General features: G+C 36.4%; 1 long non-coding RNA gene across 1 annotated transcript; it reads right to left on the bottom strand.

The window, feature by feature from the left end:
* Positions 1-62,137: 62,137 nt before the first annotated feature.
* Positions 62,138-116,143, bottom strand: LOC140624693 (uncharacterized). The gene is made up of 5 exons (XR_012024152.1): positions 115,901-116,143; positions 104,674-104,755; positions 66,475-66,592; positions 65,370-65,440; positions 62,138-64,223 (listed from the first exon to the last, which is right to left on the bottom strand). It is a non-coding gene; the product is annotated as an uncharacterized lncRNA (long non-coding RNA).
* Positions 116,144-144,179: the final 28,036 nt, after the last annotated feature.

The raw sequence follows: 144,179 nt of genomic DNA, 5'->3' as shown, positions 1-144,179 counted from the left end.
ACAGACATTATAAACTTTTTCTGATTATTTTGCAAGGCTTCTATGAACAACTCATGGTCCAAATCTTTAATAAGAATTAAATTTATTGTTAACATTTCAGAATATATGCTGCATCAAATTAATTTTTGCAAACTTTTGTCTGCAGTATTTTGTAATTTGGATACTTCACCTCTCGTGAGAGAAAAGACATTCCACTATTTTACATCAATCATTGAAAAGAAAAGGAATACACGAAATTAAGAAGAATTATGGAGATTGTACAAATAGTGGGAAATTTTGAAGCAAGTAAAGACTATATCAATTAGGAAAGGTGTATATGTATGTTTTGAGCATCTACTTTATTTCACACATTATAGCAACAAATATATCATCCAAAGTAATCATTACTTTTGATCATTAGGGAAAAAATGGCAGGAGAAGTGTTTGACACGCATAATGCCCAGAGATGGGGGGATGGCAATTAATGTAAGAATCATGGCTTACCCCCTGGGCACATGGGAGCTCAGTCTGTTGAGTTCCTGATTCTTGGTTTTGGCTCAGGTCATGATCTCAGGCTGGTGGGATCCAGCCCCATGCTGGGCTCTGCGCCAACACGGAGTCTGCTCGAGATTCTTCCCATTTGCCCTTTCCCCTACTGATGCACGCACTTGCTCTCTCTCTCTCTCTCTCTCTTGCTCTCTCTCTCTCAAATCAATCTTAAAAAGAAAAAAAAATAATAATAAAAGAATCATGGTTACCTTCTAGTCAGGAGCAGTAGTGTTTAAAGACCAGGTCTGGAAAATCCAAAAGTAACATCTTCATTACGAGATAAATGGCACTTACTCCATAGCATCTGACCTTTAATGCTGTAGCATCACAGATTAAAGACATAAACAGATTGACTGGCTCTCTCTATTCTGATCCCAAAGTAGCCCCCGTGGATAACCCCTGTGGTAAAGCCCCAACTTTATGTCTGGGCTCGTACTGTTACTCATTCCTTTCTTAAATATTTATTGTGTGCCTGACTCTGCACCAGGTATTGTTCTAAGTATTAGAATTGACAAGAACCTAAGCTTGAGTTACTGGCATATAATAATGCATGAAAAAAGAAAGAAAAAAGTTAAAAACATGTTTTTTTTGTTTTGGGCCAGAACCAAGATTTTAGGTTTAGACACGAGAGAATGTAGGGTAGTGTGGGGCAGTAGAAATGAACTGGAAAAGAATCTTCAAGGTCAAATCAGATTTGATAAAGTAAGAAATCTTGGAGCCAATTGTCAAACTAATTCACAGGCGTCTACTGTGTAGAGCAAAAATGCTGTAAGTCAGATGAGGTAGATGTGATCAGAGTGTTCTAAAAAAAAAAAAAATAGAATTAAGGAGGTCAGGCATCAGTAATTAGCACCAGGAGCTTAAGGAAAATTATTTTGGCAGAAAGAATGACATAAATGAAGAATGAATAAGAGCTTCAGGATGGCAGCCAAGGGGATTGTTAGATTTGGGTGGAAATTGTTAGATTTTGTGACCAATGTCCTTGCTCCCTTCTAAGGTAGAGGCTTTCTCTAAAATTAAATTAGAACTTAAGACTGAGGTAAATGAACGCAACATAAGAGAGTGGATGGTGAATAGTAGGTTAGTTCTAGTTGATGGATGAGGAGGAAAAAATATTGTCTGTGCACATATTTTGTTCTATTCCGCGCATAGAGGTTGAATTTTATATATGTTACTGAAGGGACTTTTCTATCTTGCGAATCAAAATTCTATGTTTCTTTATTTGGTGACCTGCTTTACTATTTACACATTTTATAATGAACAATCCAGTCTTCTTCAATTACATTCTTTTTTTTTAAAGATGTTATTTATTTATTCATGAGAGACACAGAGAGAGGCAGAGACACAAGCAGAGGGAGAAGCAGGCTCTCTCTGGGGAGCCTGATACAATACTCGATCCCAGGACCCTGGGGTCACGACCTGAGCCAAAGGCAGATGCTCCACTGCTGAGCCCCCCAGGTGTCCCTCTGTGAAGACTTCTGCAATGCTTTGAAATAAGTGCCCTTAAAAATGTTATTTTGGGAAATGCTAATGCAGAACAAAAGCTTAACTAGGAGCAATTGTTCTTACCCATTTGTTACAACAATAGTGATTTTGTACACATGGAGTTTCTGTTCAGTAGATTTTTGTATTAGTTTATCACAGTGAAAATTTCATTTGAATATAGTTAGTATTTGAAAGTAGTGTTTGATCTAATTTCTGAGTCATAGCTTGGCCATTCACACACTGAATCATTCTTTTTTTCTCCTTTGTAAATCAATAATCTCACTTTTCACTTTAGACAAAATTGAAAGCCAGTTTTTATTTTCTGTTCTTAATAAAACATCCTTTTTTTGTTCAGGAATCTGAAAGCCTGCCCAGTACCAGTACTGAGAGCAGTATGGAGCATGGAGGGTGATCTTTCTTTTTTCACCCTTTGGAAGCGAAGCCACACAAAAGCACAGTGGGAGAGCCTTCTTTGCAGACTCAGAGCTGCAACCCCAGCAGACTCCTATTTACAGGAACTGATGAAGGACAGGAAAGAGGATCTTGCTGAGATCCCCTCCCTCCCTGTTCACCCGGTTGAATAACGGAGAATGTGTTTGGCTTAATTGCTCAAGAATAAAAGCAAAACAGATGTCATTACCCATTTTGCACTTTCTGACTCGTAATTTTCTAAAAAAAAAAAAAACATCAAAAAATAAGATTTTCTTTTTCTAAAGCATTGCTGGTATGCTTCCAGTAGGTGAAATCTGAAGACTAAGACACATGTAACCTAAAAGCAGATTAAATTTATTTTTCCTATATAATGTACACCATTTTCATCCATTGCCCACTTTAGACAAAGAAAACTTGTTTCATGTGGATTTACCTTCCCCTTGAAATGTAAGGTGCGTAAAGGCAGAGACTAAATATCATGGATCAAAAGTATCTGTAAGAGGAGTTATCATCATGGACCAGGATCCTAACTGCTTCTTTAGATCATCTGATCTCTCTCCCTGCCCCTGCCCCCAAATCTTCAGTCCCTTATGACATTTTCTCTAAAAACAGGACACTAAGGAGTACCTCCCCACTTTGGTCTGATAATACAAGGGGGCCCTGGTCCCCTTCTCCAGGGAACTGGGGATGCCCTGTGACCAGGTGACAGGGCCTCCTCTCTGGTGCCTGCTGGTAAGCGCCGGGGAGGCAGAGGCTGACCTGGCGCTTGCATCTGGCTCTCAGACTCCAAAATGCCTCTCCCGACTCCTCCAACCAGAGAAGTTTCCACACCTTGACTTTCAACCACTTTTCTCTGTGCAGAAGTCGGGCTGCTTATTTGTATAACATTGTCCACCAGTCTTTCCACATTCTAAATCAAATGATGGGTTATTTCCTTGGTGAAAGAGAGAGAAAGGTATTTGGAAGAAATCAGTTCTAGTGACATAAATGCATGTTTTCTGTTTTTGTTCCCCGGTGGTTTTCTCTTTTGATTTTTTAAATGATAAATTGGATGTCTCCCAACTCTGTTTTCTTCCTTTATCCCTTCCTTGGCCTTTATTAGCCTGCAAAACTATTAGGCTTGTGAAGAAAAATAATTATGCTTTTTATTTTTTTTAAAGATATTTATTCATGAGAGACACAGAGAGAAAGAGAGAGAGAGAGAGAGAGGCAGAGACAGAGGCAGAGGGAGAAGCAGGCTCTGGGACTTGATCCCGGGTCCCCAGGATCACGCCCTGGGCTGAAGGCTGCACTAAACTGCTGAGCCACCCGGGCCACCTAGAGAATTACACTTTTAAAATACATGCATCCTTTCATATTTTCACCTACCCATTTTAATTCTGTATCACAGATGAGAGAGAGCATAAAGCGATACAAACACAAAATTTCCCTTTAAAAAATAGTAGTATGTTTAGAGGCAGTCCAGTTATATGTTCGTTTAAGGTAACTTTTAGTGACATTAGCTATTTCAGCAGGTTGTGTAGAATGCATTGCTGTAGTTTTAAAACATAACAAAACAAATTCAATAAGAGTTAAAAATTGTAAGTTTGAGTATAAATTTCCCTGCTAATAATTGTGAAATAAAAACATATTATTGAAAACAAATCTTAATTCTACGATCAGAGTAATCACAGAAATATCAGTTTGCTACAGGCATGTGTTGATTAACATGTGCTGAGTCACATTCCGTGGCCTAGAGAATCAACCTGGATGGGCAGGAGATGCTACAGGTGCATCAGAGGAATAAAAAGAAGCAGTCGCCCGTGAAGCCCCCGGAATGAAAGGGAGGTAAAAGGCTATAATCGCTGATTCGGATGTGCAGAGTCTTGTTATCTACAGAAACCTAGAGATCAACATTTGCTACTAGCAGGTGGAAAGTTTACTGGAGTGTCAGCAAAGCATCAATGGTTATGGGATATGAGCATAAGATTAGTTTTAATTACTCTTGCTAAGTAGATGTCTAGGTTCTGACATATTTCATACAGAACCAGCTAGTGGTACCCACATCGCCTCTTAGACCTGCCTGATAGGGCGGAGAAAATGTGTTTGTGTCGGATGAAGGAGATCAAGAAACAAGCTCTTCAGAGTGAATGGCCCCTCTTGGAACCAACTGTGAAGCTTACATTTTGTATGTAAATGAAAAACAGGTTAAAAATCTGCTTAATTATTGTTCTTAAAAAGATTCCCCCTTGCGGAATTCTTGTGATTCTTTCTCAAATCAATTACCTAATATACTATTGTACAGGTACAATGAAACTTCATTTTAGGAAGAAAAGTAGAAACTACCAGTCTGTAGAAATATATACATATATGTATTTAAATATTTGTGCTGAGTTTCAAAAAGTTCATTTATAAAAGGTCATAATAAAATACTAAAATGCTGTGAATTCATAATCAGTTCAGGTACCCAAGAAAATCATGGGGAAAAATACTTCTATTGGGCTTAAAACATGAATGACAAGAGTTTAGTATTTAACTCTCATTTTCCATACCAACATAATCACCATTGGATTGAAATAGCCCATTGATCTTGTCCTTTTATGAGTTGTGTATCAACAGAACTACTGGTTATTTAACCCAATCTGCCAAATAATTCCTTCTTAATAATCTATCCTATTTTATCCCGTATAAGTATTGCCTTAGTTTATTGATATTAACACCCAATCTTTTTGGGAGGGACTACTCTCCTGGGACATACGCTCTCCCGAAATGTTCTAAATCTTAAAGCACTCTTGCAAAATAAGATGTATCATCATTCACATTTGTAGTTGAAAAAACGTGAGGACTATAGTTTGCAGGTAAAGATAGTTCAATTAAGTTTCTCAGTATTATATATTATAATTCCTAAAAAACAGAAACCCCCTATCTTAAATTCTAAAGTTCTTATTGTGTCCTTATACCAGACCGCATCAGTTAATATATTTCGTGGCTTTAATTCTTGACCAAACAAGATGACAATGACTTTTCACTTTTTGAATTTCTTTAAAAAGTTGAAACGGATGCTAATCTGTTAATTTTATCTTTTTAAAAAAGATTTTATTTACTTATTCATGAGAGACACAGAGTGAGAGGCAGAGACACAGGCAGAGGGAGAAGTAGGCTCCATGCCGTGAGCCTGATGGGGGACTTGATCATGCCCTAAGCCCAAGGCAGGCACTAAACCACTGAGCCACCCAGGGATCCCATGTTAATTATATCTTGACACCATTTATCCATCCAGAAATATCTGAATGAGATTTTGTTGGAAGGGTTGAGGAAGGCTGCAATAGAGCCTAGAGCCAGCAAAAGGTATCATGGCTATCAGTATGACATGATTATACCATCATGGTGTTGACTCAAGATATTTGAATTCACCCGTACAATCTTAATCTGGTGTGCTGGGGCTGGGAGTTGAAAATCATTAGTTATATAAGTCAGTACACTGCAGTGGTGATGCCATGATTATTGACTCCTTCTGAAAATAAGGGCGGGACAAATTAAAGGCTAGAATTGTCCATTTGGAAAAAAAAAAAAAAAAGTCTGGCCGAAGAATCTAGCTAAAATATCAAGGTTTAGCCCAATTTGTGAAATTTTTAGTATGTGTGCCAATGCAATCATGGGTATCCCTGAAAACATTAGTAACGTGTAGTTTTCTAACCATACTATTTAAAAATATTACAAGTGTCTGGCAGGACTACTTGAGTTCTAATGAACCCTATTTCCCACTTAGGGACTTTGATGGCTTCTCTACTCGAGGTCACCAAAATGAAATCTAAATGGGAATTGGGTTCTGAGTAGACATGTTAAAAGATTAGCAAAAGGCAGTTATTTAGGAATTCTCACTGGTACATTCTAAATGGCTCATAAGGCTATAAATGTGCTTGCAACCAGAACTCATGCAGACTGATCCCTTTGGCAGAAATTAAATACCACTATTCATCCAAAATGTCTTGCATTTTGAGCTCTAAAATTGCCATACACAGCCAATTTTATAGCTTATTTGGGAGAGAATTTCCAATTTGTTACTGAATGTTGAAAGAAACCATTCCTGCCCCTGAAATAAATCAGATAATTTTGAAACCAGAAATAGCTATTATGTCTCAGGTAATGTTGGAGAAATTCCATAGACAGAGAGCCGCATAGCAATGTTCACTGACAAAATGGAGCTGATAGATCCAAAACCATGATGAGGAAAATTTCATTATGAGTTCATTCATAGCAGACCTGGTTTCTTTACTACCTGCGGAGTCCTATGATAGAGCCCTTGAGGGATCTCCTTATCCCCATCCCCAGTATGTCCTAAACCCCATATTTCCCTTTCAGCAAAGCCTATCATGCTGTTTCGTGCACAATTAGTGTTCTAGAATTGAGGACTGAATCACTGTTTTGGAAATTGGTTTGCAATATACTTGATAGACAGTATAAAGCCCTGGTGGGGAAGGAAAAGATACAGTTCACACTGGGTGAAGCCAGAAGCAGGTCATTTACTAGGCACAGGTGGAATTAGGCTCCCATGCTGAGAATACCACTGGGAACTTTGCAGCCCCTTGTGCTGTAGCCAATGGTCTCAGAGTATAATGAGACAGGCAAGTTCTAGCTAACTAGATGAAAAGCTCCGCCACTGTTTGAGTTACTCAGTTATGAACATCTCTTTGAGAATTTACAGAAAGATTCAAGGTGACTCCTGTAGAAGTCCTCCTGCCAGCTAAGAAAAGGTTGGAAATCTATGGAGATACTTTAGTCAGATCCCCAAAACTAGTTACCTGAGTTCACAAAAGGAGTATGCATGGGTATGATGAGGCTGTGCAAAGTTAAACCTCAATCCAGTGAGACCACTAATGTGGTAAGAGACTCTGCTCTCTGCTGGGACCAACAGGAAAGAAATCCCCTTAAGATGGCTCTAGACAATATTCTTATTTCTCAGAGGCCATCACTTTGCTACAATGTATGGACTCCTATAGGTAGCCCCAGGGGTCTAAAAGTGGGTGTTGTTTAGAATTTAGAGCTGTTTCTGTTTTTGTATTTCCTATGATTTGTTTATTCAGTTTCAGAAGCCACCATGGAAAATACAATTTGAAGTTGGGGATAGCAAACAGGCTATCAGGTTGGCCTGCCAGACTATATTTCTTTCGATCAACATACACACTTTACAGCTGTATAGCTATAAGCAAGAGAATGTTTTAAGCAAGATATGTTATATTCCTTAATGCCCTCTGAGTAGTGGTTTCATTGCATACATAATTTTAAACACTGTGTTACTTAAAGAGATGATGGGAAAGGTTTGAGAGACTGGCTGAATCAATTAAATGAGTATCTCCTGACACTGAATTTAGAAGGCATTAAAAAAAAGGACTCCACTAGAACAGTTATTAGGATCTGAAGATAGGAATGAAGCGTTGAGTGATAGTGCAATTATATTTTTTTAATCTCTCTAACCTTACAAAATTTTTCTTTTCACCTAGTTGAGTTGATTACCCTAAGGCAATAGCTGTATTTATATAAGCCAACATAGAAAACAATATTGATTCATAAGATACTATATCTATTAGCTATATTTGTCAATGGACATTTCTAAAATGATAAGAGTGTGGGTAAAATTTTGTCCTCTGGGGGATCCTGGGTGGCTCAGCGGTTTAGCACCTCCCTTTGGCCCAGGGTGTGATCCTGAAGTCCCGGAATCGAGTCCCACATTGGGCTCCTTGCATGGAGCCTGCTTCTCCCTCTGCCTGTGTCTCTGCCTCTCTGTGTGTGTCTTTCATAAATGAATGAATGAATGAATGAATAAATAAATAAATAAATAAATAAATAAATAAATAAATAAATAAATAATCTTTTAAAAAAATTTTGCCCTCTATGGTTAATTTAGATATAATTATGATTGTATTCTCACTACCAAGTGGAAAGGGCAGTCTTAAATTTTTTTTTACCTATCAAGTCCTAAGACTTCTTCCTGGAAACAGGATAAAGAAAGGACCTGGTGAGGCAGTTGTTATTGATGTTTCTGTCTGTCTAAAAGTAAGAATTATGACCAAACAGAGCACCCCATCAAGGAAGGAAGGATATAGGTTGAAACAGATAATGAAAGACAAAAGGAGTTTATAGCAAATAGAAAGATCACCTATATGTGGAGTGTAATTCCAGGGAAAGATGCAGTAATTTTATTCCTATAAGAGCATCTCTGAACAAGAGCACAATACTCTTAGCTATCTCTAAGATCCAGTATCATTTAGTGGCAAATATTGGAAAAGCCATATGACTTATTTTGTACAAAGAATGAAAATTGACTTGTGCTGATTTATGGGTTCTGCTTAAAAACTTGACAGTCTGGGGAAAAAAAGATGTCATAGTGCACACCTGGGTTTCAATTAGTAAGAACTAACATTGGGTGCATGATTTGTGAACAATATATACTCTTTTGGTCTTTTTAAAATATATTCTGAAATGAGTATTACACTTGAATTATAATACTGAGCTTCTGCATGTAGTATAGATTTGAAGTGAGATGACAGATAAAGGCCGCTCCCTACGTATGATAGGAAGCCAGGTGACACCACCTTTCTGGGAGGTCAGCACTTGACCTGCTCCATTGAATATACTAAGATGTAAAGGTAAATTAAACACATTTAAGATGGGCAGCCCCGGTGGCTCAGCGGTTTAGCGCTGCCTTCAGTCCAAGGCCTGATCCTGGAGACCTGGGATTGAGCCCCATGTCAGGCTCCCTGCATGGAGCCTGCTTCTCCCTCTGCCTGTGTCTCTGCCTCTCTCTCTCTCTCTCTCATGAATAAATGAATAAAATCTTAAAAAAAAAAAAAAAACACGTTTAAGAAACTGGCATGGAAGCAGGATAGCCTCAAGAGGAGGGGATTCAGGTTTATATGGCAGTCAAATATCACAAATAACTCTCCTTTTGAGATACAGATAAGCTATGAATGGCAAACATATTGAGATAGTTCTAGAGTTAGACACTGCCCAGTGGAGAGTTTCATGGGCTACACAGTTCTTTTCTCTTATGCCAAAAATACCCATGGTAGCAACATATGTGGTGATTTGATGACAACTGGACATGTTAGGCAAGATATAATACAGGAACTTCATTTGACTTATGGTTCTAGGGATTTAATTGCACACTAGTTCAGAGAATGGCAGTGGTCAGTTGGGATGATGAATAATTTGTGAGTTGGATAGTCGTATCATTAAACTAATGAGATAGTTCTGATAGAACTTCACTCAGGAAGGATAGTATGGATTCTGGTATATTTTAGTAGTAGCTACTATAGCTAGTAAGGTTAATGACCTAGGCTAAGGAGGTGTATTTTAGGGGGTACTATGGATAATATAAACTATGGCAGATGCCACAGAGGAGTAGGACATGGTTGTTGCTCTCTAATGTCTCAGGTGCCAAAGATAAAAAAAGAAATTCCTCCTCCTATGACTCAACTAGGATTGGACACATAAAGGATCAACACCGTGTTATTCTTATGTCAGGAAAAATGGACAATGTCATATGATATATGGGAACCTATATCTGTAAAAGCTTATATTACGACATACAGGATATGCATATGTCCATAAACCAGAGAGAATCTGCAATTGACTGAATAATGGCTTCTGATTGCTACCCTCATCACTGGAAACATGAGAAAAGGTCATTTCTTTGGGGAATGGACAGCACATGAGAGTGTCACTTTTTAATCTCTGTCACAGCAGTATGATGGAATGAAGAATTTCTATATTCATTAACAGAACTAAATAGAACCACACCTATTTACATGGTACCCTCGAAGCTCCCCTCCCCCACCATGAGAGAATATTTAGGGAGACTGATTTGAAATCCACCAATGCTATAAAAATTATTGGCGAGAAATATAAGAAGGGAAATCAGCCTCAAGAAGTTGATGACCGCAGTACTACCTTTCACTGAGATCCAGGGTGTGAATGACTAACCTAGGACTCTACTTATAAAAATGCTGTGATGTTTAGATAAGGATGGTTTTCTTTACTTGGAAAGAAATGCCTTTTTATTAGGATCTGCTGGAATGCCTAGGTTACTATTCATATGTACACTTGAGAGTTTATGGATTCTTTTGGAAAACAGCTGACTAGAGAATAGGAGGTAGGAATGTAAACATCTTTTATATGTGAAACTGAGGAGCCCCCAAAAGCCAATGACTTCTTTTGAGAATGCTTCCACACATATTGTTTATACCTTGTCCATTAACCTCAAAAAACAATGCACAGTAAAATGGGAGTGATGATTTTTCTTTTTCTGAATCTATGTCTGAAAGGTTTGAGTTATTTCACATGGAATATATTCATCTTTATCAATAGAATCCTTATTTATTGTTGTTTTTATGAGTCGTTGATAATCAATCTCCTCTGTTATCACATCATGAATTTAAATATCATCCCTATACTGAATAATCTCATGTTTTCCAGCTGAGACCTATACTCTGAGCCACAGACTCATAAATTTTGTTTACTTCATATATCCACTTAAGTCTCTCACTTAACTCAAAATTGTATCATTTGATTTATATCTCTCCAATTCATGTCAAATGTGATTTTTCTTTCTCCCCGTTTTATGATGCACCCTCTCATTTATTTCTCCCTTGTCATTACCCAGAGAACACAACATCCCACAGATTCTCTATTAAACTATTTTAACATACCTATTTTTCAGTACCTTGACTTCCTATATATAAGTGCAAAATAGGAGTTTCTCTCATTTAGCTCATCACAAATCATCACGTTGACCTTTCTGAGTTCCCACGTGTCCCTATGTCCATGCATTGCAATAAACGTCATTGGAAAATGAAAAAGGTATTTACCAATTTGGTAACTTTGGCTGACCTGAAATAGCAGCCACCATATCTCTCCAACTGAAATAGTTAATTGAAGTGACATTGCTAATCTTAAGTGAAGGGAATCTTAGATAAAGAGGATAAAAATCCAAGAGAAGAAGAGCCAATATGAGAACAATAAGAGCTATAAACATATTAGCTCACTTAACCTTTGCCACACTCAATCCTATTAAATTTAATTATTGCTACTATTTTGTAGATCATGAATCTGAGGCACCTAGAGATCAGTGATACCAGAATTCAATATCATCACAGCAAAGCCCACTGCAGGACATTGGTAACTGAAAGGAAGATGGAAAGAACAAGAGAAAGGGAGGCAGAAAGTCAAGAATCTAAAGTAGACTGAGTAACAGCGAATTTATCTTTGCACTTGAAACAATCAATAAATGGAAATATATGGAACAATGGTTTGCAAGACAATGAGCATCAGGCAATGAAAGGTGATGATCCCTGAAGGATGGGAAACAAATAAGGTACGTCCCATGATTCTCCCAGCTTCCTGCCTTGAGAGTGTGAGTGAGTATTCAGGTTGCGATACAGGGAGGGGAAATTAAGGTGGAGCACAATGGATTCCCTGTATCTAGGAAGTGGTGGTCCAGGGAGACAAAGAAAGCAAGAATTTGCAACATAGAATGTAAGAGAAGCAAGAGCTGCACAGATAGAGAACTCCAGTGTATTCTACTATAGGTCCTTTATTGGTGCCTTTTTGAAGAAATCTTTGCCTAACTGAGGTCACATAGATTCTTATATATTCTTCAGGAGGTTTTCAGTTTTACATTTTATAATTAGGTCTGTAATTCATTTTATTTTATTTATTTTATTTTATTTTATTTTATTTTATTTTATTTTATTATTTTAGTAATCCATTTTTTTTAAAGATTTTATTTATTTATTCATAGAGATGCAGAGAGAAAGAAAGAGGCAGAGACACAGGCAGAGGGAGAAGCAGGCTCCATGCAGAGAGCCTGACGTGGGACTCGATCATGCCCTGGGCTGCAGGCGGCGCTAAACCGCTGCGCCACCAGGGCTGCCCTTAGTAATCCATTTTAAATAATTGTGTGTGGCACTACCTACAGATTGAAATTTGTTTTGCATATGAATACCAACTGTTCTAGTACCATTTGGTAAAAGATTACACTTTATCTACTTCTTTTTTATCTTTGTGAAAGTCAGGTGTTTATATGTGAATATATTTTTGGACTCTGTTCTATTCCATTGATCTATTTTTCTGTCTTTAAACTACATTGTCTTTTTTTAACTTTATTGAGATATAATTGACAAAATTGCAAGATGTTTAAAGTGGCATAATGTGATTATTTATCTTTATCTTATATTTGTAATTCCCCTCATTGAGTTAATTAATACATCCATCACCTCACATAGTTACCTAGAATGTGAGCACAAATGTGAGATATCACTCCTGTCTAAATTATAGTTTGAAAGGAATTTTTGCCCAGATGACACCTCAATTTCAAACATATGAGACCCTAAGCACAGAACCCAGCCAGGACTAGACTCCTGACCCATGTAAACTATGAGATAATACACTTGTATTATTTTGAGTATTTAGAAATCATCACCAGATGAGGAATCATTTTCACATTATTGATTCTCTACAAATCAACCACTGAAGTAGAGTTTGGTTTCCAATCAATAGCAAATATAAGCCAAACAAAATTAGATTATTCTAGTCAATTAACCCTTAGGTGATTTTGTAAGGCAGTATTCTATAATATGAAAAGGACATGCAATCACTGTCCATCTTTATTTCCAACTTTTGAATATTTTCTTGTTACTGGGTGCCACTGAATGTGGGATAAGTTGATGACTGAGGGCCTACTCGTTAACACATTATGGATCTGACCATTAAAATGATTCCAGGATACTGCAGGCTGAAAGAAGTCAAAAAGTATTCAGACCCTGAAATAATCAGTTGAAGCCACTATATTAACTAAATTTAGTTGTAATAACTAAATATAAATTCCACTAAAATAAAAAAAAATTCTTCTGAAGTTACCAGTATATCTCTATTATATGAATATATATTAGTAAAACAACATAAACATTTCCTTTTTATTTTATTTTTTAAAAAGATTTTATGTATTTATTCATGAGAGACCCAGAGAGAGGCAGAAGGAGAAGCAGGTTCCTACAGGGAGCCCAATGCAGGACTCCATCCCAGGACTGGGATCACGCCACTGAGCCATCCAGGTGCCCCCACACATTTCCTTTCTAAACTCTCAAGTATTTGAATGAGAATTTATACAAAAGTTGTTTTCCAAAATATTTGCCTTAGAATTGCAGTGAGAACTCTAGGTCCCTTTAAAGCTTGAAGATTTCTGCCAGCTAAAGCTTTATTCCCTGCTGGAATAGTCCCATTTTCATCTCATTTCCTTCAATATCTGGGTTACCTCAATCCTCATCCATTTGTTACAATGCTACGATCTAAGTTTAGGTCCACCAATTCAGTGACAATTCTCTGGGCAAGTTGCCATCAATCAATTAATTGCTAATCCCCACCAAAAGAAAAAAAATCAGTTCTAAACCCACTTTCCTTTTTTACTATCATATTATCTAGTACTTCTCTCCAAGAGGATGTAAAAACACTTGTAGTTTTATAGTTTTTCCTAGAAAATATTTCTTGGAAGGATGGAAATATTCATTCCTTCCACTCAACCTGACACAAAACTGTTACCTTAGCTGGCATTTACTCAATGAATACAGATAATTTAAGAGATGGGTTAGTTAAGGATGAAAGCTTACATCTTCTGGATGATTACTGGCCATATCTATGAAGGAGACAGTTTCTTGAGAATATTGGAACACTCTGCATTGCACTAACTAGTTTTAACATTCTAATTTAATATTTTTTAAACTTCTGGAGGCTTTATCATGTTCTCTGTTGAGCCTATCATGTCAATTGCAAGTTTTTCTATGGTCTTAACACCTTGTTTGGAAATAAAATACATATAATTAAATAAAGATTATGGAAGGCCTTTGTTTCTTTTTTTTTTTAAGATTTTATTTTTTAAGGAACCTTCACACCCAATGTGGGGCTTGAACTCAATCAAGAGTCTCATGCTCCACTGACTGAGACAGCCAGGCACACTTATCTTCCTTTTGTTTCTTAATCAAAATTTGTCATTGTAACTCATACTAACCCAACTGAAGTACACTTTATATAGTTTAAATATTATAAATAACAATATATGCCACTGTATTCTAATAGAAATCTCAAATGTGATGCAAATTAGTCACTTGCTCAATATGTGACCAGTTACCACAAAAGAATATAGGGTAGAAATTGTGGGGTTTGGTCTTTGTTTACAAGAAAATTAATATAAAAATTTTGTTCTGTAGAAATTTGAACCAGTGTCAATTTCTCAGGCTCTTTTCACCTTGTGCTAAATGAGAACATCATCCCTAATATTGCTTTGCTCCTCTCTATTTTCTGTTGGATGAATAAGCCTACCCTTTCTCAAATATGATTACCCTCTTCCTCAGTTTTACTATTCCTGTGGAATTAGATCACCTTATCAAGTACAGCAGTTCAATAATAGCCTTCCTTAAATAGGAACATAAAGGTCAACTTGAGACTTCCTTCTCTACAGGGATCAAAAAGAGGTATGGAATGCCATTACAGCCTGAATTCTGATTGTCTCTAACCAAGCAGAAGGTGTTTTCTAAATAAATCTAAGTTTATAACAGATGGCTTAGCATAAGCAGAAAGGAAATCAATAAGAAATGTGAAAACAACTATAAACCAATGAACATTAACAGCTAAATATTAAAAGGACTGTATTAATTCATAGCAATTGTATATATGTTATTATTTCAGGACTCCTATTTTTAATGAAGAAAGGATATATTATTATCATGTGATGTAGTTTGTTCTTTCAGTACATACTTATCTCTAACATCTGTTTTCATATAATTGTACACTAAAGCAAATTGCAGTATGACTATAAATAAACGGCATGCTTATATTTCTGCATATTTTTTAAGCCCTGTGAATATACCATTTATTGCTCTTATAACTATCAGAATGTCAAGAGTTTTCAGCTCAACCACCTGCAATAGAATTTGTGTAAAATGATCTTTATAATTTCCCAGATGGTAGGATAGAGAAGTCTTTTTGCACATGTTTATGAATTTTTATATCCTCTGATGTTTTTCTTTAAAAACGAACTGAATTTTTCTCTTTTTATTCAAAATCTTATTGCCAGCAAAGTGCTTAATGATAGAAAATCTCCCCTGAAAGTGAATTAGAATTCAATCATTTTCAATCTCATTTTAACTTGTAGATTATGCTAAGCCTCAGGTAAAAATATGACTTGTGAGGTAGTCATATGTTTCCATTGAACTGAATCTCATATTGGGCTGACTTCTTTTGTCAAATCTGTGAAAATGGTCGCAGATACATTCTTTTTCATATTGTCTCTGTTCATCTCATATAATAAATTAGTGAAACTTGATTCTGTGTCTGAAAATGTCTGTGATGTTGTAACTGCACAGTGAGCCATGTGAGCCATGTGTAATGTGGCCCGTGGAGCTGTGGTCAAATGGTTGGCCAGACCTCCTGAGCCCATTCACAACAATGCAGACTGAGGAACACACTTCAAATACACCATTATCCTACTTTTCTGCTCAGAATCAACAACGGTGTCGTACATTACTCAAGCATAAATATTCCAAGAGATTCTATGAATGGGGGCCTATTACGTCTCCAAACACATCTCTTATTCCCCACCGTCCTCCTTTACTTCCAGCCACACTGGCCCTCATTCTCTTCCTCGGTTAATCAAGACCTGCCTCACCCCAGAGTGTTTGCCCTTTGCCATTTTCGTTACCTGGAACACTCATCTCCAGCACACAGCTAAGCGCAAGGCTGGACACATCACCTCTTTCAGATCTTATGTCAAATATTGCTGCCTCAGCAAGGTCTTTCCTGTCCACCACCCTACCTAAAATGGTAATTTATTTTTTCTCACCATGTTATTCAGATCTTTGCTGCTTTAAGTTTTTGTTTAGCCTTGTCAAGTGCTTTTTTTTTTTTTGCATTTATTGAAATGATCGTATGGTTTTTATCCTCTTAGTGATGTGATATATCATATTGATTGGTTGGTGAATATTGAACCACCCTGTCAATCTGTAAATAAATTCCACTTGATCATGGTGAATGATTTCTCTAAATGTACTGTTGGATTTGGTTTGCTAGTAATTTGTTGAGGATTTTTTTATCTATGTTCATCAGAGATATTGGCCTGCAGTTCTTTTTATATGGTGCATTTATCTGGTTTATTCAGGGTGGTATTGGTCTCTGAAATGAATTTGGAAGTTTTCCTTCTTCTTCTTCTTCTAATTTTTAGAATAGCTTCAGAAAAAAAAGGTAATAATTGATTAACATTTGATAGAATTTGCCTGTGAAGTCATCTGATCCTGGATTTCTGTTTGTTAGGAGTTTTTTTTATTATTAATGCAATCCTCTTGCTGGTAATCAGTCTATTCAAATTCTCTATTTCTTCCTGCTTCAGTTTTGGCAGGTTATATGTTCCTAGGAATTTATCTATTTCTTCCAGGTTGTCTAGTTTGTTGACATATAGTCATTCATAGTATTCCCTTACAATTGTTTGTATTTCTGTGGTGTTGGTTGCTATTTCTTCTCTTTTATTTGTGATTTAATCTGAGTCATTTCTTTGTCTCTCTCCCCTCTTTTGTTGAGTCTGGCTAGAGGTTTGCCAGTTTTGCTGGAATGACAATGAGCTATCACCTCACACCTATCAGAATGGCTAAAATCAAAAACACAAGAAACAGCAGGTATTTGCAAGGATGTGGAGAAGAGGGAACACTCGCACACTGTTGGTGGGAATGCAAACTGTGCAATTACTCTGTAAAACAGTATGGAGGTTCCTCAAGAAGTTAAAAATACCCTATGACTCAGAAATTTCACTTCTGGGTATTTACCCCAAAACTACAAAAACAGTAATTCAAAGGGATACATGCACCCCTATGTTTATAGCAGCATTATTCAAAATAGCAAAATTATGGGAGTACCGCAAATCTCCATCAATAGATGGATGGATAAAGAAGAGGTGGCTATATGTATGTATAATGGAATATTACTTAGTCATAAAAAATGAAATTTTGTCATTTGCAACAACATGGATGGAGCTAGAAAGTATTATGTTAAGCGAAATAAGTCAATCAGAGAAAGACAAATACCATATGATCTCACTTATTTATGGAATTTAGGAAACAAAACATATGAGCAAAGGAAAGAAAGAGGGAAAGAGAGAAGCCAAGAAACAGACTCTTAGCTATAGAGAACAAACTGATGGTTACCAGAAGGGTGGTGGATTGGGGGGATGGATTAAATAGGTGTTGGGGATTAAGGAAGAGTACTTGTGATGAACACCAGGTGTTTTATGGAACTGTTGAATCACTACATTGTACACCTGAAACTAATATAATACTGTATGTTAACTACATTGGAATTAGAAGTTTAAAAAAACTAAATATAAGAGCTAAAACTATAAAACTTACACAAAAAAAGAATAGGGAAAAGCTTTATAACTGGATTTGGCAATGATTTCTTGGCTACGACAGCAAAAGCACTGGCAAAAAAAGATTGATAAATTAGACTACTTTGTAAAATTAGCAAATGTAAAAAGGTAAAACTTCCATGCATCAAAGGATATAATTAACAGAGTGAATAAGCAACCCACAGAATGAAAGAAAATATCTGCAAATCATTGATCTGTGAAGGATATAAATCTTATAAGCTGATAAGTTATTTATATCCACAGTATATAAATAACTTCTGAAAATCAGCAACACAAAGCAACCCCATTTTAAAAAGGGCAAAGGCCTTGAATAAACATTTCTCCAAACAAGATATGCAAATGACTGATAAGCACATGAAAAGATACTCCACATCACTAAACATTAGTGAAATACAAATCAAAACCAAGATTTGTATTTATCAGGGTGCCTGAATAGAATTATCAGGTGCCTGAATGGCTCAGTTGGTTAAATATCTGACTCTTGATTTCAGCTCAGGTCATGATCTCCAAGTCATTTTATACTTTTTAAGACTTTATTTACTTATTCATGAGAGACAGAGAAAGAGAGAGGCAGAGACACAGGCAGAGGGAGAAGCAGGCTCTATGCAGGGAGCCTGATATGGGACGTGATCCTGGGATTCCAGGATCACCACTGAGCGAAAGGCAGCCACTTAACCACTGAGCCACCCAGATGTCCCAATGATCCCCAAGTCATAAGATTGAGCCCTGCAATGGGCTCTATGTTGGGCCTGGAGACTGCTTAAAGATCTCTCTTTCACTTATCTCTGGCTTGTCCCCCATTTTCTCTCTCTCAAAAAAAAATTAAATTAGATCATAACCAGCAATTTCACTTTCAGGTATATACCCAAAAGAGTTGAAAGCAGGGTCTTGAAGCCATATGAGTGTGCCCCTTTTCATAGCAGCATTACTCACAATAGGCAAAAGGTGGCGGCCACTCAACTGTCCATCAATGAATGGATGGATAAGTAAAATGTAGTATATAATGCAACAGAGTATTATACAGCTTAAAAAATCAAAATCTGACACATGGCTAAGGCATGCATGAACCTTAAGAACGTTATGCTAACTCAAATACAGCAGTCACAAGAAGACATGCACTCTATGATTGCACTTACATGACCTACCTAGAGCAGTCATATTCGTGCAGACAGGAGGAATCGCAGTTGCAGGGGCTGGGGGAAGGAGTCACTTAATGAACATAGAGTTTTAATTTTGCGAGTTGAAAATATTCTGGAGACTGGCTGTGCAACAATTGGGATGCACTTAACACTACTGAATTGTATGGTTAAAAATGATTAAGGTGGTAAATTTTGTGTCGTGTCTATTTTACCACAATTAAAAATAAAATGTATTTCACTGGGTTGCATACTTCAGATTAGGTCTCTGGCAAATTCACAAATTCTTTTAGAGATACGTCAGTTTAACTAATGTGAGAGAGAACTCTCCACCCTGATAATCTAGTAAGTCCAAGGACCCATCATGGGAGGAAACAGAAATAAGTAAATCAGAGAATAGTATTCACAAATGGGAATCATAGTGTATTCCCTAGGTATTATTTGTATGGAAAGTTAATGCTTTGGATATTATAATGTAAATAGATGTTAAATGAAAAAAAATGCATGAAAAGGGATGTCCAAGGTATATTGGTAATTTTTTTGTCCTTTTTTTTTTTTTCTGTACAAAGGTGATTAAATGCCCAAAATAAGAGCAGAGCAATGAATTCAGCATTACTCAGTAACACACTTTGATAATTAATGAAAAATTTGATGCCTCTTGTTCCACTGGCTATACTCAAGTAAGTTACATTTCATGGTGATTTTTACTCTTCTTCTTTCCCGTGGCTTAGATAGTGGAAAGGAAGTTGTTTAATGGGTGAAAGTTTTCTGTTTCATTGTTGTCATTAAGAATTTTACTTAAGTTTGATGGTACTATTAAAATTGGTACGTGGCTAAACATAAATGTGTCTTGAAAAGATCTGTCTCTTCTTTAGCCAAATATGTCTCATTATAGCCTAATAACTCTTGTAAATGGCAACATTTTTTATTGATATTTTCTAGAATGTGGACATTCTTCCTGACTCCTTATGAACTTCAGCAGATTTAAGTTACTAGAGAATCCTGAATATATATGCCTGTCTATACTGAGCCAAAAATGGGGTGGGGGTTACTATAATCCCATATGAAAAGTCTAAAATCAATTATATCCATGCAGGAAACCTAAGACAGGTTATAACAAAAGAGAAATCTTGTGGGAGGTAATATTCCTGGGGCCATTTTAAGGTATAATGAATTCTTAAAATGTGGACATGATCCCACTCAGACCCTACTCACTTGTCTCTCTTCCTTGATTGTCATGGATATCCCAAGAGCTGACCCCTTTTTATTACTCTGCCCATAGATTACATGACATCTCTTCTGTGGGTCTGTTCATCTTGTCTGGTGAATGACTTGTCAAAGGATTTTATTTTTTTCTCATAATATTTGTCACTATCTGAGGTTAGTTTGTATTTTAATTTACTTTCCCTGTCTCTCTCAATGGAATAGAGTTTCATGACTACAAGGCCTTCTCTGTCCTCTTGAATGATATATCCCTCATGCTGATTACACTACTTGGCACAAAGATTGATGCTGTGTGTGTGTGTGTGTGTGTGTGTAAAATTTATGAATTACTACGGGGTAATTCAATATCAATAAATGTCACATTGTAAAAATAATTTTAAATTATTCTAATTTATTTTAAATCTGGCTTGAACTTCTTAACAATATTGGCAATAATCTAGTATTTGTCATTTTCAAGATCTCTGTCTCTATCCATAGTGAACTATCAGAACCAGAGCCTTATGTAGCCCCAGGATAATGATGGAAAATCTACTTTTAAATATGTAGTATTAGGAAGTGTGGTCCTGGGGGACCTGGGTGGCTCAGTAAGCTAAGTGTCTGCCTTCAGCTCAGGTCATGTTCCTGAGATCTTGGCATCGAGCCCTACATTGAGCCCCACATTGTGCTCCCTACTCAGCGGGGGGTCTGCTTCTCCCTCTCCCTGTGCTCCTCCCTCCGAGTCTTGCTCACTCTCTCTCTCAAATGAATAAATAAAATATTTAAAACTAAAAAAATAATAAAGAAATGTGAACGGTTCCTCTTTGCCCTGATCTAGATGATCCATTTAAAGGTGATCATCTGGACACCCGCACTGCAAAGCTCAGCCACACGCATTCCCATGGAAACTATAGAGTCACTACGCCAATTGCCCCGTCTTCCCCGCTGAGGTGCCACCTTCTACTGGCACTCACTTTCAGGTCCTCATCGCTTTCAGGATCTCCAACCTTTCTCAATGTCCAAAGATCCAAACTTGCTCATTAAGATGGCCTTTTTCAATTCTCTAAACATAGAGCTTTATTTTTTAACCCCTTTTGGAAAACCAGTGGGTTTTTCTAAAGGGCCCCAATGTTCTAAACCACAAAACTGCTGCTTTGACTCATACATTATTTGCTCTAGAACTGGAAAACAAACAAAAAACAAGCGATCGGACAGAAAATATTTACTTTCCCTCTAAGAGTATGTTTATGTCTTAATCACTTTTATGAATTGTGTTCTTTTGTCTCACCTATAATTAACGAGAAGAAACTCAGTGAGATGTGGTGACACCAACTGATTAATATGCTCTTTGCAAATTTCTTAACAAAATATTCCTTTCTTTGGTAAGTGATTAACAACTTTGAACTTGAATAAGATTTCTATTTAAAGTTGTTGCTAATCATTAATAAAGCAAACACACAAATGACATCGAGTTTTAAAGCGGTCAATTCATAAATGTGAGGAAAGATGAAATTTTCCCCAAAGATAGAAATTATCTTTGTTGAGAGAAAGTGCAAGAATTTAATAGAAAAAAAAAAAGGACTGCATATAGTCTCTACTTCCTTCTACCCCTTAGAGAAAGATTATAATCTGACATGCATGAGTAGAGGAGAAATAATGGAGAATCTAAACATAGAATTTTAAAGATGTGGGGGTCTTTAGATAAAAATCTAGTCTGGCATCCTTTATGAAAGTGGAGACGATCTGAGGCTTCTGAGTTACCTGAGAAGTCTGAAATCCAGGTACCAGGACAGCTTGGTGGTGCTTTTTTCTTTTTCTTTTTCTTTTAGATCTGATATAGATAAAATAAAGGAGTTAGAGAAACCACTTTCTAACTCAACAGTGAAAAAGTAATAGATCAAACTTTTTGTTGTCGTTGCTACAGTTAGTTTGAAGTCCTAGAAAAGAGTCAAAGTCATTGAAGGTCTCGGGAAATAAAGGTTTGGTAGGGCAACAAAACATTAGATGGGAAAAATAAAGATAGGGAGTTACCGCACTGATCCTCTGGCCTTTCTAGTCTTCTTTAGCCTGGAACACGAGCAGCGGGTGATGGAAGGCGTGATCCACCCACAGGGTCCAGGGCCGCCGCGAGAAACCCAGGTACGAGTTGCTTCACCAGGAACGATCTGGCCTCTCGCGCCAACCGTCCGTGCTGCCGTCCTTAGTGTTTCCATCTGAGGCGCCGCGACGCCGGGCAACCGGGCCGTGCGCTCGGTCGAGGGCGACTCCGGGCCCGCCGCGTGGCTCCTACAGCATCGCCCGGGGCCCGGGGCCTCGCTGCCGCCCACGTTTGTGGTCAGCACCGCGCTGCCGCCTGCGTGCGGGGAAGGCACAGCCCGTGAAGCGCCTTCGGGTCAGCCCTGGCGGCCGAGGGGCCCCCTTCGCGACGACCAAGTGAATGTCCAGCTGGGGCACCCCACCTCCTCCTGCCGGGAAGCCGGGAAGCCGGGGCCGGGCCGGGCGCTCCGCTGGCCTGGGCGAGCCGCAGGGTTCGGGGGGACCCTGGGGGCTTCCCCGCCGGGAGCCGGTTCTGAGCTGCGTTTCCTTCCGCGGGGCCAGGAGGGCGCGCCCAGACCCCAGCGCCCGGCGTGTGACCGCGTGCGTCAGGGCGTCCGGGCGGCTGCGGGCCGGGGGGCGGGGGCGGGGGCGGGGGCCTGCCCGGGAGGCGCCTCTGGACCCGCCGCCCCACCCCGGAGCGGAGCCGGCGCCTCGACGCCAGGGAGCCCCGACTGCGCTGCAGCGACACAAAGCTTCAGACCGCGGCGGCCACAGCAAGGGGACGGGGACGGGGCCGGGGCCGGGGCGCTGGGCTGGACGCTCTCGGCGGCCAAGGACTGAAAAACGGGGCGTGAGACTGGCGCTGGGCTCGGTGGTGCAGGACGCGTGTGCCCCGCGGAGGCGCCGGAGGTGACCGGAGGAATCTTGCCGGAACTTGCCCGTCTCCTGCCTATAAATGGACAAACGTGCCTTCGAGCGTCAGTAGGAACGTGGTCACGACCTTCCACTTGTCGCGCTGCGTCCTGGGCCTCCATTTAGGTGCGCGCGGCAGGGGGCCCCGAACCGCCGGCGGCGACGCAGGGCTGCGGCCTCCCCGCGGGGGCGAGAGGCCCGGCCCCGGGCGCGGGGGGACGGCGGGGGGGACGGCGGGGCCGGCGTCCCGCATCCGCACGGCGGGGAGCTCGGGGCGTGGAGGGGAACGGCTTGTTTACGCAAGATTCGGAGGCTGCGGTTTTCCTTTTTTTTTTTTGCAAAAAGCCTTGTTATTTGGTTAGTAGGAATTAGATGGAGGCCATGAAGTGACGTAATAGCCATTCTGGCTTTCACAAATTAGGTCAGCGAAGCGAGACCGTGGATAAAATACCACGTTTCAAGGATTTGGGTCTCGAGCCGGCCCCGTGCCCCTCGGCGCCCGGAGGCCGCGAAGCCTCACACGGAGCCGCACGGGCCGGCGCCCCCCGTCCGAGGCGTGTTCCCTCCTCCACAATGTACCGTCGGCATTTCCTACCCCGGACATACGCTTCAGGAACATTAAGTAACGCCTATAAATTATTTCACGTTATGGAAAAACCATAAACTCTTTAACCATTTTCTAAGGGGAAGGGTACATCCTTTTTGTTATCATAACTAACACTGAGATGTGTGCTGTGCACCTGAATCACTTATCTGTCGGACTCCGATGACTCCAGAAAAATCTACTTGGGATAGAGATTAGATTACTGCTGTACGGTGGGAAACATGTTCTTAGCTGGCTATGATAAAATATTGCATTTTTAAAAAAGATTTTATTTATTTACTCATAGACACAGAGAGAGGCAGAGACACAGGCAGAGGGAGGAGCAGGCCTCATGCAGGGAGCCTGACGTGGGACTCGATCCCGGGTCTCCAGGGTCACACCCCAGGCCGCAGGCAGCGCCAAACCGCTGCACCACCAGGGCTGCCCTAAAATATTGCATTTACTACATTTTATATCACCAACTTCAAGCCTAAAAGTAAATAAAATTAGAAATCAAGATGAGCATAATGTTTTTAGAACCTGTAATTAGTTCTAAAAATTACAGTAACTGTAAATTGGCCCTGGTTCTTGTCCATTTTATGCACAAGGAATAGTAAGCGACAGGAATCACATCTATGTTGGTAGATATCCACACACAAAACCAAGAGCTCACCGAAATAAAGGTGCATTTCGAATCCCTACTCATTCCTTATGTAAATAATATATAAATACAAGATTTATTTATTTACTTAAAGATTTTATTTATTTATTCATGAGACACACAGAGAGAGGCAGAGACACAGGCAGAGGGAGAAGCAGGCTCCATGCAGGGAGCCCGTCGTGGGACTCGATTCCGGGTCGTCGGGGTCACGCGTTGAGCTGAAGGCAGACGCTCAACCACGGAGCCACCCAAGTGTGTCTGTAAATACAAAATTTAACAGAAAGTTAGAAATGACAGATTTCTAATAAGCAGAAGAAGTTAAGCCCCACTTTACACTGTTTGCATTAACTGAGGGCAGAATCCAGCTTTTCTAGCTCCTGGTCTAGAATATTTATTTATTTTTAATTTTTAATTTTTTTTAATTTTTTTTTTTTTTAGAATTTTTATGATTCCACCACCACTAGGATAGGACAATTTTGGTTATATGTGCATATGTTTGACCAACATCTAACAATTCAAAATATTTGGGATATGCCTCAATTTTAAAGGATATATTGTTTTTAAGAAAGCTGTGTTAATCCAGTTTGTCTTTTCTGTTGCAAAAGCCACAACATCTAGGCAGGGAAGATTCTGTAATTTATTTGATTCAGAACAGGCTTTTTTGTGGAGATGTTTATTTCAAATATGTTTATTTCAAAAAAAAATTTATTTCGAAAAAAAGTATGTTTATTTCAAATATGAAACTTTGTTCTGAGGAAGAATATTGGCTGCTCAATGTTATTTTGGAGTCATTATCCTGGAATTTGTTTTTTGTAAATTTTTTTATCATATCTTATTGCTTATTGTTTTCAAGGAGTTTGTAAAAAGACAAGATAAAATTGAGTAATTAAATGTCACATTTCAACTTTACTCAAGTTTACAATTTTAAGGTATCTACGTTTGCTTGAAGGAAAAAAAAAATATATATATATATATAATCCCACTGTGGTTACTAGGATGAGATGAGACTGGTGTGAAAGTCATTTAAGAAAAGTGAAAAAGCAATAAAATTCCAGCTGTTTGGTTAGGAAAGGTTCTCAGAACTCCTTCAAACTCAGCCAAACAAACAGTCAGGGTTCTTCATGGAGCTCACTGTGGCTGATAATTGAAAGGTTATTTCCAATATATATTGTCCATTCGAAAAGCGTATGTGAAACCAACACTAATATTCTCCTTCCTGCACATGATAGTATATGAAACATGAAGACTTCTTAAAGAAGATATCCTTAAAGATGAAACATACTGTATTTTTTACACTCACTTTTTCAAGATTGCATTTAAGCATGCAAATGCTGGTTAAGAGAGTATAAAGTCCAGAGTCAATTATCTTGTACCATATACTTACTCAGAGTTTGGAGAGAAGAGTTGCAGTTGTGAGTGGAGGAGGACATGGCTGAGCATGACAAAAGCCAAAAAAATGAGAGCAGAGAGGTCCATATTGTACAAAACACAGTTTTTAAAATAAGAGCTTTGGTTACAAAAAAAAAAAAGGTATTTATTGTCAGTCAACAGTTTTAAAAATCATATATTTTAGGGAAGAGATGATATCAATTTTGCTCAGAAACTCTCTATATTTCCTGATGTGCAGAGACAGGAGATTGCATGCTGTAGATCAATCTGTGATCAAGAGAAAAGCAGGTCCAATATTAAAATCATACGCCATAAGCACATAGATGCAGTGTTTGAAAGAGGTTTTTTTTTTTTTTTCATTGTCAGACTCAGAGAGAGAAAAGAAAGCTTTAATATCAATTTGCTTAGTAAATGCATTTCATTTGCATTCATTTTCAGGACCTAAAGGAGACCTAATCTGTCATAGAGCTGAAATTATTGAAAAACTCTGAAAACAATGTGTTGTTTGCATATTGAGATTGAGCTCCAAAGTTCTCAGTCATTTATCTTAACCGTGTGTGTGTGCGCGCGTGAGGGTATGTCTGTGGTGCGTGAATTTTCTGTGTAATTTGAGATATGTTTTACTCAATGATGTAAGAACAGGAAACTTCACAGTAAATCTATAGATTGTCACATAATTTTACAACATTTGATTTGATTGTACCTTACACAATAAATAAGCCACTACTTACATCGTAATGTCATCTGAACTATAAACAATTAGCTAACATACATATGTTCACATTATGGGAGGTAATTGGGTCATTATACCCTGTGCTGAATTATCTTTTGTCGTTGATCAAAGGTAGACATTTAGAAGCATGCATAGCTAAATCTTGACCAGAAGTTGGCTTAATTTTTACAGAAAAATAAATCGTTTTAGGTAGGGTGCAAAGCAATGAATTATACTGCCTAATTCTTGCATAGAAAAGTCAATGACAATAAATTTTTCAGGTGAGGGAGTCAAGCTTAGGTTTTTACTTCAAATACCAAAAGGAAGGCATTAAGAGCAAAAAAGAGTATGGGTCATCTTTTAATGAACCATGTATTATGGTTGACATCTCTAAAACGAGGGAGTGACTTTGTTATCAATTCAAGAATCAACTTAAAAGTGAAACACTGTGCACTTAACCTTTACAAAAAGCATATAATGGAGAGGACATCTTTTTTTTAAAGAGATTTTTGTGAAATATCAGCTTTAAAGTATTAGCTGTGCAAAATGCCAACCCGCAATGTTGGGTTAAATGACTTAGCCAAACAATGTATCTCAACAGCATTTCCCTTTGCAACACCAGATACACAGCTAAAGCATTAAAATCTCTAAACAGGATCAAAAGAGCAATGAAATGTGAACTCTTTCCTCAGGGTTATTTACTTCTGGACAAGTAACATCAATGTTACATGAAAAAAAAAATTGATCTATTGGAATATTAGATATGTTAGCAGCTTTAAAAAATTAGAAGCAGAAACTTTTCTTTTTTGTAAAAAAATATTTATTTATTCAGGAGAGATGGGGGGGGGGCGCAGAGACACAGGCAGAGGGAGAAGCAGGCCCATGCAGGGAGCCCGATGTGGGACTCGATCCCAGGTCTCCAGGGTCACACCCTGAGCTGAAGGCAGCACTAAACTGCTGAACCACCCAGGTTGCCCTGCATAAACCTTTCTTGAAAAAAAACCTAAGCAATACCCTCAATACATGTCTGAAATGGAATTGCAAAAGATGTACCATCTCCATCCTCCTCCCAGTTACTTTTCTTTTCAAACACTAATGGAGCATTCTTGGGAGCCCCTGAGACTCTGCTGATAACAATGAGAGCAAATCTTATTTCAAAATGCCCTCAATGTCCCTAACCTGCAAATCTTTTTCTATATTTCTGCCAAAGAAAATGCACCTTTCAATTCTTGTTGATGCTAGGTTCATGGCAGCAGCTATTCAAGACACTGTAGAAAAGATTATCAGGAAGGTTGGTCGGAGACTGAGGATTCTGGTGGATGTGTCTTGCGAGATCCCCTCGATGCGAGATGATTGTAAGGTGGCTTTGGACTTGCAAGGGAAGGAAATGCTTAGCTCTGAGCCAAAGGGTCTCTGACAAAAAAGAAAAAAAATCTAAGGTATAGTGCTGAGCGGAGAGAAGGACTGACCACCATGTATCCTCTTCCAACTGACATATGGAAGGAAGTAGATAGTTACTAAGTTTAAGACTCAAGTTGAAGGAATACAGTCTTAAATGACTCTTTTCCAAGAGTCTAGTTCTAAAAGGCAAACACTTATTAGGAGTCTCTTAAAAATCTTCATCTGAAGGAATAAAGCTGTGGTGTGAGAAGAAGAAATATTTTAAGATCTTGGAGAGACCACATATAAGCACTCAGATTAATGGGCTGGTTGAACAGCCGGTTGAGAATAAATCATCTTGAAAGTCCAACCAAAGCAAACCTTCAGACTGCAGAGCCATTTACAACAGACTACCATCCTATGAGGGACCTCAAACAAGAACCTCCTTGCTCCTCAGTTCTGAGCTACAGAATTCTGAGCTAAATAGAGTGGCTATTAGGTAATTTTATAGCATGAACCATTGGAATGGCAATTCCGTAGTCACATCTGCTTGTATGAGCATAAAATCAAAATAATAATGATATATATTTATAAAACAAGTTAAATAATGAGTAAATATTTGATGATGAACTTAATACAGACTTTAAATTTCATGATTACATTTCATTTTAAATCCCTTACTTGATAAGGCAAAATGATGTCAGGATGTCAAATTTGGTATATATTGCTTGATTTAAGGAAACATACCTTTAATCAAGAGGGACAAAAATCTCCTATATTCTGAGGGAAACTGACTTGCATCAATCCATAAATAATAGAATTTGAATGATGTGCATTCATTTATTAAGCAAATATTTAGAGGCCTATTAAAAGCCAGCACTATTCTAGTAACTGTTTAAAATGAACTTTGTTCCTTTCCATTGGAGTTTACAACCTTGGGGTTATGGGAATAGGAATGTTGAATGTTGTAATAGAATGAAATTGACTTTGTGCAGTTGGAAAAGCATAGTTACCAAAACAAAACAAAACAAAGATGGGTGGTATTGAGTGCCTATTTGAGGATAGTGATCATGAAATAAGTTAAGAAGAGAAAAAATAATAAAATGATAGTGAAGATTAGAAAGGTATCATAACATTAATAATAGAGATCGCTAATATTTGTTGCATATTTGTTGTGGTCTAGGAATTGTTTAAGTATTTTATGTGGATGAATTAATTTATCTCTTATATCAACTCTGCCAGCAAAGTAGTATTATCATGTTCATCTAATAGATGAAGGAGCAAAGACGTACAGAACTTAAATAATTTTCTAATAGTCCCATATTAATATTTACAAGATCAGTATATTTGACTTCTTATTGATTTGGGGGAAATGTTATAGTAGGAAGCTTGAATCAGTGCTTCGAAAGATAGTTTACTTTATGATAATGCAACATGCACAGTGTAACTATGACATTGTACCATAAAGGAAAATTCTTTAGGCTCAAATATGTTAGGGTTTTAAGGAATAAGATGAGATATACAGAGCATTGAAGTACCACAGGGAGGAATGGAGTGGAAGGTAAGTGCTGTGGGCGGGCCAAAAAGGTCTGCAACTAAGGGGATAATGCCTGAGACTGTGGCTGCGCGTCACTAAGAGGAAGCGGGGGGCAGGTACTTAGTTAAATGTTGAGAATGCCAAAGGCAGGGAAGAAATAATCCTCTGGAAGCAACACTGAAGAGTAAGAAGAACAGCAGTCCTGCTCTCAAAGCTAAGATATACGGCACGGTGGGGGTGGGGGGGAGCTTGGACTGCAGGACATGGTCTATTCAGAGAGGGAAAAACGCGTTTTAAGGGATAGATGCAAAGAGGGAAATTCAGAAATGAGTTTGAGAATGTGCAGGACTTGATGGACTGACATTCCAGGCAACAGGCTGGGGAAAGAAGGCCAAGGAGCTAAGTTCCTGCATCGGACAGGTGGCCATGAGCGTTCAGAAGCTACGGAGAGGGCACAGAGGTTTTCGTTCTCATATCAGTAGAGGTAAGTAAGGGGGAGGTGACATTTGGTGGTTTTCATCTTGTCTGCTTTGTGGGTGGGCAGTTCAAGTCCTGTGGACAAAAGGGTATCTGCCTGGCAGCAGGGATTATGGAGATAATGATTTTCATCCTTTCACACGGAGAAGAGTATCTTGAGGTGGTGAGAGGTGGCTTTGTAGGAAGTAGCCCACCTGGTCTTCTCCCCCGCCCCCACCCCAGTAATTCCGACCTTTTACTCCCATTAAGCTGTGGAAAGATTCTCGATACCAGCATTTCTTGGGGGAAATGTGAGTTCTGAATTGCTGGAAGTATCCAGGAGAATCGGAGGAGCTAAGTGCCTCATGGTCCATCTTTAGAATTGTCCTACGGTGACCTGACAACTGACACTGATACATATTAGAAGTAGAGTCAATCGTTTCTCCAAAAAATCCTGCATTTTGCATCTCCAAGCCTACCTTCTCCCTCTTCTTTCCTGCTTGGCTGCTTGACGCAGGCACTTCAGCCACCTAACCTGGAACCGAATTGATTTGTTTCACTACTTATTATGTTGACAACTGATAAATTATAAAGAAATAATTCCGAAGGAAGTTTATTTCTACTCCGCATAAAAGGGATCATATGACCATAAAAAAACACATTATCGGCTAAAACAGAATGTTGACTTTAGTAAAACCTTACAGATAGGCCAGTCTTGTTATAGCTATTGTGTTTTTTCTTTAAAATAAAGCTGGATTGGGGATCCCTGGGTGGCTCAGTGGTTTAGCTCCTGCCTTCAGCCCAGGGCGTGACCCTGGAGACCTGGGATCGAGTCCCACATCAGGCTCCTGGCATGGAGCCTGCTTCTCTCTCTTCCTCTTTCTCTCTCTCGCTCTCTGAATAAATAAATAAAATCTTAAAATAAATAAATAAATAAATAAAATGAAGCTGGAGAACAACAAGAACTTCAACAATATTTGAGAGAGTGCTTATTTATCTTAAAAATTTTATTTTTAAACTTTTCAAGCACAGCAATGCAGTGAAGTTCACATGGCGAGAAGCACTTCTCACAATGTACAAACTGTGAAAATAACACATTTCATTAAAATAGGCATCTCTGCACTAAGCACCAAGTCACGCAAGCAAACATGAGAAGAGGAAAAGAGGCTTTGGAACAGCACTTACTCCCTAGAGATCCTGAGTCAGCTCTTCTTACCTGGAAAAACTCTCTATTCGTAATGTTTCATTATCCCCAGTTCCCTCCAGGTGCTATTAGGTAATGACGACTCTTGAAACTTTAAAAACACATTTTAAAATTTGGGATTATACATATTTTGGGGGCAGGGGTGAATAGAGGTCGGGAGTGATTCTTCTCTGGGATCCAACAATCAACAGAGTGGAGGAATAATGAAGAGAATAAAATTGATCTTACACCAAGAACATCACCATGAGGGCACCATAAGTGAGCCCTCTCCTCAACAGATTTTAGAATTCAAGCAGAAGGAACTTGAACAAAAATTAAAGGAGCAGATGAAGAAAAAAAAAAGGTTTGTTTTAAAAAATATTTGCAGAAATTCTTCAAAAATACAAATAAAGTTATTGTTCTGCTTTCATGAAATTAGAAAAAAAATGTTTTTACTGAAATGTGTGCAGGTAATATGGAAAGCTATAATGATAAAAATAAAATGGCACATAACCCTACACCAACAGATGTAGATATTGATATTGAGGTGTACTTATTTTAGGAATATAACTGGTATTACCTCAATAAGCTCATATTTTGTATATATAAAAGATCATATATAATGGTAAATAACTGAAAATATCTAAAAGCACATATTTTAAATACACTTTTAAACCTGCTTAAAGTATTCAAATATAATTAAGTTTTTATGTATATATATATTGACTGTGTCCTGATTAAAATGCCTAGTTTAGCAAATTTAGTTTCCTCTTTCTTTTCTTTGTCAAGTAATTTAATGATGAATATTAAAATCTTTTATGCAACTTTTTACATTGTTTTGTAATCATGGACATTATTCTATGTCTAACTCATTTTATTCAGTGTCTTTCATCAAATAACTCATTTCCCCCCATTCTTTAGCTGCTTATTTTGGTTAATATCTGTTTCATCAGAATATTATTTTTAAATACTTATTTTGAAAATATAAAAGAGATGCTATAGTTTCTAAAATTATACATATCATTATTTTCCATTGTCTTCACCCTAAACAAAGAAAAAATCTTTGGGTCTTAAAATTTGTGGTCGAGCCTTATTTTCTCAACTCTGACTACTCAGTAGTCACTGCTCTATTCCTTCTAGTATTAATATTAAAAATAAGTCTGGGAAAAACTTCCTTTTTCTTTGTAGATGAATAAGATCTTTTCTTCCCAATCAGAAAAGTCACAGAATTTTCTTTTTTAAAAATTTTAGTTGGCAAGATTTGTTTTCCTCCTTCCCTCCTTCATCTTCAGGTCAGAGTTTATAGCAACTGTGACACGATCAGTGTCAGCTACTGGCAATGAAGTCTCCACTGTTGACAACAGCCGAGTCCATCTTATCCCCGAACTTCTCCTTCCTTGAGATGAACACAATATCTGCAAAGACAACAGAAACGTATGGCTTACGTGTAAAGCCAGGAGCATGTTGCTGCCTTGGTATTTGGTGAAATTGGCAGGATCTGGAATGCCCTAACCACCAGTTCTCCTTCCCCCTCTGGCCTCCTGGGTCAAGTCCTGTAGCCAAGCTGGCCTCCTTAACAAAGAGACAAGTCAGACTTCCTGCTTGTTCCTGAGGAATGGGGTTCAGTTCTCTGACAGTGCCCAGAATTATTCAAACAAGCCAGTCACATCCTCCTGTGGGCACCAGGGAAAACCTCAAAGGTTTCCTGGGGCTACAAAGCTTGCCTCCCACAGTCCCTCCGTGGCTTGGTTCCCAAGCACAACTGCTGTGTTGCCTCAGTGGTAGGCGGTGTCTCCTTCCCCCTGCTGGGAGAGTATGTGACTAACAAACCAGTGTCGAGCTCATCTTTCCGGGGGCAGGTATCATGGGTTTGGCCACCCTGTAACCGTAAGGCAGAAATCCCTTCCTCATCAGTGGAGTCAATAGGATGCCACGAAAACTTGGTTGCTCTTATAACTCAGAGCAGTTTTCAAGACCGACGACTTGTAAATCTCTTTCAAGGAGAGGTTTTTAAATGGAATATCGTCATTTCCTTTACATTTCTTTTTAATTATTTTTGTATGTCTTCTAAATCTCCCCACTGTTCTGAAGTATTTATACACTTAAGTCTTTATTGAGGAGCTACTTTACACTAGACACTTCTCAAGGTGCTGCTAAAATGGCAGTGGCTAAAAAAGACAAAAATATTGTGATTCTAGTCTTTTATGCTACAGGCAGACAATAAAAAAATAGCAATACAAATGACAATACAAAATAGTAAATATGTAAAGTTACCTGGGTGGCTCAATTGGTTAAGCGGTTGACTCTTGGTTTCTGCTCAAGTCATGACCTCGGCTCGGAGTCTTGGGATGGAGCTCTACCTCAGGGTCCACGCTCAGCAGGGGGTCTGCTTGAAGTCTCTCTCCTCCCCCTCCCCCATGCACTTGCATGCACTCTCTCTCTCTCTCTCTCTCAGATGAATAAACCTTTTTTAACAATAATAAATCTGCAGTGTCAGAGATAGCAGGGAATGTTATAGAAAAGAGAGATTAAAAAAGAACATGGAGGTGGTAGCTACCATTTGAGCAGAGTGATGTTAGGGCTCCAGCCTGGAAAAGATGAAGAAAAGAAAGAAGCACGGGGGTATCTGAGGAAGAAGAATTCCAGGCTGAGGGAACAGCAAGTCTAAAGTCCTGAAAGTCCAAGAATCTAGCTCTTCGTCTTGGGCACGTTAAATTATCCGTTTGATCTCCATATTTGTATGTCAAAATTTAGACATAGGTATAATCTTTCCTCAGGGCTATGAAATGTGGGCTCTTTTTTTCCCCCCAGGTGTGAATAGGTTCTTGACACAACAGGTGATTGTCAAGACTAGGGAAGTATCTTTCTGGGTGAATTCCTTTACTCTCTCATCCCAGTACTCTCTCAGGAGGCAAGTATGCCTTCTCTTCAGGTACCTTACACATTTTATGTGCTTAATCATGGGTGTTTGATGAACAAATCATTTTGAATGAATGAATAGTTCCCTGTCTTTGCACAGTCGCTTCATATAACTTAATATATGTAGATTTGGAAGTTTGTTTCCACAGTTTTCTTTTTTTAAAAAAGATTTTTATGTATTTATTCATAGAGACACAAAGAGAGAGAGAGAGGCAGAGACACAGGCAGAGGGAGAAGCAGGCTCCACGCAGGGAACCCGATGCGGGACTCCATCCCGAGGCCCCAGGATCACACCCCGGGCTGCAGGCTGCGCTAAACCGCTGCGCCACCGAGGGTGCCCTCCACAGTTTTCTTTATTCTTTATGCTCTTGATGTAAATAACTCTCCTCTACCAAAGAAGGCATGAAAGACTCCAATTTCAATCTGGTTATATCTAGCATTTTGACCATGGACTCTATACTGAGTGTGTTCAAGGATGTCTGAGCAGACCTAGACATTTGAAATTCCCTAAATTCAACTTTAATTTCTTCTGTGTGACTTTGGGCAAATCACTTAAACTGTGATAGTTTCTCTTATGAATATAATATCAAATATTACACTTTCCTGTGACAATACAAGGATGCATAGGAAAGCACACTGTATAAACTATCAAAAATGTGAGCATTTTTAAAATATTTTACCTTATACTGTATGTCTTTATAACTGTCCTACATTCATTTACCCCTCACGTAAATTATGCAGAGCATAAGAGTGTGAGTGAGTGAAAACGTTTATTGCACACATATCTTCAAGTAGAGAAAGGACAATGGGAATTTCATGCCTATGTATTTTCTCAGTAAGTTGGAAGGAACATTCATTCACTTGCTGATGTGTTGTGGCACATTGGGATTTGGAACTATAATAGTGAAGAAAACAATTAGAAGAGGTATCATAGCAAATCCAAAAGTGCATAAAATAAATGAATTAAAAAAAAACAGTTATAAAGGAGGTAAAGTGATTAAGGAATTTAAGTTCTTATGATCCCAGGAGAAAAAGTCCTTAACAATATGCTCAAGAATGGAGCTCAAAATCAGAATGTTTTGTGAATTTTGGCTTTAACATCTTCTCTTGTAAACTGTGGCATCTTAAAGAGAAACTAATTTTTATGGATTAAGTTAAATTTCCTTCTAGGAAAAGGTTGTTTGATGCAAAATGCCTTTATTTAACAGACAAAAGGAAAGCACAACCTTATAACTTAGCATATCTAATGAAAAACAAACCAGTTAAAATGTCCATCATCTAAGTTCACTGCTATTTCATGCCCGTACTTCATGTAATTAACACACTACAACCTTCCAGAAATTGCTTTTACATCTGCCCATTTATCCTCACCCTAGTCCATGTTCTTATTTACTTGCCTCTATGAATGTCAAATTAGATTGTAATTGGGAACTTGTTCCTGTTTTTACTAAAGCATATTTAAACAACCCTAGAACCAGGTGGTGCTTGGCATTAGCTATCAATGTAATGCTCATGTGTTTCATTCGATACATTAAACTTTTTTGTCCCCTAGGGTTTTCCTGACAAGTTATTGATCTCTCTCTCTTTTTTTTTTTTTTTTTTAAGATTTGATTTATTTATTCATGAGAGACACGCAAAGAGAGAGGCAGAGACACAGGCAGAGGGAGAAGCAGGCTCCATTCAGGGAGCCTGATGCGGAACTCGATCCCAGGGCCCCAGGGTCACGCCCTGAGCCCAAGGTAGACGCCTAACCAGGAGTTTCCAAGTTATTGATCCTTAACATCTTAGAAGTCCTGCTATGTTCTTCACAGTGGTATTTTTGTTCTTCTGGTTCATCTCTATTATTCAAGCTTATTAACTATCAGCTTTTCCTGACTTTTTCTATTTATATTTAAATTGACTTGGAAATACCCATTGTCTCTACAAACTTGTTTCCTCTGGCCAACATATATTCCTGGCCTTAAGGAGTGGATAGGTTTGCCAAATGAAATGCAGGACACACTCAGTTAAATTTGAGTTTTAGTTAAACAAAATAAACTTTTAAAATTTAAGTATGTCCCAAATATTTCATGGAAATAGATATGCCATAAGAAATTATTCTTTTTTTTTCAATTGGAAATTCAAGTTTGACTACATATGCTACATTTACTTATTTTATTTATTTTTGCCAAATCTGACAGGCCTAGGAGAGAGATAAACCAAACTGAGATATAATAATTACACAAATCAATGTAAAAAGATTAAATAAAAGACCATGGCTTTTAAGACTATGCCAATAAGATGTACCTATGTACATTAACTTATTTCTATTTTATTCTCAACATGCAAATTTTATGAGTCATGGCAAGATTGACCCGCTTCCCCCCAAGAAAGACGGTTTACCATCACAGCATAAATAAAATTTGAAGTGTGCTGTCTTTTACTTTTATAAAATTTTCCATCTATCTGAAAGGTAGGATATTGTAGACAGTTAATTTATATCAGGATTTGTAAAACAGTATTGTGTTGCAAGCTTTAAGATGCCAAGTATTAATGAGGGTGAAATGAGTCCAAATTTCTAGAAAATGGCTCTTCCACTCTTAGATTGTATGGACTAACTAAAGGAAAACATCTTTCCCACTAAAAGAAACTTAAAAAGCCAAAACTTCTCCATACAAGTTAGCTCTTTAGAGATATTTAAAAGCTAATAAAGCAACATGGGTCAGGGGCTAAAATTCTGGAGAAGAGAGACCTACGGAAGGATAAGCTAGAGCTTTGTATCTGGTTATCTGTGAGTGTATTAGCGGTTATAGCCAAGTCACAGTTTCAATTTATTTGAATATATATAACTATAGAGGTTGAAATTCAGATTTTACCCAGGTAGATGATAACTGCTGAGGAGGAGACAACAGCTGTTTGGGTGCTTTACGGAGTTGGAGAGATGAAATGGGCAGTTTGTGAGATCTAAAGTGTTGATTTTTTTTTTTAACAGATCTGAAACTTTAAGTTGCACAAAGTTAAATGCTAGGCAAAAGGTCTCTGGAAATTAAAAAAAATATATATATATTCATTTTGTTTCTGCAAAGGTATAATATTTTAATCATGGAAACTGAGATACTGCTTATTTTCTAATGTAGTAAATGCCTCATCTACTTTTTCTCAATTCCCTTAAATCATTTGTGGTCAAAGTGCAAAGATGGTACCTCAAATACATTAGTATTTATTTCATATAAATAAGGACATCATTTTATATAACCACAATATAACTGTCAAAATCTGAAAATTTACATTGATATATTACTATCAGAATTAACTCAAGAATAATTCAATCCTAAAGATCTTGGTCAAGGCCACACAAGGTAGCAGACCATGCTGAGTTAGAGGGAAAGATGTGGTCCCAGAGTCCTAGGTCAGAACCAGAGGAAGACTCAGAATGATATTTACAAATAGCAACAGTTTCCAATATAAGGAAACAAGCCCCAAGAGAATGAAAACACTGGTGACCACGTGGGAAGGTGAGTTGGTATATGGAGGTCAGAGAGTAAGTGGAGTAAAAAGGCCTTCCACATGACAGGGCAGCCCAGATGGGGATGGCAAGGTCACTCAGGGCAAATAATGCACCAATGAAGGTCTAGGGGTAAGGGATAGGCTACAGTGCGTGTCAGAGGCTGATTGAGTTGAAAATGGTACCCACGTGGTAGAGGCTAGACTGCTGGAGGGGGTTAAAGACAGAAGTGGGTAAGAGAACTTCCCCATGGGATGGGATGCCAGAGTCAAAGCAGAGTAGAGAAGATGTCCCCATGGGGTAGTAGCCTTGGATAGGGTGTTGGCATGGCAGCTCATTGTATAATTTGGCTCAAATCATATAACATTTGAGTGAGTTGGAGTATCTTGTTTTCAAGTTTGATATTTTCTTTCAGGTTTTGTTTCCTTAGGTATGTTTCAGTTGGTTTGGGGTAGATATTTTGGTAAGTCAGTGATTAAGGTTCTTATCATTTTTACAAGGTAGATTATAAAAGTTTTACATACTTCATAATCTCGATATCTTTTATTTAGTCATTTAAAGAAAAGATTTTATTTATTTATTTATTCATGAGAGACACACACAGAGAGAGGACACAGGCAGAGGGAGAAGCAGGCTCCATGCAGGGAGCCTGATGTGGGACTCGATCCCGGGTCCCCAGGATCAGGCCCTGGACTGAAGGCGGCACTAAACTGCTGGGCCGCCCGGGCTGCCCTTATTTAGTCATTTTTGAGGAAATATTTTACATTTCATTTCAAAGAGTGTATATCATCCACTTCTGTGATAAAAATTTTATATGATTGGAAAAATGTAATACTTTGAAAATTATCTCATCAATAAAATAAGGACTTGAGAGTGCAGACTGCTCACACAATACCCAAAATGGATTGCAGACTATAGTTGCTATTGGAAGTATATAAATAACATATGTTCATGTGGGAAACGGAATATAATGGATATATTTTTATTTTCAGATATCTTTAAATTTAAAAGTTAAAAAATTGAAGGCATTGAATATTATAAACTAGAAGAGATCATATGTTCAAAGCCTCATATTTATAGAATACTATCTGTAAAATTATTTTATTGCATTAAAGCCGATATGCAATAGAAATCTTAAAGCTTTTTAAAAAGACTAGTGTTTAGTAACAAATACGTATTATCTCATATACATCTTTTTGATTATGTGAGTATTTCAGATGAGCAATGCCAACTCTTAGCTCAGTTAATTAATGTGCAGCATTCATTTTCTAATTCAGAATAGAGCATTGCAGATGGTTTTATAAATGCATTTGAATCTTTTAAACTTTGATGATCAAAAGAAATATGCGATACTTTTAGTATTTTCAGCAAGTTGAAGATAACAATCATGTATATTTTTCTTTTACAGAAGAAGATTAATGTATTTTAAGCAATGAAAAAAATGAGTAAAAGTAAAAATAATATAAAACATTTGGAAATGTTGGGGATCCCTGGGTGGCGCAGCGGTTTAGTGCCTGCCTTTGGCCCAGGGCACGATCCTGGAGACCCGGGATCGAATCCCACATCAGGCTCCCGGTGCATGGAGCCTGCTTCTCCCTCTGCCTGTGTCTCTGCCTCTCTCTCCTCTCTCTCTCTCTCTGTGACTATCATAAAAAAATAAAAAAATAAAAAAATAAAAAAATAAAAACATTTGGAAATGTTTATATAGAACTATTCACGGACATTTCAAATACCAGTTTTATGCTATTTACGCAAATTACAGGCATACCTTGTTTTATTGGGCTTCACTTTATGGTGCTTTGCAGATATTGCATGTTTTGCAGATGGAAGGTTTATGGCAACTGTGTGTCAGGCAAGTCTATCAGAATCATTCTTCCAACAGCATTTGCTCAGTTTGTGTCCATGTAACATTTTGGTGATTCTCACAATATTTCAAGCTTCATTGTTATTCAATATTAATAAATATTATTATATTTGTTATATTGATTTTTGATCAGTGATCATTGATGTTATTATTGTACTTGTTTTGGAGCTCCATGAGCCATATCCACATGATAGTAAACATAATGTGTGACTGTTCCGCACACTCGCTATTTCCCCATCCCTCTCCCTCTTCTTTGTGCTCTCTGTACTCTGAGACACAACAACATTGAAATTCAGCCAATTAATAACCCTACAATGGCCTCAAGTGTTCAAGTGCAAGCAAGAATCATTCAATTAGGCAAACTTCATTGTTGTCTTACTTTGAGAAATTGCCACAGCCCTTTGAACCTTCAGCAACCAACACCCTGATCAGTCAGCAGCCAAAAACACCAAGGCAAGATCCTCCACCAGCAAAAAGATTATAACTTGTTGAAGGCTCATATGGTGATTAGTATTTTTCAGCAATAAAATATTTTCTAAAATATTTCATCTATCTCTTTGAGACAGAGAAAGAGAAGACAGAGCAAGGGAGAGCATGACCTGAGGGAGGGGCAGGGGCAGGCTGCCCACTGAGCAGGGAGCCCGATGTGGGGCTGGATCCCAGGCCCCTGAGCTCATGACCTGAGCCCAAGGCAGATGCCAACCAGGTGCCCCAGCAATAAACTATTTTTGATTAAAGTATGTACATGGGTATTTTTGTACATGATACTATTGAACAATTAATAGACTACAGCATAGTGTAAACATGACTTTCATACACACTGGGAAACCAAAAAATTAATTTGACTTACTTTATTAGGATATTAGCTTTATTGTGATGGTCTAGAACCAAACCTGCAAGATCTCCAAGGTATGCCTGTAATCATAACCTATGAAGGGAAGGCAAAATCAAGGGAAATCATGTCTAAAGTGAGATTCATTTTAAGATATGTGAGACTGTAACAACAACAACAACAACAACAACTCAGTCAAAATGAAGACTTCAATTTTGGCAAGGAAGGAGTAACATGAGAGATGAAAACAAGGAACCCAGTAAGTTCATGGACATCATTTGTATCTGACATCTAAATGTGAGTTTATAACCCAAGAAAGCACTGCACCAAATTCATATGAAGTAATTAAAAATATATAAAACATAGATTGATATGATCCATAAAAAGAATCCTAATCCAAACAGAGAACAAAAAACATTGAAAGGTACAAAACAAGGTGTAAAGATATATGGGGCATGGAATTAATATGTGTAATTGGAAGCTCAGAAGAATAGAGATAACAGGACAAAATAAACATAAAAGTACTAAGCATAAACATTTTCAAGTGCTGTTGGAATTCACTGAACCACAGATTCAATAAAAACTTTATACCCCCCAAAGTGCAAATATGAAGAAAACCACATATATTGGTCCATCATAATTAAACTGCTGATAAAGACAAAAAAAGGGGGGGTGGGGCTAAAAAGCTGTTGGAAAAATATCGTTAGTTTCAATAGTTTTGGAAAACAATATCCTAGCCTAGAATTCTATACCTACAAATAAATTTTCCTTTAATAAGAAAATGACACTTTCAGAAAAACAAAAACTAAGAGGACAGATATATATTACGGGACTATTAAAGAGAGTTCTGGAGGATGGAAAATGATCCTAAGTAGGTCAAAAGAAAATATATGAAAGAAGGGCAAAGAAAGGGTGAAATAGGATTTTTTTTTTAAGTAAATGATGAATAAAGTCTTGTGGGCTTTAATACATATGCCCAAATAAAATATATGGCAATTCTTTCAAGGTGCCCAGGCCTGCTCCTTTCCGCAGCAGTTCTCTAGAAGGCTTCAGACTCAGCCTACAGTTGGCCCCACAGCTCAGATTTATTATGGAAACAGCAACGCAGTAGCACAGTAACCCCAGATCCACACTTGGTTCAATAAGGGGAAGACACAGGCAAAGTCTGAAGCAACCCAGATGGGGGCTTCCTCCCCTCTCTCCGTCCCAGGAGAGACCAGGCAGGGGGTACCATCCTTCGGGCAAAGAAAGACAGCAACCGCATGCAGTGTTTCAACTCAAAAGAGGGGCCTTTGAGACACCAGGTTGAGGTTTTGGATCCACACGAGCATACCTTTCTCAACTACCAGACTCTCCGAAGGAAAGCAGATGTTCATTATAAATCACTCTGTAGGCACCAAGAGGCAGCTCACCAGTTAGGGGGCATTTCACAATCTAAGATTCCAGATGCTAGGCAGCAGGCCCTTCTAAAGATAGCAACCCTGAACCTCCTTCCTTAACTCTTTTCTGGGTACAAACAGTCAGTAGCACAAAAACTGGGAAGAGAAAAAGTTAAGCTGTTGAAAAGTTTCCTTCATTGCTCCGAAAGTGATAAAAAAAAAAAAAAAAATGCAATCTCTGGAATAACAACTAAAATACCAACAACTATATGTAGATATTATATGAAATTTTATCAGGGTAAAAGGAAAGGTCAGGGCAGCCCATGGATAGTGCCCTTTTCTCACCTATCGTGAATTTTAACTATTCCTGGGCCAAGAGGCTGGACGACTTCACTTCCAAAGTCCTGGTAGTTTTTGGAAGGACACCAGTGTGTGAGGCTTAGGAGATTGTGAAACAATGTTCTGAGGAGTTGCCTGGAATATATTTTGGTACAAACCTAAAATAAACCAAATTTGATTATATTCCCCTTTCAAAAAAAAAAATTTTTTTTCAAGAACTCAGACTTTATTCCAAAGGTGATGGACAAGCCTGAATCAGGATGATGGGATCAGATTGGCAGTTCAAATAACAGGCAAGTGAAAGATAAGGCCTAAAGTAGAGCAGTGGTCATGGGTCTTTAAAAAGTAGTCAGACTGCAGAGGTCAAAGCAATAGGATAACTGTTTCTGAGTGGGAGGGGGGAGAGAGAAAGAGAGGGAGGAGCCAAGGAGGACTTCCAGGTTTCTCTGTGGATGATAGTGCCATTCCTTGGTAAAAAACAAAACAAAACAAAACAAAACAAAACAAAACAAAACAAAACAAAACAAATAAAAAAACAAAACAAAACAAAACAAAAAAACACAAGAGGAGGAGCAATTTTGAATGATACATCGTAAGTGCTCAATAAATATCTATAAAATTGAAATTGGACTTAATTAAAAGGTAGATTGCTTGCTTTGGACAGATTGAGTTGAAGTACATTTCAACTGCAGCTCAGGACAGTGATTTTAGGGTGAGTGTGATTGGTGGGAAATACCTGGAATAAATGTTCACAGAATATCCAGAATGAGAAGAAGGCTGAGAACAAAGGAAAATCCAACTTTTAAGACGTGGAAGAGGAAAGATTATATATATATATATATATATATATATATATATATATATAAATAAATATATTTGCAGGGGAATGGGGGAAATGGAGGGTTGTTTTCCTAAGGCTGTAGTTTCTTTTAAGTGAGGCGAATACATTCTAGACGTCTGCTAGACAACATAGTACTTGTGGATAACAATACAGTGGTGTGTACTTCAAAATTTGTTATACAGGTAGATCTCAAATGATCTTAACACACATAGGAGCACAACGAAAGTTTGGGAGGTTTTGGATATGTCTAATACCTTGATAATGATGATGGCATCATGGGTACCTACCTATGTCCGAATTCATCAAATTTTACGAATTAAATATGTGCAGTTCTTCGTATTAATTAGACCTCAGTAAAGCTGTTAAAAATACAACAAAAACAAAACAAAAAAAAAAATCAGATACTTAGGAACAAATCCAAGAAAAGCTGTCCAAGAACTTCCATGGGGAAAGCCAACAAATTGAGAAATAAGTAGGAAGATCTAAATATTTCTTCAGTAGCATAATTATTATTTGAAAAAATTCCTTACAGTAAAAAAAAAGTCAATTTAATGAAAATTTATCAGTGATTTCAATGCAATTCAGTCAGCAATTCTAGTATTTTTTTTAATTTTTGGTAATTTTATATATTTGTTTTATAGAAATTGAAAAGCAGATTCTAATTTATAGGGCGGTAAAAAGCCAAGAGTCAGCACGACGTTTTGTCAGAAGATTTAAAAATTCTTGGTCCATGGATTTCACATTGGAAATTTGTTCTTTAGTCATCTATGACTAATTTGCTGACAAAATAGCTAAAATTCAAAAGTCAATATTCTGAGTTGCATTTTTATTAGTATCACCTTATCGAAAAAAGCTTCTGACAATTTAGTCTATTGATCTCTCTATTAACTAAATTTATCTACAGACACATATGGAATTTATTCGTGTTCATGCAGAACTACTGTCAAGATGAATGCCCTCTCATTTTGATTAGTGGTGGGGCTGAAAACTGGTGGTGGCACACTGTCTAAGCATGACAACTGAGTGCTAATACGTACTCTTTGGGAGATATTTGAGTTATTGTCATGTTTTAACATATATTCTGCAATATTTAAATTTTATATATTTTCAGTAGAGAAAAAAATGAAGAAGAAAGAATAAGAAATCCTTTGCCCTTCCTTTTTAGAATGACAATTTGTCAAAATGCAACAATAAAGATTTGTCATTCTCACATGTATTGTTTTCAAATACTGGGTTCAGAGAAATAGGCATTTCCTAATAACGTTCATAGAATTTTGACTCCATGGGGCACCAGACTCAGTTGGTAGAGGGGAGACTCTTGATCCCAAGGTCGTGAGGTCAAGCCACACATTGGGAGTGGAGCCTACCTAAAACAACAGAAACAAAAAACCCCAAGAAATTTGACTTTGCAAAATAGTCTCCAAATGGACATTTTTCCATTTTGAATATTTCCCTGTCCTCAGCAGACTCATCCTCATTTCTCTAGACCATCTCCTTGTCAAAACCTGTTGACAGGATCATTTATGATGAATTCTGAGACTCATACTTTTCTGCCATTTGTGTAATGTGAGTTATTTAATCTATCTGAGCCTTAGTGATATCTATCTCCAGACACAGGCAGTGAAATCTACTTCAATGTGAGGTAATGGAGATGGAATGAGGAAATACATGAAAAACATTTAGGGCTGTTACTGTCATGCGTAAATTGAACTCTTAGGGTTCTCATTCAGATTTGCAATTCCCTGGTTGGCCTATACTAAAGAGTTGTTATTCCCATTCAAAAGACTACAATTTGGACCTTACTATGTTTTCCTTCCCTGACATAGCATACTATACCTGTTAAGCACTTGTAAGCTTTGGACAGAAATCCTAAATAAAAATAATTATAACTTTATTTCCATGAGTGTTTAGAAGATACTAGAAGATATTTTTAAATGTTTAAAAGTAGGGAAGAATCTTACTTTTGTGTTTATTACATCTTGCAGAAACTTACTTGACTTGAGATTAAAATAGCAAAATGTATATGATTTTGGGTTTCTGAATTCCTTATTCACCAAAAGTGTTTCTATTCTAACGTTTATATTGCTTTCAGGCAAATAAGAATTCAGTATTCCATGATAAATATATTAAAATAACCCATTGTAGAGATTTAGTAAAACTCACATACTCAAAGAATTTTAGAGTCATTTAAAGGGTTTTCTAATTCTATTTTCCCATAATTTGCAAAGTAATGTCTGTACTGAAGTAGATTTTACATTATTCTTTTTGATCACTTGCTTTCCTCAGGTGAACATAATTAATAAATTAACAATTTTGCACATGTTTTAAAGCTAAATTGACTCACTTATACAGTATCATTTCTGGAACACTACTGTTTGATTTTTATTCTTTGAGAATATTTAACATCTAAAAGCATTGTACCTAATAGAAATAATTAGGCAACCTATTATAATACCATCTGCTGTGCATCAGCGTCATGTTTTACTCTGGCTCACTGAAAAAAAATTGCATGAACTGACATACTCTGCTTTGATAGTCACAACCTGATAATGGCAAATTACCTGAAATAATATCGTATAAAGCACAGCAACTTTTTAAAACACATTTACTTCTCTTCCCACCACATTAGGTTTTTTTTTGAATGGAATTAAAATTGATTGTGGTGATTAAATAATAGTTTGGAAAGACTTTTTAAAATTTGAATATTGATATGTTAAACAAAAGGAACATTCAAGGTTTGATGCTTAAAAATTCCCATCTATTCTTTGATATGTTTTACTTGGAATACCTATGTTCATTGTATCTTACAGCTGAGATTTCTCTATCAATTAAAAAAATAGTCCTGTTTACTAAACCTTTATCCTTCAACTTATAGGACTTACATAATTGACTATTTTCAACATGATTAAATGATTTTATGATATATGTTGTGAATTTTTCCATTATGAGATGCAAAATATGTGGATTGATTTATAAGAAATTTATACTGAATTTCTGGTTTCCCAGACAAATCAAATAAATCAGGCTACTCAAATATGGACATGAGCAAAAGTGAGATGGAACTATATGAATCTGAAAAAAATATATTAAAATGTTGGAAGAGCTTGCTGGGAGAGAGAAGATTCTTTTTGTCTTTTACTCTTTTTCTATCTTCTGCGGTTTTAGTTGAGCATTTAATGTAATTCCATTTCTCTCCTTTCTTGGTATTTTAGTTACACTTCTTTTCTAGTGGTTGCCTTAGATTTTATAATACACGTTTATAGCAAGTCCACTTTGAAATATATATTTCCTCACAGGTTGTATGAGTACCTGAAATAACAAAATAATCCTAATTCCTTCCTCCCATCCCTTGTATCATGATGTCATTTATTGCTTCACTTATATTTAAGTACTCATAAATACATATGCATATATAAAATGTATATATAAGCATAGGTAATTAAATATATCTTCACTATTATTTTAAACAAATTGTTTTCTGTTAGATTAAGAATAAGAAAAATTAAAGTTTTTATTTTACTTTCACTTGTTCCTTCTTCTATATTCTTCCCTCCTTTCTGTAGATTCAAGTCTGACCTATATTATTTTCTGTTTCTTTTTTTTAAGATTTTTATTTATTTATGTGACAGAGAGAAAGAGAGCACAAGTAGGCAGAATGGCAGAGGGAGAAGGAGAAGCAGAGAGCCCCCAGTGGGCTTCAGCCCAGACCCTGAGGTCATGACCTGAGCCCACTGCAGACACCCGACTGAGCCATCCAGGCGCCCTTATTTTCTGTTCCTTATAAACACCTTGTGTTAACATTTGTTGTAAGTCAGGAGTACTAGGAACAAATGCCCTCAATTCTTATTTGTTTGAGAAAGCCTTTATTTCTCCTTCACATTTGAAGGATAATTTCCCAGGATACAGAATTCTGGGATGGTGTTTTCTTCTCAACACTTTCAATATCTCCCTGCACTCTCTTCTTACTTTCATGATTTCTAAGGCATCAGATGTAACTCTGTCTTTGAGCTTCTAAAGGTAGGGTGTTTTTATTTTTTCCTCTGACAACTTTACATGTTTTTTTTTAATTTTTTTATTTCTGTAGTTTGAAAATAATATGCCCAGATATAGTTTTGGCATTTTGCCTGCGTGATGTTCTCTGAGCTCTCTGAATACACTCTTAATGGACCAGAAGAGTGTCTGACATTAATTTGGAGAAATTCTCAGGAATCACTGTTGTCCATATTTCTTCTGTTTCTTTCATTCTTCTCCTTCTTGTATTTCTATTTCATAGATGTTATACCTTCCGTAGTTGTCTCACAGTCCTTTGACATTTTGCTCTGTTTTCTCCCATTCTGTGGTCAACTCGTTTATTTTGTTCATTGTTTCTTTTGCTGGGCAGGAGCTTTTTAGTTTGATGTGGTCCCATTTGTTTACTTTTGCTTTTGTTGCCTGTGCTTTTCGTGTCATATCCAAAAATGATTGCCGAGACCGATATCAAGGAACTTTTCCCCTCTGTTTTCTTCTAGGAGTTTTACAGTTTCAGGTTTTACATTTAGGTCTTTAATCCACTTTGAATTACCTTTTGTGTGTGGTAGACGATAGGAGTTCGATTTCATCCTTTTGCGTGTTGCTATCCAGTTTTCCCGACGTCATTTATTGAAGAGGAAAACCTGTGATTCATAGTATCAACCAAACATATAAAATATCCGAGTAGAAAATAAGTAAGAAATATGTCAGACTTATCAGAGAAAAAACTAAAGAGCTTCAATAAAGTATATGAAACAACAAATACAAAACTAAAAATATATCTCACTTAAAAAGGGAACATAAGAAAGTTTTCAAAAAATTTTTTTTATTGAGAACTTAAATTATTTTTATCGCAATGGTACTTTGAAATATACAGAGCTAGAAATAATCTTTTATTTTAAAATCAGTTTTATTGAGACATATTTATGTACTGTAACTTCATCAATTTTAAGTGAACAGTGGTTGTGTTGTGACAAATGTACACAGTGCTTTTTATTATTAGCAAAATAAAAACAAACATTTCCATCATCTGAAGGCACTCCTTCATACTGCTTTGAAATCAATCCCTGTCCCAACCTCAGCAAACAATAATCACTGATCTTTTTAAGGTTTGCCTATTTTTCAAATTTGAAGTAAATAGACTTAATGTATTATGAAAGAAAAAAAAAAAGAAAGAAAATATTACTACTGGATCTTAACAACAGCCTGTGCTTGTAGAAGTCAAAGGACTTGACCTTTACTCTCCAGTGATATGTCCTACCAGCATTGTCAAAAATGTTTATCATATCTAAGCAACGTTTTTAGTGTCTGCCTAATTCAATATTTTTAGCAACTTAAAATTATGACCAATTAGAAGAATATTCTGTATATTTTCTAAAAGATAGGCTTCCAAATAGAAATGTGGTCTGACAACTTGGTAATATAGGGAACACTACTGTTGTAGCCAAGACACCTGGGTTCTAGTCCCGCCATTTTACCACCTAGTTATGTGATCCAAATACATTATTAAACTTCTCTGAGACTCAGTTTCTCAAAGGGTGCTCTATGTTCCAAGTCTTCTAGCTACTACACAAATACAAGGAAACTCTCAGGCATGTAAACATATTAGGTCCCATCCTAAATTTTCCCATGTTCTAAAAGTAAGAAAATCGGCCATACCTTGAAACAGACACCGTTACTAATTAATAGGTTCAATTACTCATTGGATGATATATTGTTTATATGTGTGTGCATACACATATTTAGATTCAGACAGCTACGTAATCATATATATAAATATGTAAAATACACCGTAATACACATAAACAAAAATCACCATTTATAGTAACATCCCAATTCCTTATAGATAACACCACAATCAAAAATATTTACCCAATACAATATAATCCTATCTTAAATACTCTCACTTGGTAGTAATATAGAGATACTGTATTTTTCACTTTTTAATAAGAAAAATCATGCTGTTTCTTTATTCTTGTTTGGGATTCACTTCTTTTACTTAAAAATCCACAAGTGTGACCATGTTCAGTGTTCTTTCATCTTCTTTGTCTAAGAAATGTCATGATTTTGACAACTAAGCAGATATATTCAACATCTTGCAAAATTTACCGAGAGATGATGGTTTCACACAGCTGTATTTAAAGCACTGCAAAAAAAAAAAAAAAAAAAAAAGTTGCCATTTTTTGTGTGTGTGTCTAAGTAATTGAACTACAACAATACCATGAATTACTTGTTAATTATAATATAGAATGGTTTATACAATCTAAGTTGTCCCAAAATGCATGTTTTTAGAGCAGCTATTAGGAGGATACCTTAGTCTCCCTCTAACCCTTCATCTCATAAATGGACTTCATATAAAGAAATTCCTGTGTGGGGAGGAGAGTGCATGCACCCTCTTTTTACATCTGAATGAACATTATGAAGAAAGTTGTTTAAAACAAAAAATATTTTATTTTAGAAGGGAAAAAGTGTGGAATTTTAAAAATAAAATGTATTTTCCAAGTTTTAAGTAAAACATATTATTCTCATTATCAATAATTCTTTGTAACTCTCAAGTACTGATTAGCAAGCCATTTTATCTGTTTAAAATCAGGGTTTTGTTTTGTTTTGTTTTCTCCATAAATGAGGAGCCTAGGCCAAATAATCTCCAAATTTCCTTCAAACTCTGTTTTGCATATAGATTATATATAATAAGTTTAAACATATGATACTGCATTAAAATTGTGTTTTGTAATAAAGACAAAGGATGGGTAGTAAAATAATAATTTAGTAATACACTAAAAGTAAGGAAATTCTCTTTTGCCTAATATATCTAATAAAACATATTTAAAATCCTCCTTCAATAATCATACCCATGTATGATTAATAACCATATTGTTGGTATAAAGTTGGCTTTAGCAGCCTACATTCTAAAAAACATAGTTTAAATCAGGGAATCAACAAGCTATGGCCCACGTGCCAAATCCTACCTGCCATCTGCTTTTGCAAATAAAATTTATTGGATAATAGCCTCACCCTTTCATGTACATATGTCTGTAGCTGCTTTCATGTTACAACAGCAGAGCTGAGTCATTGTGGCAGATATTACGGACAAAAATATTCACTGTCTGTCCCTTAATAAGGAAATGTTTGCCAAACCCCGGTGTTTGTCACAACACAGTAAAATTAGAAACCACTGTAGAGTAACAAGGTCAAATTTTAGCGAGTGGTTCAAAGTCACGGGGAGCCAACCAGCAAAACCTGGAGGAGAGAAACCTTAAGGGACTCTGTCTGTGATGGGGTGTGTGGGGACACCTAAGATTTAGGAGAGATTGCAGAGTATGGACACTTTGAATTTCAATTCAATGAGTCTTTTTTTTTTTTTTAATCCTGAGGACAAGTAGGATTATTTAAATGCTGAGGACAGAGGAAATTTCCTTGATATTTGGTTATATTTTAAAAAAATTGTGTGTGTGTGTGTTTGTGTGTCTCTCTGTGTGGAGAGTGTGGGTACATTGGTCATGTTTAAAATTTAGTTCTTATCTGTACAAATACATGAAAAAATATTTAAAGAACACATGATGATGCTTTATCTTTGTTTCAAAGTAATTTTATGGCTGTTGGGGGAATGGAGAGGGTGGAACATAGAGAATATAAGATTAGCCCTGAAATGATCGTAGTTAAAACTGACTAATGAGCATAAATAATGGCGACATTGAACTATTATCTTTTATTTTTGTATAAGCTTGAATGTTTCCCTAAATTGTTATATTAAAATGTTATGTTATTATAATGTTATTTATCAACTTTTATTGTTTTAATTTTTATGATCATGAAATCTTAAAACTTATTTTTAAAAGATGGCTTCGTCTGAGGAATAGACCTGAGGATGGGGTGAGGTGGGTTGAGTTAGAGGACTTCTGTTCTCATGATAAAATTCCTGGTAATGCTTGACTTCTCTTTAATTATGTGACTATACTACTAGAAACTGAAAGTCTGCAGAATAATCCAAAATACTAATGATGTTTAATCAACGATCAAGTCTTTCTCCAGCTCTCATAAAGCGTAAGCCCAGATGGTCTTACCGATACATTTACCAAACTTGTGAGCTGAATTAAGGAAAGTTTACTTAAAAGACATCACAATTGATTAACCAATTTAATGAGAATAAAAGCTAAATTTGGAAGTGCTTTTAAACTGCTACAAATTCTAATAAAAATAAGTTAGAGAAAATGTTAAGAAAAATATTATGAACTAATCAAGGCTTTGTTAAGAGTAGGCGTTTGCTCCATAAAAGACTCTTCATCATAGAGAACAAACAGGGTTGCTGAGGGAGGAGGGTGGGCGATGGGCTGAAGGCTGATGGGCAATGGGGAGGGCGCTGGGGGTGAGCACCGGGGGTTGGTTCTAAGTGATGAATCACTAAATTCTAATCCTGAAACCAGTATCACACTATATGCTAAGTCATTGGAATTTAAATAGAAACTGGAAACCAAAAGCCAGAAACAAACAAAGAGTACGAGTTTGCTGACAGGCATTTCCCAGCTTTGTCCCAATTCAATCCCTCACTCCATTTTGGTCACATTTCAGTTTTCACTTTGTGAGAGGCTCTCCTTGACCACTTTATATTAAACCCACAGCTCACCCCAAACCGTCTGCATTTTTCCTTTTATCATGTAACTTTCCTTAACATACCAAGTCTCTATTGGTGTTTGGTATCTTGACTCTTTCAAAGGCACAGGTACCTTGGCTCCCTAGAAACTAGAAAGCTTCTTGGCACTTAGGAGTGGGAGAGAAAGAGAGAGAGGAAGAGAAGAAAGAAAGAAAAAGAAAAAAGAAAGAAAGAAAGAAAGAAAGAAAGAAAGAAAGAAAGAAAGAAAGAGAGAGAGAGGGAGGGAGGGAGGGAGGGAGGGAGGGAGAGGAGAGGAGAGGAGAGGAGAGGAGAGGAGAGGAGAGGAGAGGAGAGGAGAGGAGAGGAGAGGAGAGGAGAGGAGAGGAGAGGAGAGGAGAGGAAAGGAAAGGAAAGGAAAGGAAAGGAAAGGAAAGGAAAGGAAAGGAAAGGAAAAAAGAAAGAAAAGAAAAGAAAAGAAAGAAAAGAAAAGAAAAGAAAAGAAAAGAAAAGAAAAGAAAAGAAAAGAAAAGAAAGAAAAGAAAAGAAGGAGGAAAGAAGGAAGGAAAAAAGACAGACAGACAGACACAGGGCAACTGTGTGGCTCAGTCAGTCAAGCACCTGCCTTGGCTAATGGTCCCTGGGTCTGGGATGGAGCCCCTATCAGGCCACCTGCTCAGCAGGGAGCCTGCTTTGCCTCTCCCTCTGCCTGCAGCCCCCTGCTTGTGCTCTCTCTCTCTTTCTCTCCTCTCTCTCTCAAATAAATCCATAAAATCTTTTTTTTTAAAAAGGAAAGAATAATATAGAATAAAAAAGTATGTAAATAGTGTTCATTCTGTGTTAATCTTTAGTAGATGCATAGAACATTTTTCCATAAAGTTTATTTTTATGTTTATCGTAACTACCTAAATTGATTATTTGAATATAACCCCCCAAAAAACCCATTAAATTTCATTTTGAAAAAGATGTTGGTCCATCCAGACTTTTCTCCTTATATCAATGTCAGCCTTTATAATTAACCGAATTCAGGATCATCACTAAAATACCTGTACACTATTGATACCAGAGAGAAATAATAGTGATTACTATGAAAGAGAAGAAATTAAAAAAATTTTTTTTTCTGTTGTTTTTCTTTTTCCTTTTCATTCTTGGGAGCATAAATATAGGCTCATCACACTATTCTTTATTTTTCTGTTTTTCTTTAGTTTTATATATAGTTTTGCTTTTCATTTTTTGCAGTCAGACTAAAAAGAAACGAATAATTAGTCATGAAAATTAGATTCTGAAGGCTATACAATAACTATGATTATTTGCTTTGCAAAGCCAGCAACTATTATTTATCTTCCCAATACATTGTGTACAATTTATGCCATAAGCAATTATCTCTTTCCTATTAACACACTTTAGTGAGCATTTATTTTTCAAAAGATAAAAAAATTAGTTACAGAAGTTCAGTGGTACATAAATCTGCTAGAGATTTCTTGTAGTAGTTACTTCTTGAGCTCTCTAAAATGGATTAGCCAGGAGGTCCCCGGGGGGGCTCAGTTGGTGAAGCATCTCCCTTTAGCTTGTGTCATGATCCCAGGGTCCCCACATCCTGTTGGGTGGAGTCTGCTTCTCACTCTCCTACTCCTCCTATTTCTGTGCTCTTTCTCTCAGATAAATAAATAAAATATTTTAAAAAATGAATTAGCCACATTTCTTCCTTAAAAAGTGTGATTTGGGGTGTCTGGATGGCTCAATTGGCAGAGCCTGCGACATTTGAGCTCACATCATGAGTTCAAGCTCCATGTTGGACATGGAGTTTACTTTAAAAAAAAATAAGACTTATAGGTTAGAACTGGCTAAAACAGATGTTTATTATTGTATAGGCAGATTATCCATATACACTAGTGTGTGTGTAAATTCATTTTATTATGTAAATAGACCATTATCAAAATTATGTCTAATGACATGTCAGTTTTGATTATTTTGTGTGAAAAATCTGAGCAACTGAAGTGTTTGAGGAGTTGAGCTAACTATAAGAATATATTTTTAAAGCTATTTCATCATTAGGTTACTTCTTTCATGTAAAATCTTAGAACTAATTTCTGCTTCACTTACAACAATTCCCGTGTTGTGGGTTTCTTTGTATGATGTGCGTAAGTAAGGATATGCACTTGTCTGTGATGTTCCTGGTGCTGTAGATTGATGCAAAGAATTGCTAGAAGGCAGGCAAAAAGGGAAGAGGGGAAACAGAGAGACAAAAAAAAAAAAAAAGTAAGGAAAGAAAGAAGGGAAGGGAAAAAGGAAGACGGGAAGAGGGAAAGTGAAGAGAGACAGCCATGCTGTCACCAAGCTGACATTCCAGAGCCCTGCATTTAAAACTGAGAATAAAAATATAATTTTGTTTTGTGACAAGTTCCATGAGAAACATAAAGTATGATTTCAGAGTTTGATAGAGGTATGATGGGCTATTTTACACCGAGGGTTAGCCAAGGCAGGTCTACTTCAGAAGTAAAAAAATAAAAATAAAAAACATAAACCAGAGTTGAATGAGTGAGCATGAAGCCCACAGGCGGGGGAAATGGGTGCTCCCTCCAGAGGCCAGGGGGGAAGTCAAGCTCTCACATCCTTGTGCTGGTCCTGGCAAGGAGTGGGAGAAGGAAGCACTCTTGGAGAAGTTTTCAGGAAGAGAACGAAGGGATCATTCATGCATATCATTTTGAAGTCTACTGTAAAGAGTCGGATTTTATTCTAAATGTGTGTCAAGGCACTTAAAGTTCAAAGCAGGGGAGCGACATGACTATTTAAAATATCATTCCAACCGTTGTTGTGAGAACAGCTTGGCTGGTGGGGCAAAGTGGAACAAGAAATAAAAGTATATCAACAGTTAGGTGAAAGATGGTCATAGATGATGTCAGTGGGCAGGCGTAGCGGTGGTGAGATGTGGTCAGATTTGGGACAAATTTTGAAGTTGGGAAGGATAAGATTTGCAGGTAACCTGGACAAGGGGTAGAGAGAATGTTGGCCCAAATAATTGGAACATTCATAACGTCAGATGGGGGAGATGAAGTAGAGACTATCTGGGGGAAAGACTGGGTTCTGTTTTTTATCTTACATTTAATAAGCATCAAGTAGAAAACCACATGGGTGTCGATCAAACATTTACATGATTGTGAGATGGACGCTCGAAACACAGGTTGCAAATTGTGAGCCACTCAGAGTTTTTTTTTTTTTTCCACTCAGAGTTTATTAATCACGTAATCATAACGGGTCCGGAGTAGATTATACCTATGCAGCTGTTTGCAGACTTGTAGTTTGGGTGAGGAGAAGGGATGATCGTTCTATAAATATTTATTAATTAAACCAAAGATGGAATAATTAATTTCTGAAAGCAAATTATGATTGTTTTGCCTAGTTCTTAATAAATTTTATACCAAAATATATTTATATTTCCACTTAAAATATCAAATCTATATATACACATATTTAATTGTAGATCTCCGTAGGCCAAGAAGCACTGATAAAATTTTATGGAAACTGAAAAATAGAAATAATTATTCTTCTTGTAAAACTTACTTTTGTGTGTATGTGTGTGTGTTTGTGAGTGTGTGATTCTAGCGATATTGTTCAGGGCTTTATCCCTTTTTTTCCCCCTCTATTTTCAAAGAGTTTTAGACTTAACAAAATTTATCGAGATAAAACAGATATCTCATAAATTAGAACCCATTTTCCTTCATTATTAACACCTTGTATTAGTAAAGATGATGTGTTACGATTGTTGAACAAATATTGTATATTTTTAATAAAGGGTGCATTGTATTCAGATATTTATTTATTTATTTATTTATTTATTTATTTATTTATTTATTTTTAGTTTCACTTAATATCCTTCTTTCCATTCCAGGATCCTAATCAGAATATCATATAACATTTCATAGTCGTGTCTGCCTGGATTCCTCTCGGCTGTCACAATTTCTTCGGATTTCCTTATGTGGATGATTGTCAGTTTTAAGGAGTATTGATCAAGTATTTTGTGAGATTTTTCTCAGGTGGAATTGGTTGGTTGGTTGGCTGGTTTGCCTTCCTGTTAGGCTGGGTCATGGATCTTAGGGAGGCAAACCACAGAGGTAAAGGCTGTCTTCATCTTGTCACACAAGAGTGCACACCATCACCAACTTTGCACCATTGGTTTGACCTGGATCATGGGGCTGAAACGTGTGTCAGGCATCTCCACCACAGCCCACTCTTCCTCTTTGTTTCATTTCTTGAAAGGAAGTCACTGGGTGTGGCCCACTCTTAAGGAGCAGGTCATTGTGCTCTACAATCTTACTGGTGTAGAGTCTACACAAATTATTTTGAATTCTTTACATGTGATATATCCTATAGTCTTCATTTATTCCTGCAGTCACTGATTTATATCAGCCTGGCCTCCCATATCTTTATTTCATATTTCAGTTGATAATCTAACACTGGTATTATTTATATCTTTTTACATTTTTCCCACCTTTGGCTATTGGAACATTTTCCATTTGGCTCTTGCGTGTGTAATGTATTTTTTGTTTGTTTTGTCTTGTTTTCAACACTTTACCTCCTGGTACCCAAGGGTGACTCAGGTTCACGTTGTGTTTTATTCCTGCCCTCCTCCTAGAATCAGCCTTTTCTGCAAGGCATCTCCATTCCTTAGACTGGAGAATGACATAAGGAAACAGGATCTGTGCCCTGGGGTGTTATTGCTTCTAAGCCACCTCAGCTGCACAGCCGAGAAATACATTTGTGTGTACTAACCTATGTGTACAACATACACATAAATATACAGCATACATCCATAAATATTTCTAGACATAACCATCTGCATCTATATTAGACAGAGCTCAGACATAACATCTCCCACTTTAATCCATGGTCGCATGGATCTTTCTAGCCTTCTCCCCTTGCCTACCTGTAAATCCCTGCTCCAACAATGATGAACCTGCTCCCACAATCTGCTATGCATTTACTTAACTGCTGAATTATAGAATATATATATATATATATATATTATATATATATTTTTTTTCCTACCCCGGTGGGAAACAACATTATCAAGTAGAATAATGCTTATGCGTATCTTCTTTTGGGTTTACTCTTAAAGATTTTTCTCATTTCCAAAGTTACTTGACTCACACAAATTTCCTCATCCAATTCAGTGAGATGGTTTCATACATATATTTTTAAAAATATTTATTTATTTATTTGAGAGAGAGAGAGAGCGAGTGCAGAAGTGGGAGGGGAAGAGGGAGAGGGAATCTCAAGTGGACTCTGCACATCGGGGGAGCCTGATGCAGGGCTCAATCTCAAGACCCTGAGATCACGACCTGAGCTGAAACCAAGACTCAGATGCTTAACCAACTGTGCAACCCAGGAGCCCCTCATACATATTTTTAATAGATTTTATTTTTTATCGCAGTTTTAGGTTCAGGGTAACAGTGAGCCAGAGGGCACTGAGATTTCCCCTATAGCCTCCACCCCCACACATGCACAGCTTCCCCCATTACCAACTACTACACCAGAGTGGTACGTCTATTACAACTGGTGCACCTGCACAGACACGTTATTATCACCCAAAGTCCATATTTATAGTAGTTTCTTGCACATTCTATGAATTTGGAAAAATATCAGATGACATGTATCCACTATAAGTGTATCATTCAGCCTTGTTTCATTGCCCTAAAAGTCCTCTGTGGTCTACCTATCATCCCTCTCACTACCAACCCCTGGAAACCACTGATCTGCCCACTGTCTTCACAGTTTTGCCTTTTCCAAAATGTTATGTAGTTGGAAGCACTGCATGTTGGTTTTTCAGATCAGTTGCTTTCACTTAGTAATATGCATTTAAGGTTTCTCCATGTCTTTCATGGTATGTAGTTCATTTCTTTATATATATATATATATATATATATATAATATAAGTAATACATATATATATATATAAAGTTATATATATACGTAAATTTTTAAAGTCAGTTAGAATGGGGACCACAGAATGGAGTTGATAGTGTTTACCATACTAATCTGAAACATGTTTTAAAATATTTATTTCTTTATTTTTAGAGAGAGAGAGAGAGAGAGCACAGGGTCAGGGAGGGACAGAGGGAGAGGATCCTCAGGCCGATTCCCTGCTGAGTGCAGAGCCTGACCCGGGACTCAGTCCCAAATCCCTGAGATTGTGACCTGAGCTGAAACCAAGAGTTGGATGCTTAACTGACTGAAATCCCCAGGCACCCCAGCTCATTTACTTTGAAAGATGAAAAATATTTCATTGTCAGTTTATACTACAGTTTATTCATTCACCGGTTGAAGAACATCTTTTTGGCTTCTGGGTTTTGGCAATTATGAAAAAAGTAGTTATGAACATGTGTGCCCAGATTTTTGTGTGTATATAGATTTTCAATTCATTTGAGTAAATATCTAGGAGCCCAACTGCTGGATTGTATGTTAAGATGCGTTTAGTTTTATTTAAAAAAAGAAAAAAAAGCTGCCAAATTGTATTCCAAACTGATGGACCATTCAGCGTTCCCATGAGCAATGGATGAGAGTTCCTCACACTCTGTATCCCCATTAGCCTTTGGTGTCATCAGAGTTCTGGATTTGGGCCATTTTCATTGGTATATAGTGGTATCTCATTGCTGATTTAATTTGCATTTTCCTGTTGACATAGGATATGGAATATTTTTTCCTATGCTTATTTGCCATCAAAAATTTTCTTTGGTGAGGTGTCTGTTAAGATCTTTGGCCCATTTTTTTTTTAATGAGGTTGCTTTTTTACTGTGAAGTTTTTTATATAATTTGAGTAATAGTCCTTTATCAGCTCTGAGCTTTGCAAATATTTTCTCCCAGTATGTGGCTTGCCCTCTAATTTTCTGATGCGCTTCCTTTCTTTGTGTGGATCGGAGCTTCTGACCAATATCTTTTTTCCTTTCCCTAAGGAAAGGTTCCCCAAAGAAACTTATTAAGGTTCTTTGGCAGGGTATGTCTATGGGCAATGAAATCCCTGGGTTTTTGTTTGTTTATCTGAGCAAGTATTTATTTTTCCTTCACTTTTAAAGTATAATTTAACTGGATATAGAACTTTTGAGGTTTTTGGATTTTTTTCTTTCAACACTTTAAATACTGTACTCTATATTCTTTTTGCTTATTTGGTTCTGTTGAGAATTCCACTGTAATGTGTTTTGTTGTTGTTGTTCCACACATATAGGAGATTTTAGTTCTCTATCTTCTTTCAAGATTTTATGTTGGTCTTGGTGTCCTTTAGTTTGCATACAATATGGCCAATTTAGATTTTTTGCTTTTATAATTCTTGATTTTGAATGTTATACCTTTTGAAATCGTCACACAGTTCTCAAAAATTCTGTGTTTTAAAAAATCGATTTTGTTCTTGGCTCCTTTATTTTGGGAAGTCTCTGGTGACCTAACTTCAAGTTCGCTAATTTCCTTTTGTTTCCATCAAGTCTGCTGATGAGCCCATCAAAAGCATTCTTCTTTTTTGTCACAGTGCTTTTGATTTCTGTTATTTCCTCTGATACTTCTTGTAGTTTACATCTCTCTACTTACATTATCCATCTGTTATATGTTTTCTGCTTTTTTTCATTAGAGCCCATAATATATCAATCATAGTTTATTAAATTCCCTGTCTGGTAATCCCAACATCTGTGCTATATCTGAATCTGTTTCCTATGCTTGCTTTGTTTGTTCAGACTGAATGTTCTTACTCTTTCTCATGCCTTATAATTTTTTTTCATGCCTTATAATTTTTGTATAAACTTGAGTGTGTGGTTTTATGTTACTCTGCTTGTGTGTTGTTTTGTAGCTACACATGTCAGATGCCTGCAACACCTCTGCTGGTCTTGTTTTGCCTCCTCTATTGTCTTTGACTTTATCTAAGAACTCTTCCTTCAACAGAGACGTATGGTTAAACTTGCTTAATTATAACCCACTATGATTATACTGGAGCCTTGGTGGCTGGGGGTGAGGTGTGAAGGATAGGAAGCAATGTGTAATCCTGATTAAATCTCAGTCTTTTCATGGGCATAGGTACCTCGGCTGCGACCTTCAAACATGTTCTTTGGTCCCCTCACTCTTTGTAGAGATGGGAAGGCTGGAGACCTTCCAAAAGAAAAGCTTTCTTTCCCTGGGTTGGATAAAGTTTTGGTAAAATCTTTCTCCTGGAAAAGTAGTAGTACTTGGCTGTATGGAATCCTCTGAACACATTTCACAATGGATATCCTTTGTGGATATCCCCCACCCTCCAGAGCCATGGTGGGAACTTTCTCAGCTCTCTGCCATGTGAATCTGGTACTATTCCTGCAGGAAAATCATACAAGCATGTAGATGCTCCTATGAAATCGGCCCCCAGGGCTTTCCTCACTTTCATTGAAGTCCACACTCAGACATTAGCTCAAGAACTACCATTTAAGAATTCCTACCAGTTTATGATTTCAACAGGTTCTGTTCCAGGGAAGCTGGTCTCAGCTATGACCCTAGGTTTGTTTGTTTCTTTAGATTTCAGGGTAGCAATTTGCTGTGCAAACTAAGATGGGTCGAAAAAAGTCATTGATTTTTTGTTTGTCCAGCTTTTTCTTATTGTAAGCGTGCTGTGGCAACTTTCAAACTCTTCACAGGATAGAGCCAAAACAGAAAGTTTCAAAATTTTTATTGTCGAACAAATAATAGTTATCACTATTGAGCATAATAATATTAAGAACATAACAGGCTCAAACTATTTTAAAAATGTACCACTTTGATGGTTTCCTCTGGTCTAGAACTAAATTAAAACTTTTTAAAAAATCACTTTACCCTGCTGTGAGACTATTTAAAAGGACATACAATGGAGAGTAATGTAAGCAATTATGAGTAAAATAAAATAAAAGACCAAGGATCGACAATTGAAATAGGACTTTGCTATTAGCCACTGTGATTTTCTTTGGATTAAAGGTTAAGAAAGATAGAAGTGAACTCATTTTTTCCTAGGGGTGAGCTCAAATTTAAGCTTCTTAGATTAGTTACCTGAAGGGGAACAAATATCAATTATGAGTTTCTTTCTTCATTGGCAGCCCCCCAAATTCAAACCAGGAACCCAGTAGTGGGAACTAAGAAATTTCCAGGCATAAAAATGCAGGTAACTTTTTAATGGAGCAAAGAAGACCACAATAAATACAGAATAAGAAAAGTTTATAGATGTGTAAAACAAACAGAAACTTTCAAAATTTTTATGAGAATCTTGGGATAGATAATGTTTGCTCTCTATTAGCACTGACTTTGCAAAGATATTTCAAAAAGAAAGAAACTAAATAACTACCTGGGGGAAGAAGAAATAAAGATGAAATATAACATACTCAGCTTGATCTCTCTGAATAATTTAGTAAAATTTACTGTTATAAAAGTTATTATCTGTTTAGTGAAAACCCATTATAACATCTACCAACTCAGCCACAATTTCAAATAGAATGAGGCAGAAGCAAGACTTATTTAAACAAATCTATTTTTTTCAAGTTCTTACAGATAATGTACAAAGGATTTAAGGCTGGGCACTAATATCAGAAGCAGTCAAAAATTTAACTCCCATTTTGCCATGAAAATTTTTTTTTACTGGCCAGCACAATAGACTTGAACTGGTTGTACATTTAGTCCCAAGCTAATAATATGCATCTTTTCTTTTGATATTTGAAAAGATATCCTGCAAGGCTTATGATAAACTAAGGAAAAACTGAGATAAAGTGATTTCAATTTACAAACACCATTAAAATTTCTTGATATTTTTATTTAAATTGTGTTTTCATTGTGCTGTAATCTTTAACCAAAAACTCTATTTCTAGAAAACTAGAAATTTATTCTTTTAACCAGAGATTTGTATGCTTCCCACAAGGACTCCAAGAACTGAGATTCTAAGAGATTAATCAGGATACAAAAAAGTATCAATGAGGGCTTTAAGACATAAAATTACAAACTGGAAAACTAATACCCACCCATGTATGTACATTTTATATTTTATTTATTTTATTTTATCTTATTTTAATTTTTTTCCATGTATGTACATTTTTTTCATGTATGTACATTTTTAACAAACTCCTATTTTCTGTGGGAAAAATTAATTCCCCTAGTGAAAAAAAATTGCATAAAATCCTATGTAATTACTGCTAAAACTTTTAATTGAAACTCTTATTATCTTCCATTTAAAATATCTATGTTTTAATTAGGCTCATAGATGCAATAGTCAAATAAAAGTGAAACCAGTATAATGAAATTATTTTCTGGTTAGCAGTGATTCCTTCATTTACAATCATCCATGTATTCTTACCGTATTTGTTCAGGTTACTTTCGTTTAGCATATTTTTGGGGGGCAGGGGGAGACATTTACACCTAATGAGAAACAACTTTATTCCTAATGTGAAAGAATTTGTGAATTTATTTCTTTACTTGGAATAGACTTCAATCAAAAAAATTACATCTTATTTACAATTTGGGAGATGGAATGGTAGTATATGTATTAAAAGGTAATAAAACTATGTAAAAATATCATTACCTAAATAGGATTTCAAGTGACTCATTTATTTTGAAGAATGTTTAGGTATAATCAGATATCCACATATACATACTTATATACATATTTTCTTATAGATTCTTAAACATTATATGCCTTTTATGTGCATAGATTATTTCCCTAATGACTTCTAATCTCTCATTTGAGTAAAGTGTAAAGGAAAAGGAAGACTGTTTGTATACGATAGAAACTATTGACCATCAGCTAAATAATTGCCACCAAAACAATGACAATGGTAGAAAACGGGGATAAATTTTTGGTTTTGCCTTAGTTTTAGCTATCTGTATTTTATTTATTTATTTTGCTGAAAGCTATGATGTGTGATTAGACATTCAGTTCAATCCACAGAAGCAATTTTAAATTGTTATGCAACTAAATCTTGTATGTTCACAAACCATATTGTTTTCAATTTTTTAAAGTGCAGTTCACTAAATTAAATAACTACATGTAGGGAATCGAGAGAATCCAGCTAACTTATCTCTTTTTCCATTTATGAAATAATTGGTTTGTATTTCAAAATAAATATTTTCCAATGAGCACTGCCATGGATAAATATTTGAAGCTAACCAGATAACTATTGATATATTTTTGCATATTTGATAAAACACAACTTTTTAAAATTTTTACTTATTTATTTTAGACAAAGAGAAAGCACACATGAATGGGGGGAGGATCAGGGGAAGAGAGAGAATCTCAAGTGTACGAAGCCCAGCGTGGAGCCCGATGTGGGGCTCAATCTCACAACACTGAGATCCTGATCTGAGCTGAAATCAATGGCTGGAGGCTTAACTGACTGAGCCACCAGAGGCCCCAAGGCACATCTTTTATTCTATCTTTTTCTCCATCCAATGCATTTTTCAGTCTGTACTACGTACTATGTACCCAATACTGTGAAACACAGACACAACTTATCTTCTCAAAGACAGAGGAAGATTGGAACAGATGGAAGATATTCAGGGACAGAGAAAATAGAAATGCTTTGTGTTTGCAGATAGAGAATATTATGTGTTAAATATATGGAGAAAAGGCAAATCAATGTACAAAAGCCTGGGGCAGAGACAAGTCCACCATAGGTAACTCACTGGTTACAGATGGGATAGGTAGTGGCAAGAAATGGAGAAGGTAGAAAAAAATCCAAGTCATAGGTACCTGGAAATCTTGTCAATATGTTAGAATTATATGTGGGGATTGATGTAGACAGTGAAATGAAGAGGACGTGAAGGTAAAGAGGCCAGATTTTATGCAGTCACTTTACAGATTTTGGCCAGTGGTGCGACTGGGTGGCTCATTCAGTTAAGCATCTCTCTCTTGATTTCCGCTCAGGTCATAATCTCAGGGTTATGAAAGTGAGCTCTGCATCAGGCTCTGTACAGGACATGGAGCCTGCTTAAGGTTCTCTGCCCTTCCTCTCTCTCTCTCTCTGTCTCTGTCTCTCTCTCTTTCACATACACACACACACACACACACACACACACACACACACAATAGGCCAGTATCTGAAGGAAGATTTCAACACGGTAGTGTCTGAGGTTGCATTTTGAAAAGATAATCTGTGATAGAATGAGGGAGAGCACGAAATGATAATACCCTAGAACGAGAAGATGGCTATTGAGATACAAAAATATTCACAAATTTGAACTGTATTTAAGTGGGAGAATAGATAGTATGTAGAGGTAGAGCGATCATCTGCAGGATGATGAGTCAAAGGGTAATCATAGATTTCTGGATCCACCAGCCAAGTGATAATGATCCTGAGTTTGGAAGCAAAGTAATTAGTAGGAAGGATATAGTACTGTCAATTTTAAAACTCAGGAGTCTTAAACATGTTGAATTGTAAGATGTGACAAAACTCAATTTCACTTGAGCCCTGTGGTCTTTGAAAGTGGACAATGAAGAAACTCATTTCTCTTTATGTCCCTGCAAGGATCTTACTGCATGACTTAGATAAGACTTGCAGATGCCCCTTCATTACTTACGATGAAGTGAGACACAGATCCTCCTGATTTTCCCTCTTTGTCTCATCAATAATTAGCTGAACTGTTTTGTTTTCACTGATCAATCAGAACAAAGTGCTTGTTAACCAAATTTTAGTTATGTTTCTTCTAGGACCCTGGGCTTTAACCCACCCTTACCTGAAGCCAATAGTCACTTTAATAGGCGCTCATGGGAACGGGCTAAGCTCAGACCAAAACATTCGCTGGGGGCTCCTGGGTGGCTCAGTCAGTTCAGAGTCTGCTTTAGGCTCAGGTCATGATCCCATGTCGGGCTCCCTGCTCAGTGGGGAGCCTGCTTCTCCCTCTTCCTCTGCTGCTTTCCCTTTTTGTGCTCACTCTCTCTGCCAAATAAATAAATAAAATCTTAAAAACAAAACAAAACCAATATTCCCTGATCTGTGACATCATTCCACCCTCATTCACTCACCTTCCTCATACCCGGTTCTTTCTAGCTTTGTCTACTCCTATAAAGAAGAGCCCTTGACAGGCTAACCATTCAGCACATCTCATGGTTGGAATGCCCTGATTGCAGCAGCTCCCCTCATTTATTTCTCCCTTTCCCTCCTTTTCTCCCTTCCTCTTCATACTGAATAAGAAAAGGTTAGGAGGTACAACTAACTCATTTGAGGAATTAAGTTAAACTTCTTGAAGAAAATGGCTGAACAGCGATTTGAAGAATAATAAGAATTAGGATAATTCTTATTATTAGGCAAGATAATAGGCAAGAGAACAGCATGTTCGAAGAGGGGTTGCTGCCCTTGGGTGGCGTGGCAGGGGAGGCAGACTGATAGTGAAGCTCCAGGTGATTAATAGCAGGTGAGTGTAGGAAGGCTGAAGAAGAAGGCATGGGAAATTCTACATCTCCCAATACGTGTATGTATATGTACGTCTGTCTATCTATCGATCTACCTGCCTATGAATGAATACCAAGCTAAAAATGTAGACATTACTCTGAAAATGATAGGAAGTTGTTAGAGGGTTTTTAGCAGAGAAGTAACATAATCAGATTCATGTCTTCTGGGGAAAAAAAAGAAAAAGAAAAAGTTACTCCTCTAAAAAGGTCACTCAGGAACAGGGAGATGACACATTTTATAGATGAGACACTGAAAACAAAGAAGTTACTTGAATCAAGAAAAGTAATGACGGATCTTGGGTTAAGATGGTCAGGGACAAGAAGAGTAAGGGAGGACGGATGGGATTTGGGGCACAGAAAGTCGTGTCTCATACCTCATATGGCTGAAAAGTAATATATGCCTACGATTCACTCAGGATATGTGGCGAGGCAAAGTCATGTTCTGCTATGACAAGAAAAATGATTTTCTACTGTGTCCCTAACGTGGAATTTAGGAACGAGTGATTTTAAGTTATGTGCCTGTGCGTGTGTGCGTGTGTGCGTGTGCGCGTGTGCCCACAACCATGCTTGTCTCTGTTTGTCCGTCTGTATGTGTGTTTCTTCTCTTCCAGGAGTCTTCAGCCCAAAGACTTACTTCTTGGTATTTCCTTCCGTTATAATGCATTTCTCAAACACCTTTATTTTTTCCAAAAGCTGATCATCTTCCTGAGAATGAAAACCAAGAATTGTACTATCTTTTCTTGGAGAAGATTATAAATGATCAGACTCTAATATTTTCAGATAAATGACAGTTTTAATGTTAGCAGTAAAAGCTTTACAAGTGTAAAAGATAACGTGTATATTAAAAAGTAATGCACATAGTAACCTTCATTTTAAAATAATATTTGATTTCAAGTGATATTTTGCTATGATTGCACATTGTAGGTAATATATAATCATTGGACATATATTAGCATTTAATTCTAAACATATATATAATTTTGCCTAATGACTGTGATAAAATGTTTAAACTTCCCAGCAATCATAATAGGGTTTTGACCTTTGCTTAGGTAATTTGTTTATTTTTAATCATTTCAGTAAAGTAGTAATTGGATTGGTTATATTCTAAGAAATTGTATTATTGTTCCTCGTGGAGAATAACCTTACAAACTGACTTCCATCAGTTGCTATCTTAATTTAATGCTGCATAATACCTTCTTTGTTTACTTGGTGCTCAGCTGAGTATTAAATGGAATCATTTACACAGAAACCTGAACTACAAATATGATAGTTTATTGGCGGAATGTACACTGCATGAATATTTGTACCGGGTTTTTCCCTCTATTATACAGAGGATGAACATGCTTTGATGTTTTCAATTACTCAATAGAAGAATTATATGATGTTATGAATTCAGCTTAAAAATATCCTTGCCAAGAGAAATCTGGTCGAGGCCCATGTTTGGGAGATCTTTTTGATGAACTCACATACTTGGTCAGCAGCGCATTTTGTTGTTTCTTTTCACTTTTGTTTACTTAATTTATTATCTACAACTTATCCAAGTAATCTTTCCAACATCCTTGGTTGAGATAAATGCTGACTTAGAAGCCAATTATTCACGTAAAAAGTTACTCAGTGCTTACTTCCACGAATAATCTATGAAACTATACAGGGAGTACAAAGAAATAGAAATAATTTAGGATAAAAATGAGTTGATGAATAGCTATAATGTCAAGTGGGATATAATCACACATACATACCTTGTTCCAGAAGAGGAGGGTGTCACATTTTTGCTGTCTTCACTGTGTTTGTGTTGTTGTGGGAGCAATCTTGAAGGGTAGGTTAGTGAAGGAACTGGAATTTCACCTGGATCTAGAACTAAGAATAAGTTGTTGATGGGCAAAAAGATGGCATAGTAAACACTGGACACACTTTGAGCAAAAGTATGTGTGAGGAATGTGGGAGGTACGGGAGAGCCAGTAATCTATTTTGGGCAAAAAACATTAATTACACATTAGTGTGGTTATTGATAGGGCTGACATGTATTTTGCAACAAAACAGATAAGAACTTGATTAAGCAAGGAATTCAGATGTCATTTGTGAGACTATGGAGTTTCACCGATGAAGAAAGAGGAGGAGGAAGAAGAAAAGGAGGAGGAGAAGAAGGACCCAATGCACCTGAGGACTTCCCCTGTTGCAGATACAGAGCAGGTTGGCCAGGAGGCTGTATTAATAGCACAGGCTGCATATAATGAGTCTGGTAAATAGAAAGTTGGATAAGACTCAAAGGTATAAACCAAGAAGACTTCATTTTTTTTCTTTATTTTAGCCCTAAACCAATGTTTTTGAGCACCTCCTATCAGCAAGGTATCAAGAATAGAAATGGAGGGCAAAGGTTTTTTTCTCTGAAGTAGGTGAGTGGGTTGTGCACAGGAGGGACAGTTTACTAAGATTGGAAAGTGAGCCTGAGTAATCGTTGGGCAGAGAAAAAGGAGTGGTTATGATGTCCTAAGTTTATTTATCTAAACTTATAGCTCCACTGTTATAGGAAGGGTACATTTAAACAGAGATGACTTTTGCTCTGGACAGACAGATCTGGATATTTCATTTAGCCTTCTTAATTCTAATCTAGAATTTTAGAGAAAAGTGAAAGCAGAACTAACTCCTCTATTTGCTCTTGTCTTGAAATATTATGACCTTTTAGTCCATTTCCTTGCCTGGGTTTTTACACACGCCGCATGATAATTCTATTTCTATATTGATTGAACTTTGGAATCTTCTCATTATTACCATCATTTTCTGCTGTAAATATAATATCTGGTTACACTTATTTAGCAACTACTACACATCAGCCACTTTGTGTTTCTATAATCTGCATAAACCTTGGTATTTCAAACACCCTGAATTCTTTTACATATGTTATTATTGGATAGAAACAGAAATTTTATATTGTTTTCCAGTGCACATCAGAATAAGCTCCCAATATAGACCTAATTGAAATGAGGTGTGTTTTCTAACAGACTCTAGAGATAATATGTAGAAACACTTTGTTCCATAATCACTATCAAGGATGCATATCATATGATGATCATTGCCAGTAAGAGAAGTCTAAATAAGAGACTTGTTGATGAAACACGTGTTTAGCATTTACTTTGAATAATAAAGTACCACTGCCAATATAGAAGTGGATGCAAAGATATTGGATTTTAAAGTAGATAGAGCTTGCTTTCTTCCCTCTTCCCTCCCCCCCCCTTAAGTTATGGAAGTGTTGCTGCACCTTAAATCCTAAAAGACTATATATATATATATATATTTTTTTTTTTTTAAATTGAGGAACAGAAGGGGAGTGTGTTAAATTGTTGAATGCTCTATGGCCCCATCCTCTAGTGCATGAAGAAGAGACTGTGAAATACTATTGAAAAGCACAAATAACCTTGATTTCAGGGCATCTTCTGAGTGCTGTAACTGCCTCATTAGGCAAACTGTTCACCAGTTGATTGTCATTGCTCTAGGACAATACAGAATAAGAATTTATTCTTTCTCTTTTTTGATTGCAATATTCAATAAAATTATCCTAAAGACAGAAACAAGGTAAAAAAAAAAAAGCAATTATCTCAAATACCTTTTTCCTAAGTATAACAATAAGGATGCATCTACGATTATCTATATAACTTTAACTCTGTCCTTCTAATAAATGTAATACAGCTGCAGAATCTAGACAGGAGATTATGAACAACCATGTTATTTTTAACGAAGTCACCTGGTGGTTTAGATGCAAGTGACTCACAAAGATGAAGACTGTATCTAGCTTTATTCATAATATGAATAGTGTATTTTTTGAGTTTTCAAGTTAATAAATTCTGGAGAAATCATGTATGATCTCAAGTGTTAGCTTCCATTTCATTCATCCTATTTGAGCCACATTTAATATATATCAAAGCTGATATTTCTGAGAAAATTTAGTTCCAATATCATAGAATGTGACACTCCATTGTTAGGTTTATACAAATTTCGTGTTGCTGTGTCTTATTTGAGAATTGATTATTTATGCCCCCCTTTATACCTGATAATCTTCCTTATTCTGAAATCTGCTTTCTCTGAAATGAATATAGCTACTCCAGCTTTATGTATCATTGAACATGTCCTATTCTTTACCCTGAATCTATCAGAGTCTGTATTTAAAATGGGTTTCTGATAGAAAGTGAATCGTTGAGTTCTTTTTTAAATCCACTCTGACAATCTCTGTATTTTGATTGGTGTGTTTAGATCATTCACATTTATCTATAACCTCCTATTGATTCTGTTTCTTTAGAGAACCCAGACTAATATAGCCATCAATGGCCTACATGCTGTCACGGGAGTTTTAGACTTTAAGCAAACATAAATCATTAACCAGTTAGCTTACTTCCCTCTTTGGTGGTACAAGTCAAAGTTGGACATGCAGGGGCTCCTGGATATAAGTATAGAGATTTCCCAGTCCTATTGAACTTCTCTCTATGAGGCCATGTAAAAAATTTTGAGAATGTGATTAATTAAACAATATATTGTTTATATGTATATATATATATATTTATGGATGCATATGTGCATGGTAAAAAAATATAAAGAAAAGCAAGAAAATGATAGAATAATTATTAGCACTTGGAAGAAAGGAAGAGGATAGGATTTGGGACAAGAGCATTTAGGACACTTAGGAGTGTCCTAAGATATCGGTTCTGATTAATTTCTTAAACTCCATAGTAGGCACGGGTGTGTTCTGTTTATTAGGAGTCATTACACTCTACTTACATGCTGTCACCATTCTAGCACCTTTGGACTTATTTTCACTGGATTAGTTTGAATGTTTTTGCTTATGAATGCCTTATATCTTACAATGATAGTGTGAGCCGTCCCCGTTTTACCAGTGTGAATGCTGACCTATAGCAAGGCCACGTCAACATCGTGATCCCACACGGCTAGCCAGACTGAGCCTGGAGTCTAACACAGGAGTCTGTCTCCAGAGCCTGTGCTCTTAACTATTATATATAAATTAAAGAATGCTCCAAAATAAAGAAGAATTGAACCAGTCAACATGTAACCTAGCTTACGGTATACGTCTGGGTGTCTTCGGGGCCGAAGGCATACCAAGGCTGGTGGTAGCCGAGTGAGGACTTTAGCAGTTTTTTCACATGGTGGATATTCTGGGCAGTTTCCAGTGCTTCCCCTGGAGATGGTTTGCAAACAACACACAGATACAGATATACTTGTTCTTAGCCTTCTGGGAGATACTAGGAAAATGGAAAGCATAACCTCCAGAGGTCAGCACTCTGCTAATGCACGTCAGAAACAAGAGGAATGAGCAGAGGACAGTTCCTTCCATTCCCTGATGTTCTTATCTTGCGTATTTCTGATGAAAGACTTGCTCATCACAGGGGAGCGACCTGTGGCTCTTCTGTCTGTGGGGACGGAAACTACTGCTTTACGTTCAGACTTTGTGTCTAGTTAATATATTTGTGTATTTGTATCCTTTAAATGTTCACATGTATATTATAAACTCATATATAGTACATATGAAAACATGGAGGTATATATTTTGTTCAGTTTTTTAATCAAGTGCAACACATTTATGTATGGAAAAGATCTAAGTCTTCATCTTTTTTTTTAAAAAAATAGGAGGACAGTTTGTCAATGTAGAAAAGGAAACATGCATCACTGCCACGTTATTCTCTGAAATCAGTGAGACTGGGTTTTAAAAATCCTACTGTAGGTTATGTCACCTCGAGCAACTTATCTAGATTCGGGGGCATTTCTAGTTTATTTGCAAAATAAACATGCAAGTACATCACTGGGGATGTAATAATTAAAAGAGATGATGGAAGTTTATTATCCAGTAAACCTTCAGTTAAATCTTCAAAGTTAATTCTAATCACTATATCCTGATTCCACTGAGTCATTATTTCTAAAGATACTTAAATGCTTTTTGTGCATTTTTCCTTGCTCTGAATGCTTAGAGTTCCAAACTATAATCATTTTCTGAGATTTTACCTCATGTGTCAATGAATAAGATAAAGTCCTAAGAAGCAAGTAACCCTCAGTTTGAAGTTTCTGGGTATTGATTATTCAGATTTTGGCTTCCCAAAAGGCATACCTCTCCTTTACAAAATGAGGTAAGTGTTAAACTTTACTAAATCATATGGGTATTTTGAAAGCTAGAGTCTAAAACTAAAGCAATTAGATTGAAAAAAATAGAGAAAGTAAGATTTCAAAAAGCAATAAAATAATAGCTCAGTCCTTGGGTAATCCTAAATAATAAGCACTTGTTCTATGTCAGCCTAGTGGGGAAAAATAAATTTATAAAAGGTAATTTAGTGAACAGCATTTTTTGTCCACAATACGCTATGGGTGAGTGGTATCCAAATGTTTGAAAAAGAAAAAAAGTCGTTTAATTTACCATTCGGAAAAATGCCTTTGTCACTCAATTCTAACATATGTTGAGAGAGAGAAAAATCACAATGATTTTTTTTAATGTCACTTATATATGAGAACCTGCTTGCAAGTCAGTTTTGCAAAAGGATAACTGCTAAAAACAACTGTGAGAAACCACCATGGGTTGTCATGTTTGGGGACGATTGTCACATCACTTAAGCCTTACAAGCTGTTTTTGTTCACACTTTATTAAGAGTGTTGGCTAAAAGAAAGTTATATCACTTTATCTATAACTTTGCCCATTTTCACATATTAATTCGTAACAATATAAAAATTTATAGTTAAGTGTAATCATATGTATTCATCATTAACAATCTCAGTGCAAAGATAGCTAGAGCTTTGCAGCCATGTGAAAAGAAGTTCATATATATATTTTAAAGATTTTATTTATTTTATTTTAGGGACAGAGAGAGAGAGTGGGGGAAGGGACAGAGGAAAGGGAGAAAATCTCAAGCAGACTCTGCACTAAGTGTGGAGCCTGATGTGGGGCTCCATTCCACAACCCTGAGATCATGACCTGAGCTAAAACCAAGAGTTGACGCTCAACCAACTGAGCTACCGAGGTGCCCCAGGAAGTTCTGATTTGAAAATGTTTTTTTTTTTTTTGAAAATTTGTTTTTAAATGACTTTTTTAATGCATGTTTGACTTATTACGAACTAAAAGCAGTATAACAAATGACAAAGAGACTCACAAAATATATAAACTATGGAAAACGTTGTTTGCCCACTTTATGTAATGATTTAAGAAAATGAATTCACTGATTCTTATGAAGGGCCTTTTATAAAAGGCATGGCCTGAAATATTTTGGTTAATTAAATCCATTTATAAATTGATAAGGTCTTAACATAACATACTATATCATCTGGACAAAATTCAAAGTTTATTTGTAAAATCAGAAAACAATTTATACTTTCAATATTCCACTTGTTAATGAGCAGGGGATCCATGCAGACAATATCACTACACAGAAGCAACTCATTAAGGATAGGAGGAGGAAAAGCAAAATATCTCTTAGAGAGGTCTGTTTTATAAAGTTTAGCCAACAGCTAATTTCAAGACAGTAAGATGATAGGAAGAGTTTAGAGTGATAACTAGGTAATATTTTGAGATATTACATAGGTAATGTGAGATTATTATCATTTGATGAAACTAATAACTCGAAATTATGTATATAGCCTAATTGACATATTACATCAATTTTAAGATACAGTTTTGATCTCTAACAATCCTAAAAGCCGCTCCTCTATTACTATGTCTAGTCTTTCTGACAATCATACAAGTTAAACGTCATAAGCTGCACTTTTCAGATAAACAATAGTATCAAAAAAGAAGCACAGTCTGAGATGTTCAGGAAATGACTTATATTTCTGTGGCCAGTAAGTGCATACACCGTGGGTCCCACCTGGACCTGCTGGGTTGCAAGAACCCTGGCAGGCACACCCTGGCCAGGGGATCGCTGGGGGCAGCAGTGAATTAGATGAGGAGGCTCCCCTTGGGCTTTTTCACAGGTGCACAGAAGCCACGCCACACATCATGGGATTTAAGTCATGCACAGAGAGACAAAAGCTAAAGGTTCATTTTTATGCTTCTTTTGTAAAATGACCTCCCTTACCTGATTAAAAAATATATATATATTCACTCCAAAGTCCCACATAAACGGGTTGTTTTCAAAACCCTGAGGCCTCCCTCAGCTAGCTTCCTTCACCGCTCCAGGATCCCAGAGCACAGAGTGACCCTAGCCTAAGGTTCCCAGGACCTTCTCCATGTAAAATGCTGCCAGATTCGTAGTCATAAGCAACATAACAGGTGCGATAACTGGGTTTTCTATGACCGCACAGTGTGGTAACTAAATCAGTCTTATGACTCGGAGTACTGGTCTAAAATCCAACTCCTGCATGAGTTCCCAATCGTTCACCATTATTGGTAATTTCATGAAAGTGCATTTTTTTTCTTTGTTGTCATAATATTTATATGCACAAATCACTCATGAATTTTTATTCTACCGTGATGATCGGTCCAAGGCAGGATTGGTTGATAAGGGCTAGGGCGTCTCAAATAAAAAAAAAACAAAACAAAACTTAATTATTTGTGAAATTCAGGCAATAGTAAGATCTTGTAATTCTATAAGAAAGATAATTTAAACTGAATCACTGATGAAGACTGTCAGTGCAGTGTAAACACATATTTAAGTAATGAATTCTCTTTTCCACTTTCATATAGGTTACCCTAAAATTAGTGTGATCTTATACAGGTAAGGACAAATGTATGCACATTAAATTTGCAACATCAGATATGTTAAATTGGTACTTGATATAAAAAAATCCCTTTATATCATGCATAATATATCAAACAATACATCACTTTGCATGGACATTACATTGAGGGGATCAATACTATTTTAGAAAAAAAGAGACCAAAAAATGCTATGGGCAACACAAGCAGTGTTTTTACACTTTTTCAACAGTAATCTTTATGCTCCCTGCCCTCTCCTGTGGTTGATTTAAAAGTTACAACTTCAAAAAAAAAAGCCAATAGAGTGTTCATCGGAATTTTCAACTTCACAGCACCACTCGATTAGTTATGTGTTGATCACTGCTTGAAAGTGAGTTGAAATGTGTCCTGGCAAGTTGTTGCACAAATGTTCCAAATGGCTAAAGCCTTTTCTTTTCCAAATTAGACAATTCAATTCTTTTATACTGGAGTCCTTATCAAGCCCTTTGCCTCTAGAAAATCACACAGGCTCTCTTTGAAACGCCCTAAAATAAAAATTTTATAGAGGGAAGATCATAGACACTAAAAGTGAAAAGGCCTGTTACATCAGAATTAAAAAGGAGTCGCAAATGCTCAGCGAGAACCTTGATGAAGTCGTTAGCTGTAGAGGTTGACAGTAAGCACTGTCCCTCCCAGCTGTTGTAAGTCTAGGATGAGCGTAAATTTTGCGTGTGTTTAATTTAAAACAAGAAGAACAAGAGGCATTCGTGTTGCCCTCATGTCTTGACCTAATTTTGCAACTGCAAAAACCTGCACGGCCATCTAATTTTGACTTGGTGTTTATTTTTGAAAACATTTTTGGCAAGTGATTTTGCTTCCCTCCTGCATCCCTGCCCTCCAGCCTATTTTTCTTGTTAATGGAGAGCATCATGTGGATGGGACAGCCCATTCGGAGAAGAGCACCTTGAAATTAGCGCCCCGTTGCTTCAACAACAGCAACAACAGCAGCAACAAAAATTCAGAATAAGTGCAACAATTTAAAATGCTAGCGCTAACGCTCCCTGGAATGTACACCTATCGCTACTCTAACTGAGTGTGTGCTTAGAGAGTTTTCTTCCCCTGGAAGTAGAAAAAAAAAATAGAAAAAAAAGAATAAATGAGAGGAAGAGAGGAGCAGGACCCATGTATTTCCTGACTTTTCTTTGGACTAGAAATAAAACTGAAATTTAAACCTATTTCTGATGGCAGGCTTCTCACAAGAACTGAGAAGGAGTTACCACACTTACTTCTCCCTAAAGTTTGTAGCCTACTTACACATGGACAAGTAATAAAGAGCAATAAGAAATAAAACCAGAACCAAGAAACTGAAGCTAGATTTTTGATACCATATTCAACGAATGATTTTGAAACATAGCTTTTCTTAGAACTATTTGGTGAATGTTTGTATCAACCGTGACTACGCCAGATGTTTTAGTAGGTAAAATATGGTCAAAAGGTGGCCAGTTTAAATGTCCTCCTTTTTCTCTGTGGTCCAGATTAATACTTCTGTTCTTCTGACTAGAAATAATTTTTGTCTATAGTTTGCAATTTGATTTTGTTACTGTTCAGATCTTTAGCGTGGCTTTACTTTAGGCTTTTTTAGGAGTGATTTTAATATGAGTGATTTTTATTTTAGCATAGTTTTAGATCGACAAAATGACTGTCAGTATAATCCAGACAGTCTCTGTATGCCCCATGCCAACTTTCCCCATTGCTCACAGAGCGGAGGTCAGATTTGTCACCATTAATGAACAAATAATGATACATTATTATTACCCAGGGTTTTTACTCGTTTCCTCAGTGTTTCCCTAAAAGAGATGCCTCTTCCAATCTTTTATTTCCATCAGTAGGCACTCTACTCGTGAATATTTATTTTCCATTTTGCATTACAATCCAATAATAGTTTTCCTTTCTTACTCAAATTATTTTAGCTTTGAGTACTGAGAGCTCATTAAGTTGGCCCCTGAATCCTTTCGAAATTTCCATCATTGAAGTATTTTTGTTTCATTTGTTTTAGCACTATCTTACTTTCTGGTACTATAAAATAATTCAAGTCATCTTGTATATTTTGGAATTGTGCATATTTTTTTGCAGGTACTTAGCTTGGGTGTGGAATATGAGAAGTAGTTTTAAGTTAATACAAGCATTTGATCATGTTATATATGACTGATATACTAAAATTCATACAGCAACTAAATATAAATATTAATATTAGAAATATAAATATTTATATTTATATTTAATTTAAATTTAATTTCTTTTTTTTAAAAGGATTTTATTTATTTATTCATGAGAGACACACAGAGAGAGGCAGAGACACAGGCAGAGGGAGAAGCAGGCTCCCTGCAGGGAGCCCGATGTGGGACTCAATCCCAGGACTCCAGGATCATACCCTGATTGAAGGCAGTCCCTCAACCGCTGAGCCACCCAAGCGTCCCAATATTTATATTTCTAATATAAATCTTTATAAGCATAAAACATACAATCTTTATGTTAGAAATAAAAAATAATGTAGATTACTGTTATAGGTCCAATTTCATCTCCAAGAAAGATAGGCTAAAGAACTTACCCCCAAAGCCTGTGATTATGATGCTGTTTGGAAACAGAATCTTTGTAGACCTAATCAAGCTAAGTTGAGGTCATGATGTATTAAGGTGGGTTCTCATATTGGCTGATGCCTTTATGAGAAGAAACAGACACAAGACACAGAGAATGAAGATGTCCATGTGCAGACGGGGCACTGATTAGAGTTATTCTCTCCCAAACAAAGGAAGGCCTGGAGCTACCACAAGCTGGAAGAGACGAGGAAGGAGCCATCCCTAGAGAACTGCAGTGAGTATCGCTCTACCGAGATCTTGGTTTTAGAGAACTGAGAGAGAATAAAGTTCTGTCATTTCAAGCTATGATACGGCAGTCCTAGGAAACGTATAATTATTAAGTTCAAAATACTACCTGTAGATCTTGAGGGATCCAATATGTTAAAAAAAAATGCATGACCCCAAGTATCAGAGTAAAGCATAGTTTCAGAAAACATCCTTTTAATTCATATTCAGTGCTAGGCCCTGTTCTGGCATGGATTACATCATAGTGACTCTGATATGAAATAGTTAATATCTTCATTTTATAAGTTTACAAAGTGAAACTTAATGCAGTTAAGTGGTAGCACAGCCGGAGTCTAGGCTACTTGACACAATGATCAATGAATCTCAAACTCTCTCTCTCTCTCTCTCTCTCTCTCACACACACACACAGTCTACCTTTGAATCTATCAGACTTTGTGTCCATACACGTTTATTTCTTCTCTATCAGTACCTTTATCCATCTATTTTCTCTCTCTCTGCCTTTCTCTGTCCCTGCCATTCTTTTATTGTCTATCCATTCTTTATCTCCGTGTTCTTTTTCTCTAAAATGCTTCCATGCTTCAAAGAAAACATATCTCTAGTTTTTAAGTATCTGTGGAATATAAATTGATCATAGAAGGCCAAATGAAACCTTGAATGACATTCTTCCAAAGAACACTTAATACATTGTACTCTTTAATGCCAATGAGAGGAGATTATATCTATATATGGATTACTACACTCAATTAAAAAAAAAAACTTTTGTTTTGGTATTTTTTTTACAAAACAGGCATAAAGAGCTCTTAGAAAGAAGAAAAAACTGAAAATTTTAGATGACAGAAAATCACTAATACTGAACGTTAAAACCTACAATTAATGGGTTGGGATGTCCTTAGAGACAAAGTTGGAGCTTTAAATATTCCTATTTTTTTTAACAATCATAAAAATAATTCAGTGTTCAGCACAATTACTAGTTACAGTAGAAAAAAACAGTATCAGTGAAACCGATCAAGATGCTACATTAACCTGGGGACTATAAATAGGCAAGATCTCACCATCTTTGGCCAAAATCTAGGAGGGGAGGGAGTGTCAGAAAGAGGGCTGGAGGTAAACCATGAGGCCACCATAGAAGAGTGATTCTGTAAGGAGGGAGCTGAGGAGGTGAGAACCTCAGCCTCACTCTCTTTTCTCCCTCCGACCTGCTACCTGAGTGCCCATTAGTTCAACCCAACCTGGACTGAAAACATGAAACCCACTGATGGGACCATTGCAAGTGAGCCCCTCAGCAAGAGATGAGGTGTCAACAGATGGGCAGTGGATTTGAAGGGGAAAATTGATTGAATTGTTCATATATACTGAATGAATAGCTTCTCCAAGTGAATTCTGACTGACAGATACCTCGTGGCCACTTTGGCAGAGCTTGGAGGGTTAAGCTACCAGGACAGTCGGTGTTCAGTGCATAGCCTCTCACTGAATCTCACGCCCTTTAATGAAATTCCTTCCACCCAGAGCAAGCTTCATTCCTGGAGTTCATGCTCACAGTTCCAGCCTCTCCGTAAATGACATGCACAGTATTTGGCAGGACCAAGAGATGGGAATTATCACACAGCAGAAAGCTACAGAATACTCTGTTCTGCTTTTTCAGTCCCACACCCACCATTCAATGAAGAACCTAATTCCTGTACCTTTCTGGGATTCTAAGAATCAGTTTGCTTCTGACTGAAATTTCAATTTGGATGGGTCTGCAAAATTTCAAATGTTTTTAATCACTTCCAAAATGTAGTTTCTGTTCTCATGATTCATTTTAACTTTTCTTATAAAGTCCTTTTCTAAAATTTTAATGCAGTTTCAAGAGCGATGGATATGAAAATGTAGGTCACCACTGGCTTCTTTAATCTAAGAGCATATCTTAAAGCTCTAATATTTCCTCCCACATGTGATGAGTACTAATCATAGAAAAGAAAACGTCACTATTTTTTATTACTTATTTTTTAAATTCTATTAGCATTGCCATGCAGCATTATATTAGTTTCAGGTGTACCATATAATGGTTCAACAATTCTACATGTTGCTCAGTGCTCTTGAATATACTCCTAATCCCCTTCACCTTTTTTACCCATCCTCCCACCCAGCTCCCCTCTGAGTCTGTTTTTGCACAGGTCTTTATTATAAATTTTGTAAAATTACTATTGGGGCACCTGGGTGGCTCGGTCAGTTAAGATCTTGGCTCTTGATGTTGGCTCAGGTCGTGATCTCAGGGTTGTGAGATTGAGCCCTGTGTGGGGCTCCATGCTGGGGGTGGAACCTACTAGAGATTCTCTCTCCCTTTGCCTCTCTTCCCTGCTCACGCTCATTTGCAATAAACAAACAAACAAATAAATAAAATTATCACTTTTTGGAAGTGAAAGTATTAATATATTGGTCAAGAATGATGGATTCCCTGAGGAAGAGATTAAAGTATAAGTGATGGAGTACTGAGGTGTAAGATCTAGAAAAGTTGAAAAAAAAAATAAAGATCTAGAGGAGTTGGAGCCACACTGCAAGAGCTCTAGTGGAATGAATGAAATGATCGGGTGGGGAGCCCGGGGAGGAAAAAGAGTAAACATGAGAAGCAATGGGCAGTGCCTTTCCTGTCAGGGAGCCCGGAGTGGGATATATAAGCAGAAGGTACGAAGGGATGTTATGGATGTGTTTGAGTGTCAGTAGGTCCCAGGGAGGAAGGGAAAGAAGGGGAATGTGTGGCAGGGACCAACCCTATCACCCCGGTTCACCTGCTCACCTGGGCAGGGTGTTCACAGCCTGTTTGTGAGAATGTGAGACATTTGGAATATATGAAGTTTTGAAAATTTACAATGTAAATACCTAGGCCATTTGAGGCAGAGGTTCAAATCTAGAAGATAATGTCTCTGATTTGAGGGGCAATAGGTTATGTGATCCGGGCAAAATGCAAAGAACATGAGGGGAGAAGAGCTAAAGTCTGAGAAAACTGAATAAATACAGCCTTGATAAAGGTTACATAAGTCTTTATGAATCAAAGGATTTAACATAATAAATAGATATAATAAAAATGATTAAACTGAACTTCAATTTAATATTGAAATCCAAGAAGAGTATGTTGACAGCAAGTTTCTTTGAACTACGTTTGGAGAAGACAAATAACATACAATTCCATTTGAATGTGTAATATGTTTATACCAACAGATCTTTTTAAGGACTTTTTTTAATTGCTTTATTCTCTAGTGATTTAAATAATCTCTAGAAGTATCTGTGGTAACTATAATTGTATGGGAATCTATTTACTTAAAGCTTGTATTCTGACTAATGTTGTAATAATGTCCATAATTTAATTTTAAGGCCTAAAAAAAAAGGTGATAACCCTGTGACTCCACGTGAAAGTAGACAACAAATCAGTTTAATATTTTCAGGAAAAAAATACATAAGTCCTTTCATGATGTGCTGTTATTTTTTCTCTTCTCATACAAGTAATTTTTTTTTTTTGCTGTTTTAACTGTTGAGAAATTTTATTATGCTATTTTTTTTATCCCGTTAGTCTTTAACTGTCTTTTTGTATTAGCTCACAACCTAGGGAAAGAAGCTGCTCTGTAACTGCTTTTTGTCACTGTTGTTGGGGGCCAAGGTATCACTGGAGCTGTCTTCCACATCCTGGTTTACTAACTGCTATAAACCCTGGGGTAGGTCGCATGAGAAGTGTTTCACACCTGTTGATGGTTCTAAGATCGACCTGCCCTATGTAAGTTTTTTTCAGCATTTGTACCCCTCAGCACAACTACTCTGTGTTAGGGATTAACTAACTTTGCTAGAAAATTTAGAAATGTGTCGTATAACAAACCTAATATGAACAATACTGCAGCCTGAAATCCAGTATCACCTGGTGAACAGATTCGTACGCATGGGTTTCTTTCTCTTATACTTCACAATGGGATAAACATTGTCCTCTACTTTTGTTTAGCCTCCTCTGGAAAACTAAGCTAGTTGACTATGCAAACAATTGTCAAGGGCCTGTAAAATCCAGACAATAAGTTCCTTCCTTTGAAGGCAAACCTGATTTTTCCTCTTAAATACTAGGATTACAGTTGTCAGAGATGATACACGTTGTATTTTTACATCAAGAATCTACTTTTATTATTTACTGTTGTCATGTAGTTTAACTCTTTTCTTTGAGTAAAATTCTACTTTTTGTTTTTCGGTGAAAAATTCCCAATTCCAACACAAAAATAAAAAGGAAGGATGAGTTTATCCTTATTTACTTGTAGGAAATAATGTCAATATTCATGTTTTGTACTTTAAAAAATTAAAGTTATGCAGAGATATAATTATCTTTAGTTGTGGAATTAATATAGTTTAGTGTAATATAATCTTTAACAAAACGTTTTATTAATAGGGTTTTGAATTTTAAACGATCTGTAACCTTGGACAATTTAACTGTTTGAAACCATTTGAAATTTACCTATAAAATGGTGAAAATGCCTACCTTGAGGAGCTTTTGTAAATATTAAATGAGATAATATGTGTGAAACAATTAGCAAAGTTCCAGTCATGGAACTTTCAATAAATGAAAAATGTTATTAGGTTTAGGGATTGTAATGACTTTATAAACTTTAATTCTGATAATTAATGATGATTTTAATTCCTTTCCATCATATGCACTAGGCTGTACTTCAAATTTCCAAATTGAAATATTAGTAGAACATTACATTTTGATTTAGTAATAAATAGACAAAACAGGAAAATGCCTTAAATCTTATTTCTTATGCAAATTAAGACCATAAAATATAAGAAAAGAAATATGGGTGAAGTATGTAAATGAACAGAAAGAAATAAATTACTGCAAAATATAAATCAGCCAGACTGATATTTGCTTAACTGCAAGATCTATAGGAAAGAACTTTAATCTTCCAGAAGACTAAGATTGTAAAAGACAATGTTAGACCTTTAGATTTAGCAAATAAAAACCTTGGCTCTAGCTTTAAACCATAGATAAAGCAGAAGGATGGTTATATAAATGATTAATATGGTTGGTGTATTCAGGAAAACCGTGCAATTATTTTTAACTTAAATTATCTCATTACACAATAGATACCAGGTCAGACACATAATTGACAAGACCTTCGCTGTTTCCCTCTTCTGCATATTAAATCAGACTAGATAATGCAAATTACACGTTGTTTCCCTCTCAATATACGTATTGCCTTAGTTACTTTTATTTATTTATTTATTTTTATTTATTTATTTATTTTTATTTTTTTTAATTTATTTTTTATTGGTGTTCAATTTACTAACATACAGAATAACCCCCAGTGCCCGTCACCCATTCACTCCCACCCCCTGCCCTCCTCCCCTTCTACCACCCCTAGTTCGTTTCCCAGAGTTAGCAGTCTTTACGTTCTGTCTCCCTTTCTGATATTTCCCACACATTTCTTCTCCCTTCCCTTATATTCCCTTTCACTATTATTTATGTTCCCCAAATGAATGAGAACATATAATGTTTGTCCTTCTCCGACTGGCTTACTTCACTTAGCATAATACCCTCCAGTTCCATCCACGTTGAAGCAAATGGTGGGTATTTGTCATTTCTAATAGCTGAGTAATATTCCATTGTATACATAAACCACATCTTCTTTATCCATTCATCTTTCGTTGGACACCGAGGCTCCTTCCACAGTTTGGCTATCGTGGCCATTGCTGCTATAAACATCGGGGTGCAGGTGTCCCAGCGTTTCATTGCATTTGTATCTTTGGGGTAAATCCCCAGCAGCGCAATTGCTGGGTCGTAGGGCAGGTCTATTTTTAACTGTTTGAGGAACCTCCACACAGTTTTCCAGAGTGGCTGCACCAGTTCACATTCCCACCAACAGTGTATGAGGGTTCCCTTTTCTCCGCATCCTCTCCAACATTTGTTGTTTCCTGCCTTGTTAATTTTCCCCATTGTCACTGGTGTGAGGTGGTATCTCATTGTGGTTTTGATTTGTATTTCCCTGATGGCAAGTGATGCAGAGCATTTTCTCATATGCATGTTGGCCATGTCTATGTCTTCCTCTGTGAGATTTCTGTTCATGTCTTTTGCCCATTTCATGATTGGATTGTTTGTTTCTTTGGTGTTGAGTTTAATAAGTTCTTTATAGATCTTGGAAACTAGCCCTTTATCTGATATGTCATTTGCAAATATCTTCTTCCATTCTGTAGGTTGTCTTTTAGTTTTGTTGACTGTATCCTTTGCTGTGCAAAAGCTTCTTATCTTGACGAAGTCCCAATAGTTCATTTTTGCTTTTGTTTCTTTTGCCTTCGTGGATGTATCTTGCAAGAAGTTACTATGGCCGAGTTCAAAAAGGGTGTTGCCTGTGTTCTTCTCTAGGATTTTGATGGAATCTTGTCTCACATTTAGATCTTTCATCCATTTTGAGTTTATCTTTGTGTATGGTGAAAGAGAGTGGTCTAGTTTCATTCTTCTGCATGTGGATGTCCAATTTTCCCAGCACCATTTATTGAAGAGACTGTCTTTCTTCCAATGGATAGTCTTTCCTCCTTTATCAAATATTAGTTGCCCATAAAGTTCAGGGTCCACTTCTGGATTCTCTATTCTGTTCCACTGATCTATGTGTCTGTTTTTGTGCCAGTACCACACTGTCTTGATGACCACAGCTTTGTAGTACAACCTGAAATCTGGCATTGTGATGCCCCCAGATATGATTTTCTTTTTTAAAATTCCCCTGGCTATTCGGGGTCTTTTCTGATTCCACACAAATCTTAAAATAATTTGTTGTAACTCTCTGAAGAAAGTCCATGGTATTTTGATAGGGATTGCATTAAACGTGTATATTGCCCTGGGTAACATTGACATTTTCACAATATTAATTCTGCCAATCCATGAGCATGGAATATTTTTCCATCTCTTTGTGTCTTCCTCAATTTCTTTCAGAAGTGTTCTATAGTTTTGAGGGTATAGATCCTTTACATCTTTGGTTAGGTTTATTCCTAGGTATCTTATGCTTTTGGGTGCAATTGTAAATGGATTGACTCCTTAATTTCTCTTTCTTCAGTCTCATTGTTAGTGTATAGAAATGCCACTGACTTCTGGGCATTGATTTTGTATCCTGCCACGCTACCGAATTGCTGTATGAGTTCTAGCAATCTTGGGGTGGAGACTTTTGGGTTTTCTATGTAGAGTATCATGTCATCGGCGAAGAGGGAGAGTTTGACTTCTTCTTTGCCAATTTGAATGCCTTTAATGTCTTTTTGTTGTCTGATTGCTGAGGCTAGGACTTCCAGTACTATGTTGAATAGCAGTGGTGAGAGTGGACATCCCTGTCTTGTTCCTGATTTTAGGGGAAAGGCTCCCAGTGCTTCCCCATTGAGAATGATATTTGCTGTGGGCTTTTCATAGATGGCTTTTAAGATGTCGAGGAATGTTCCCTCTATCCCTACACTCTGAAGAGTTTTGATCAGGAATGGATGCTGTATTTTGTCAAATGCTTTCTCTGCATCCAATGAGAGGATCATATGGTTCTTGGTTTTTCTCTTGCTGATATGATGAATCACATTGATTGTTTTACGGGTGTTGAACCAGCCTTGTGTCCCAGGGATAAATCCTACTTGGTCATGGTGAATAATTTTCTTAATGTACTGTTGGATCCTATTGGCCAGTATCTTGTTGAGAATTTTTGCATCCATGTTCATCAGGGATATTGGTCTGTAATTCTCCTTTTTGGTGGGGTCTTTGTCTGGTTTTGGAATTAAGGTGATGCTGGCCTCATAGAACGAATTTGGAAGTACTCCATCTTTTCTATCTTTCCAAACAGCTTTAGGAGAATAGGTATGGTTTCTTCTTTAAACGTTTGATAAAATTCCCCTGGGAAGCCATCTGGCCCTGGACTCTTGTGTCTTGGGAGGTTTTTGATGACTGCTTCAATTTCCTCCCTGGTTATTGGCCTGTTCAGGTTTTCTATTTCTTCCTGTTCCAGTTTTGGTAGTTTGTGGCTTTCCAGGAATGTGTCCATTTCTTCTAGATTGCCTAATTTATTGGCATATAGCTGTTCATAATATGTTTTTAAAATCGTTTGTATTTCCTTGGTGTTGGTAGTGATCTCTCCTTTCTCATTCATGATTTTATTAATTTGAGTCTTCTCTCTCTTCTTTTTAATAAGGCTGGCTAATGGTTTATCTATCTTATTAATTCTTTCAAAGAACCAACTCCTGGTTCTGTTGATCTGTTCCACAGTTCTTCTGGTCTCGATTTCGTTGAGTTCTGCTCGAATCTTTATTAACTCCCTTCTTCTCTTGGGTGTAGGATCTATTTGCTGTTTTTTCTCTAGCTCCTTTATGTGTAAGGTTAGCTTTTGTATTTGAGTTCTTTCCAGTTTTTGAATGGATGCTTGTATTGCGATGTATTTCCCCCTTAGGACTGCTTTTGCTGCATCCCAAAGATTTTGAACGGTTGTATCTTCATTCTCATTAGTTTCCATGAATCTTTTTAATTCTTCCTTAATTTCCTGGTTGACCCTTTTATCTTTTAGCAGGATGGTCCTTAACCTCCACGTGTTTGAGGTCCTTCCAAACTTCTTGTTATGATTTAGTTCTAATTTCAAGGCATTATGGTCTGAGAATATGCAGGGGACAATCCCAATCTTTTGGTATCGGTTCAGACCCGATTTGTGACCCAATATGTGGTCTATTCTGGAGAAAGTTCCATGTGCGCTTGAGAAGAATGTGTATTCAGTTGAGTTTGGATGTAAAGTTCTGTAGATATCTGTGAAATCCATCTGGTCCAGTGTATCATTTAAAGCTCTCGTTTCTTTGGAGATGTTGTGCTTAGAAGACCTATCGAGTATAGAAAGAGCTAGATTGAAGTCACCAAGTATAAGTGTATTATTATCTAAGTATTTCTTCACTTTGGTTAATAATTGATTGATATATTTGGCAGCTCCCACATTCGGGGCATATATATTGAGGATTGTTAAGTCCTCTTGTTGAATAGATCCTTGAAGTATGATATAGTGTCCCTCTTCATCTCTCACTACAGTCTTTGGGGTAAATTTTAGTTTATCTGATCTAAGGATGGCTACCCCTGCTTTCTTTTGAGGACCATTCGAATGGTAAATGGTTCTCCAACCTTTTATTTTCAGGCTGTAGGTGTCCTTCTGTCTAAAATGAGTCTCTTGTAGACAGCAAATAGATTGGTCCTGCTTTTTTATCCAGTCTGAAACCCTGCGCCTTTTGATGGGGTCATTAAGCCCGTTCACATTCAGAGTTACTATTGAGAGATATGAGTTTAGGATCATCATGATATCTATTCAGTCCTTGTTTTTGTGGACTGTTCCACAGAACTTCTTCTTAAAGGGGAATTTTAAGAGTCCCCCTTAAAATTTCTTGCAGAGCTGGTTTGGAGGTCACATATTCTTTTAGTTGCTGCCTGTCTTGGAAGCTCTTTATCTCTCCTTCCATTTTGAATGAGAGCCTTGCTGGATAAAGTATTCTTGGTTGCATGTTCTTCTCATTTAGGACCCTGAATATATCCTGCCAGCCCTTTCTGGCCTGCCAGGTCTCTGTGGAGAAGACTGCTGTTACCCTAATACTCCTCCCCATAAAAGTCAGGGATTTCTTGTCTCTTGCTGCTTTAAGGATCTTCTCTTTATCTTTGGAATTTGCAAGCTTCACTATTAAATGTCGAGGTTTTGAACGGTTTTTATTGATTTTAGGGGGGGATCTCTCTATTTCCTGGATCTGAATGCCTGTTTCCCTTCCCAGATTAGGAAAGTTTTCAGCTAGAATTTGTTGAAATACATATTCTGGCCTTCTGTCCCTTTCGGCGCCCTCGGGAACCCCAATTAAACGTAGGTTTTTCTTCCTCAGGCTGTCGTTTATTTCCCTTAATCTATCTTCATGGTCTTTTAATTGTTCCTGCCCCGCAGCCCCCTCCGCGGAGCCGCCCCCGAGCCCCCCGAGCTGCTCCCCCCCGCAGCCCCCTCCGCGGAGCCGCCCCCGAGCCCCCCGAGCTGCTCCCCCCCGCAGCCCCCTCCGCGGAGCCGCCCCCGAGCCCCCCCAGCTGCTCCCCCCCGCAGCCCCCTCCGCGGAGCCGCCCCCGAGCCCCCCGAGCCGCTCCCCCCCGCAGCCCCCTCCGCGGAGCCGCCCCCGAGCCCCCCGAGCTGCTCCCCCCCGCAGCCCCCTCCGCGGAGCCGCCCCCGAGCCCCCCGAGCTGCTCCGGGTCCCCCGTGCGCTGCAGCCCTTAGGGAGCTCGGCGCACTCCCCCGGGGCGCAGGTGTCTGTTAGTGTCCCCGGAGCCCGCGGGCCTCCCCGCCCTCCGGGTCCTGCTCCACCTCCCTGGAGCCCCTTTCCCCCGGGAAGGTCGGTGCAGCTCCTGCGTCTCCGGGACGGGGCTCTCCTGTCCTGGGGACCCTCGCCCCGGCCTCAGCCCGGCTCCTCGCGGGGCCCCTCCCCCTGGGAGGCCTTTTGTTCCTTTATTTCTTTTTCCCCGTCTTCCTACCTTGATAGAAGCGCGAACTCTTCTCCCCGTAGCGTTCCAGCTGGTCTCTCTTTAATTCTCAGGCCGAATTCATAGATTTTCAGGATGATTTGAAGGTTTTCTAGGTAATTTGGTGGGGACAGGTGACTTGGGGACCCTCCTCTTTCGCCATCTTGCCCCTCCCCCTCTGCCTTAGTTACTTTTAAAGAACGTGTGTAATGTCCACAGTACTTGAGGTTAGAATTTTATAACATGTCGCTGATGAATACAGACAGATCACATATTTGGAAGATATCAAAGTGGTGAGCAAGGGGAGGTTAGTTTGTGTGGCTTTTAAGTAAACAGCGGTATTCTTAGCATTGATCTGAGAGGACTTCCAATATGTTCCAAGCTCCAGAGAGTTATGAATTAGTGATACTATCAGACTGATGTATTATTAGATTGAAATGCTACGTAGAAAAGGTATTTTGCAATGGATTTCATAGTTGGAGATTTTGAAAATACATCTTCCTCGCTTAAGCTAAAGTCTTTCTCTCTCTGAGTGGATGTTCAGCAGTACAGATTCTTCTTTTCTCAGTAATTGTCTTATTGTCAGACAATCCACCAAAGTTTTTATTTTTATTTATTTATTTAGCTATCTATTTATTTATTCATAAAAGCATATTTATTTTTAATTAATTAATTTAAAATATTAAATTAATATTTAATATTAAATTTAATAATTAAATTAACCAATTAATTTATAAAAGCCCGATTAGAGTCTGTGGATCCATGGGAGTGGCACATGGTCAGCATTCTGTAATGGCAAGTTAAAATTTACTTTTAAAAAATCTCTACTAATAGCTTACAATTGCATTCAGGGTTTCTCTGGTAAAGCTCAGAGTACGCCCAAAGGACAGAGCATCTAAGCACTGCTGCTCAATCACAAAGAAAGCTGAAGAATAGTAGTTTTCAAATGATTTGTCACTTGTTTGTCAGGCCAATTTGGCCTGATGCTAGTCATAGTGATTAAAAGCATCTGCTGTTGGGGCACCTGGGTGGCTCAGTGGGTTGAGCATCTGCCTCGGGCTTAGGTCATGATGGATCTGGGATGAAGCCCTGAGTTGGACTCTGTGCTCAGCAGGGCATCTGCCTCTCCCCCTGCTCATCCCTCACCCATTGTGTGCACACTTTGTCTCAAATAAAGTAAAAAAAAAATAAATAAAACCTTAAAAAAAAAAGTCATCGGCTATTGTAAATATATCAAAAAGATAGAATACGGGAAACATCCCATATTCAATTTTATAGTGATATTTATTTGCAACAACAAAAAAATTGTGTTCATCACTTAGGTCTTCATCACCAGTATTTTCATGTGTGATAAACATATATCATATGCAGAGTTGTGAATTATCCTGTGCTCTCGTCATTAGAATGACACTGTATTTTTCTGTATGCTACAGGTTAAATTTACTATTAGAAAAAGCAAGCAGATGCGGATGTTCAAATCTGAACACCCACTTTAAATTAAAGACATATAAAGAAAACACTCCAGGAAACAGAACGCCGGTGTAATTAAGTAATATATACCAAAAATTAACTTGAAATGGATATTAGACTTTAACACAGAGACTAAAACCACAAAACAAATTAGAGGAAAACAAATCATAGGTCTGCTCCATTATGATCTTGAGATTGCAAATAAGTTTTAGATAGAACCAAAAACACACTAATTGTAAAATAAAAGTGATTATAAAAATTAGAAAAATGATAAATTGGACTCCAAGCAAGTCACAAACTAAAAAACAGCAAATACATACACACACGCACGTACATGTATACATGTGTATCTGACATACATGCATATCTGACATAGAACTAATCCCAGAATATACAAAACATTTACAATTCTATAATAAGAAAACAATCCACATCTTTTAATTGGTGAAAGTTTTGGACAATTTACAAACGATGATCTTAAAAATTGCCAACAAGCACTTAAATAGTTACTCTATATTCTAGTCCTCAGAGAAATAAAAAAAAAGAAATAAGAATACAATGAATTATAGCAACACACTCCCCATTACGTCTAAAATCAGAGAGATTGATAATACCAAACCTTTAGGACAATGTGGAGAATTTGGAATCCTTATACACTGTTGGTGAGAATGTAAAGTGGCACGACCACTTCGGAAAACAGTTTGGGAATTTCTTACAAAAATGAGCATACACTCACCCTAAGACCCAGCTGCGCTACCCCTCTGTACTTCTCTAGAGAAATGCAACATGTCCCCATGGCATCCTGCATGCCGTATGCAGGGCGGGTTGATTCACAGTAGCCCCAAAACTGACACGACTACACATGCATCAATATACATGCATAAATAAATTGTGGTCTTTAATTAGTGATATAAATGAATAAATAACTGACGGGTACAAAAATCTGGATGGAACCATAAATGGAATCATAGATAGCAGCATCTTAATAAAGGAAAGATGCCAGACCCAGAAGGATCTATCTGTTTGATTTCATTTATATGAAATTTCAGAAGAAGCAAAATTCATCTATAGTGACAAAAAGCAAATCCATATTTACTTGGGGTTGAGGATAGTTAGGGAACTGACAAAAATATTTGGGCCAACTAAAATATTGTATGTTTTAAGAAAGGTGATTATATATGTTTACATGATTATATATGTTTATCAAAGCTCATCAAACATTGCACAAAATCACTATATTTTAATATGTTTTACTTTAATAAATACTTAAAAATTAAAATGCAACTGCATGCAATTAATTATATGTTAATGGTTATTATAGATAAAATCTGTTTTAGGTAAAATTTGTGATGAAACATAGAGTTGCAATTTAATACACTGAATCATTTTTGAGTATATAGTGCAGCTGCATTTCATCATATTCAACATTTATTGGATATATACTGAATACCAGATGGTACATATTTTAAGGTCTGGAATATAATTTTACTGTGGTTTATTATTAAAAAAATTTTAGGTGCTATAATTTATTTTACAACACTATCACACCTACCTAAGTCTAGAATCACATCTCTAATTATTAAAAGTTTTCTCATGGGAAAATACGATCCATACTGCAGGGCCTTTTTTCACGATGCAATAGAAAGGAATATTCTGGAACAAATGAAGATCAGAAATAGTGCTTAAATTTTTGCCGTAGTAATCTACTCTCTTTGAAGTTTCCGAACATCTTTATAAAATGATGTAATCTAATTAATTCAGAAGTTTCACCACTTGGTCACATACAAATGCAGGATGTTATCATTTAACTTTGCCATGAAATTTCAGGAAATTCATACCCGTGGAAAGAAATATTTGAGTATTGGAAGAGGTTTCTACATATATAGCATTTCCCAAAACTCTAGGAAACTATATTCCTTTTGCTGAGAAACTGAAACTATGAAATAGTGTATTGTATATGATTAAATCGAACTATGACAAAGCTACACTATCTCCAGATCTGAACTTTACCATCATCTATCAGACATTAGAATAGCATTAACATTTCTGCTTAATTTTTTAATTTATAAAATGGGGATGATCGTATCTATTAGTACTTTAAAATATTTTGGACATTACATAAAATTATATCTACGAAAATAAGTTGATAACTCATGAACACACCACCAATGTGAAATCTGCCTATGAAAAGACACTTTGAGTTTTATTGGCAATGAAGAGCAAAAATTGACTTTGTTGCTTTTATGAAGTCTTTTTATGATATTAATAACATACCTAATTATAAGTTTTAAAAATAGCCCTTAAGTTAGGAGCTTGGCCTTCATGGTTATATTTCTTAATGTCTTATAGATGATTATTGAGTCATGAAGGTAGGTAAAGTGTCAACTTGAGTATTCGGGGTTTTTTTGGCTAATATATTTATATTTGTCTACTATTAAATTGGGGAAAAATAGATTGATATGTAAGTCTCCACATAGTAAATAGTTTCAGTGTTGTTATTTGTTTTTTTAATGCTTCAAATAACAAAGACAAGCTTGCATTGGGGTCAGCATGATATACAGGCCAATAAAAAGGATAAATGATTAATTAATGGGATTCATTTACAGTATATGTCTAACAAATACTCTGTGCCTCACAGAGTGTGTACCAGATAATAGGAAACAGAAACAGGGATCAGATAAAAATGTTTGCCTCATGAGTTTTATATTCTGATACTGGAAAGGATGGATAAAATAAATAAATAAAATATGTGCTGTGACTTACTTGCCTCCCTACTAAGAGAGACCACCTAGGACAATAGTAATTATCTGATGGGAGTTTTCAAAATAAATGTTATCAGGAAAAGCCAACTCATAATTTAAAAGCCATGGGAATCTATACAAACAACATATTTTCTGACACAAAGAAGCTAAGTGTGAGGGCAAGAATCATGATGGCCAATTCTTTTTTTTTTTTTATTTAAATTCAATTTGCCAACATAGAGTATCACACCCAGTGCTCATCCCATGAAATACCCTCCTCAATCTCCATCGCCCAGTCACCCCAAATCCCTATCCACCTCCCCTTCCACAACCCAACCCTTTGTTTCCCAGAGTTAGAGGTTCCTCATGGTTCGTCTCCCTCTCTAATTTTTCCCCGCTCAGTTCCCCTCTTTTCCGTTATAATACCTTTCACTATTTCTTACATTCCATGTATGAGTGAAACTTTTTGATAATTGTCTTTCTCCAACTGACTTATTTCACTCAGCATAATACCCTCCATCGAAGCACATGGTGGGTATTTGTCCTTTCTGATGGCTGAGTAATATCCCATTGTGTTTATAGACCACAGCTTCTTTATCCATCATCTGTCGATGGACACCGAGGCTCCTTCCACAGTTTGGCTGTTGTGGACACTGCTGTTGTGAACATTGGGGTGCAGGTGTCCCACATGACAGCTAATTCTTAATATAAGCTGCAGTCATTGCTTTGCCCCATATGCCAAGCTAATTCTCTGAGTGCCAGTCTGACCCCTGATCAAACAAGCCAAGCTATTCAAGATTCAGGCCCTACGAAGATTTGCTGTACTTCCCAAGGGCTGACTTCTATCATGTCCCCTCCATGTGCAGGCATATTTGTTGTGAGGGGAAGCAAGCTGATCATGAGACTACCTTGGGAGAAGGTCGTAAAATGGAGGGATGATCTCCAGTGTTGCCTTTTATACCTTCCCTTTTTTACTTCCAAATGTATAGGTCTATTTTCCTGGTTTCTGGTATATAGTATGCTCACTTTTGTAAAATTTTATATGTAAGCTAAAAATAAATGAAAGATGCCACTGCCATTTAGAAATTTTAAAGTCAGTGTTTAATGTCTCCAACACTTGGATCCTCCCATGGGTCTATTCCTGTTGTCTTACTTTTTCCTGGTTCTTGTTCTCAGTATACCTAGCAGTTTTTTCACTGAATGCCAGATATTCTACAATGATCATAGAGGCTCTGATTCATTGCTGTGTTTTCCTTTCTCATCCTATTCTCTGCCAGGCAGCTACAGTAGGAAGAGATCTCGATCGATTCAGGAACTAAGATGACTTGAGTCAAGGTGTCAACCATGATAATGCTTGTTCTCCTTCTGATTTTAGCTTAGTCTCTGGGTGTAGATCTTGAGAAGTCCCATCAGAGAGCCTGTGAGTTTTACTAGGGCCACTTTTTCACTCATCCATTTTAGTCTCCCACACTATAAGAATAGCAAAAGCTCCACACAGGCTTTCTGTCACTTTCTGTTCATCTTCTTAGGCTTTCATCATGAGAAGCTTAGGAATCACAAATATTTGTGAAAAAAACCAATGCACGGGATTGGACTTAGTTGTCTGTTCCTCCTGTTTACTAGGATCTTGACCCTACAAGTCCTATCTGCCTCCAAGTAGGCTTTATGCCCATGATATAAAAATAAGAATATATGTGTGTGTGTGTGTGTGTGTGTATAGTGTTTGTTTCCTTTTTTTAAAGATTTTGTTTATTTATTCATGAAAGACACAGAAACAGAGAGAGGCACAGACACAGGCAGAGGGAGAAGCAGGCTCCATGCAGGGAGCCCGACTTGGGCCTCTATCCCGGGTCTCCAGGATCACGCCCTGGGCTGAAGGTGGCGCTAAACCACTTAGCCACCAGGGCTGCCCTATTCTCGGTTTCTGCGACTATCTGGTCTTTGACCTAGGTCCCTGACATGGACCTTCTAAAACCCCTGGAATTTCTCGGGTGATGGGAATATCTTTTGTTTTAATGAGACATCAATTGATGTTACTAGCTTGTAACTTTCAGCCTTACCCCTCCTCCAGAGAGGGCGGAGGGGCTAAGAAAATGAATTAATAATTCATCATCCCTACATGGTGAAGCCACCATAAAAATCTAAAGTATGGTGTTCAGAGAGCTTCTAGGGCCGTAATGCACCCCAAATCCACAAAGACAGGAACTCCTGTGTTTGGGACCTTTCCCAACTCACTCATGTATCTCTTCATCTCTTTTTTCACCTCTATTTTTTTAAATCATATCCTTTATAATAAATTGGCAATAGTAAGGCAACTACTCTCCTTGGTCTATGAGCCACTCCAGCAAATTATAGAGCTGAGGAGTGAGCCTTTACCTCTTGGGTCTGAACTAAGTTTGGTTAGTGTCAGAACTGAGCTGAATTTAGGACACCCACAAGGTGTTGCAGAAGTGCTCAGTGTGGGAAAACACACACACACACACACACACACACACACACCTAGTAAGAGTGAAAGAAAAACAGTGTGTTTTTCTCTATATTCCCCCAAAGAATTGCCATATTACCCAAGGGAGACACTTGCATGTATGATGTTTGAATTTATCTCCATGAATGTTCCTTTCTTCAAGGATCATGATCTCTTACCTTCTGTCACATAAGATCTCTGATGCCTTCAAAAATATTTTCAACTATTTTATCCAGCTGTACTTGTTTTCAGTAGGGAAATGATTTTGTTATAAGCTATCCCCAAAGAACCAAAAGTGAAAGTCTGGAGTGTTCATGAGTTAAACATGGCACCCAGAAGCCATCTTACTAGAAGAAATAGCAATGGCAAATTTCTTATAAAATGCCTAAAAACTAATAACACACATGATAATAGGAAGCTATCTGACAGGAAAGGCGTAGGAAGGAATGTGTAATTAATTTCCCTTCCCAAAAGGTTTTACTTTCATTTCTTAATGTCAGATCATATGAACAAGAATTTTAACATGGGGCAAAGGAAATTTCGTTTTAATTTTCTGTACACTATGACCCTGTTGGACTTTTGAAAAGTGTCACACCATCATAAATTAGCATATTAGCTTCTTTCCTCCTGTGAACATAATTAGAAGACTTGAGTGAGCTAGGATAACTCAGAGTAGCAGGAACTAATGTGAAAAGAGTAAAAAATTAACTCAACAATAGCATTATTTTTATTTCACCTGGCATTGCTGGGCCAGGCCCCCCTTTCTTTCAATTGTCTATACTCTGGACCAGTTCCTTGCTTATTTCTCCAAATGACTTTACCTGATTACAGTCAGACACACCTTATTCCTATGCATTTCATTGGAGCATATGGCCTTTTCCTCATAAGTGCAGGCTTCCTATCAGTAAGATATGGACATTATTTTCTATCCCTTAGAGACATTTTGAAGCTTTAGATCTACCATTGATTACCTTAAAGACAAATTATTTTTGGAAATTTGCAGGGAAATTTTCTAATCACCACCAAATGCCCACAGTTTTCAGTCGACCCGCTTCTGTGCTAAGTAATGTAGACTCTATGCTTGGCAAAGTACAAGTGTAGCATAAGCGTTTCTTCACTGGCATGACTTTGTCTTAAGGCATTCACTACTTTCTGAAAACTGTAAATCAGATGGCATTACAATGTGTATTGAAAAGCAGCACACATTTTTTTTATTTTAATGGGTTTTGTTTTATAAATTGCTTTTGACCAAATAAATAAATAAATGAATAAAATGTTAAGTGGTACTTGAAATTTATTTATTTATTTATTTAGTTAGTTAGTTAGTTAGTTAAATAGGTATGTTCTTGCTATTGGTATGTTCAAAGAGACTTGAACGGTATGAGATTTCAGATGAGCAAAAAAAAAAAAAAACAAACATGTCATACTGAATGCTATCAACAAAGAGCTAATGGGGAATAATTTCACAAATGTCTGTTTCTCTTTCTTGCATGAAGAATTTAAATTCCCAGTTAAAATTATTTAAATTTCAAAACTTTGTAATACACCTTTATCTCATTTATGTTCCTATATAGTTGTGCAGTATCAAACAGCATAACATTTATACAATCATATGTGATGTTCAGCTACATAGATTTCCTTTTTTTAATTTTTTAAAAGATTTTATTTATTTATTCATGAGAGACACAGAAAGAGGCAGAGACAAAAGCTGAGGGAGAAGCAGGCTCCCTACGGGGAGCCCGATCTGGGACTTGATCCCAGGACCCCAGGGTCATGCCCTAAGCCAAAGGCAGATGCTCAACCACTGAGCCACCCAGGTGTCCCTAGATTTTCATTTTTATGTAAGTATCAGCGAAATATGACTTCTTGCTCATTAAATTAATTACTTTATTCTAATAATAAGTCAGAGAAGAATTGTAGAATGTCCTATAGTGATGAGGAATTATCATTAAGCATTGTCTTCCTTTAAAAGTAGAGTCATTATGGTGTGATTATCTTTCTATAAAGTCAGTTATTTGTGGTCCCACATACCTGAATATGCATTTGCTTTTAAAAATTCATTTCCATAATATTTTTATGTTTCTAATGGTGCATACTATATAGTAGGATATATTATATGTGTTATAGAATATGATACCAATGATCCATAAACTAATATTATGTAGTAGACATTTCTTTCTATCCTTCTTAATAACTCAACTTTGTGGAATTCTACATAAAATAAATTGTGATTTTTTAAAATATGATTAGCATAGGCTTCCAATCCTTACTTCTAAATTAGCATATAAAAAATACTTTGTTCTGAGCATGTTTGCATCCATCATCCATCATTGCTGCTTCCATCCAGTTGCTTATTTTGCCAACTTTGGGCTCCAATTACAAAGCTCAGGTTTGGTATTTTTCAATTTCGGGGTTTTTTTTGACATCAAGTTTTTTTTTTTTTTTTTTTTTTTTTTTTTTTTTTTAGGTAGATTGTAAATAAAATATAACAGAGGTCAAGTGTATCTTTGATTTTCTTTCATTGCTTTTTTTGTCTCCTGAAAATGTTCTTAGCTTTAACCAGAGCCAATAAGAATCTAAGGTCTATCTTGAAAATTAGGGAGCTATGTTAATAAATTATAATTCACTGATTCTCACTGAAATAAATGCTCTTACTTAGAACTAACTTTACATTGTAACTACTCAGTAATTAATAAACATTTTGAAAAACAGTTTTCTTTCAGATTGCGTGGCTGTATGTCAGGGAAAAAAATCTCTTGTTCTTACTGCAAAGCACAACATAGGAAACCAAGAAAAGGTTGATATAACCAACAACCACAGGCCCCCTCCTTCTCCTTCCAATCATAATCCTGTCCCTCCCCACAGACATACTACCCTGTTATGCAATAACATTGCATTGAAAACTGAAAAGGAAATCCACTGGGTGCCGAGGTGGCTCAGCGGTTGAGCGTCTGCCTTCAGCGTGATCCCGGGGTACTGGGATCGAGTCCCACGTCAGGCTCCCTGCATGGAGTCTGCTTCTCCCTCTGCCTGTGTCTCTGCCTCTCTCTCTGAGTCTCTCATGAATAAATAAACAAAATCCTTTAAAAAAAGCAAAAAAAGAAAAAGAAAACCTACTACTTGATCAGATGAGATCGGGCGCGTTCAGGGTGGTATGGCTGTAAATGACTCCTTGAATAATATAACTTAGAGTTAAAAAAAATGCTTATATACAAGAAATCATATGCTGTGTGTTTTATATCTAATTTCTTTTAATTGATGTCTTTGAGATTCATCCATAATATTGTAAGTTGAGTGGTTCATTTATTTTTATTGCTGCTTATTGACTTTAATTTATCTCAATTGACTAATTTATTTTTGTTTCTATTGTTTTGGCTATTGCAAAAGATGCTATTAACTTTCTTGTGTATGTCTTTTGACACAGAGTCACACAAATCTGTTGGGTGTGAAGTTTGAAATTGCTGAATCACATAAGAAGTATATGCTCAACATTAGTGTACATTACCAAACAACTTTTAAAAGTGACTTTATAAATTTACACTAACAAATAGAGTGAGTGGAAATTCCTTCCACATAGCCTCCATCCTCACTTACATTTTGTATGTCACACGTATCATTTAGAATTTCAATGTAGATTTAATTTGCTTTACCCTGATTGTGTATTGCCTCTGTTACTTTGCCATTTCTTGTATTACATTTTATGAAGTGCCTATTCAAGCATTTTGCTCAATTTCTAATGCAGTGACTGCTTTGTACTTATTAATTTGTAATAAAATAGTTGTATATTTATTAGAGAAAATCTTCCTCCCAGGAAATCTCTATATTCAGATGGCTTCCCTGGTAAATTTTGCAAACAATTAGGGAGAAAATATATCCAATCTATTAAAAATTCTTTCAGAAAGTTGGAAAGGAGAGAATATTTCTCTAATTGCTATATGAAGCCGGCATAGTCCTGATGTAAAAGTCAGGCAGGAAAAGTAGAAGAAAATTTTATTACAGACCAATATCTCTCATGAAAATAGGTATAATAATTTAAAAAATCACTCAAGCAAATTTTAAAGGTTAGTTTAATATTTAAGAATAAACCAGTATAATTAACCTTTAAGAACCTAAAAAAGAGAAAATATTCATAATCTTCTCAATAGATGCAGAAAAACATTTTATATAATCTAACAATGATTCTTGATGAAAAGTCTCAGCAAATTAAGGGTAAAATGGAACTTTGTCATATATGATAAAGCTACAGTTAACCTCACACTTACTGATGAAAGCCTGGTTGATTTCCACCTATGATCAGGAACAAGAGCAATTAATGTTCATTCAAAATTATAGTGAAAGCTCTTTCCATATAATAAGAAAAAAATAGAAGTCATTCAGTTTGGGGAAAAAGTGATAAACATGTCTTATTCAAAGATAACATGATATTTCATGTAGAAAATCTAATGAGAAATGAAACAAAAAATAAACAAACACCTACCAGAACTAATTAGTGACTTTAGTGTGTAGGATGAAAAGTTGATCTTTTTAGTTGTAAAAAAACAATAAGGCATTGAAATTAATAAAATAATATCTATTGCAATAGTATTGAAAAATAAAATAGTAATAAATATGACAAAAATGTGAAGTTCCTTTATACTAAAAATAAATGTAGCTATGAGAAATTAAAGAAGTTCTAAATTAATGAAGAGCTGTATAATGTTCATGGATCAGAAGACCGCATATAGTTTGCATATCAGTTCTCTCTACAATTGTTGATCTACGGATTCAACAAAATCCCAATTCAAATATCTATACAAGTTTGGAAAAGTGGTAAAACTAATTCTAGGTTTCTTCTGGAGAAGCTATATGAGAAAAAATAAAACTGGAGGACAACACTTTTTTTTTTTTTTGACTTAACACTATCTTAAGACTATTCTAAGGCTACAGTAATCATTTTATTATGGAATTGTCAGTAAGATAGATAATTGATAGCTGAACAGAAGAGAATCCAGAAGTATACCCAAAAGTATATAGATAACTGATTTATGACAAACATGTAGAGCAACTTAAGTGAGGAAAGTATAGTTTTTTTTTAATAAATAGTATTGAAAAGATCAGGTATCCATTTGCAAAAAAAAAAAAAAAGCCCACCTTGATACATACTTCATACCATATATAAATTTAACTTAAAACAGATCACAGACCTAAAGTAAAACCTAAAACTATAACAGTTTTAGAAGTAATCTATCACCTTGGATTTGGAAAATATTTCTTTAGATATGATGCATAAGATATGATGCTTAAAAGAACAATTTATACTTCATCAAGATTAAAACCTTCTACTCTTTAAAAGACACTGTAAAGGGACACCTAGGTTAAGCCTCCAATTCTTGATTTCAGCTCAAGTCATGATCTCAGGGCCCTGAGATTGAGCCAGTGTCAGACTCCATGCCCAGCATGGAGATTCTCTCCCTCCTCTTCCTCTCTCCCCCTCCCTTTTCACCTAACATAATAATAATAATAATAATAATAATAATAATAACCTCTAAAAAAAAGTAAAAGACACTCTAAAAAGACAAACCACAAAATGCAAAGCAAAATGGAAAAACATATTTGCAGGTCATATATCTGATAAACAACTTGGATCTGGAATTGATTAAAAAAAACTGCTAAACGATTTGTTTAAAAAGGACATAGCCTTCTCATTACAAATAATGGCCCATAAAGCAATTACCTGAGCAATATAGGTTTAAAAGAACTCTTTGCTCCCACTTTTTAAATATTTTGGTAGGTAATTTTTTTGCCTAAATTTGTAAAATGATTTCCTTGATGTGCTTATATTTGTATCCATTAATATTCTTGAATGTTGCCTCGGCAATCCCACAGTCAAACATTACAAATATTAATCACAGTTCCACACACAGAGGGAGAGAGAATTGACTGGAAGACTGCAAGCCTAATTGCCATTTCTGGAGTATTTCCATTTTATATTCCTGAGGACTCTATTTTCAGTGCCAATAAGTCACATCAGGTAATGTTGATAAAGTAACTGAATTGGTTTCAATAGGCTCTGCTTTACATTTAGATGGGTTAACAACTTTCATTGTAACGACTGAGGTTTATCAAAAATACCCTTACTCATTTAGAGCTGTTCTGCGAGACATCAAAAATTTTGGATAAATCTCGTAATACAAATAATCTTGGGAGACTAATTTCTACTTTAAATGGCATATGTTCTTTCTAGATAAATGAAATATTTTTTTATGGGAAGAAATGAAATCTAACTGGCTGGATTATAGCTGTTGATTTGACTTCCATGCTGATTTGAATGATCTGATATCGGATTAAATATATTGATTCACTAATTTACCTGGTATTATCGGTAGCCAAAAAAACAAACAAGCAAACAAACAAAAAAACAACACCATTGGTCTAAATAAATGACTTCAGAGACCTTCTGTAGGAATTGAACAATTTGTCTTTGTTGGTGGAATGCCCTGGGATTCTGGGCATGCTCTCAAACCAAGAATTTCAGGTGGTTATGATAATGTTGCCACCTCTTCACTACCTTATAATCACACTTAATTAGTTACAGCAGGTGGTAGTAGCTGGCACAGCTGAATAGTTCTACTCACTCCACCAGCAATTGGCTATTTGTTCAGCAAATGAAAAGGACTCAGCATGAGAAAGGAGCAGAGAATAGCTATGCAGTAGCTGGTGCTTTACCAATGCATTTATTCTTTTTTCTTTTCCACTGTAGAATTTGCCCTTTTTTAAAAAATAAAATGGTGTATTATCATTTTCAGATAAGTAAACTATGTATCTGTATGTATAAATATATATATATGTACATATATTGGTATATAAACATATATTCAGTTAATACCTTTTAAAGTACATGAATTGAACTTAGAATATTTTTTTTCTTGGCGAGTGAAAATTCTTTTCTTCCAGATGCCCATTTTAATGAAAGAATATATTAAATATGCTTTTTTTTTAAAGAATGAAGGCCTTTGTTATGTAACACTATGTTCTAGACTTAAGAGACATAATAAGGACTTCCAGAAAGCTCCCACTGAAGTGCTTTAATAAGTATCTCACATATGTATGTATATATACTACTAGTTGACCTGATATAGAAGCAGAGAGAACCAGGACTACCTCTGTGAGTTTGAAATAAAGTTTCTTCCCATTTAGAAACAATGACAATTTATCTATCAATGTCTGATGATCTCAAAATGACCACACATTTGCTTTTTTTTTCTTCTTTGGGTACATTAAAATAATTATTTTTATAACTAGAAGTTGTTTATTAAGATCGTTACTTACTATAATTATTATTTTACTTTAATTAGTTTTATAATAAGCCTCATTTTATTCCTTTAGGTGTCCTTTTATATATTCCTTAACATTATTTTATAAATTAGAGGTTTTGTCTAGTTTAGGGAAATACATTTTTTTTTTTAATTCCTAGGCAATTTTGGAATAGCAATGTGGCAAAAATAAGTTCTTTGGCTCCTGGTTTGAAGGGAGTAAAGAGGCATTTTACATAGGCTTAAAGAAAACTTGATATTTTTCTATTAGCAAATAATATTACTGTGAAAATTTTGATTAATACCTGAATCCGTATATTAAATTTTCTAACTGCTGTTTTCTGGGATATTTCTAAGAATCATCTTTCTTTGTTTCTAGGAACAATCAATTTCTCTTGCACTCAAAAAAGAAACTCAGATAAAGAATATAGAAATATTAATATATTTTAACAGAGCAAAAACAAATGTGATTTGTTTGGGCAACTTTGAATTAGAATAGGATATTTTTGTAAACAGTACTTATTTAATATATCCATATATAATATATCAAAACATTTACATTGTTAAAATATGTGCTGATGCAACTTTAACATTCGCACTGCAGTAAATTAAATCCATGTACTTGTAAACATAGCTTGGATTTTGAATATTTAAATAAAATATTCTTCCAGTCTTTCAAATTTTATAGTGAGCTTTTTATTTGGTGAGATGGAATAAAGGTGAAAGTTGTAAAGCATAGAAATAGGTAAACTTGTACCACTGGACTCAAATACTGACCTCGGCCAGTGCCTATGACTGTACACATGAGTTCCTCCAACTTCCTAGCCCTCTGTTACACAGACATAGCAAATACCCTGAATTTTGTATTTATCAGTGCTTTAATGAAAAAGAAAACACATTTGCCAGGGTGCCAGATTATCATCTTATATTACTGCATTGACTTATCTTCTCATATGTTGTCCATCTCATCAGAAAGAAACCAAGATCTGTGTTTCTTGACACAACTGTGAAGAGCATTTTGGGTTAGACTTTGATATTGAGAAACATGTTTTTATTTATTTATTTATTTATTTATTTATTTATTTATTTATTTATTTAGATTTTATTTATTTATTCATGAGAGACCAAGAAAGAGAGAGGCAGAGACCCAGGCAGAGGGAGAGGCAGGCTCCATGCAGGGAGCCCCATGTGGCACTGGATCCTAGGACCCTGGGTTCACGCCCTGAGCCAAAGGCAAATGCTCAACCACTGAGCCACGCAGGAGTTCCAGAAACATGTAATATTTAGAAGGCAGAGTCCAAAGAGGAGGCTTTTTAACTGCATATATGTATTTTAATATAAATCATCCATTTGATATATGCCTACCAGCCAGTAAGAATACTAAGGATTTTCCTGAGATTTTATAGCCTCCTGATATTCTGAAGTCAGTGCAATCTTCCCCACTCTTTGCTTACTCCTCTCTTCGGGGGATTCTGTGAGCTTTTAATTCCCTGTATTAATCTCTTTCTGCCTCCTATAAATAGAGATGTTTCTGTGCTTCTGTCTGAACCTCAATGATAAACAATGTATATATGAATCCAAAACAAAGCGTAGTTTTTCTTTTATTTTTTTGAGACTTATCTCAAATATCTAAGTCTAAATTATCCTGTGTGGCTTGCTTTTTATTAACCCAACATTAAATGTCTATGATGTTTTATGCAGATGTGGATCTTTAATATTTAATTTTTAAGATCACCCTTGCATTAGTATAGCACTATTTCTTACCCACTCTTTATGTTGATAAACTTTTGAGTTGCTTTCATTTTCATTTTTCCTTTTTGTTTTTGTTTGTTTGGTAATACAAGCAAGATGGCCAGGTACATTCTTTTTTTTTTTTTTTTTTTTTTTTTTTAAAGAAACCCTCGTAGACATGGATCAGGAGACTTCTTAAGAACGTACCTGACCGAGTAAAATACAATGGAATATTACTCGGCCCGGTACGTTCTTATGAAGTCTCCTGATCCATGTCTACGAGGGTTTCTTTAGGGTACATACACAGAAATTAAATTTAGTAAGTGGGAGAACCAGTATTTTAAATTTTAAGCCGTGATACTATATGATTTTCAGAATTGATGCCAATGCGGGTATACCAGAAGTACCCATCTCTCAGCTATTTGCCCAGGCATTGATGTCTTACCATTTATTGACAATCTAATGGATTTAAACTGGTATCCTATGTAGTCTTAGTTTGCACTTCTCTAATTTTTGATGAGGTTGAATACTTTGTCTATTGTTACTTCCAATGTTATTGTTTATTTTTTAAGATTTTAATTATTTACTCACGAGAGAGGAGGGGGGCAGAGACACAGGCAGAGGGAGAAGCAGGCTCCATGCAGGGAGCCTGACGTGGGACTGGATCCCAGGACCGCAGGGTCACCCCTGGGCAAAAGGTAGGTGCTCAACCACTGAGGCACCCTGGTGCTCCCTTATTTTACTTTTTTGTAAGCTATTTGTTGACATGACTTTGTCAAATTCTATTGACAAATAGAATAGAATTATTAGAATTATTACTTTTTTTTGTTTTTTTAATTCTCACCCCTTCCTTATTCTCCTTTCTCTAAATAAACCAAGTGCTTGGTGGAGACGTTGAGCCAGGGAGGGGACAGGACAGCAGAGCAGAGGGGACAGAGGAGCAGGCCAGGGGGCCATCCAAGACCTGCCAGCGATGCACGCGGAGGGGTGGGGGGTGTGGAGAGAGAAGGTGAGCTTGCCCCCCCTCTCCCCACCCCCCCGCCCATGGATGCCCAGCCTTTCACACCACCGGCCAGCAGAGGGGGACCCGGGGTCCCAGTACATGCGGAAGGGGCAGCTGTCAGGACTTCCAGAAGCTTCTGGTCCCCTCAGCCATGCTGCCTCACAGCTTTCCAGGCTTCTGCTTTCTCGCCCCCCTGCTCTCCCAGGCCCCCCGACCCTGTGCCATTAGCAAAGGGAGCAGCGGACCCTGCTATTATTTTTCTATTACATATGAATTTGTTGGAGTTTCTTATAGTCTTAGCATATAGTCTCATTGAAAATGCATCTATTTCAAATTATTTCTTCCATTTTATAGTCTCTATTTTCACTTCCTTTTTGATATCCCTTGAATACAAGAAATTTTTACATGTTAGCTTTTTATATTTCAAGAAAATTTCTAATTCCATAGACATAAAATATTAAGAATACCTCTATTCTTATGAAAGTTTTAGATTTTGATCTTCATTTCTTTGGTATTATGCAGACCTTCTCATCTCTCTTCTATATCTTTTGATCTCACCTTAATATTTTTAATCTCTTTATTTCTCTGTGGTTCATTCCAGATATCTGATTCTCTCATCGGTTATTTAATAGTCTTATTTTAATCTTATCAGCTAGTTTTTGTTTTCCACAATTTTGTCATTCATTTCTAGAGGTATTATGTTTGGATTCAAATCATCCTTATTATTTTTAATGACATATTGTTACTCCATTACTTATATTTCTTCTTCTATTTCTTCAAACATATTTAACATACTTATTCAATATTGTAAATTAAAATTTCAGATATCTAAAATCCTTAGTGATCTAAATATTTTCTGTATTTTTCTCTGACTCTCACTCATGCTGGCCTTTTTGCTTGTTTTATTTTGTTGAATTTAATCTCTGAATATTCTGAGGGTCTAAACTGGGAAATCTTAACCCCAAATAGGAAGGATTTAAAATATCATTTAAGTAGGGACCAAACTGTGCTACTGCGTTGAGAGAAATCTGGTTCTTTTCTCAGTGCTAGACTTACTTTAGAAAATTCAAATTTAGTTTCTCTTACTTGTGATGTTTTCAAAGTGTCAATCTCTTGATCCCACGGAACTGAAAACATTTGTTTCAAGAGTTTCATTATTCGTGGTGCCTCTACTCTTTTTTCTCTTCCCCATCTTTTCCCCTTTCTTCTTTCTTACCTTTTTTCTCTTTGTTCTCTCCATCCTTTCCTTCTTTCCTTCCTTTCTTCCTTTATGAAGGGCTTTGATCTCTACTGTGAATCTAGCAATGCAACAAAATAATGTTTATTTCAGTTTATCCAGGAGCTATTCATATTAGAGTCATCTTCAGAAGATCTTTTTCCACCATACTGCTAGGAATACAATTTCTCAGTTGCTTTATGATAAAAATATGATATTGCTTTTATTTCAACTTTACATATCAAACAGAAAATACATAACACTAAATTTACATTATTAATGTAAATTAATATTTCGTATTAATTTTAATTAGTATTAATATTTAATATTTAAATAGTATTAACATTTAGTAAAACTACTAAATTTACATTATTAATGATAATATTATTAAGATTTCTGCATGTAAACACTCAGCTAGCAATTGAATGTGGGAGGATAATGATTAATAACTGGTTCTGTTCCCTATCTTTCAGGGAGATAATGTATAAGAAATTGATTCTCTGCTTTCTCTTTGAAACAATAATTCAAGAAATTATTACGAATTTACCTATACTAGGTCCAACATGGCTGATAATCTGGCCAAGATTTATACATCGGACCAGACACCTACATCTCCCAGATAGGTTTTAACTAGTTGGTATTACTAAGTTACAGCTGTACTGGAGGATGAAAGCTAGGACATACTCTAAAGTGTTGCAAGTCTGGCTAGTTACATACTCCTGAGAGAAAAGTTGAAGTCAACTACAGTGATGACTGCTTTTCTGATTTGAAGTTATTTCACACCTCAGTATCACATGCAGTGACCTTACAGGCAATACAGAATAACTGAGTCAGGAGAATTTGTGCTTGGAAGTTAGGACTTTCCTATTCTATTCATGCTATTGCTATACACGCTGTGCTTTTTCCTATCTTATATCTTCACAATGTCCATCAACAGATGAATGAATAAAGAAGATGTGATATATATATATATCACTATATATATATATATATATATATATTGGACTATTACTCAGCCATCACAAAGAATTAAGTCTTGCCATTTACAAGGACATGGATGGAGCTAGAGTATATTATGCTAAATGAAATAAGTCAGTCAGAGAAAGACAAATAACATAATTTCACTCATATGTGGAATTTAAGAAAGAGCAGATGAGAATATGGGAAGGGGGAAAGGAAGAAAAGGAGGGAGGGAAACAAACCATATGAGACTTTTAACGATAGAGAACAAATTGAGGGTTAATGGAGGAAAATAGGAGGGGGGTGAGCTGGATGGGTGATGGGTGTTAAGTAGGGCACTTGTTATGATGAGCACTGGGTGTTGTATGAAAGCAATGAATCATTAAATTCTACTCCAAAAACCAATATTGCACTGTATGCTAACTTTTTAAAATGTAAATTAAAAATAATTTTAATTAAAATTAAAATTGGAAAACAGTCTTCACAAAAGCTAAGGAAATTTGGAGCTGGGTGAAATTGAATGTAGACAGTGAAGTTGTTAATCCGAATCATGACTAATGGTGCTAATAGAGCAGACTGGGCATCAGGCATGTATTAGCTAATTTTAAATACCAACGACCAAATGGCATTAAAATCTATATTAATCAAACTTGTATGAGGAAACTAAAGATCACAAAAATCAATTAACTTAACTTTAGATTAAGTGCTTAGAATAGAACAAGTTGGCATTTAAAGAAAGTTTTCTTTTTCTTTATTCAGAAGTTATAAGATTTTCTTAGTACAGTTGACAGGTAATATTACATTAGTTTCAGGCGCACAATATAGTAATTCAACAACTCTATAGATTATGCTATGTTTACCATAAGTGTAGCATCATCTGTTACCATACAATTCTCTAATGGGATCATTGAATTTCTAAGAATTTCAAGGAAATGATTTTAGGATAACTATTCTTTCTGTTGTGTCAGATAAAGACCAAAATATTGGAAATATTCCACACATTTGACTAAAGCAAAATAAAATACTTGATATAAATTGATACCATAGAAGCTATCTAATTTGGGTACAAGAAAGTTAAAAGAAATGAATAATTAAAAACAATAAAACTAAATAGAACTTAAAAAAATTCATCAGGTTAAGTACCAGCACCAGATATTAATACTTGATATATCACTACAATAATTACGAGTGTAGCAAAGGAAAAGATGATATGGCAAATGATTCAAAGCAGGATCATATATTAAACTACCAAAGAGATCCATACATAGAAAGTAATTACTGGCAGAGCTTGACTCGCAACCTGGAAAAAGACAAATTCTTCATTTAATGATTTTTAAAGTTTTTGGAAAAAATAGTGAGACATGAGGCTTAAACCAAACCACATGGAAAAATAAATCCAGAGGCAAAGGGAAAAAAGTTAAACTATTTTGAATATATATCTGTGCTTATGGATATATGATATATGATACAAATATTTCTTTAAAAATATGAAAAATGCACTGACTATAAGTGGAGATTTTTATAAATTCAACTATAATTACTTACATATGTTTGTCATGTGGCATTATGAAGAAAGTAAAAATCTAACCTTCAGAGTAGAGGTTTACAGCATATATAATATAGTAAAAGCTATCTAAGCTACCTAAGCATGCCTATTTAAAGAACACTAAAAATTGTTTTGAAAAGATGGAAAAATAAAATAGAAACAAAGAAAAACAGTTTCATAATGTTTTTTGTAAATATATGTAAGCAAACATATTTCACAAGAGAGGAAACACAAATGGCCATAAGCGTACAAATATAGGCACAGCTTTCTTAGTAAGGAAGTAGTACAAATTGAAAATACAATAAAAAATATTTAGCTCTATTAGTGTAGCAATAAAAAAAATTCACCAGTATTAACTATTAAAGGACCTATGAATTAATCAGAATTCTTATAGATTTTTAGTGAGTCTATAAATATACACACACAATAAAAAATGTAGTACAGTTGAAAAAGCTCTGACTCAATGACCAAGCCAATTCACTCCCAGATCTATGCCTGAGAGCAGTGATACTCAAAGTGTTTGGCTGCGACACAAAGACAAAAATGTGCTTTCTTGGTGACACAAACACAACTAAAATAAAGTTTAATAAGTAAGTAAACCTTACTACTGACATTTCATTCTCATATTTTCTGTCCTATGTTTTAAGACCATTAAATTGATTTCATAATCCACAAATTACCCACAACGTCAATGCTGTAAAACATTTCCCAAGAGATTATTACATCTTTAAAAAATCTTAACTGCACTGTTTTGTTTGTTTTTTTAAGTAGGCTCCACACCCGGCATGGAGCTCAACATGGGGCTTGAACTCATGATCCTGAGATGAAGACCTGAGCTGAGATCAAGAATCAGATGCTTATCCAACTGAACCATCTAGATGCCCCTGGTAAGCTCTAGTTTTAAATATTGGGCAGTTAAACTAAGTGTCTCACCATATTATATCATAATTTTTATATTTTAGATTAATGAAGTTATTGCCATCTTTTGATTCTTCGCCCATTTAATTATTTTTTTTTCCTTGACAATTTAATTCTTGAGTTAGTTAAAAGTTACAGGACTCCTGAAATTATTAAAATAGACAAATTGTGAGAAAGATGAGATAATGCATTTGAAAAGCTTACACATTACTGTTTCTTAATATTATCACATATAGTCTACAGAAATTTATGCTAATTAAATGTTTCCATATTTATGTCACTTGATTTGTCTATTATATTATTATATATGTGCATGTAGACTGTTCTCAGGGCCACAAAGAACACTCACAGTCAATCATTTTACAGATTACCTAAAGGCTTTCCAGAAATCCAGAAATCCATAAAATTTGGTCTGTGAGATTGGGGTAATATAACATTTAGGATATATGGTGTACATGAAATCACTTTGGGCACCTTTGGGTAAATTCTAGTGGGATAGGAAGCCATCTATGAAAAAAGCTGAAAATTACATATAGTGAGAGGTCTATATGACAGCTGATTAGGAAAGACATACTAGATATATTAAAATGAAGTAAAAAACAAAATAATGTCTTCAAATATGAGTATGCTTTACATAACAGAGCAACAGGAATTTATTAATCTAACTATGAATAGATATTTTTCCAACAATACTGAGTATTAACAAGGTCAATTTTAATTGTTAATAAAATCTCAAGCTCTGAAAGCTTTTATGTTTGGGAAAATCTGAGGAATTTTCTAAAGTTCATCTCTAATAAAACCCAATATTGTTAATAGCTACCTTATTTTTGAGAAAATTTAAAAACAATGGATTATTAAATTTGAGGAACTATGTATCCCTCGGGCATTAAAATATATCACAAAATTATAGGAGTGCACTGTATAATTTTAAGGAATGTGAAAACAAGAGGAACACTAGAAATAAAATATATAGGCCGATTTTCTATTGTGTGTAACCAAATGCAATCATATCTGATAGTTAACTCATAGTAAGAATCTCTTGGTTATTTGAAAACATAATAGATTGAAAAAAAAACAACAAAAAACTTTTGTGCCTTCCAGGAAAACGCAGGTGCTCATTGTCCTGCCAATCTTCTACATATGTTGATCTGCTTAATGGAATAATGTAGTATTGTCTGCCAACAACCAGAAATTGGTTTTGGCATAATTCAAGCCTTTCTTATAGTTCTTATTGTAAATGACAAATTTGGTTAATTCTTAAGTAACTTCCAGGTCATAAATACATAAAGAAATTCCTAATCTGTTGTAGAAATAGGGCATAATTCAAGTAATTTTCAAGGTTCTGGCAAGTGATTTAAATAAGTAAACAACGAAGATTTTTTTCCAGCATTGCAATGTCACTTGAGAATGTAATTTTACTCCACATCTGAAAAATCACTTAATTTCTTTCACGATCCCAGCAATTGTTTGTAATTTTTCTGTATTTATATGTCTGAAAATCATCCTGATTTTTTTTTCATCTTAAGCTTTCTATCCCATTAGTGACACACCTTAGGATGTCTTTGGTATTTTAATATTCTTTTAATTTTCAAATTTTAAACACTTGTATATAAAACTAAAGTTATTTTCAATTTTAAGTTAACTTTTAAAATGTGAAATACACAATTTTCTCTAAAATATTGGGTTTTTCTTTCTGACCTTTTCATATGTCATTGTGGGATTTTTTTTTGGAGAGAAAACATTAGTTAATCTTATTTTAGATAATAATAGGCATCCCATTTCTCAATTTTAGATATCAATACACTTATATCTTTATATCTATGTGCAAACTTTGCCTACTTTTAATCTGTGTAAAAACTGGTTATTTCAAGAAACCAGGTCCCACGGTAAGTTAGAAACAATAACAAAAGCTAATTTCACCATGTAGACCCAGAAAATGAAATGAGATTTAATCATTGATTTAAAAATTATGATAGATATACATGATGGTAACTATGTTATTAAACCTTTATAAAAGGAAAATGGGGGTATCTGCTGGCTCAGTCAGTTAAGCATCTATCTCTTGATCTTAGCTCAGGTCTTGATCTGAGGGTCAGGAATTCAAGCCCTCTGTTGGACTCCATGGGTGCGGTAGAGCCTACTTAAAAAAAAAAATTTAAATTTAAAAATAAAGAAAAATGAAGTGACATTAATGAGTGATAATTTGAAAATAAGGCTTTATCTTTATTCAAGTTTGCAAAATAATGCAGGAGCTTGTAAAGCATGGCTGTAGATGCTTCCCATATGGAAAATATAATGTATGGTATTGATCATGTATAAAATTAAGAAATGTGAAAGTACTTAACGATTTAAGAACTAAAATATTTTTCACTATTACTTTTCTATTCTCATCAAAATATTTAATTAGTGATGAATAATCTCAGTGTGATATAAATGGACATAAATTACTGATTTATTTCTGGCTTGTGTTAGACTCAGTTTTAAAATACAGACAAAGGGCAGCCCAGGTGGCTCAGTGGTTTAGCACCGCCTTCAGCCCAGGGCATGATCCTGGAGACCCGGGATTAAGTCCCTCGTCGGGCTCCCTGCATGGAGCCTGCTTCTCCCTCTGCCTGTCTCTCTCTTTCTCTTTCTTTCTCTCTCTCTCTCATAAATAAATGAAATCTTAAAAAAAATAAAATACAGACAAAAATGAATATAATGTACTGAACTGCTTTATAAACTTATAAATAAATCTGCCACTTGATGTGATTCTAGCAATAATGACTTGGGATATATCTGTGGATGAAAACCACAGATAACCAGCGGTGGACTGGAGTTGGCAGATCCTAGTTTATAAGAACATCTTATTAATTATTTAGGATGTTTGTGAGGCAGTCATTGACTCCAATTGGCCATGGTGGGAATATTTACACTATGAAAATCATGCAAACAATTCACAGCAGGCCTTATTTTTTCTTAAGAGCCACTTTACCGCTACGCCATTGCAATTATCCCTTTTCTAGAGTAGAGAAGCAGACAATAAACAATATGCAAAATAAGTAGGGGTACCATAGAGCATGTTAAATGGGATAAGAGGTAAGGTCACCAAAAATAAAGGATAGAAGTGGCATTTTACTCCAGGTTAGCACTTTACTGTATAAAATAGGTTAGTCAGTGTAAGTCTCATCAAAGAAAAACATGAAGTTTTTTAGGGAGTTAGCCATATAAACATCTGGAAAAAAGTGTTCTGGGCACAGAGAAAAGGAAAAAAAAAACTTGGTTTGAGATATTGCCTGGTACATGTGAGGAATAACAAATAAATTATACACTGGAGAAGAGTGAGGAGGGTAGAGTGGGAGAAAAAGCAATCAGAGAGGTAACAAGGTCAGATCAAGTCATCTTCAGAAGCCAGAAAAAGGTTTTGACTTTTCTCTCTCTTTTTATATTTTTTTCTTTTTTCTTTTCTTTTCTTTTCTTTTCTTTTCTTCTTTTCTTTTCTTTTCTTTTTTTTTTTAGAGAGGGAGACAGCGAGAGGAAGGAGGGAGGGACAGAGACAATCTTTAGCAGGCTCTATGCCCAGTGTGACTTTTCCTTCTTAATAGAATAGAAAACCTGCAGGGTTTCAAACAGAGTGACAGGATCTGATATGTTTTTAAAGATAACTCTAGGTTCTATGATGAATGGAAATTAGTATGTAGGAGACACGTGGATGAAACTAGAAGAGCAGCACATTAGGATATAGCCCGTTAATCAACATGAAAGAGGAGAGTAGCTTCATGAGAAAAGATAGCTGCTTACATAGAGTAGGAACAAGTAGACATGATAAGATGTCCTTGGATTCTAGATACATCTTAGAACTAGGATTCACTTAGCCAAAGAGGAGTTAGTGGTGGTAATTGCACATGCCTTCATCACTATTAACTTAAGGTGGATATTCTGAAAAATTAAACTTCCATCATGACTAGTGAGTTGCCTTTGGTGAAAAATTTTCAAATACGTAATTGATTATGGTCATTCTGATCTCGGCATCTCACTTTCCTGGCAGGCTTAATTTTGGAATTTTATAATAAAAAAATAGCTTAACTATTTCCCCAAATACTTCTGAATAGTTAGGAACATCATTTTGACTTTGAGCTAATTCAGTTTTATTACATTTCTGTTATCATATGCCATGAGAGGGTCTTATTCATCCAGAGTGTCACTAGCGCAATAATTAACATACCACCAACCCGAGGCTATTAAAATCCATTTTGCTTCACACTGGATATTTGTGTATTATTCATCCTAAGAGTCAACATGTTTTTTTTTTTTTTTTTTTTTTTCCACTAAGGAATTGAGGTGGTATGGGATTTCTAATTTACTTGAAACTAAGACCTATTTTCTTTCAAGTCCCTGACTCTACTAATAGAAATCTACTTTAGGGCACATTTCAAGGTACATTAGACACCATCAACTTTATTCACACAATGGTTCCATTGTTGAAATATTAAATGACACCCCCCCCACCAGAGCACAGCATCTAGTCACTTGTGGAAATTAGCAGTTAGCAGAAATCTTTCCTAAAGATGTAACAAATGAACCGTGTCTGAATTAAAGAATTATTATTTCACACATAAAATGTTAGTTCAACCTTCAGAGGACTTTTGTATTCAGGTAGTAACTTGGCGTACATACTGGAGAAAAACTGAACTCTATAAACATAACTGATAAAAGGAATCATCTTAAGGCACCTTTATCAAACAACAGTTCTATATGGTGACCTATGATATTTGGCTATAATTTGCTTGATGATACCTTGATGGCATATCATAATTACATATCATATGAGAGCTATAACAATGATGTGTTTTAAAATAAATTTTAAGTGTCATGAAAATAATAAATATACAAATTCAAACATTTTTTTCTTGAGATTTGTATTTGAAATGAGGTATAATTAGCACAGGACTTTTATTTAGGTTTTTATTTAAATTCCAGTTAACATACAGTGTAATAATAGTTTGAAGTGTACGATATAGTGATTCAACACTTCCATACAACACCCAGTGTTCATCACAAGTGCCCTCCTTAATCCCCATCACCTATTTAACTCATCCCCCTATCCACCTCCCCTTTGGTAACCATCAGTATATTCTCTGTGGTTAGGAGTCTATTTCTCTCCTTCTTTTTCCTCTATTCATTTGTTTTATTTCTTAAATTCTATGTATGAGTGTAATCATATGGTATTTATCTTTCTCTGATTGACTTACAGAACTTTAGTTTTAGAAACATCACAAAGAGTGTGATATATATGTGTGTATATATATATATATATATATATATATATATATATATATATATGAGATCACTACAACTGAAAGAGATTTTAGATGTCACTTCAAAACTCTCACCTAAAGAATATGGTGACTAACACCAAATGGGGTGATACACTGTTAGCCAGGACCATAAGCCAGATAGTAATGGAATTCAGTTCATTTTTCCTGAGTCCATATTCTGTGCCACTTGAGCCATGCCATCGTGTATGACTTCTGGACTTCACTATCATTTCCAAATTTGTTTGAGACATCACATAAAAATTTTCTATTCTGTGGTTCAACATCAAACTATTGTTTGATATTGATGAAAATGTTAAGAATTTCAATAAACCATTTCTAATAAGCAGAGTAATAATCTTGAAAAATTTTAATAATTCCAAGTAAAATACAAGGTTGGGGACTGTATTATATGGGTTAATAAATATATTTTGAGTTATTCCTTTGTATAATTACCTACTTTACAAGTGACGAATTATGTTATATATAAAGTAATTCTTTTAAAAAGGATTTTTTTTAGCACACCTCCCCCTGCAAAGGATTCTTAAATCTAATAGCAATGGCCTTAGTAAAGTGAATATCTAGGGATATTTGAACAAGTTAAATTGCTTACATAACATCATAAATCAAAAAGAAAAAATATAATTCAGATACAAACTTGTCAGAGTGTATGAAGTTTGTTGAACTGGACAATTAAGTATATATTCTATGAATATCATAAAAAGCGACAAGCTAGGGGGTGTTTACTAAAGGCCATGTACAACAAGCCCGCAGCTAATATCCTACTCAACAGTAACCTGGAAGCTTTTCCTTTAAGATCAGGAATAAGATGAGGATGCCCACTCTTGCTACTTTTACTCAACATTGTATTGGAAGTCTCAGGTAGAGCAATTAGGCAAGGAAACTAAATTAAAAGAAATATGATAAAAAAAGAAATTGTCACTATGTCAGATGACATGATAATATACACAGAAATCTCTAAAGATTCTACCAAAAACCTGTTAAAACTAATAAATTCAGTAACGTTGCAGGATACAAAATCAATATACAAAAGTTTATTGTGTTTTGATACAATAATAATGAGGTATTAGAAAGAGAAATTCAGATGACAACCCCATTTACAACTGCACGAGAAAAAAATAAAATATCTAGAACTAAATTTAACTAAGAAGGTGAATGACCTGCACACTGAGAACTATGTCATTGATGTAAGAAATTGAAGAAGACACAACTCAATGGATAGATATTTTGTGCTTGTGGATTAGAAGAATTAATACTATTAAAATGTTCATAGTACCCAGAGCAATGTATAGATTCAATGCAATTCCTATACAAAAATCTAATGGTGTTTTCACAAATTAATACAAATAATCCTAGAATTTGTATGGAATCATAAGAGACCTTGAATAGCATAGCAGTCCTGAAAGAGAAGAATAAAGCTGGGGACATTATACATTTAAATGTCTTTAGATTCCACATATAAGTGTGATCATATGGTATTTGTCTTTCTCTGTCTTAATTATTTTACTTAGTGTAATGCCCTCAGGTCAGTCCCTGTTGTCTCAAATGGCAAGACTTTATTTAAAAGTAGAAACAAAAAACCTCAAACTTGTCAATACAGAGAACAGATTTGTGATTGTGGGGTCAGGGGTAGAGAATGAGAGAAGGGGGTTAAAAAGTGCAAATTCCTGGCAGTAAAGTAAATAGGTCAGTGGGGTGTCATGTACAGCAGAGGGGTACAGTGAATAGTACTGTATTGGATATTTGAAAGTTTCTAAGGGAGTAAACCTTAAAAGTTTTCATGACAAGGAAAAAAAATTAAAATTATGTACAGTGGTGGATTTTAACCAGACTTATTTTGATCCTTTCACAAAATATACAAATATCGAATCATTATGTTGTATACCCGGCAGTAATATAAAGTTCTATTTCAATTATATCTATATTTTTTAAAGATTATTTATTTATTTATTCATTTTTATTTATTTATTTATTTATTTATTTATTTATTTATTTATTTATTTATTTAGATAGAGAGAGAGAGACCCAGGCAGAGCCCGACCTGGGACTCGACCCCGGGTCCCCAGGATCACGCCCTGGGCTAAAGGCAGGCACCAAACCGCTGAGCCACCCAGGGATCCCCTATATCTACATTTTTTAAAAAATTGGCTGAAGTATGAATTCCTACAGTCTTTGATTATGTTTTAATCTGTAACACGACTAGGAAGACAGAGAAAGCCCACGTTTCGGAGCCCTTGGAGCCCTGAGGCACGGATGAGCCCCCGCCCTAAACGCCCAGATTTCGTGTGGAGAGAACACAGCGTCCGCCGCCGTCAAACAGAGGGATCGAGATGGAGTGGCCGGAAGCCTCCTCAAAAACAGAACGAAAAACCGAAAGAGCGAGTTTGGTGTTGGTGTCGAGACACCACGCTGTTCCCAATCCCGCCCCGGTTGGTTTTCCAATAATTAGAAGCGAAACGTTAGAGCCTGTCAGTGCGGGTTGACTCACGTCCCGGAGGCAGCTGCCCGCGGCTCAGGCCTTTGGGGAGCGTCACACACCCGAGGTCACTAACAACTCGAGGTAGCGACTATAATCCTTGTCTGTCCCCGCGTCGCTGGCCGTCGCCCGTCCAGGTGGAGCCCGCCGGTCTCCCGGGGCCCGCGGTGGGGGGGGGGGGGGCTGCAAGGGGGCGACCCGGGCGCCCGGAACCCCGCAGGCCGCAGGATGGCAGGCCGTGCCCCTGGCCGGCGCCCGCATGTGGGGCCCGCAGGTGGTGCCCGCAGGTGGGGTCCGCACGTGGTGTCCGCAGGTGGGGCCTGCACGTGGTGCCCGCAGGTGGGGTCCGCACGTGGTGTCCGCATGTGGGGCCCGCAGGTGGGGCCCGCACGTGGTGCCCCCACGTGGTGCCCGCACGTGGTGCCCGCAGGTGGGGTCCGCACGTGGTGCCCGCACGTGGTGCCCGCACGTGGTGCCCGCAGGTGGGGTCCGCACGTGGTGCCCGCAGGTGGGGCCCGCACGTGGTGCCCGCAGGTGGGGTCCGCACGTGGTGCCCGCACGTGGTGCCCGCACGTGGTGCCCGCAGGTGGGGTCCGCACGTGGTGTCCGCACGTGGTGCCCGCAGGTGGTGCCCGCAGGTGGGGCCCGCACGTGGTGCCCGCAGGTGGGGTCTAGCATCTTAAATAATACAGAGATTGTTGATTCCTGGTTAATGTTTCTACTAAAAGGGTCGTATTCTTCTTCTTACTCCTAGATATTTTTAAACTCGTGTTGATGCTGCGGAAATAGCACCATCTCCTCTGGAATGGTTTCTTCCACCGTGTCCTACCTCCCGTGAATACTGGAGTATGGATTTCCTACAAATAAGTATATTTTTCTTTAATTTTTTATAATAGAATGATCAAACCCAGGGAATCAGCCCTGGCCGCGGCCGGCATGTGCTCTTGAAGGCCCCCGAGTCTCGAGGATCCCGGTGTCCCCACTGTTCTGTTCAGTTGTCCTGTCTCCTTATTTTCCTTCCATCTGTAACCGGTTGTTTTCAGTGGTTAGTGACACTTTAGGAAACCACAGGCCAGTTATTTTATAGAATGTTCCTTGATTCGGGTTCACTTAATATATTATTGATGATCATCAGTTCCATCACTTAATTAAGGTGGTGCCTGATAATTCCTTCAGTACAAAGTTACTTATTTTCCCTCTGCAGAAAAACTACTTTTAAACATCTTTATTGAGGTATAATTTACCATAAGATGCGTAAAATTTACCCACTTTAAATGTCCCAATGACTTTTAATAAATTTACGGAATTTGGGAAACCATCACAATAATCCTCCCAGAGTGTTTCCACTCCCTCCAAGAAAGATGGATTCGCACACTGTAGTCAGTTTCCACTCCACCTCCAGCTAGAGGCAATCACTGATCTTTACCCTCTCTCCAGTTTTATTTTTCTAAATATTGTTATGAAATTGCAGGAGATGTAGTCTTTGTGGGAAACTACTTTCACCTAGAATTTTAAGAACTCAATGTCTCATGGATAATATATCTTGTTTCAATACGTAGTCCCCTAATGACTAATAAGAGCATGGCTTTGTATGGTCAAACGCCACCCAGATACCTTCCTTGGTGTGGTATCTGTTCAGATATTCTGAAGATAGAATTGAACTTTTGGATGCTTTTATTGAATCTTCAGTTCTTTGTGTATTTGGTTTCAAATTCTTTCTCAGATAACAAAAAATTGCAAATAATTTCCCCAACCCTGTGACTTGTCCATATTCTAAACAATAAATTTTGTAGAACAATTTAGTAATATTAATAAATCAAATTTGTGGGTTTTTTTCTTCTTCATGGATGAAGGTTTTTTTGTTATATCTAAAAATATCACCCGACCCAAGGTCATCTAGTTTTTTTCCATAGGTTTTATTCTAGATGTTTTGTATTTCTGCCTTTCAAATTTAAGACTTTGATATAATTGGGATAATTTCTGTACACGGTAGAAGGTCTATTTCTATGTTCTCTTTTTCTTTTGCATACGGGTGTCTAATTGTATCAGCCTGCATTTTTGAAAAGGCTATTTTTTTCTCCATCGAGTTACCTGTGCTCTTATGTCAAAGTTCAGCTGACTGCATCGGGCTGGGTCTGTTTCTGTGTCCTCTATTCTGTCCCATTTGATCTCTGTATGTTCTTTCACCAGTATTATGCTGTCGCGGGCACTGCAGCTTGATAATAAGCCTTGAAAGTGGGTGTTGGGTGTCCTCCAACCTTGTTCTTAAATATTGTGTTGACTAGTTGTAGGCCTTTGCGTATCCCCATCGATTGTCGAATCAACTTTTCAATAGCTACAAAATAGCTCCCTGGGGGTTTGACTATGGTTGCTTTGAATCTATAGCCCAAGTTGAGAAGTGACATCTCAGTAATGCTGTGTCTTCTAATACAGGGACAAAAAAATAATGTTCATTTATTTAGAACTTTCTTTATTTCTTCCTTTGGTGTTTTGTAGTTTTCTGCTTAAGGATTTTTTTTTTTATTTCTACCATTTTTTGATGTTATTTTAAGTGATGCTTTACAAAATTTCCGATTCTTGTTCATTGCTGGCGTATTAAAGAAGAATTGACTTTCATAGATTTTCCTTGTAACCATTGACCTTTGCCAACTTACTGCTTAGTTCCAAAACTTTTTTTTTCTTTTCTGCATGGACAAGCTTTCAATCTATATAGTTTATATATTTCTTTCCTAGTGGTACATATTCCATTACTTTTTTATCCTACTATTTTAGCTAGGATTTCCAATATTACGTTGAAAAGCAGTGTTGAGGGGGCACTTCCTTGCCTTATTCCAAATTGTTAGGGGAAAAGTGTTTCATTTCTCACTGTTAACTATAAGTTGTTTTGTTTTATTTTCCTTTGCATATTCCCCTTATTTAATGAAGTTCCCTTTACTCTTGTGTTGTGGGTCTTTTTGAGATTTTTCATGATTTTTTCCTTCATAGATTATTACATGGCTTTTGTTACTCAATCTGATAAAATAATTTACAATGATTGCTTCAAAAATGTTGAATGAGTCTTGCATTTGTGGAAAAAATGCAACTTGATTTTGATCTATTATAATTTTTATATGTTTTTGGGTCTGATTTGCTAATATTTTGTTAGCATGTCAATGTTCATGAGGAATGTTGGATTATAGTTTCCCTTTCTTCTTACATCTTCCTATGGTTCTATTCTAAGTCTGATCTTGTAAAATGAGTTAGAAAGTATTCTCTTCTACTTTCTGGATAAAAAGGCTCTTGTCTGTTAAGTGTTTGGTAGATTTCACCTGTAAAACTTTGAGTCCAGAACTTTTTTTGAAGGGAGGAAGGGCTAAAATTTCTGAGCATATTTAATAAAGATCTATTCAGGTTATTTCTCTTAATATAGCATTTAATAGTTTGTATTCTCTAAGAAATTGAAAAATCTCATGTATGCTATTAGACTTATGGGCCTAGAGTTGCTCATAACATTTATATGTCTTTCTTTTAATGCGCATTGAACTGATAGGAATGGCTCCATTTTTTTAATTGAAGTAAAATCGAAATATAATATTCTGTTAGTTTCATGTGTACAACATTGTGTTTTGACATTTGTATACATTGTGAACAGATCAATAACTCTGGTGACCCATTGTCATCAAAGTTAATACAATATTATTGACCATATTCCTCACACTGTACATTATATCCACATGACTATTTTATAACTTGAAGTTTGTATACACACACATATATACACACATAGACATCTTCTTTGTATACACATGCACACTAAATAAATTTTTTTTTATTCATTCAGACATCAGTCTACACTTAAGATTGTTTCTGTATCTTGACTATTGCAAATAACACTGCAAAAAATACAGGGATACATACATGGTTTTATTTTTTTTTTAATTTTTATTTATTTATGATAGTCACAGAGAGAGAGAGAGAGAGAGAGGCAGAGACACAGGCAGAGGGAGAAGCAGGCTCCACGCACCGGGAGCCCGACGTGGGATTCGATCCCGGGTCTCCAGGATCATGCCCCGGGCCAAAGGCAGGTGCTAAACCGCTGCGCCACCCAGGGATCCCCATACATGGTTTTAAATTAGTTTTTTTGGAGGGAGGGAGGGGATAGACCCTGGAGGTGGAATTACTAAATCATATAGTAGTTGTATTTTTATTTTTTTTAGGAACCTCCATATGTTTGCCATGGTGGTTTTACCAACTTACATTCCTGCAAGACTGCATTAGGGTTTTCTTTTCTCTACATTCTCAACAACACTTATTTCTTGTCTTTTTGATCATAGCAATTCTGACCGGTACAAGGTGATGTCATTGTGGTTTTGATTTGCATTGCCATAATTAATGATGCTAAATATCTTTTAGGTGACTGTTGGCCATCTCTGTCCTTTTGGGAAAAATTATTCAGATTATCTGCTTATTTTTTAATCAGGCTGGTTGGTTTGTTGTTGTTGAGTTGTATAAATTCTTTATGTATCTTGTATAGTAACCCCTTATTGGATATGATTTGCAAATATCCCCTCCTATTTGGTAGGTGGCTTATTCATCTTATTGATGATTGCCCTTGCTGTGCAGAACCTATTTAGTGATATAGTCACATTTGTTCATTTTTACTTCTGGTGCCCTTGCCTTTGGAATCCAATTCAGAAAAATGAAAACATTGCTAAAACTCAAGAGCTTATTGCCCAGACTTCATTCTAGATGTTTTATGGTTTCAGGTCTTTTTTTTTTTTAAGATTTTATTTATTTATTCATGAGAGACACAGAGAGAGAGGCAGAGACACAGGCAGACGGACAAACAGGCTCCATGCAGGGAGCCTGATGTGGGACTCGATCCCGGGTCTCCAGGATCACGACCCAGGCTGAAGGCAGGAGCCAAACTGCTGAGCCACCCAGGGATCCCCATGAGCCACCCAGGGATCCCTGGTTTCAGGCTTATATTCATGTCTTTAATCCATTTTTAGTTAGTGCTTGTGGTATAGGATAGCGGTCCATTTTTATCCTTTTGCATGTAGCTGTCAGTTTTCCCAGCACCATTTATTAAGGAGCCTGCCTTCCCCCCAACCCACCCACTGTATATTTTTGTGTCCTTGTCTTGTTCCTGATCTTAGAGGAAAAGCTTCTAGCCTTTCACTTTTGAGTATGATATTAGCTACAGGCTTATCATAAATGGCCTTTATTAATAAGGTATGTTTGCTCTATAACCACTTTGTTGAGCGTTTTTATTGTGAAAAGATGTCGAATTTTAACAAAAGCTTTTCTGCATCTATTAAAGTGATCATATGATTTTTAGCTTTTATTTTGTTAATGTGGTATATATAGCTGATTTTCAGACATTGAACACTCTGAGTCACCTGAATAAATCCCACTAAATCATAGTATATGATCTTTTTTTAATGTATTCTTGAAATCATTGTGCTAGTATCTTTTGAGGATATTTTGTATCTATGTTTATCAGCAATATTGGCTTGTAATTTTCTTTTTTGTGAGCAATATCCTTCTCTGGTTTTGATATCCGGATGATGCTGACCTCATAAAATGAGTTTGGAAGCATTCCCTCCTACTCAAATTTTTAGAAGAGTTTGAGTAGGATAGATATTAAATCTTCAAATGTTTGATAGAATTCACAAGTGATACTGTCTGGTCCCAGCCTTGTTTGTTGGGAGTTTATTTACTGATTCAATCTCCTTACTAGTAATTGGTCTGTTTGGATATTTTGTTTCTGTAGGATTCAGTTTTAGAAGATTGTATGTTTCTACAAGTTTATCTACAAGCACACTTCAGTTTATGGCACTTCACTTTAGTGCTCCTTGCAGATAATGTGTTTCATAAAAAATTAAAGGTTTGTGGCAAACCTGCAGTAACCAAGTCTATTGGTGCCATTTTTCCAACAGCACTTACTCTCATCATATTTCTGTCATATTTCCTAATTCTTTATCCTTCCCCAGATTTAGACATTTTTTTAGCCATTATTTATTCAAATATATTTTCTGCTGCTGTCTCTCTTCCTTCTGGTATTCCTGTAATGTGGATGTTATTCTGTGTGATGCTGGCCCATAGATCCCTTAAGATATCTTCCCTTTTTAAATTCCTTCTCCTTCTGGATTGTTGAGGTGATACAACTAGTTAAGCATCTGACTAGGTTTCAGCTCAGGTCATGACCTCAGGGTCCTGGGATGGAACCTCACATTGGGCTCCAAGTTCAGTGTGGAGTTTGCTTGAGATTTTCCCTCTCCCTCTCCCCCTGCTGCTCATGCTATCTCCTTCTCTCTCTCAAATAAATAAAATATTTAAAAGTATATAAAAAAATAAATTCCTTTTCCTTTTGCTGCTGTACTCGGGTGAAGTTCATTGCTTTGTCCTCCATCTCACTGATCCATTCTGCCTCTTTTAGTTCCACTATTGTATTTGTCAGCTCTGTGACTACTGTCTGGTATTTTATTTTCTCTCTCTTTGATAACATTCTCCCTGTGTTCTTTCATTCTTCTCTCAAGGTTGATAAGCATCTTTATGACCATCGCTTTGAATTCTCTGCCAGGTAGATCACTTATTTCCATTTTATTAAGGTCTTTTTCTGGGGTTTTGTTTGGAACACATTCCTGTGCCTCCTCGTTTTGACTAATCCTCAGTGTTTGTTTCTATGTATGAGGTGAAACCCTTACCTCTGCTTGAAGTAGTGGACAGGTAAGGGGATGTCCCAGGGGCTAACAGCGCAATCTTGCCTGGTCTCCAGAGTCAGGTACTCGAGAGTGTCCCATGTGTAGGCGATGTGGTAGGGTGGCAACCAGGGCACAATGGAGTGGGTGCTCACTTGGCTGTGGTGTGTCTGTGCCTGGGGTGGGGATGCACTCACCTGGCTGGCTGTGGTGCACCTTCGGTACAAGACATGAGATGTACCCAGAGGCGCTAGTAAGTTAGAGTGAGGTACGGAATGTCATCTGCTAGTGCCAGTGCTTACAAAGTCGAGTGAGACTGCAAAAATGTCACCTGCTAGAACTTCTGTCCCCAGGGAGAGTCCCAACAGATTTCTGTCTCTTGGGCAGTTACTTTGAGATTAGTCAGTAGTTCTTTTCCACATATGGTCTCGACTCTTTTCAAACTACTGCTTTTGTGCTAGCTCCCAGGGTGAGTGAGTCTGTGCTTGATCCCTTTAAGAGCCCCACAATTCTGTGGTTCTTCTGGATTTTGTACCTTATTGGTTTTCAAAGCCTAATGTTTTAGGGAGTTTATCTCCCTGGTCCCAGACCCCAGGGGTATGCCTAATTTGGGGCGTCCCTCTCTACCCAGGGAAGGTTCATATTTTTTAGATCCTTCCCATGAGATTGTTGAAAAGAGCATGTCTGTAGTTCCTTCCCATGTTGTTGTGACTCTGGTCCTTCCTTGTGGAGGTACTGCTCATCTAGTCTTCAGGACTTTTTCAAAGGAAATTATTCAATATGTTACCATAGATTTGTTGTGTCCAAGGGAGGGGTAAGGTCAGGATCTTCCTATATCACCATCTTGAACCCAAACTTCCCACTTATTCTGAGATTGACTTGTGTCTCCTTGCCCCCACTCCCGCCTTAGTTAACCTGGTTAGAGGTTTATCAGTTATTAGCCTATTAAACCATGTTTGGTTTCATTTATTTTTCTGTATTGTTTTTCTTAATTTAATGGATTTCTGCTCATCTCCATTCTATTTGATTTAAATTTGTTTTTTGGTCTTTGTCTACTTTTAAAAATGTAGGTTCTTGCTTTTATAACTTTCTTTTTTCATGACTATACATTTAATGCTATAAATTTCCCTCTCAATATGTTTTTGTTCATTATCATATTATATTAATTATCATACAATATTAATATCATATTATACTTATACATTATCATATTATATTAATAATATGCATTTTCATATAGTTTGAAATAGCTTCCAAACTCTCTTGAAATTTCCTTTTTGGTTCATGAATTATTTGGAAGTGTATTGATTAATTTCAAAATATTTGGTAAAATTTCACCTTTCTTTGTGTTATTGATTTGTACTTTAATGCTATTATATCCTGAGATTTTTACTCTTTTAAGTAGGTATGGTGTGTCCTGTGGCACAGAATGTGTTCTGTCTTGATGGATGTTGCATGTGAACTTTAATAGAATGTGTGTTTTGCTGCTTTTGAATGGAGTATTTTATAAATGTCAATTATATCAGTAATTTGTGGTGCCTTATAGGTCATCAATACTCTTATTAAATTTCTGCCTACTTGATTATACTAGTGGGTTTGTCTATTTCTCCTTTTAATTATGACTTTTTGTCTTGAGTATTTTGATGACCTGTTGTTACATTCAAACATTTTTAGGACTGATGTCTTTAGGTATATTATCCCTGGTTATCTATTAATGTTAGCATGCTATATCTTCTTCCCTTTACTTTGAACCTATTTAAGTCTGTAAATTTAAAGTGTTTTTTAAAATAAAACACTTTAGGATATTTCATTATTCAACAAGAACCATCTCTGTTTAATTGGTGTTTTTGTTATGATGTGTTTGGATCATTTAAGTTATCATTGCTGCCGGTGAATTAATATCCACATTTATAAACGTTTTGTGGGTATTTTTGTATTTTTTTATTTGGTTTCCCTTTTATTGCTACATTGTTTATTTCACTTGAACATTTTACATTCTTCTATTTTCTCTCTTGCTATGTAATTTAATTTTTTATTGCAAGGAATTTAAATGGGTTTTATTTTTTATTTTTTCTTAAAGATTTTTTATTTATTTATTCAGAGAGAGAGAAAGAGAGAGAGGCAGAGACACAGGCAGAGGGAGAAGCAGGCTCCATGCAGGGAGCCCGATGTGGGACTCGATCCCGGGTCTCCAGGATCATAACCTGAGCTGCAGGCGGTGCTAAACTGCTGTGCCACCGGGGCTGCCCCATTAAATGGGTTTTAATATGAGGTTTTATGTTAATATGTTTGGGATCTGAGCTTCAAATTTTTTTTTGATTGTCGATTGTCTGCACCCTTGACTTTGAGGTTTCCCTTTGTTCTCTATTTCAGAAAGTCTATTTCTTGAATCTTTTTTGCTAAAATCTTTTATTATACTCTTACAATAGCATAAATATTATTCTGGTGTGGTAATAATGCATGAGAGGGGCATGTACTGTAATCTTCCTATTAGGTTTCTATGGACTTGTGTTTGGTTGTTTGACTTTCCCAAATGTTGCTATTCAATCTTAAGGAATATGTCATTTTATTTTTCCTGTTGTCCATATTCCCTTCTCAGATTCAGCATCCCCAATCTATTTCCTTGAGGTCTTGATTTCTATTGACTTTCTCCTCACTTTTACCTGGATAACATACAAGGGCTAGAAGGGTTTAGGGTGGGGAGGGATTCCTTTCTTCCAGCTAACATAATGTTTAGAATTTCAGTCAGGCAAAAATCTTTGCTTTAAGGAATGTCTTTATGGAGAAAGCTTTGCACATGTTTCACAGCAATTACTTCTCCCCTGCCCCACCTTGCCATAATCTTTATCCAGTTTTCATATGGAGAAGGATCTTGGAGGAAACTCCATGAAAGTGTAGGGATGCTCTCAAGACTGAAACCACCAGGGGTTTCTTGTTCTTATATTAGTCCACATTCAGCCTCCAGCAGGTCTTCAAAATTTCTGTTTAAGTGTTCTTATAAGATTATGATTCCATTGCCTTCTCTTCTAGATAAGCAAACTTAGTTGCTGTATTTCTCTGGCTCTACCTTCTTTCTTCATATTTTGCTAAGACTGACTGCTTGGTTTGGTTTAAGAAAAGTGCTTGATTTTCAGCTTGCCCACCTTTTGGTGACAAGGACAGAAGTGACAACTTAAAGTGAGGGTGAAATATCTTTATTATATTATTTTAATATAATTTTATAGTATATCTTAATAAGGGGTTAGATAAATTATTATAGGCTGTTGACATTTTTCCCTATCTAACTCTGGAGATATAATGTGAGGGAAGAATATACAGACCTAAAAGACTAAGGAAAAGAGGAAAAACCTTGATAGACAGAAGCCTCTGGGCATATATAGAGAGAACAGCCAGAAAAGACAAAAGATTCTTCAGGGAAAAGTTTTTATTGGCATTCTTATCTCCACCTGATTTCCTGTAATAGATTATTGCTTCCCTGATTACCACTGTACCACAGATTATCTGCTTCTTTAAAATTGTCCTAGAAAACAAGATCCTTTAAAAAGAAATAAGACTTACAAAGATTCAAATGGGATGGAACCTACAATTATTTACCAATAATGTGATTGTGTACATGAAAATCCAATAGTTCAACCAATCACTGTGACTAATCTTAGAATTCAGCAACTTTGGCAAAAAGATCAACTTTAAAGAAGCTATAAAATTTGCTTCCTACAGCAATAACGTGGTGGAAAATATGATATGACAGTCAATTCTATATTCTTAAAGTGTGTGGAAATTGACAGTTGAAAGTGTGTACTTATAAACTTTGGATCTACCATACATACATGCTCCAAGACTACATTTTCCTTGGGATACTCTTACCAATGTTTGAAAATATTAAGAATTCTTAGTGACTTTAGCTTTCCATATACAATCTTTTCCATATATAATCTTTTTTTCCTCTTTTTTTTCCTTTCAAATGTCTCAGACCAACCTTACCTATGAGTTCTCTTTGCCTACTTCTGCTTCTGAGGTTAGTCAATGGGATGCCTTGAGAACATTGAATTTTTCTTGATCTTGGAAATGTTTTTCTATCATTTGACCAACTGTACTTATAAATTGGTGCCCATTGAATTAGTCTCCTATCTTCCCACAGAGACTGGGGATAGGGGCCCTATTTTTTAATATCTAAGGTCCTTGAGAAAGATAATTCCTGGGATATAAAACCAGCAAGAGAGGTTTTGAAAGGGGATAAAAAAGGTATGATTGCACATTTTCTAATATAATTGCTCTAGGAAAAGGAAGGACAGGGCCCTAGAGTCAAGAAAAACCCTATCCAAAATTTAAGTCATACTGAGGGGAACATTAAGGCCTTCTTGTCACCTATAAAGAAAAAATGTGAGGATGTCTGGGTGGCTCAATTGGTTGAACATCTGCCTCAGCTTAGGTCATGGTGCCAGGCCCTGGGATGAAAGCCCTATGGGGACTCTCTGCTCAGCAGGGAGTCTGCTTCTTCCTCTCCCTCTGCTAAACACCCAGTAATTGAGTACATTAAAACAGAAAGGTTTAACACCAATTGTGTCACTTTGATAACTCATCTATTCTTTCAAGCCAAAAAACTTTTTCAAAAGTTTGAAAGAATTGTTTTTTAATCTATTATTTTTTATTGAAGTATCATTGACCCCCAATGTTACATCAGATTCAGATTTACCACACACTGTTTGACAACTCCATACATTAAGTGATGCTCACCACAAATGTAGCCCCATCTATCTGATGTAAAGCTATTACAGTACCATTGACAACATTCCCTAGGCTACCTTCTGTCCCCATGACTTATTCATCCCATAATTGGAAGCCTGAATCTCCACTTCCCTTTATCCATTATGCTTATCACCCCGCTTCATCTGGCAACCATCATTTTGTCCTCTCTATATTTATGGATCTGTTTTATTTGTTTGTTCTTTTTGTCTGTTTTCTTTTTTTAAGATTCCATATATAAGTGAAGATTACGGAATTTGTCTTTCTCCTTCTGACATTTCACTTATCATAATGCCTCCTAGGTCTGTAGCAAATGGCCAACTTTCCTTTTTATGGCCAACTAATATTCCAGTGTGTGTGTGTGTGTGTGTGTGTGTACCATCTCTTCTTTATCCATTCATTTATCAGTGGACACTTAGGTTGCTTCTCCATTTTGTCTCATGTAAATAATGCTGCAATGAACATTGGATATATATATTTTTGAATTAGTGTTTTCATTTTCTTTGGATAAATACCTAGCAGTATGATTACTGGATCATATGGTGGTTCTTTTTTAAATGTTTTGAGGAAACTCCATACTGTTTTCCATAGTGGCTGAACCAATTAACATTCCCAGAAATAGTGCATAGGCTTCCTTTTCCTCTAAATCCTCACCAACACTCATTTCTTATCTTTTTAATTCTGGCCGTTCTGACAGTTGTAAGACAATATTTCATGGGCTTTGATTTGCATTTCCCTGATGATTAGTGATGCTGAGTATCTCTTCATGTGTGTCTTGGTTATCTGTATGTCTTCTTTGGAATAATGTCTATTCAGTTCCTCTGCCCATTTTTTAACCTAAGAATGATGATGATTATGTTGAGTTGTGTATGTTCTTTGTATATTTGGATATTAGCTCCTTATTGGATATATCATTTGCAAATATCTTCTCCTATTCAGTAGGTTGCTTCTTTGTTTTGTTGTTTTCTTCACTGCGTAAAAACTTTTTATTTCACAAAAATTTGATATAATTTTGAGGATATATAATTTTGAGTATATAATATAAAAGGTTCTCTCTGGAATATTTTTTGAGCTATATGAGTTCCATCTTTCCTGGCTTCTGAAAAGCTAGAGGAGAAGAAGGGACATTATATTAATGACATCCTTTTCATTCAGGAAATTCAGGAATCTTGAGTTTTATAGTGTGTCTCCCAACTTCATCTCAATGAAGACTCATTACCCATTAGTTTACAGTTTGCTAAGATCTAAGCCACAGAGCATATGACCAAAATATTATTGCTCTGGAATTTTAACTAACTTTGAAAAACACAAATTCAATGAATGATATTTTTTTTTTGATTGGGTTCCAATGATCCATAAAATGTTGATTTGTGATGGTCTAAATAAAGGAATGATAAGTCAGCAGCTAAAGATTCTGGAAAACACATTTCACTTTTTAAAAGACTTTTGAGATAGGATTCTATACTTGGGGTTAATGGTCAGGAGTGTCCCTAGGATCAATTGCTATAGAAAAGAAGGAAAGAAAGTATGATTGGGCAGATGGAAAAGTCAAACTCTGATGTAAGCCCAAAACTACACAAGGAGTTCCAGGAGTACATTGGCTCTTCATAGTTGTCAAAAGGTAAGTTGAGATATCTAGGCTTTTATAACCCCACATCAATCAGTCTAGGATGTAACCTCCCTAAAAAGGATGTGGATTTGGTCAATGTAACTTTCTGCAGTTGAAGTCATCCCTGAGGAGGCTAACAGGAAAAGGTATATGCCAGCAGCACCTTTACCAACTGGCGCAAGCCTTTCATTAAAGGGATGTCTTACTGAGTTAGAGCTACAGTAGTAAATATCCTAGACTGGGCAGTTTAAACAATAACGCTTCTTCCTCACAGCTCTGGAGGCTGGGGTCTGAGATTAGAATGGTTGTGTCTTCATATGAGCGCACAAAAAGAGAGGTATCTTATATTTCCTCCTCTTTGTTAAGAGCATTAATCCCATCATGGGGACTTCATTCTCATGACCTTATTTAATCCTGATTAACTCACCAAGGTCTTACTTCCAAATACCATCACATTGGAGATGAGGGTTCAATATATGAATTTTGGGCAAATGCAAACATTTAGTACATAGCAAGGGGATTCTGGATAGCATGTCATGACATAGTCTCATATGTTTGGTAGTCATAAAAAAGTAAGAAATGTTCACTATATTAATAAATAATGACATGTATCTTTATATTATAATCTGGTAGAAGAGAGAAAATCTTTAAGAGTATAATTCCTGAAATTTCAGTAGAGAAAATAGAATCTTAGTTTCAAAATGATAATCATTAACAAGATTAAACCTTCTTAGATTATTAGTTTAATTACAAAAATAATTCATGTTCATGTTAAAAATGCCTATATGATAGAATTGTGAAGAGCAGAAAGTCTTCATAATTTATAATCATTAACTGTGTTTTTTCCTAAAATAAATGGTTTTGTAAATTGTCTGTAACTTTAACTGTGACTTCTTGTAGATTTTAAGTATGTTGAAGTGTTAGTATTTTTAAATATAAAAGATTTTCATGAAAAACTGAATCCCATGTTCCAATAGACTCTCAACTGATCCTTATATTTTGCTCCATCTGAACCTCTAATTTAGTTAGCAGAAGTCATAGGCTTTCTACAATTCAAACAAGGCTTAGCCTGCTGCATCGTCCCATTTCTGTCTTAAATTTCATTTTTTTCTGACTGCTAAGTAAGTTACTACTTGCTTATCTATATCAAAACTTCAAATGTTCTTTGCTGCCATCTCCCCTGCTGCCTTCAACTTTGTAATGTTATTGGTATTTCAGAAGGAAATGATATTAACAATGTGTGTTAAGTTTGTCTTGATGAACTAGAGATCCATGGATGGTGATAGCTCTCACCAGAATCATCACAGGTGCCTTTGACGATATTATGCCTAAAATTTTCCTCAGATAATTCTTTTTTTATAATTTTTTTAATTTATTTTTTTAATTTTAATTTTATTTTTTTAGATTTTATTTATTTATTCACGAGAGACAGAGAGAGGCAGAGACACAGGCAGAGGCAGAAGCCGGTTCCCTGTGGGGAGCCCAATGCAGGACTTGATCCCAGGGCTCCAGGATCACACCTTAATCCAAAGGCAGATGCTCTATGTGGAGCCACCCAGGTGTCCCTCCTCAGATAATTCTGATTTAACTGGTCTGCCATGAATCTCAAGATAAGTCTAATGTATAGCCAGGGAAAAACAGCATATTGGTATATTATCCATATATCAAGGAATAGATTTCAGAAGGCCCATATAATGACCTAATAGGTAGAAAGTACACTTGGAATGCTAAATGTTGCTTCATTTTACTTTTTTTTTTTCATTTTACTTTCAAACTAAACAATCAGAAATGTTCTAAGCTAAGGAATGTCATAGGTTTATATATACATATATAAAATACAGAAAAAGTTTATTTTTATACATTTCTACAATACATGTGTGCATATTTTAATAAAAATGCTTACATAGTTTAATTCGTTTACTTTTGTCACATAGCAATATGTTTTTGTGTTCTTTCCTAACCAGTGCACATATGCCTACCTCATTATTCTTATTGAAAATTTTTATATTTTATTAAAGATTTATTTATTTTAGAGAGAGAGAGACAGAGACAGAGTGCAGGGGGGAGGGGCAGAGGGAAAGGGAGAGAATCCCAGACAGACTCTCTCCACTGAGTGAAGAGCCAAGGCGAGGCTTAATCTCCTGACCCTGAGTTGATGAGCTGAGCTGAAACCAAGAGTCAGTTACCTAACCAACTGAGCCACCCAGGTTTCCTGAAAGTTTTTCTATTTTATAAATTAATTTAAACACTTTTTTTATTCTTGGGAATATATGCTGTTTCTGTGGTTATTACAAATGCCCCTATATTTAAACATCTTTGTACATATATGCTAGAGGTAGGACAGTAATAATTTTGATATATTTATATATATAAATATTCTCGTCAACCATTTGAGTCTGTTAACCCAAGCATCCACCCAACACATGTTTTTTTTTTTCAATCTTTCTTAAAGGTTTTCTAAATTGATAGCCAAAAATGCTTTGTAGAGACTTCCATTTTTACCATCATCATGTAAAAGGCTTGGATATTGTTGCTCCCATTCCTACAAGAAAAAGCTGAAATCTGAAAATGAATTAATTCTTGGCTCCTTAGTGGAATGAGGTTGCGGAGTATGTTAATTATAGTTTTGCAGAAAAACAGAACCAATAGTATGAGTGTGCATGTATATGTGTGTATATATGTGTGTATACACATATTTATGAGATGTAACTTATCATAAGGTATTGGCTTACACAATTAGAGAGGCTAAGAATTCCCATGATCTACTCTCTGCAAGCTTGTTGGTTTACAAGCTTGCCCATTTGCAAAGGGCAAGAAGAAACCAAAGAAAGAGGCAGGCCCCTCCAGATTGGATGTTTTAATAAGCAAGGGAACTTACAAGGTTTGTCTTGGGCAGCCACAAGGCAAATAGAGTTCCACACCTGCCCATCACGAACCTAGAGCTTATAAAGAGGCCTTAAGTGTATGTTCAGTCATATAAACCACACAGAAGTCTTAATGTCTTCCTTTCTCAAGGCTATGTTTTGGGAACAGTTCCTACTATGGGAATGATGCTAAGAAAGTTCCTTCCAAGGACAGGGCAGGGAGCCTCCGATTGCCTAGGCCCAGCTTGCTGGTAAACAAGTGACCACATCCTGTCAATGACTTCCTCCAACAAAGCTATTGACCCAAGAAAACTAGTGGTGTAGTTCAAAGGTCTGAGAGCCTCAGAGCCAATGGGATAGATTCCAAGAAGAACCAGGAGCACTAACGGCAGAAAATCAAAACACTGTGTCAGCTCAGTCAGGAAGAGAGAAAATTTAACCTTCCTCTTCCTTTTTTGTTTGACTCAGCCTCTCAACAGATTGGATAATGTCCATCCACATCAGGTGGGCATCTGCTTTACTCAGTCCCACCAATTTAAATGTTAATCTCAGCAACATCCTCAGAGACACACCCAGAAATAATATTTAACCAGCTATCCAATGGCCCGATCAAGTGGACATATAAAATTAACTGCCACATAGGCCAATTCATCACAGTTTAATCTGAAGAGTCAAAGACGGAGAGTCAGTGCTGATACCACTTTCCTGGAGCACAAGCCTCTGGAGCCATAAACCAATAGGGACACTTAAATGGTAACTGGCGAGTTGATGGAAACAGTGTGGATATTCCTGAAGGACACAATCTTAGTGGGTCCTCCACACGTCTGTGGGTTTTACCTCCAGGAATCTCACCACATTCTCATGGTAAAAACCCAGTTGGGGGGAAGAACACAACAGCCTTTGCACTTCTGGCAAGGGGAGGAAAAGGCAACCATTTTGAGACACCCCTGGAGAGTTCTTCCAAACAAACATTTCTTCAACAAGAGAAGCTCTGACTAGAGCCTTTCTAGGCCTGGAGGAAGGGAAATTTTCCAGCTTAGCATTCTGATTTCACGTAAGGGAGGAGGGGGAAGCTGAGATACACATCTTCACCTCACAGAACCTGAGATGTAATCATAGAAGTAGAGAATACTTTCCTTCTCTCCACACCTTTCCAGCATTACCAGCACATCGACATTTCAGTAAAGTAACAGTGAATCATGCCCGAGAGAACTGCACAGCTCAGACTGTATTTAAGAAAGAATTCTTAGGGAAGTCTAAAATCTAGGGTATTTAAAACAATGACATTACAGGTAATGAAGACTCTGGCACCTGCAACCGTGGCAAACATTACACAAAGCACAACTCCTAGACAAATGAACCTAAAACCTTACACTAAAGGCCCATTTACTTCAGTTCTAATTACCTGATGCATCACGTCCAGCTTTCAACAAAAATTATAAGGCGTGCTTGACAGGCAAGGAAAAGCACATTAGGAAGGGGAAAAGCCAGCTTTATAAACAAGCTCAGTAGGACACAGATTTTAAAATTATCAGACAGGACATTGAAATAACAATGATTAGTATGTTAACCACTCTAATGGAAAACAATAATAGAGGACATGCAAGAACAGATGGGGAGGGCAAGCAGAGAGATGGAAAAGCTAAGAATTGAAAGGGAATGCTAAAAAAAAAAAAATCAAAAAACAGTGTAACAGAAGGGAAGCGTGTTTTCAATGGACTCATCATTTTACTGGGCACTGCTGAGGAAAGAACCCATGAAATTGAAGATAAATCAATAGAGACGTCCCCAGCTGAACTTAGAAGGAATAATGAAAATAAAAACGAACTAGCAACACCAAATGCTGGCGAGGTTGTGCAACAGCAGGGATTCTCCTTTGTTGCTGAGGCAAGTGCAAAATGGCACAGTGGTACCTCCACTTTGGAGGACAGTATATCATTTTCTTACAAATCTAAACCCAGGGCTACCAGACTACCCGGCATCCATACTCCTGGGGCTTCATTCATGTGATCTGAAAACTTGAGTAGGGATTTTAAATGCCTACTTCTAAGTGAAAGAAGCCGGTCTGAAATGTCTACATCCTGTATGGTTTTAACTAGTGACCTTCTGTCAGAGGTAAAACTACAAGACATTAAAATATCAGTGGGTACCAAGGATGTCTAGAGTGGTCAAGTTTATTGTATGGGATCCTATAGCTATGAATACATGACATTATGCAGTTGTCACAACACAAAGTTCAGTATATGAAATGTGAGCCACAATGTATGTGAATTATTATATATAATAATATGCTTTTAATTTTAATATATTAATATGTATTTTATTTTTAATATAACATATCATTATATGTTATTAATATATTTTATAAAATATTTTGACATGTATATTTTGATGTTAATATATATGTGTATACATATTAAGTTTATATTTCCTATAAATATATATATACACACATATATATATATATATACATATATATATATATATATATATGCAAGCTTTAGAGATCCTATCAGGGAAAGCAGTGGGTAATAAGAGACTCTTTCTGTTTTACAATGCATGAAACAGCCTCACTTCAAGGGTGGGTAGAAAAGGTGCTGAGCTAAAGAAATTTAGAAATGACTGGAAGATGTTAGTGGCACTACGTGTATGCACTGCATTCTCACTGGCAAATTTGTCTCCATGTGGTGATGGGTTAACAATTCTGAACTTGTATGTATAACACAGGAGTTTTAAAAATTAAAGAAATGGGAGGCAGAGAGAGGCAGATAGTGGAGCCACCTGCATCCTAATTAATAGCCCCTCGTTCTTAGTCCCACACATACCCGGGCTTCCCCCTGGGGACGTGGAGAGCCACCTGAAAAGTATTCACCTTGAATGTCACAGAGTTCTTGCTGTATTGATTCTACCCATTTATAATGCAAACTTTAATAATATCTTCCCAGGTTGTCTGGATTCTATATTTGGACTTTGGCCCCGAGATGAGGTCTACACTTTCAAATAATGAGGAGGACCCACATATTAGCTAAGGAGAATTTTATGTTTGTTTTTATTGATACCAAATGTGTGCTTGTCTCTCTCACACATCCGCACACACACACAGGGAAGTCTGGTTAAGATGATACACAAATATTAGCATTTATTACACTAATGATAAAGGACAGAAACACTATTGCTCTTGTCCAACTGTTTAGAGGCAGATTTAAATGATTAGTGGACCTAATTTTTAATGATTTTCCAATTAGATTCCAGATAAGTAATTTAGAGTACCAGGCAAATGGAAAAACAAGATCACAAATTGTCTCTTTTTTTCTTCCTCGTGAAAATAATTTTTACTTCGATATACATACATGGAAGAGATCCATGCAAATCATTTTTTTCCTTTGTTAGTGAAATTTGACAATAATGCTGGCAACTCACAGCAGAATAAAAATTGAGAAAATAAAATCTTCATGTTTATTTCTCAACGTGTTTGTGTTAAAAACATGTTAAACATAGGAGGACAAATTATAAAATGTTTATGTTCAATTTAGTCAAATGGTTACTGAATTACCGACAATCAAGATTGAATTTTTAAAATTCATTTGCAATGTAAACAGAACAACCAGTGTTCTATATATTGGTTATAGGCTATTTGTTTTGTTGCAAAAGAATTGGATGCTTTCTAACTCAAGTTCCATCCACAAACCGTATGGCATTTTTTCTCATCACTCTTTCCTAGGGAAATAGGTTATCAATTATCCCACCTTTTGGGGATTTTTCTTTGTTATTATGTATGAATAGTTTCTCTTCTATTTTACAAAAATCCAATAATAGCTACACAAGTAAAGAAAAAAAGAGAGATTATGCTAATACAGTTTTACATTGTGTCTATGGGCTTCATAAAATTGTCCTCTGGATATAATTTTCTTAATTGTTAAAATTACACCGAGTATTATAAAATCCCATTACATGCTAAGAAAAAAGATTTTTTTTTAAATGACAAGCTAGGGATTCCTGGGTGGCGCAGTGGTTTAGCGCCTGTCTTTGGCCCAGGGCGCGATCCTGGAGACCCGGGATCGAATCCCACATCGGGCTCCGGTGCATGGAGCCTGTTTCTCCCTCTGCCTATGTCTCTGCCTCTCTATCTCTTTCTCTCTGTGTGACTATCATAAATAAATAAAAATTAAAAAAGAATTTAAAATGATAAGCTAATGTGTCGTGCCATGATCAAATATAAACTAACTGTAAGTAAGAAACGGATTCTTCTTATACTAATATTCCGACTTTTCTGGCAATACCGTGCTATTCTAAGTTATCAGAAGGTAGGGAAACTTCCTTGTGATTTTGTGCCCGTAGTGTCCTTTTTTCCAAATCTGAAGTGTATATTAATGTGCTTTTTAAATGATGAACAGAATAACCATTTTGCAATTAATTAAATTCACAAGTAGCTTTAATAAAGTTGGTAGCATAATGATTATGAGGATTTATTCAAAGCATGATTTTTAAAACATCCTTGAGATGACTCAGCCGTGTCAAAGTCAGTGCTTCATGTTAAAATGAATTACAGTTCAAGAACTCTAATGCTGTCGTCTTGACAGTGTCAGGGTGCGGGGAGCCTCAGTGGCCCAGCGGCTTAAGCTTGGGCTCAGGTCGTACCAGGGTCCTGGGATCAAGCTCCGCATTGGGTGGCCTCTCCCGCTGCCAACGCCCTGCCTGTTCTGTCTCTCTCTCTTGAATAAATAAAACCTTAAAAAAAAAGAATAAAGAACAATCTCAGGGTTTAACTTTCTCATCAGCATTCATCTTACGATTCTAAAAATTCCTTTTGGTGCAAGAGATAAAGCAGAAGAGCAGTTGAGTGTGTTCACACCTTCTCTTGCTGTGTTTGCATTATCCGTCCGTTTCAACGTGCTTTCAAGGGTCGTTGTGCCTCCAAAGGTGACTAAGAGAATGGATATTAAGGGAATCGTGGTAGAATGGTGATGAAGTCAGAGAAATTGCTGATAGAAGAGAATCGATGTATCTTTACCTTCAAGAATGTGCCCCCCCCCCCAGTAACACCCGTTTATTATTTTTGTAAGCAGAAATTCTCCCTTGGCCACGGTCATCTCTCTAATCACTTCTCTGTAGTAGGTAAAGGAATCCTGGATGTATTTTCAAAAGAGAGTTATGACACATTTTTGATTGTTGTTTCCAGCTGGTGATTCCCCTGCCCTCAGAATCATGTTTATGCATTTAATTTGAACCTTTAATAGTTTTGCCTGTGAAGAACTCACCCAGTTAAAGGAGGCTTCTCCTTGCCCTGAGTCTTCATGATCGTACCCTCTCATGGAGCTGTGCTTCCTGGGCTCACAGAAAGGTCGTCTCTTTGCAACACGCACATCTGGTCTCTTTCCTCAGGCTACCATTCTTTACTGTGTGTGTGTGTGTGTGTGTGTGTGTGTGTGTGTATTTAAACTATCTAGTTGAAAATCAATGGACAGTTGTGCCTGGGTGGCTCATTCGGTGAAGCATCTACCTTTGGCTCAGGTTATGATCCCGGGGTTCTGGGATCGAGCCCCCAACATTGGGCTCCTTGCTCAGGGGGGAGCCTGCTTCTCCCTCTCCCTCTGCCACTCCCCCTGCTTGTGCTCTCTCTGTCAAATAAATAAATAAAATCTTAAAAAAAGGAAGAAATGGATATATCATGCCCTCTTTAAAGTTTTATAAAACAATTAGAATTTTAGATATACTCACATAGTATATTTATATGCAGAATGTATATGTCAATATGTTGACAAAAAGAATGGAAATACACAAACATTGAAAGTGTTTGTCTCTGGGGAATATAAGATATTTGTCTCTTTTCTATTTAATTTTTTAACTTATGAGTATTTATTACATCTTAAATATGAAACAAAATCCTTACTGTAAAGTGATATTTACTCATTTTTAATTTTTTATATTTACTCTTAGGTTTATTTTTTGCAATATATATTTTTGTATATAACACACAGATGTGTTGAATAACAAGGGAGACTATCCCCCAATACTTCGGCCTTTTGTTACAGAAAACAAACCTGCCAACAAACAAAATCCATTATCTGAAGGCAGTGACATGGGCATAGTCAAGTACTCAGAGAAACCATTCTTTTAACAAAGACATTGATGGATCAAGTCAAAGAATATACGTTAAAATCACCTGTAAAACTAATTGTTAAATATTTCCATGGCCCAACTTTTTTTATTGTGATTTAGTTATTTTATTTTATTTTTTATTTATTTTTTATTTTTTTAGTTCTTTTATTTCTAATGGGCCCCAGAACCATCCTTTATGGTCAGTCCATGTGCCATTTAAAAACCTCTGATTTTCTTAGGCATGTTACTCTAACTAGTCATTCCTGTTGGCCTTCTGTGAAAATTTATTGGTTTGACCCTGTAGATATAGAACAAATGTGAAACAAAGATAAAAATTTTAGATCTATGTTAATATATACCTTACTAGCTTCTGATCTCTTCTGCTACGTGCTCAGTATCAGCAATTCCAAGCTATCAATGGCTTCTGGCACGTGAAGTGCTGACTCTTCTTTCTGTTCCAAGAATCTATTTCCTATGACGTATCATATCATACAGATTTTTTTTAAGTAGGCTCCACACTGGATATGGAGCCCAATGTGGGGCTTGAACTCACAACTCTGAGCTCAAGACCTGAGCTGAAATCAAGTCAGATGGTTAGCTGACTGATCCAACCAGATGCCCCTATACAGAATTTTTTCAGCATTCCAAACTATTCAGAGTGTGGAACAATGTTGTCAAACAGAACTGGGTAGAGCAAAGAATGCTCTGAACAAGGACCATAATATAAATCGAAGGGTTTTTGTGTGAATTTAAAAGATGGTCCAAAAATGGGCATTTTGACAAAACCCATGTTTTTATATGTTACTTTAGACAAGTCTGGTTAATTCCAAATATCTATGCATGATTCCTGTAAAATTTAGGGATTGTTTGGGCATTATTTAAATCTATAATCAATAAATTAAAAAGATAATAATAATTCCGGGAAAGTAGAGCCTATTTGTAAGGGCAGATCCACTTTTAAATTGTCCATTTGCTATTGCATTCATTAATTCTCCAAGAGTCTTATTATACTGTGATGCATTTTATTATACTGTATTATCTCATACAGGAGAGAAATTAATTTGGATTAACATTTCTAAAATAATAAAATGAGATCACTTTAGATTATTGTACCATAGTCAACTTACAAACATAGACACTTTTCCTGAAAACTAGGTCAAAAAAAAAGGCAAACACAAAACCCAGAGTATAGTTGCTCTGCTGATTTCTTACCTGAGGAATTAGCTAACTGCATCTCGCATTCAATTTAAAGACTTAGGAATCATCATTTTTCAAATAGGCTACCTGGTTTGTTTCTCTATCCCTTGAGGTAAATTTGATGTTTGTGGAGCATGTACAGTTCTCACCAGTTTCTAGTTAAAGTCACAAAACTTTACCTTCTTTCTTTTCCATTGCTGCAAAATTTTTAGAGTGTATCATTTCCTTTGAGTTTCACATAATGACTCAGTCAATGCTAGCAGTTTATTCCTTTGGGCCATCGATTGCTGTTTCCAGATTATTAACTTTCTCTGCTAATTTGTTCAATTTAGACTTCAAACCTTTATGCCCCCTTTGCATACTATCCGTCTTTTTGTCAATTTTCATTAGTAGGGCATGAGTGCAAAACCACTAATGACAGACAGTTCTATTGGTTCGTTTGATTGCTGTACTACTCACAGAGTGCTCCAGGTATTGGCTGGAAAAAAAATAACTTGGCGTGGCATTTATATTGATAATTTTCCTGGCTCCTTTGATCTAATTCTTACCATTCTAAAGCTCTCCCAGTCAAAGCACATAAATCACATACCTCTCCTGCAGATGAACCATCTTGCATCTTGATGATTGAACATCTGGATCCAGTCTGTTTATATTTCATTCATTGTGTGATGCCAGGTTTAGTTTATTTCAAGGAAAGAAAGCTATAAGGAGTTTTTACAGATTTGCTGAGTTGATCAAATTAGTTGATTTCCAATCTTCAATGCCAGACCCTAGTGTAGTGACGTGTGTATTTTAAGATACTTGTAGAAGAAGTATAACTTAGGGTCAACATTTACTATACTAGTTAATGAGTGAAATTGAAATAAGAGGAATATAATTTTTGTTTATAAAACCTTTGCATTAAGAACTATGCTCTTTAATGATCATAGTTTATGTTGAATTAATATTCTGGTAAATGTGGTTTTATGTATTTCTTTACATATGCATTTTTTTGTACTCAGCGGTCTTATTTAGATATCTGAGTTATCTTCTGCAACAGGCTTCAAACATGAATCAAAGTAAAAAGTCTAAGAAATTATTATTATTTAATATCAAAGGTTGTTAATAGAAGTGATACTTGGGATAATCACGATTGTTTTGATCTTAATGAAGCATACATTTTTTTAAGACATAAAATCAAACCACATGGGTGTATATAAATGCAATGAAGTATAAATGAAATACCTCAATTTTTATTACATCATTATGAAACATTATAAAAGTCTTTGATGCTTCTTATAGTTGCTACCCAGGAATATATGATCCATAGTTAAATTTAGGAATATTTTCTCATTCTTAGTGGGACATTTATACTATAAAAACTTCCTAAGAGATGTTTTACCATTAAGGCTGAGTAGCATCACATTGATGATTCCATGGTATTCTTGTGTCTTTATTCCAAAGTGCAGTATATTTCTTACAGGATGTCAGCAGGTGGGGGTCTCAAATATTAGCCGAAGAATGTCATTGAAAGTTAAGACAAACCAAAGTAGTTTTTTTGTTTGTTTTTGGAATCAAAATTAACTTCTCTGAACTTTGCAGACACAATTATGTTTTTATAAAGTAGCATTATTCAAATATAAAAAGAAAGGACTTGCATTTTTACATATCTGTTTTATTATCAAAAAACATTTACACATAAAGTTAAATAATATGTGCTTCAGTTCTACTACCTCTTTTAAATAATAGTATCTTAAACTAAGGGGATGACAAAAGTTAGGTATCCTAATGTTTATGTTTCTAGTATAGAATTTAGACAAGTTTCAAAATTTTCAATGAACCAAATTCCAATAATTGGTCATATTCATTGAACTACTTCAGCACTAATATTAAAAATTAAATATAACATAGCAGTTTCTTATTTCCATGAGTTGGAATAAAATAATTTTAGTATTATTATCATAATGTAAAAAGCTAAGATTGAAATCTGAAGGCCCACTACAATATAAGAGGATCATTTTATATAAACTTTACAATAGTAACAGATGCGTCCATACCTATAAAACCAGAATAATAACTTTCAAAAACTAAATTTTCAGTAGCGTATGTACTTAGAAACAGCATTCCAAAATAGTATAGTATTAAATTAAACTAAAGTAGTCAGAATTAATAGTCCACCTACATGAAATGTGTCAAGACTCAAGATATTACTAAGAAACACATTAGGTCAGAAACAGTAGGTATTTTTATAATAGCATGCAGTTGGTAATTATTGCAATTTACATTGAATTCTCAAGTTTTTTGTTTCTTCTAACTGCTTTGTGAGAGAAGATGATAATAGTTAAAATCAATTTTTGTAGCTTCAATAAAATATAATAGACCAAATTTATTTTTATTTGCTATTTTTTTTAGATTTTATTTATTTATTCATGAGAGAGACAGAGAGAGAGACAGAGACACGGGCAAAGGGAGAAGCAGGCTCCCTGCAGGGAGCCCAGTATGGGACTCAATCTCAGGACCCCAGGATCACGCCCTGAGCGTAAAGCAGACACTCAACCACTGAGCCACCCGGGGGCCCATAATAGACCAAATTTAAATGGAAATTTTGTACAGTTAACACAATCGTTTGAAAGGAATGTTAGAATATTGAAAAATCAGTGAATCAATCCTATCCATCAAAGACATTTAGTAGTATCTGATTTATTGACCTTAGATGTGGGGGAAATAGCCTTTTTCTCTTTATAAATTATTTCAAATAGACATTACTAGCAAATTACTTTTTTTAAGATTTATTTATTTATTCATGATAAACATAGAGTGAGAGAGAGAGAGAGAGGCAGAGACACAGGCAGAGGGAGAAGTAGGCTCCATGCAGGGAGCCCAATGTGGGAGTCGATCCCAGGACCCTGGGGTCAAGCTCTGGGCTGAAGGCAGGTGGTAAACCACTGGGCCACCCGGGCTGCCCAATTACTTTTATTAATATTTAGAAAGTCTGCAAATTCATTTGATAACTCAATGTTTCCATGACTGGCATGGTATTTAGAACATTTGGATCTATAACTCGGATGCAGGTCGTATAAATAACTGCTCTTAAAAATATCCGCCTTGACTCAAAGCAGATAACTTTGTTCTCTGCATTCTCACGAGTCAAATGGAAACAATCACACCTCTGCCTGTACTCTTCACAGTCACAGAGCTATCCTCACACCCTTGTCAAATATGTTCCTGGAGGATGGCATGTAAATCAAACTTACATAAAATATTATATTTTCGTGCAGGACTCAGGATCTCGGTCTACTTTCCTCTCCCCCCCTCTAGTCATAGGAATCCCTGCTGGGTACTTAGCATTAGCCTTGTCCGCTCTGTTCCCGGTATCACTCTGACCTTTACCTCCAGTGTCTTATTAACTAAGTTCCTGCCACTTCCCAAGTTCCTGGAAACCAATGTCACTGCCTCTAAACACCACCCTTAGAGACCAGTCCTCTTATTGGCCTTCGTCAGGCTTAGACATGGCAGTTGTCCGATGAATCAGTGGGGACAGAAGCAAGAGAGGCACAGCTGAGGAGAATGAAGCTAATGGGGACAGACCGCCAGCAAGGTTCATACAATAGGTTGTGTCTGGAGGCAGGAAACGTCAGTGTAAGTTCGAAACTACAGGATGAACCACAAACAGAGTCTCAAAGGGGAACTGACTCTAAAAACATGCCCAAAGAATGGAATCCAGTCTGTGTTAGGGAACAAGTTCAGAGTTTAAGGATGAATGTCAGATCCTGAAGCTCCAACAGCAAGAATCATCCATCTGTTCCCTCCATCTGAGAGGATTCAAGTCTTTGCCAGCTGTCCCACACTTGGAGAATCGGGGGACTGGAGGGGAATTATTGGTGAGCCCTAAAGAACCTTTATCTATCAAGGAGTATCATAAGTACTGAAGCAGTGATTACTCTGTCAAAGCTTGCTTGTTCAAGACAGCAGGGTATGAAATATGGAGACAAAGTTCCCGTCTTTGTTGTGGATGAAAAGACATTACCTTTATTCATTTGTCTGTTGATAAATTTTTAGGCTGTTTCCACATCTTGGTGTTTGCGAATGTTGCTACAGTAAACACAAAAGTGCAAGTAGCTCTTCAAAATCCTGATTCTAATTCCTTTGGATGTCTACCCAGAAGTGGGACTGCTGGATCATCTGGTAGTTCTATTTTTAATTTTTGAGAACCCTCGGTACTGTTCTCCATAGCAACTGTACCAGTTTACATTTTCACCAACGGCATACAAGGTTTCCAACTTAGCCACACCCTCCCCAACACTCGTTATTGTTCTTTTTTAAACACTTTTAATAATTGACATCCTAACAGGTATGACATGATGTCTCATTTAAGATTTTGATGTGTATTTCCCTGATGATTAGTGACATTCAGCACCTTTACATTTATCTGTTGGACATTTGTATATCTTCTTTGGAGAATACCTACTCAAGTCCTTTGACCATTTTTTAATTGGGTTGTTTGCTTCTCTGCTGTGAAGTAGTAGTTCTTTCTGTATTTTGGATACTAACCTCTTATCATCTATAGAGTTTGCAAATATTTTCTCGCATTCCACAGATTGAGTTTTCACTATGTTAATTATTTCTTTTGCTGTGCAGAAGCTTTTTAGTTTGATACGATGTCATCTATTTCTGCCTTGTTACCTGTGCTTTTGGTGTCAAATCCAATAAATCTTCAAGACCAATGTCATGAAGCTTTCTGTTTCAGTGTAGCAGGAAATCTAGTTTTCTACAGTATTGATAGAATATGGGAACCACATTTCTAATGTTCACCTTTTACAAAATGGGCCTGATGGGAACTAGGAACAGAGAGAAGTACTCTAGAAGCTATAAATAATAGAAAATTTCAGTCCTAGGATATTATGGACCCAGGATTATCTCTTAATGATAGAATTGAAAGCATTTATTTTCTTAAAAGTATCTCAATAGATTACTATTTCCATTTACCAATTTTATCTTGTGATTTTTATAACAAATCCAAACTTCAGATTTGGCATCTATACAAAGTGTTACATCCTGGAAAAAGGTCCTTGGTGAGGATGACTGCAAAATGTTATTTTATATCTTAGCAATCACCG

Source organism: Canis lupus, chromosome 35, assembly GCF_048164855.1.
Source record: "Canis lupus baileyi chromosome 35, mCanLup2.hap1, whole genome shotgun sequence".
Lineage (NCBI taxonomy): Eukaryota > Metazoa > Chordata > Mammalia > Carnivora > Canidae > Canis > Canis lupus.
The sequence above is the reverse complement of the archived record's forward strand: the minus strand, read 5'-3'. Positions and strand labels throughout refer to the sequence as shown.